Here is a 128,521-nt window from a genome sequence, read left to right as displayed (position 1 = left end):
AGAATATAAGATAGTTGGAGAAGATTTAGGGATAAAAGGACAAGTGGACTCAACTCTCTCCAAAGATGTAGGAAGGTTGAAGAGAATATAGGGAGGTTGAGGAATGTGTGTACGTACACATTATTTGGAGAATGAAATGAATGTTGAAAATAATGATATATTAATATCAAAAATATTAACATCTTTAGCCACATGATGGATGAGTTGGCAATGAAGAAGTGATGTGGAGACGAGGGTGGGTTGGAAAAGGGAGATTAAATAATTAAGAAATTATTTAATTAAGAAGACTATAGGATAGTGGATAGAAGAATAATCATTAAATATTAGATATTTAATTGATTAGAAGAAAGGCTAAATGAATTAATTAATAAAATATTTTAATTAATTAATAGACGAATGAATTAAATAAATTAATCTTTTCAAATTAACTATTTAATAGAAGAATAATTATTAAATAAATATAAAATATTTATTTAATTGCTCATAGCCAATTTTATGTGTATACATTTTGCCCATCTTTAAAATAATGTTGAAACAACTTTGTTTGAAAGATTAAATCAAGTCTTGATAATGCACCTAATGAAGATAAAAATCCTGATTGTGTGCCACCTCGGGAGATTGATCGTGAAATTGTTGAAAAATTTGAATTGAACGATTGATCTCACAATAATTGGTTGAAAAGATTTGAAAATAGACCTCTCAATTAAATTCATTTTTGAAAAAAAAATAAAATTGCCCCACTTGAAACATGAATTACCCCTTCAAATCAAAAAGGGTATTAATAAAATTAACCTAAGTTAATTTTATCCTCATTTGCATTCTTGTTAGCTTTTGGGAGAGAAAATAAATTGGTGTTGAGCAGGCAAAATGGTGATCCTGTTCGAGAGCCATTGATTGGAGCATGTGCGACATTACCAGAGACCTCTTGAGTACGGCCCACTAGTGAGTGACCTATCCCAAGCTTGTTTGTAGCTTTCTATACAAATTTTCATGTTTTTTGCACGTGTTAAGGCTAGTTTTAAAAAATTTCTGATTTTTTCATTTAAGTTTAGCGCATTTGCATCGTAATTTAGCACATTCATTGTTTTGGTTCACGCATCTATTAGTTTAGCACATATTCTCTATTTGTTCTCTCTTTTATTAGGAATGTTAGTGCATTTGAAGGTTTAATGCCTTTGTGTGATAAGTTCGCGCATTTGACTGAATTAATAGCGCATTTGAATGATTTAGCCTTTTGTTCATTGGGTTTGTGCAAATGATAAATTGGTTAGCGCTTTTGATTAGTTTAGCGCTTGTGGTGAATAGAATAGCGCATTTGAATGGTTGGATAGTGCATTTAGTTAAAAATTGAATTTGTTTGATTTTGTGAGTGTGAAAATTCAATTTGATGAAATTTGATGTGTAATTGGATAGTTTGATGGATGATTGATGTCTGATTGATAGAGGATTTGATAAATTTGATCGATAGGATAAATGATTGATTGATTTGATTGATTGAAAACCATAATTGATGGTTTGATTTGATTTGATAGCTCTAAGAGGCCGATTCACTCTTTGATGAAGAGTGTGATAGATTTGATTGAACGCATTGATTGATTGTGTGATTGATCATTTGATTTTATTTTTTGATAGATTATTGATCTCTTAGATTTGATAGATAGATGATTGATAGAGGTCAAATTATATTGTTTAAACAGGAGAAACTTGATGTTCTCCAGTGTCGGGAGAAATTCTCGACCATGCACCATTTAGTTCTAGAGCTGACACAGGATGAGATTAGACATATAGATGCGTGTGGATTGCGTCACCTCTTATATATGCTTGACATTATGCATAACATGGGGTTATTGACTGCATTAGCTGAGATATTGCATAGCGAGCATAACACGTTTCACCTAGCCACTGGTGAGATTAGTGTGACACTTGAGGATGTCTACCGGATCTTACACATCCCCGTGACTGGTGAGTTAGTCCATTATAATTACCAGGGTCTTGGAGGGATAGAGGATAGTAGAGTCGTGTTTGCAGATGATAGCATCGATGGAGGAGAGATTAGATGGGAGCATGATTATGCACTATGAGACTCTCCCAGTGATTCTTGCAGGCTTGATTGGCAGATTCATTTGTCCTGATAAAAGATCTTGAGGTTTTGTTGTTGATTAGGGTGGGATCTTGCTGAGCATGATGCATCATCAGACTCGTTATATATGGGGTGTGTGTATGATTGCACACTTATTTCATGATCTACATCAAGTTGTTTATGATGAGAGTGCTAATCTGTCAACTGGATGTACACTGCTATAGGTCTAGTGCTAGGAGCACATTGTTCTTACCCGACCTATTCATGATAGAGTTTGCGGTGATGGATAGCCATATGTATATTTGTACAGAGGTACCCTTACTCAGCCAAAGCTGGGTAAGATGGAGTATTGGCAATGGGTTTTAGACTCCATGGATACTGTGATTTGGAGACCATATATTGATTGTGAGCCTTGGATGGAGGATGCTCGGACTTTGCCATTGATTTTATAGAGTAGGTATTTGATTGGTCGCACTCCTTATATTATTGAGCAACAATTTTTTGGTCGCATTTTGAGACAGTTTGGTATTATTCAGCACATGCCTTCTGGTCTCGTCATGTATGCACAACGATACAAGGATAGGCGAGATTGGGGCCCTTCTTTATCTTTTGAGATAACACATGCAAAGTTTTTGGTTGTTCCAATGGTAGCTTATGATTTAAGATTACACATTTTGGATGTTAGGGTCACAACAGATTATGCTCAGTATATGCTTGCACACCCTTTTCCTCGCATCACTAATCCAACAAACCCTCCTCCCAACTCAGGAGATGAGGATGATAATTCAAATGATCCTATTGTTTGACGATAGAGACGTAGATGAGAGCCGAGAGTTGCACGAGAGGTCGGGGGAGATGAGGGGGATGAGGGTGGAGATGGGAGAGGAGGGAGACGAGGATGGAGTGGAGGTTGGGTGAGAGTCTGAGGAGGACCTTTTGCACAGGTTGGCAGGGTTGGGAGACCACTTCCTATGACAGGGAGAGATGCAGGGCGGATTGGTTGGGATACAAGCAAAGGAGAGCTTAGAGAAGCGAGAGGATTACCCTCTCTAGGACTAGGCATATCCAAAGGATTGGACAAGGGCTGAGGGAGAGGTATTGATTTTGTTCAGATTCATCCAGATCCAAAGGTTATTGCAGCTCAGGGTAGTTGGGATGAGGTAGAGGATGATTAAGAGGATCACGTGCCTCTCATTCGATGGCGGATCATGAGAGCTACTCGGGTGGAAACTCTAGCAAGTGGAGAGGGAGGTGGGGATGAGGGCATGCAGGATGTACCCCAACAAGATGTGCCATAGCAAGAGACCATAGATGACCTTAGAGCACAGATAGAGAAGCTTAGGGCATGGATACATGCACTCGCTATTGAGAGGGATAGAGTTGTGAGGAGACAACAAGATACATAGGCTTTCCTTGATCATATTCAGCAGGTTGGATATGGCACTCTCTCAACTGATACTATTAGAGCATTGTATCAGGCTGGGAAGGAGACATCATACTGGAATCGACGATATGAGGATCTAGTTTCAGAGAGCCATAGAGTTGGGAGTTATGCAACTACTCTTGTATCCGACAGGATGGATACTAGTAGTGGTGGGGTTATGGGACCTCTTCAAAGGAGTAGGGATCAAGAAGCAGGGCCATCTAGAGGATCGTCTCACCCACGACCACAGAGACGGGTGGTAGTGGTACAAGACAACCTTGATTTGAGACTTGATCTTGTCTTGTATTTGTAGCATTGAGACATTTGTACTTTATTGATTATGGTGATATCATTGTATACGTGGACTTTTTATTGTTTTATGATGATATGAAGACATGGACCCTATATGATGATGATTCGTGATTTATTATATACATGCTACTCTATATGATGATGAGTTATATGCATTAATTACATAGATTATATATGCAGTGATTAGATGGATGATGTTATGATGATCTTTGTTCATGGATGTTATGATGATGATATTTCCTTTCCTTTATATTTCATGATGTTCTCTTGATGATATGATGATGATCTATATGATGTAATGTGATTTGCTTTACCTATATGAAAATGATTATGGAAAAATGCTTATATATGCAAATGGATGTTATTATGAATATGCATGTGATGATATGATGATGAAATGAAATGCATTTGATTTTTTTTTTGATAGTGATGGATGCAAATGTTTATAATGATAACTTAAATGATATGCTTGATGAGACTCGTGTGATGGGTGCCTATTATGATGTATATGCATATGTTAATGAGATGATATTGTGATGCTTATAAATGTGATGTTATGATCGTAATGAGATGTTTATAATGATATGATAGATGAATCTAAAAGACACAATTAAATGACCTTCAATGGATATAATGAACTAATGATTACTAGATGCAAAATGATGATGAACTTAATGCAACTAACAATGACAAATGATCAATGAAATGTAGTAATGAAATGCAAATTGTTTTTGTTTGTCCAAGTATACTCAATATTTATTTATGACTGTTGATCCCTGAATGAAATGGGATGAATGATTATAATGCAAATGATAAAACGAATGCAAATGATAATTAATCTAAATGATCATATCTAAAATGATACTTCCATTCTTCACATGCTTTCTTGTAACAGTCTTGATTTCATCATTGAGCTTTCGAATGTTGTAAGAAAATACAGGCAACTTGACATAATGATTCAAGATGACCCGAGTGATTCTTACATGGATTTTGATATAGCAAGTTTATACAAGCAAATTAATATAATGAATCAAGCTGACCTGAGTATTTCTTGCAGAACATACAAGGATTATCCCCTTTCATGCATGACTCAAAATGTCCTCCATGATCCTTTGCCAATCATATCCATAGACAAGTACATACCTTAGTAAGAGATAAACCATAGACAACAAACAAAGAAAATAATCATGCCCCATCATAGCTTCTTTAGTCATGGACATCATTGAGTTGCATAGAGTACATGATTAGCGAAAATCAAGATATAAACACTAAATCTTATGTGACATTCATATGTTCTCATGGTCATTAACTGATATAATCATCTTGATAAATGTTCATTGATAATCCCTCATTACTTGCTGGTGTAAATCTTCGTATTTTGAATGTCACGATCCAATTGTTACAAATGCCTTGATCTTTGTTGCTTGTTGTTCATCATTTGTTTCAAAACCCTAAGTGTTTTTAGTTTTTCTAAATTTTTTGAATGTTTTTGGATTTTCAAAGGTTTAAAAGATCACCTTAGCAAAATGATTTTAGGATTTTGCCCCCAGTGGAAACAAACTTTATTACGGATGTACGAAAAATGATCCAAACCATGGTGGGATGCAATGCACATATGATTAATTCTGATAAAATCTAAGACAGTGACTACGCTAAGTATGTCAAAGATTAATAACTTGTTTGATAAGCTGCATATTTCTTGCTAATGATTCAGAGCAATGGATGCGAAAGATAGAATGAATATGTGAGGATAGATGGATGTGATATGATGGATATATGTGATAGGATAGATATATGCGTAAAGCAATCTCATAGATAGAAGAACCCACTTTTAGATAGTGCTTGTTTACCAGGTTTTCACCATCTAAATTTATTGCATTTTTTCCATATTTGATCATTTTTGTAACTGTTTTCGTTGTTTTACACTGTTTTTAATTTTTAATTTTTATTTTTTTCTTCTGCTTTTTCACTGTTTTTGGTATTTTTTGTTGATACTTTTAAGCATAGAATTTTTTTAGATGCATAGTATTAATAGGCACATCGAACCAATCACCTTCTAGTGTAGATAATATGTATGCTCCTGAACCATATGCTGTGACCATGACAAAGGGACATAACCGGTTTGGCTCAAATTTACCTTTATTTTCTTGATCTTGCTAATTTCATGGATTTTCTCTTAGAACTAGATCTCCAATCTAAAAAATGTGTGACTTAACTCTGTGATTATAACTTCTCGCCATTCTCTGTTGATATGCCTTCAAATGATTTGAAGCATTTCTTGAATAATCTCAAGTTCTTGAAGTCTAGAGACTCGTTCTTCTTCTTCTGGAATAAGACCTTTCAAGGATACTTGTAGAGAAGCTATCTCTACTTCTATTGGTAATATGGCTTCTGATCCATAGACTAAGCAATACGAAGTTGCCCCCATTGGTGTGCGAACGCTGGTTCAATATGCCCATAGAGCAAGATTTAGCTGAATATGCTAGTCTTTACTAGCTTCATTAACTGTTTTCTTCAGGATCTTTAGGATTGTCTTATTTGATGCCTCAACTTGACCATTTCCCTGTGGATAATAAGGTGTAGAAAACCTATGTTGGATATGAAATCGCTCACATAGTTCCTTTACATCTTGATTTTTAAATGGCCTCCCATTATCAGTAATGATGGTCTTAGGGACTCCATAGCGACAGATTATATAATTCAGGATGAATGATGATATTTGTTTTCTTGTCACTTTTGTCAAAGGCACTACTTCAATCCATTTAGTGAAATACTCAGTAGCAGTCAAAATAAACTTATGTCCATTAGAAGACGAAGGAGTTATTTTACAAACTAGGTCAAGTCCCCATTGAGAGGGTGGCCATGGACCTGCCATAGGATACAGTTCTTGTGCTGGTGCATGAATGAGATTCCCATGGATTTGACATTGTTTGCATATCTCAGCAGATGTAAATGAATCTCTCTCCATAGTAGGCCAATAGTAACCCAATCGAATAAGTTTCTTAGGTAGCATTAAACCACTTGAGCGCATGCCACAAATACCTACGTGGACTTCGTTAAGAACTTTCTCAGATTCTTCTTGTTCAAGACACCCCAATAAAGTACTATCTAAACCTCTTCTATATAAGATATCAGCAATGATAGTATAACGGGATGACTGACGGATAAAATTTATTTTTTGATTGCGGGATAGGTCAGGAGGAAGGATATTCTCCTTTAGGTATCGATAAGTTTGGTTGTATAAGGATTGATCGGTTCCAGATATATGGCAAATCATGTGGGTATTTTGGGATTCAATGGTAGGATTCAAGATATCTTCCACCAAGAATTCATAACGTTGTTGATTTTCTTGATTATGAAAAAGAGATGCTATTGTAGCCATTGCATCTATTGCTTTGTTCTCATTTCTTTGGATCCGAGGAAATGATATTTCTTCAAAGTGCACCTTAAATTCTTCAACTAGTTGTTTATAGGGCATCAACTTATCATCTTTAGTTCGATAATCATCATTTATTTGGTTGATTATGAGTTGTGAATCACCATAAACATGAAATTCCTTGATGTTCCATTCAATGGCCATTTTGATCCCAATAACCAATACCTCATATTCTGCAGTGTTGTTTGTGCATGGGAATCACAATCTGTATAATTTTGGAATTATGTGTCCTTGAGGTGTGATGAACAAAATTGTGTATAGGAGCCATCAAAGTACAACTCCCAAAAATTTGTGCTAACTGTCAGAATGTTTTCATTAAGAAATTTGATGTGCAATGGTGTGTCATCTTGTAGGGGTACTTAGGGCAATTGATCATAAATGACTTGTCCTTTGATAGATTTTCAATCAATATATTCTATATCAAACTCACTTAGTATCATAACCCATTTAGCCAATTTGCCTGTCAAAGTTGACTTGCTCAACAAATACTTCAATGGATCTATTTTTGCTATTAATTTGACAGAATGAGTCAGCATATAGCGTCGCAATTTTTGAGTTGCAAATACAACTGCTAGGCATGTCTTCTCAACTAGTGTATAGTTCAATTCATATCCTACAAGTGTTTTGCTAATGTAATACACTGCTCTTTATTTTTCTTCTTCATGATGTTGTGCTAAGAGAGCTCCTAGTGATACATTTGTTGCTGAGATATAAAGCAACAATAATTTTCCTTTGATTGGTAATACCAGTACTGGAGGATTCACCAGATATTATTTGATTTGCAAAAAAGCTTCCTCACATTTCTGATCCCATTTGAATGGAACATTCTTGTGTAGTAGATGAGTGAATGGATGACATCTATCTGCTAATTGAGAGACAAATCTTCTAATAGATTGCAATCTCCCTTGTAGAGAACGCAATTGAATTATGTTCTTAGGTGACTCCATTTCCATGATAGCTTTGACTTTTTTCAGGATCTACTTCAATTCCACGAGCTGATATAATGTACCCAAGAAGTTTTCTAGAGGTTACTCCAAATGCACATTTCTTTGGATTCAATCTTAACTGATATTATTCAAGCCTGTCAAAGATCTTGCCCAAGATGTTCAAATGCTCTTTCCTTGTATGAGATTTTGTAAGCATATCGTCTACATAATCTTCCATTATTGTATGCATCATGTCATGGAAATTTGTTGTCATGGCTCTCTGATAAGTTGATCCTGCATTCTTAAGCCTAAATGGCATGACATTCCAGTAGTAAGTACCCCATGCACAAGTGAATGTTGTCTTTTCTTTATCTTTGGGGGCGATTCTTATTTGATTGTATCCCGAGAATCCATCCACTAATGAAAACATCTCATGACCTCCTGATAAGTCTATAATTATATCAATGTTGGGCAGTGGGAAATCATCTTTTGGACATGCTTTATTCAAATCTCTGAAATCGGTGTAGACTCTTATGCTTTTATATGGCTTTAACACTAGCACAATGCTTGAGACCCATTCTGGATAGGCAACAGGTCTTATGAAACCCACATCCAATTGTTTCTTTAGCTCTGCTTTGACAAGGAGAGCGATGTGTGGATGCATCTTCCTTAGCTTTTGTTTAACTGGTTTTGCTTTTGGATCTACATTGAGATTATGCATGATAACATCTGGATCAAGTCCTAGCATGTCTGCATAGGACCAAGCAAATTTTATCTGTCTTTGTTTGAAGAATTCTATGTAGTCTTTCCTCTCTTCATCTAATAATGATGCAGCGGGATGAAGGACCTTGGGGTCCTTTGATGTACCAATGTTTATTGCTTCTGTTGGCTCTATTAAAATAGCATATCTCTCCTGAAAATATGTAGGGAGGGTGTCAAACTTTCCATCTTCTGGCGCCTCAGGGAGGTTTTCACCGTCAGATACGTCCTTTGTTTTTCCTCTTGATTGATCTAGTGTTTCCATAAAATGGTTTTCAGCACCAAGTCTTTTTCCTTGTTTTATTTCAATTTTACGACTAGAAAGTTTAACACTCTCCTGACTGCAAGAAATGTTACTTGATTCACTGGTGGAAGATATATTAGGTGTTAATGGTTCAAAAACATTAAGATATATGACTAAATCATGATCATTGGAAAAGACATCCAATTCAGGGTTTTCTAGGTTATCCCAATCGATCAGCTTTGGATGAATCAGGGGTAGGTCATAGTCATCGTCATTGTTGGATGTTTCAAGATTCATGACATAATATTCATAGTTTGGTGTAGAGTAGGTAATGTCATGGATAGAACTCTCTTGAGGATAGTCTCTTCCAAGTGCTCTCCAATTAGCTCTAATGAAATTAGGATTGGTATTTTGTGATTCGCTCTCAAGTGACTCATCATCTGACGTTTGTCCCTCAAACAAATGAATTATATCAATGCATACATCTTTGATACTATAGGTTCCTTCTTGGTTAACTTCAATAGATTCATCTGTGGATTGAAGTTGGCATACTTGTGTACTTGACATAGAGGATTCTTTTTCTATCTTTTGTCTTCTCTCGAACTCAGCTTCTTCTGAACTAATAGTTATTCCTGCTTGACTTTCTATTAGTTCTTCTATGGTTCTTCCATACCTTAGTATTTCTTTCTCAACATTTGATATAGACCTAATATCCTGTTGATCTTTTGATGATTGATTAATGACTATTTGTGTTTCTTGTCATGTCACTTCTTGATCTTTCTCATCTTCTTTCATTTGTTGTCTTGCATATGCCTCTTTCCTCAGAATTTTAATTTCTTCTTGTATTCTTTCCAACTCTATTCTTTGTTTTGTGAAAGACGAATCTTCATTTGTAACAGCTACTTGTTCTTCATCATTTTCTTCACTTGATACATCAAATGATGGATCTGGACCCCATTCATATTCGTTTGAATATATTTCTGAATCATTGTCTAGAATCACACCACTATACCTGTCAGGAATGTTATATGGTGAGAAGAGTTATTTGATTTTGGCCATCTGTTCTTTCACTGCATCTGGAATATCTTGATCGGGTTCCGCGCTTACTTGTATTCCTTGAACTTGTTTGCAAGATTCTTCTTCTCTTTTGATAGCAAGTTCTTCTTCTTGTTTCTCATATTCTTCTTGTTTCTATTTTTTAGCTATTGTCTCTGTTGCTTGATGTAGCCTTTCTTGCCATGGTTCTTCTTTAGGGATTGCTTTTCTTCGCCACTTTGGATGTTGATAATTATGTTGCCTTTGCTTTGATTTGGGCTACCCAAGTCCCGATTTATCTTCTTTAGATTGTGTGTGAGGACAAATAGGTTCTGAAATACCTTCTTGTCGCTTGCCAATTGGTCCTTTTCCTTCATATCCCATCTTTTGCATGATCTTGTAACCATTTCCATATTGTCTTGTGGGAATATCAACTCCTACAACTATTGCTATGGTTTCATTTTCATCTATGTACAACCAACTAAGAATGTCTTTGTCTTCAGTTTCTTCTACAAGTGTTCTAGCTCTAACAAATGCTCCATCAAACATTTCAAATGATTTCTATGTGATTCTTAGTTGAGTAGGAAAACGTTTGCGCTTACCTATTGATTAAAAGCACTAACCTGCATGACAAATGCGTTGTTCTGTGGGATAAAAGCGTTGCACTCTATCATAAATGCGCTAAACTATAGTGCAAAAGCATTGTTTCAGGTGTAAAAGCGTTGTTTTAATGAGCAAATGCATGACTCTAGAGCTTAAAAGTGTTGTATTGTTGATCAAAAGCGTTGTTTTGTGTAACAAATATGTGATTTTGTCTGTGTTAAAAAGATTTTCCAATTTTCTAGCAAGTTGTCAGATTTTTTACTCATTTCAGAATGATGATTTTTCAAGTTTTTGACCATTTTGAGAATGTTTTGTAGTCACAAAAGACACAATGTTTGGAAAGCATAGTGCACAAGCAAGCACAAAACTTATGGTAGGTCGAGACAATAATTGTTGAATCTCACATGGGGTTTCACCCGAGGCTACGCTATGCAAAGCAGATATTTAGGTGCTTGACCCTATTGGCTCCACCCTCGGCACTCATTTCTCTGGGGTAACCAAGCACCAGTTTCCATGAAAACTCCCCATGGAAAACTTCATATCTCTACTAAGAACCGTATGTGTGTGAGCTGCTTCAGAGGTCCAACCTCCTATGCCAATAATTAGAAGTATTTTGGCAACTAATACAAATGGTTTTTAGTAAGGGCTTCCAGTCATGTGGCCATACATGTGGCACTTTACACTCTGTAAATACAGAAGGTTCCCATCCTATGGAGGTTACGCTCCATAGGGTTTATGGGGAAACATAGTGTCAGTATGAACTAATCAGCATATGTTGTTCACGACTTTCATTAGAGACACGATTTATTTAGAGTGGATTAGAAGGACTTGGTATTAGCCCATTTCCACTTGGGTCGTTCCCCTCTCACTGGCCCCCTCAAGGCAACTTGGGAAGGCAGACCCTCTGAAGGTTACACATAAAGGAAGTAGGTCTGGTTTTTTTATCACCGCACGAGGGTGAGAGCATACTCATCTACTAATTCAACACGCACATAAGACATAGGTTTATTTTAAGCCTTCTAAAATCTATGTGCAACTACTTTAAAGAAGACACTCAAATGCAAGTTGCATGCTGTTGATTATCCTCCTGGTTAAGCTAGACGAACAAAAAGTATGATGTTTTACTTCCCAAAATACTCCTAATTAAACTAGGTGAGGAAATGCATGGAAAATTGCTCAAAATATACCTTGCACACACAAATGTCAGTAGTTTTCAAATTTTTACATCTTGGACATTTAGACCTGTAAAATTTGTTAGCTCTCAAATTATGAAAATTCGAATTTTGCAGATTGACAGGAACAAAAGTGCTAAAACTGCAAAAGCACTATTCTAAAAAACAAAAGCACTATCCTAAAAAGAAAAAGTGTTATTCTAAATAACAAAAGCGCTACTCTGTGTTACAAATGCGCTAACCAATTGTTTAAATGTGTGAATTCATCATCAAAAGCGTTATTCTATTTAATACATGCATTAACCAAAGTGATAAAAGCACTAACCAATTAAGTAAATGTGTTGTCAAATTTAACAGATGCGTGAAACTAACCTACAAATGTGTTAAATTGATTCTATGAGAATAAGACCGGATATTAGAAGGGTAGGTGTGAGACTTGGGCCCCACAGTGGGCACCATAAATGTTGAGGCTAAAGTTAAGCTCCAAAGAAGTATCCTGAAACTTTATTAGTCCATCATAAAGTATAAAAGAGAGCTACATGAAACTTATCTTCAACCGATGAAGTAACATGAAATAACAAAATAAACAAGATTATACCTTCCATGATTTACACCTCATTGTGACCTAACTCCACTGTTCTTGGTTGCAGTTGATTTTGCTCTCAGACAAGCATTGGTAGCTTCCAAGATGGCATATGAAGAATGGACTGATAGTTAACTGATACTATGATATGCAAATGATATTAAGCTAACATGCTATGAAAATGATTTATGCTCAAAACTCAAAATGTCATTTGCTTCAAACTCAAACTCATGGATGCAAGATAAAGACTCCTAAAATGACTATAAGATTAGCTATTAGACTATTAGTTTCAAAATTGGCTTAGGGGACCTCTATTTATAGATTTTTGAGTGCATAAGCTTAGGTGGCAGAGATCAACGGTCATGATCAAAACTTGCAATTTTGAATGGCTATGAGCAAGAGATTGAGATGTGTGAGAGAGAAAGGTGGAAGATGTTCCTCCTACTCCTACAAGATGGAGGAAAAGGTGGAAAGAGAAGGCAAGTGTCATTCATCTCACCTTTACTGAGGATGAAGACTGAGAGAATATAGGATAGTTGGAGAAGATTTAGGGATAAGAGGACAAGTGGACTCAACTCTCTCCAAAGATGTAGGAAGGTTGGAGAGAATATACAGAGGTCGAGGAATGTGTGTACGTACACATTATTTGGAGAATGAAATGAATGTTGAAAATAATGATATATTAATACCAAATATATTAATATCTTTAGCCACATGATGGATGAGTTGGAAATGAAGAAGTGATGTGGAGACGAGGGTGAGTTGGAAAAGGGAGATTAAATAATTAAGAAGACTATTGGATAGTGGATAGAAAAATAATCATTAAATATTAGATATTTAGTTGATTAGAAGAAAGGCTAAATGAATGAATTAATAGAATGTTTTAATTAATTAATAGAAGAATGAATTGAATAAATTAATCTTTTCAAATTAACTATTTAATAGAAGAATAATTATGAAATAAATATAAAATATTTATTTAATTGCTCATAGCCAATTTTATGTGTATACAATTACATTAATGGCTTATTAAATAATTAAACATGCTTTTAATTATTTAATTATATCTCAAGCTAAAAGGGGACAATACAGTTGGTTTTATGGAGCCGATATACACCTAAGGCAAGAACAACTTGTGTAAGTTAGGCTCATAGGTGCGACTTACACCACAAATGATATAACATTGTGGCGGTGTAGATCAGGTCTATGAACCCAACTTACACTAGGAAACTCGTGGTGATTGTGTTGTTCAGGTCCATAGACCCGATTTACATAGTTAGGTGCATTTCAGGTCTATGAGCCCAATTTACACAAAAACTAACTACACAAGTGTAGAATCAGGTCTAAGACCCAATTTGACACCAGAAACCCTTATACAAGTGTAGAATCCGGTTTAGGACCCGATTTGACACCAAAGTAAAAAATAAATAAAACAAAACTAACTCCCAAAAGGCATTTTGTTCAATCTTTCAAATTGACAACTTGAGATGATTTCTCGAGGGCAAAATCACGAATAGAGACAACAAAATTTTACCTCGATGAAAGTGCTTAGAACACATGGGCTACAGATTGGACAAAATTTGTAGGGGTTATCCCAAAATTTGAGCAAGCCAAAATTGAGGATAACACCTTTGTGGATGAGTTTTATTACCTTGAGCCCTACATCTAATATCCCTGCGAGAAGAAGTATACTTATGGCTTCCCTAAAAGGTGTAGAGCCTGATTCAACCAATATTTTTTATGGAAATTTAGGTAAAAACTCTTTACCTCCACGTGAAATACCTAACATTGTTGACAATCATTCTTCCCACACTTCTCATGATGAGAATGACTCCCTAAAACTTGTGTCTCCTACCCAAGTAGTAAATCTTGTCCATGATTTGGAAAAGATTGAACATTGGATGGGTTAAAAACACTAGAATAGTAAGGTAATCTCCTTGATTGAAGGGTTGTGGAGGATGGTTCAAAATGATGAACATGGTGTGGATTTGTTGCGTGGTATATCTCATATTGTCCATGATAATTGTATGACCATGAAAAGTTGTTTTTAGATTCTTCACTTCTCTAATCCTCCTAATAATGTTGAAAATACCATTCTTATTCCAACAAAATTGCCCAATGTTCCTATTTAAACTCCACCCATCATGGCTACATCTACACAAAATTTCAATCCCACACATGTTAGTCTTGAAGGAATTCCTATTATACCACCTCTTGCGAGTGTTCCATATATTTCCCAACCATCTCCCACACCTGCTTATCACAATGTACCACTTTCATATTCCTACGCTCCATCTATTTCCCATAGCATTCCACATCCTTAATTATCCAACATTTCTAATACCAATCTATCCATTGAAGCAACCATTAACAATATAGCTCAAAGTGTTTTCTCTTTGCAACAACAATTGGCTTATTTAACCCAATCCAAGTCCAGTGTTACCATGCATATGATCTTTCTAGCCCACTTTCCAATGATGTGGTTCGTGCCATTCTTCTCAAGGATATTGAAGTTCCCCACTTGGAGTTATACAATAGAAAAGGTGACCCCAAGTTGACTTATGTGAAAACATTTCAAACATTGTGTATTTACTTCTCAAACGATCATAGACTTATGGCCAAATTATTTGCTAGGACATTTAGAAATAAGGCCTTGAAATGGTTTTGTTCTTTGCCTCCTTATTCCATTAATTCTTTTCAAAAACCGGCTAATGCTTTCATTCAACAATTTCAAAATAACATTAGTCCTCAAATTTCTTTAACTGATTCGATTCATTGTAAACGAGATGTTAAGGAAAAAGTGAATGATTTTATTGGTAGATTTAAACATTTGTATGCTCAAATATCTTATCTCGTGCCTGATATGGATGTGTAAAGAATTTTTATTTCTAAGTTGCAAAACGACATTAGAGATAAGCTATTGTTGTCTAAGTTTACCTCTTTCACCCAATTGTGTGTAGTGCTTCATAACTATCAGCTTAAAGTGAGCCAATTTGAGTCTCCATTTCAATGGCTTTGGTTGATAATAACGATGTCACTTAGAAAGCTTTCCAAGTTTAAAAAACCAAACAAATGATTCATTAAGATCAATCATTCCTCAAACAATGTTGATGCACAAGTTGCAACAACAACACTAGGTGTGGCTCTTTTGTCATCCATTTTTAAACCAACACATAATTTTATACCTCTTTATGAATCTTTGCATAATGTTATATTGCAATTGATTAGTGGTAGTATTTTGAAACTTCTTCCAATCAATTCGCATGACCCTTCCAAACTGTTACTAACTTCCCATGATCCCAAAGGCTTTTGCCAATATCATCGTCAACCTGGCCATGATACTAAGAAGTGTTATAGGTTGAAACATCTTGTCCAAGACCTCATTGATTCCAATACCATAACTGTTGTGGGTGTTAATAACAAAGGAAACAAACTAGTTGCACCTCCTAACCAGAATTTGCAAATCTATACCAATCCTTTGCCTTTTCATTCTACCAACTCCGTCGAGCCTACCAACTTATTTCCTTCCTCTTCCACCAATGTTTTTGTGCCTAGTAACCCTACTATCATGAATATTGATAATACTTGTGTTGAGGCCACCAATTTTGTTAATCTTATTGATCAACCTGAACCTAAACCTAAGCCCGAACCTTGCATTACTCTTGATCCTGAGGAGATTATTAAGGCACCCGATGGACCCCTTTGCATTTCAGCTAAGATTAATGGTAAGTTATCTCAAGTGTTCTTGTTGATCCAGTGTGTATGGTGAGTGTTCTAATTGAAAAACATTTCTTTACTATACAATTTCATCAAGATTCTAATGACAAATTTGATGTGATGGTTTTACTTGTCCTACCCATGGTTCTATTACCCTTCCCATTGAAGTTGGTAAGAAATGTTTAGATGTTACCTTTTTTTTTATCCCAACCTCCAACCATTTCCAAGTAAGACTACGACTTCCTTGGCTTACTTCCATTAAAGCTATTGCTTCTCATATCCATAAGTATTCGACATTCCATAATGACGAAATTATCACGATCAATCATAGTCTCTATAAGACTTTAGCGAGTTTTGAAAACTTTACCCTTGACTTCTTTTGGCCTCAAACACCTCAACCATTACAACATCACCAAGACATTTTCTTCCCATCTTATCAAAAATACAAACATGAAATGATTTCCAATTTGAGAAAATCTAAGGATGTTCCACCTCCTCATCCTGGTCCTGGACTCCTTCCTACACCTTCCATTCCATTCCTCCTATTTATGCTTTAGTTCCACCTCTTATATCATACAAACATCCAACATCCTTTATCTCTCAACCTAGTGAGGTTCCTTTCGTTCCTCATTCTGCAAAGAATAAAAGGAGTTGATGTTGGTTGATTGCAATCCTTCTCAAAGTCCAAGCCAAGGTAAGAGAAACTGTAGTGCTTGAGACCAACGATGAAGATGTCGTGCCAGGGCCCGCAAACTTGCTTTCTAAACCATGTCCTCCCCCAAAACACCTCCTACTACTTTGATCCCATTTGACCAAATTATGACCAGTCTAAGGGAGGTAAATATTAAAAAAAACAAATTGTCTTTTCTTATTAAAGGTCCTATTATGATTAATCTAGATGATGATATGGATGACATCAGCAATGTTGATGCAAATGACAATGTTGATTCTGATGATATGTATGAGGTTATTGAATTAAATCATGAGTTATCTTTGATTTCTAAAGGATTAACCCTAGCTCCTAGTGACAAATAAAGTGATTCATCATTGGAGCATGGTCCTTGTTTGCAACTGGCAGTAGCTCCATCTATCGTGCTCGATGTTGTTCCACTTGCATCTTGTCCACCTTTCCTAAATGATGTTAAGCAAGATTGTGGGGTAGATGATTTACTTGACTTGCTTCATTCATGTCGCGGATTCTATTTTGTGTATTTGCTTGTTCATAATGTGCTTCCCCCATGATGTGTTGCTTGATATGTCTTTGTGTTATGATAGGTTCTCTTTGGATGATCCTCGTTACTCTATTGGTGCAAGAAAACAAAGAGGTTGAATCTGTTGTGACATTCCTATATTTGTATCTCAATTCTTCTATATATTGTATCCATATGTTCTCTTTGTGCCTTTATGTTGTCTACTTAGGGATGATGCTAGGTGTTGAGATCTCTTTTTGGTCTCTTCCATGTTGACCCAAAAAGATACTTGTTTGTTATCTCACATGCTCTTCTTCCATTGTGCTTGTAGTTCTACTACCTTTGGGGATGACATCAATTCAATGCAATTATACTTGATATACATGAATTATCATATGCACATATTGACCCCAGAGTTAGTAGATCCCTCATGTGCTCTTTCTTGTCATGTGCTCTATTTCCCTTGAATTTATCCTTTTTTAGGGGCATATCGTAGCAGAGACATGCTTGTCTTTTGGATGCATGTATGCCACCTTAAAGCAATTGCTCCCGATAAGGCATACACAATTGCTTTAATGTGGGAGAATATTCTCTACTCTTTGCTACACTTTATGCATTCATCGTACCTCAATTTTTGTAGTCATTTTTTTGGGGTTACTTAGCAAATTGTGTCATTTTCTTTGTAATATTTCTTTGGTAGATTTCATTGGATACAATGTTTTCCTTGGTTGTTCTTGGGGTTAATTGACTAGCATAACACAACTTGCTAGACTATTTTAGTTATCCTTTGCACCGTTTTCTTTCTCTACATGACTCATAGTAAGTTTAACCTTACTAGGCTAGTATGGTCATGTTCTCTTTCTCTCTCATCATGTGTTGCTCCTTTTGTCTTGGTTTTAGATTGATGAGGTCCTAAGTCACTCGGGGGCTTGGTGATTCTTTTTTCTTTTACCTTGATGAAAGTTTCTTATGCTTTGATCTACTATATTGTGAGTACGAATGGAGGTTTATACTCCTGTTAAAGTAGGGGATAATTGCAGTGATGCAGAGCATGATGAAAAACCAACCAAGAACCCCAAATCAACCATGGAGTTAAATATTCAACACAATATCTTCAATATCAAAGGCATAAACATATTAAAAATCCTCGTATTATCATATTACTTTCATCCAAATCTATTTCAAGTTCATCCAACACTCTTTATCAAGGTACTAAAACATCAAAACTCATATACCATACTGATTTCAAGGTAATATATCGCATCTCAGTAGTCATACTCCCATGCATGCTACAGGGGTTCATTAATGTTGTCTCAAACATATCCAATCATTTATACTTTGTAAACCATTAAAATTCATTGTTCATTGAAAGAATCCAATTCACTATCATCAAGGTGATTGTCATTCACATGACAGTTTTCTATACCTGCACTGAGACATTAATAACTTCCAAACTAGAATATAATAGTCCAATCTCTCTAGTGGAGTTTTAGACAACTCGATTAAGAATAATATATCCAAAATTCATAAAGATCCAACGGTGAAATAAACAGATATCATCTCTGCACCGAGACCAATTTTGACTATCATAAATCTGGAAAATGTATGCTTGTTGCCTCCTAGGGCATCATATTTCACAACAAATACTTAACCAAATGAAAACAAGACCATAATAAAATGAAAACCATCCGCGTCTAATTTCATAATATGCAAGCCATTAATTTTTCAATGGTGAAATCACAAGATAATTACAAACCCTTTCCAACAACTCCATTTAAGACAACTTAAAACCGGTTTTCACCAAAACCTTCATAACTTTCACAAATCTGCATAAAAATGACTCAAACTAAAATAAAATGAAAGCTTATTAACATATATTTCCAATGAATCCACTCATAGGTCTTAACTCCTCCATATGTGTTCGTACCAAACGCTGCAACATGACTATTTTCAGGAAATCTAGAAGTTGCAATCCATAAAACATCCATAACTTCTTCGTTTCTCAATGAAATCACTCCAAACCAAAACAAGAAGGAAGATAATTCAAAATAATATCTAACCATGATAATTATACATGGTTTCCAGGCTGTACAGGTCTGTATAAGGTCTGGAAACAACAAAGTAACAATGGAAACTATCAAAATGGCAAGCTTATGAATACACAAATTGTTCAAAATTGTTATCCTCCTTCTCATTTCCCCTTGGTTCCACCAAATACAACCTTTTATAGCCTCTTTGTCAGTTTGGAACTTATAACTACCTCCAAGACCTTTCAAATTCCCATTTACAACTTTTAATGCAATTTCTTTTATTGCATTTTTGCCACTTTTGATCTTTTTGACAACTTTTTGTGACATTTTCACATAATGACCCCAAAACTTGAAAAAACCTTATAAACATATTAAATAACCCTTGAATGAACTTTTACAATAATTTATGCCCTTTTATGGCATGTTTACATCATTTTGACTCTTTGAACCCACTAGGTCCTAAAAGAAGAACTATGCAATTTTTACACAAATGGCTCAAGTAGCCTTACATTATGACTCCATTGGATAAAAATGAACTCAAATACATACATATATTCTTTAAAAGTCATAAATGACCCAAATATAATCAGATAGTGACCTTGGCCATCTTGATCGTGCTTCTACAATGGGGTGCTCCTGCACCATACTACCGGTCTTCAAAAGTTTCCAAGTCTCTTGGAAATGAGGAATACGACCTGCAAGAAAAATTAGACCAAAAATGTTCATCATTTTTTTATTTCAACATTGCCTCTTTGTTTCTCTTTGTCTCTTTGGATTCTCTTGACGCATTTGTTGCTTTTTTTTGTCTTCTTCTTCAATCAAAACTCCCATCAATGGAGTTCATACTGGCTGCTCCTCAAGATGTTGCTCCAAACATAAGTCCACCCTCAATGCTGCACCAAACTCACCAACTACTTTGCCTCACCCAGGAGTCCTTTCCTTGCCTCTCTCCCCAGGTCTTTTGGCAACCCACTGGACCTCCTTCTCAGGCCCCTTGGACCATCTCCTATGGCCCCATGACAGACCTTCATGTTTGCCTACTTGCAGCTAGTGGATATACATCTACAACCACAACCATTAGCAAACCAAAATACCAATCACTTGCTCAGCCTAGACCTTTTGCTGAGCTCTGATACCAATTTGATGCAGAGCATGATGAAAAACCAACCAAGAACCCCAAATCAACCATGGAGTTCAATCTTCAACACAATATCTTCAATATCAAAGGCATAAACATATTAAAATCCTTCATATTATCATATTACTTTCATCCAAATCTATTTCAAGTTCATCCAACACTCTTTATCAAGGTACTAAAACATCAAACTCATATACCATACTGATTTCAAGGTAATATATTGCATCTCAATAGTCATACTCCCATGCATGCTACAGGGGTTCATTAATGCTGTCTCAAACATATCCAATCATTTATACTTTGCAAACCATTAAACTTCATTGTTCATTGAAAGAATCCAATTCACTATCATCAAGGTGATTGTCATTCACGTGACAATTTTCTATACCTACACTCAGACATTAATAACTTCCAAACCAAAAAAGAATAGTCCAATCGCTCCGGTGGAGTTTTAGACAACTTGATTAAGAACAACATATCCAAAATTCATAAAGATCTAACAGTGAAATAAATAATTATTATCTTTGCACCGAGACCAATTTTGACTGTCATAAATCTGGAAAATGTATGCTTGTTGCCTGCTAGGGCATCATATTTCACAACAAATACTTAACCAAACGAAAACAAGACCATACCCAAATGAAAACCCTCTACGTCTACTTTCAGAATATGCAAGCCATTAATTTTTCAATGGTGAAATCACAAGATAATTACAAACCCTTTCCAACAACTCCATTTAAGACAACTTCAAACCGATTTTCACCAAAACCTTCATAACTTTCACAAATCTGCATAAAAATGACTCAAACCAAAATAAAATGAAAGGTTATTAACATATATTTCCAATGAAGCCACTTATAGGTCTTAAATATTCCATATGTGTTCGTACCAAACGCTGCAACATGACTATTTTCAAGAAATCTAGAAGTTGCAATCCATAAAACATCCATAACTTCTTCGTTTCTCAATGAAATCACTCCAAACCAAAACAAGAAGGAAGATAATTCAAAATAATGTCTAACCATGATAATTATACATGGTTTCCAAGCTGTACAGGTCCGTACAAGGCCTGGAAACAACAAAGTAACAATAGAAACTATCAAAATGGCAAGCTTATGAATACTTCAAAATTGTTATCATCCTTCTCATTTCCCGTTGGTTTGACCAAATACAACCTTTAATAGCCTCTTGTTCAGTTTGGAACTTATAACTACCTCCAAGACCTTTCAACTTCCCATTTACAACTTTTAATGCAATTTCTTTTATTGCATTTTTGCCACTTTTCATCTTTTTGACAACTTTTTGTGACATTTTCACATAATGACCCCAAAACTTAACAAAAACCTTATAAACATATCAAATAACCCTTGAATGACCTTTTACAAGAATTTATGCCCTTTCATGGCATGTTTACATCATTTTGACTCTTTGACCCCACTAGGTCCTAAATGGAGAACTATGCAATTTTTACACAAATGGCTCAAGTAGCCTTACATTATGACTCCATTGGATAAAAATGAACTCAAATACATACATATATTCTTTAAAAGTCATAAATGACCCAAATATAATCAGATAGTGACCTTGGACATTCTGATTGTGCTTCTACAATGGGGTGCTCCTGCACCATGTAGCATCATAAATTACATCCCTATGCAATTTATTGCTCAAGTAGGCCCCATTTTAGTGTTCCTAGATTTTTGTGCCTGCCATGCTTGATCCAACCTTGATTCCGCATCTCTTTTCGACATCTCCTTCCCAAATTGGACCCTAGGTCCCAATTTGGGGCCACATTGGGGGGTCTGGGTCGATTAGATTGACCCAGACCCTGATGTTTGGCTCCAAATTTAAATAACATGACACTTAGGGTGGTTCAGTAGTAAATCTCTTCTCGCGTCGACTTGCTTTGAGTTTTGCACCTCAAAATGTTTGAGAGAGGTATATAAGCAAGGTATCCTACTCATTTTGGGTAGTCAATCATGAATCTAACAAAAGGTTACTCAATTCAATTCAAGAGTAAGAGATCAAGCACCAAGGTATTGAAGACTAGGAGTTTTTGATAGATCTATACATTTTTTATGGCCTCCATGATCTTCTATTCCTAAGTTCAACTACATTCAAGACAACATCATATCTTCATGAGAATTTCGATATCAAGGAAGGTTTTGTGAAGGTATAAGTATCCCATTCTCAATTCAAGCCTCTGCTATACATCAACATGCTTCTTTTTCATGTGTTCAATTCAATTCAATTCAATTCAATTTCAAGGTTGATTCCAAAATCAAGGTTTGACCTAGGCAAACCCCTATCTACCCAACATTTATCTCTTTTGTGTGTGTAAGATCAAGTGGCGAACCTATGAAAATAGGTACATGCTAATCAAAAGGAGAGCTATAGTCTGCAATTCATCATAGTTGAAACTATCAGGACTTTGCCAATTGTATCAACCTAGTCCTCCCATTTATGCCCCAAATTTAGATTGTAGGCTAGTCTCAGTCTACTCTATTGTCTCATTTTCTGAAATTAGTTTGCTAGTTTACTGTTTCCTTGTCCATGCTAAAAGTCGTTCATCTTAGCTTATTTTCATTCATTTACAATTGCATAGTCATCTTTCAAGTACCCCACAATGAATGATCATTGCATCCACTTTGTGCTTGAGTCTTCTTGAGCCTAGTGAATCAGCTTCCTTCTAATGGTAAGGTAGGGCATTGAAATAGTTCCCTTGTTTGCTTGCATAAATTTGAGAATCCTATTTCCCCTAACTTATAGTTTCTATTTGTATTTACCATCTAGTATTTGTTGCTATGTTTTTAACTTCTGGATTTTGTAGGCTAATCAAAACACAGAGTTGAGTTTTTGCCATTTTTCTAAGTTTTATGTTTTTGTTTGAACAAACTACAATGAGTTGCTTAGACATCTATGCACCAGGCTGACATCGTTGGTTGAGGCACTTAGATTTGGCCTAAAAACTCCCTATCACCTGATCTTTCCATTTCTATAATTAGAATCTACATTTTCTTTATCTATAAATAGATATGAAATTAGGGATATCTGAATACATGTTGTGAAGTTGGCTATCAAGGGAACATAGTTTTTCCCTCTGTAGGGTCACTTTTGTAGCATTACAACAAGAATGATCATAACATATTCCTATGCATTTGTCCACAGACTTTAAATTTATTGCACCCCGCATTTGACAAATTCATTCCACACACATATGATTGTTCCCTTATATTGGGTTAATCATATAGGTGTATAGTCAATCTTGTGTCTATGGATCTAGACCCCAAAAACTTAAAAAAATAAATTCAAATTTGGGTAAGCTCTTACTCATTTGTTTCTTGTCATTAGCCAATGTGGTACATATTTGACATGATTTATGATTATGTGCTTGTATTTAAAGGTATTTAATGAGCATTTATTTATGAAGAGGAATAATCAAGCATTCACATATCATTATAGGAATAGTTCAATTGAATAACTAAAAGGAATCCAAGCTTATAACATCATTCCAGGACATTTACATGTACAAAGATTGCTATCCTTGATTATTGCTTTGACCATTAGTTAATCTTTGTAGGGGGTTGACTTATGAGAATCCAAGTGATTTGATAATCTCTTTTAGGTATTTTTCAATATTATTAATCCTGATGATCAAAGAAGGACAAAGAAATTAGCCAATTAAAAGAGAAAAGTTGCAATATTTTGGGTCATAGGACAAATCCATTTCTACGAAATTAACCTAAATTTGAGGGATCGACCTATGTTAAAGGTGGTTGATTATTTTGGTTTGTGGCAAAGTACAAACAGATAAAACTAACTCCCTTCATCAATTCACATTAAATTTACCAAAATGACATTGTATTTATGACAATGCTTGTATTTAAAGACATTTAATGAACATTTATTTATAAAATTTAAGGAAGAATCAAGCATTCACATATCATTACAAAAATACTTCAATTAAAGCATTGAAAGACATCTAAAGCTTATAACATCATCCTAGGACACTTACATGTACAAAGACTGCTATCCTTGATTATTGCTTTGATCATTAGTCAATCTTTTAAGGGGGTTGACTTATGAGAACCCAAGTGATTTGATAATCTCTTTTATGTATTTTTCAATATCACTAATCCTTGATTATCAAAGAAAGACAAAGTTAGCTACTTAAAAGACAAAAGTGTGCAATATTTTCTATGATAAAGCTTATTGATTATTTTGGTTTGAGGCAAAGTACAAACACAAAATATTTCTTTTTTGTTTAAGATAGACAAACTCAATGCTACATTAAACTTGCTATCCTTGATTACTATTTTGATCATTAGTCAATCTTTTCAGGGGGGCGACTTATGAGAATCCGAGTAATTTGATAATCTCTTTTGGGTAATTTTCAATATCACTAATCCTTGGTAAGCTAATTGAAAGACAAAGTAAGCTAATTGAAAGACAAAAGTATGCAATATTTTTTATGATAAAGTTGTTTGATTATTTTGGTTCAAGGAAAAGTATAAACAAAAAATATTCCTTTCTTGTCTAAGATAGACAAAAATCAATGCTACATTAAACTTATTTCTTCTCCATCATATTGAAACTAACTCCCTTCATCAATTCACATTAAAATTTTCAAAATGACATTATTTTACATGCTTCTATCATCTCCAACTAAATATAATTAATCTAAATTGATCCCAACCATAATCCCCTTAATTAAACACCTTCCAAATAAATAAAAAAATTCATCTTACATTTAAATAAGACAAAAATAAATTTCTTCGTTTATGTGATTCTTTTTCTAACAATATTTTTTTTTCTACATTAAAACCTAAATGTTATGAACCTCTAACTCTACTTTCATCCCTCAATAATTTTTAATTAATCTATATTGATCCCAACCATAATTCCCTTTAGTTAAACACCTTCCAAATCAATAAAAAATTTCACCATACATTTAATTAAGACAAAAACAAATGTCTTCCTTTATGTGATTCTTTTTCTAACAATAATTTTTTATTATACATAAAAACCTAAATGTTATGAACATGTATAATTTACCATCTCTAACTCTACTTTCCCTACCAAAATAATACTTAATTGTTTAGTATCCATTCAAATAAATTAACACAAAGAAAAAGTTATTTTCTTTATGGTCTAGTCAACTTTTTGGTTCTGTTTTTCCTTGAAAAAAATACAAATATTATGTGGCTAGGGTACAAGTCAAGGTCTAGTTTGTATTTGTAATTAAATCTTGCTTCATATTCTCCTTTTACAAGACTCGGTCACAAAGAAACTAAAAAAATAATAAAAACAAATAAATAAATACAATTAAGTATCTATATTTATATTCGTAGGTGCCACTTTACATACAATTGGAGCGAGGCCAAAAGATTTTACATGCTTGCAAGTTGGCAGATCTTTTATCGATGATGATTAGACGCGTTTAATTGTCCCATTTCCCTTTAAAAAAATCAACATAGGATATGATTGATTGATTAATGCTTCCTTTTTTTAATCTTTACTAAAATTATTATAATAAAAAACAATTGTTCTTAAAACTATATCAACTATTAATGTTAAGTGTTCGCCGGTATATAATTAAGTAAAAAGTAGGTAGTATGTTCTTAACATATTAAATTATTATTTAATTTTAGTTTAAATATGGCTAATTAATTAATTTTCTAAAATACCGGTTTACAATTCCCGTAGTATTTATAATTCCATTAATTCTTTAAAATGCCGGACTTACAATTCCCCCTGTATTAAAATAAATGATATTTTTATTAAAAATGTTTAGCCATTTAGAAGTTAGCGGAGGTCTGAAATTCTCTCTAATTTAGCCGGAAGAAGGAAAATTCGTTGCTATCTTGTCGTAAATTGAAGAGAAGGAAGGGAGGGAAACCGACAAAATGGCAGTTGACGGAAAGTCCAATGGAGAGGCGTGAGTTGCGTTGTGCCCGGCGAGGCGGAGGCGGAGGCGGAGTATTGATGCTCATCAAAAGCCCCTCTTATTTTTAACTGTTCCGGAATAACGATACAAGGAAATAGAATAGACAGATATAAATACGCATAAACATATTTAACGTAACCATGGACATTGAAGGATCGGGTACTAACAGGATATGGTGGTGTCGTTAATGGAATGGATTTGCCGATAAAACGGCCGGATCGGGGCAAGAGGAAAGTCAGAATCCACATACTGTAAATAAACAAATAAAACGAATAAGTGAGTAAATAGAAGAAAAACATTTATTTTAATTCAGCAGGGTTTGAGCAAGAATTGGATGGAGCCTCGCGTGGGGAACAGATACAGGCTCGGCCGCAAGATTGGCAGCGGGTCGTTTGGCGAGATCTATTTAGGTTTTCTTCTTGTTTCATTTCTTTTGTGCCTTTTCTTTTTCCGCTAAATTTGGCGCTCTTGGTGACTGATTGGGGCAAATTTTCAGGTACCAATATTCAGACCAATGAAGAAGTGGCCATCAAGCTTGTAAGCTTCTAACCCTGTTTTACATTTATTGTTGTAGTCTGCTTAAATGTGAATCCTGGGGCCGATGCGGCAATTTCCGTGGATGTCGATTTAGTTTGAAGCGTAGGATTAAATTGTTGTGTTTCGATCCATTGATTTCAGAGTTACTTTCGCGTTTAGGGTGATTGCCGATGAATACTGGTGCCAGTGGCAGCATGTAAACCATAAAGTTTAATATGTAGCCTTTGTATCTTGGCAATTTATTCATTTCAGGCTGATTTTTGAGAGATATTGTAATTGAGAGGAAAGTATGGGGTTATCACTGTTGCATGGCCCTGGAAATGGAAGTTTTCACACAAGAGATTAATTTAAAGCCTTGTTAGGGTTATGTAGAGCCCTTTTAGGGTAAATTCCCTGGAATCTTATAGGTGGGACGTATCCAAGGTTGATAGGGTTACGTATTCTGGAAATGACAGCGTAGAAAGTTTAAACAATGATTTGTAGAATTTCGCTGCTTGAGAATACTGTGATTGAGAAACTCTGCTGCGTGGCATCAATTGGGAGTGAATTAGCTAGAAATCTTGATTTACTGCTGTCATATCTAGATAGTTTATTTGTTTTAGGGTGACTTTTCGGGATTCTTTTAACTGAGAGGCGTACAAGGTTAACACTGTTGCCTGTGTTCAGAACTGGTAGTGTAGAATAAAAAAATTGGTCTTTGCAGCTGGCAAGTATATCTTTTTTAGGATAATTCTTGTTGAATATTATTATTGAGAGATTTACAAGGTTAGCACTGTTCGCCTGGCTATGGAATTGGTGGCATAAAACTTATAAAATTCGATTTATAACCATTGCGTATCTCTTTTAGGTTTTTTTTGCTTAGTATTATAGTTGAGAGCCATACAAGGTCAAAGATTGCAATGCACAACAGTCGTGATGTGTAAAGTTTCAGTAGGATGTAGGATTCTTTTGTGAGAAAAGCAAATGTAAATCTACAGGAATATGTCATTGCCTGAATGTGCAATAGGTTGTTATTAAATTCATTCAGGATGTGTACTATGTAGCACAATCAAGCATAGAACTATGAAGCTTGGATTGTACACATCATTTTCAGTTGTGTGTAGACCACTTAAAGAATTTTCCATGGATTTTGTAAGCAAATTTACTTCGCTCAACTAAGGGGATGTTTACACATTGATGGGAAAGATGGATACCAAAATGAAAACTACATTCAACATTTGTAGAGTAGAGCAGTGCAGACTTGAACACAAAAGTCTCCATTTGATATATGTTTCAACAATTTACCTCCAATAAACTTGAATTTTATTTATTGTTAGCAAGAAGAGAACAAGGAAGATTCAATTTTAGATGCAAGAAATGTTGAACATATATTAAAATTTGAGAGAGATACATTTTCATGTTCAATGATCAACGTAAGGAAATAGCATTTTAAAGTTGGGAGGCATGGCCTTGCTCTAATTGAGCCAGTATAAACTTCACAAGCAAAGAAATTGAAGCCATTGAGCTATGGTCCTTTGAGTCCATAGACCAAGCCAGTGACTATGCATTCGATTGAAAATTGTCTTCCAACATGAGATTAAAGGAAGTATAATTAGTTGGACTAAGAATGTGTAATCCTTCAGGAAATAACCCGAAGTACCATAACCAAAGACACCTAAGAGAACGTTGTGTCTTAAATAAAAGTTGGGAATCAAGTTTGCTGGATGGATTAAACAATTTGCATAACCATGGAAGGTTAGAATAGGAACTTTATTCGACAACAGGGAAATGACTTCATAAGATTGCAGAATAGATTTGCTGACAGGAATCTTGGAACCAAAACTGACCAGATGAGTGCAGATGTTGCAATGAGTTCATTTCCATGGTTAGTTTGGCATTTCGTATCCAACCTGATACTGACTCCTATGTAGAGGATACAACTCCTTTTGAGAAGATGTATTTCTTCCTGTATTTGGTTTCTCTCGGTTCAATATGGTCACAACTTGTGTGTTGATGGAACCATTCTTCCCGTTCTCTTCAATTTCAAATTGTAGCAGCTTGAATTCTGATTAATTGGAATATTGATTTGTTTCTGTCAAAAGTACAGAGAAGTAAAACATTAAACCTTCGTACTTAGCTTCTATGATTTGGGTCCTGGGACTTAATTATTTAATGTTTTCCCTTTGTATTATTTATGCTTCTTTAATTCATTGTAAGTAGTTACTTCTCATGTGCAATTTGTAATCTTCTAAGGTTTTATGATCATTGTGTACTTTTGTTTTGTGTTTGCATTTTATTTGATTGTGTATCTCCTTGGATAATTAAGGCATCATCTCATTAGAACCCTTCTCTACCTATCAGGGCCTGCAATTTGTAATCTTTCAATGTTGTGGCAGTAATCAATTTTTAATTGACAACGAAGAATATAAATGCGCGGGAGCGTTTTATCCTAAATTATTACATTCAGTTTTGTTTTGTGGCAAGCAATGTTGCATGCTTTTGTGTTCTATATTATTACAAGTTGTGCTGTGGGTGTATGAATTTTTTTCATCATTTACATGATTTTCAGAATCATATAGTGTCTTCATCTTACCTTGTTCATAGTTCATTCTGCAGTGTCTGATGCACAGATCAATTCACTCCCAATGTATGCAGTGTTGTTAGAGTTTAGGAGTTCCAGAAGGACCTTACTTACTGCTAGGATTGTTCAGTAGGACATTCCTAGCCCAGGCCATTCTATAGAGGACATCATCAGAATTTGTATTTGTCCACTTATGTTGGTTCACAAGGATGGTGAAATTTCTCAAGTTTTTGACTTGGATGTAGAGTAGAGCCTCATTCTTTATTGCGTACCATCTTACCTCTTTTAGATGTTCTTTATCAGAAAGGGTATCCTTTTTATGATTATTGCAATGTTTGTTATACAGCTTTTGCTGCTTTGCATGAATTGACTTGCCTAGGTTTATTTATGAACCCTTCTAATTTTTTTTATCACTTCGTGTTTTTGTTTTACTTTTAGCTGCAGTAACTTGTACTTTTAAGTTAAATGTACCTGGTCATTTGAGAGATTTGATATGATTTCGTTATTCTTTCTTACATGAAAGTAGTATCACAAACCATAGTGTATAATTGGCTAGATAGGTATGAGCCAAACTAAAGATGCCAATTACATGATACTACGAATTCTTGCCTTTATGTTTGTGCCTCATGCCAAGGATAGGACTGGGCCAGTTTTGGGAGCGGATTTAGACATCTTAACTTTGCTAGATGGCAGGGCAAGACTGCAGTTGTCAAGTGGGAACCCATGGATATTAATGTCCCTCTATCAAAACCAATCCCTTAAAAGATCAAAGTGACAGTATCTCTGGATACATTGTTTTAAGAAGGGTCACATGGTTGGATGCACCCCCTCCAAAGAAGAAACCAAGAATAAAGTTGCAATTGCAAGAAGTGGAAGAAAGTGAAGACTGCATTGAATTAAGAGCAAGAGCAAGAAGGGCAAATGTGGCGATGTTGAGGACTGATGTTCCAGTGATGTAGTAGTCTTTCCATCTAAGGAAAAGTAGTTATTGAATGATTCAAATACTGATAGATAAGGAAGTGTACATTTTTCTTATGCAACAATTTGTAGACAGTCTGTCAATGGTCTTAGACTTCTGTTGATCTTTTCTAATAGACGGCATAATTCCTGCTGCCCATAGGAAGGAAAAAAGGGGTAATTGTCCATAGTACTGGAAGTAATGGAATGCAGTAGGACATCTCGTATTTTCACATCAAAGAAAATATGCAAATATGCAGACAGAAAGAAAGAAAGAGACTATAGTAATGTCTATTGGTAACCAAAAATAGGTCAATGGGACTGAAAGTACATCAATATACAACAAAGTAGCCGGATATCCCTCTGGCCCTCCCTCGGCGTGCATATCCCCGTATTCCATACAGATACACGATGGATTCCGTACCCACGTGTGCCCAAAGAACCTTGATTTTTCTTGGGTAATCACAGGGTATCCCCACGACCCAAGGCCCAGCCCCAACTTGCCTTACCTTGGGTTGGCTTACTGCCAAGTTGGGGTTCAGGAAGGGGCAAGCTAGAGGCAAGACTAATCCGTGGGGATGAACCAAGCAGCCTGCCTGCCAGGCGTGTTGGGTGAAATCCAGGCTTCGGAGTTGAACCCAAAACCAATGGGTTGCAAACACAGGGCCCAAGCCTACTTCGCTACCTGTGCGAGCTAAAAACCTTGATTTTGCAACCATGCTAGATACTGTGTGATTTGATTTAAAAAAAAATTGAGGTAAATCTAAACCTAATTTTTAATTATTTTTTTTTAATCATGCATCCTTTTTTTTTTTTGGAATAAACAAAACCTACACCAAATGAGGAAGACAAATGAAATGTGTTTCTATTTCAGTGATCCATTTTTGGGTTATCTTCCTATGCAACTCTACTATGTATTGGATATTGTAAATTATTAAATCAACTTATAATTATTATTCATATTGCAATTATGTGTCTATATTGCTTTTAAAGTAATGAACTTCTTTAATAACTTAGAAAACCGTGTTAAATATGTGTATCATGTATGTGTTTTATATGAATGTCATTTCCAGCCGTATTCGTACAGGAGGTTTTAAAAAATGGCAGTATCTGTATCTGTATCCGTATCCATGCAACTTTGGTATACAACAGAAAGTTCTAGAGAGAGAAAATCCTAGAGGACCAAAAAGGGAAATTTGATAAAAATGAAAATAGAATACAGCTGTGGACGACTAACAGGTGGTAAAAAACTAATACAAATAGCCAATTGGGGGAACAAGATCCCTAACAAGTATAGGCTGACTACTGAAAAGAAAGGAAACAAGTCTCATCTAATATCTCTTTATGGGTGTCATCACCAATCACTATGAGAGGACTGACACAAGATCTGATATTGCTCATCAAGGAGTGTCTAAGGTGGGGAGGGTCAAACTGAGAGTTTCTAAGAGCAAGCAAGGCACTCGCTCTAGAATCCATTCTTAACATCCAAGGCTGATCTGCCTCCTGTATAATGAAGAAGCTTGTAATATGCTTTTGTTCCTATGGCTGGGTGGGGTGTAAGTGGAGAGGAGTAGATCTATGCTGTTGAGGATGCAGGCCCCAATATATGCCCCCTTTAAGAAGCAGAACCACAATGCCAAAGGGAAATGTGTTGGGGCATTTGATTAGAAGTGATAAGCTATCTTATTAGAGAAAGACCTGATGCCTACACTGACAAGTTTTTAATGTGAGAGGAATGAAGACCCAGTAATGCACTTTCAAAACTGTAATAATATTGAATAGTCATTAATTTTCAATGAACAGTGCAAGGCTGCACAATTATATGGCATGACCAATTTGCTGCTAATCTAAAAGCAGAAACCTCATTAAAGGTTTAAAATGATGTCATGTTGATGCTCAAATCTGTAATAAGATTTGAAGCGAAGGTTATTGTAGAAAACTGCTGAATTTAATGCAGATGTTGTATATCCTATAGGGGATGAGGTAAATTAATAATATAATTATACTTTAATTTTAACCATAATCTCAACATCAAGTTGCCTGTATACATTGGGTGGAGAACAACATAAATACTTATAATCAGTGAATGCTTTGGAAGATGATGATGAAGATGTCTTAATGAGCTGTCAGAGGCAGCTGAGATGGAAAAATGGTAAAACCTATGATATGATGCCAAAAAGAAAAGCTGAACTAATTTTGGAAAAATAACATTTTGGATAGAGTATATACACCATAATCTCCAATGAGCCTGGTTCAAAATTCCAGTGTTTTCACATTGAACACTTTGCAACTCAGGGAACTGAAATGTTGGTATTTGCTGGATGATTGCAAAAATTATTTCAACCATTTGTGGCCAGTCAATAAAGGTTTAAAATGATGTCATGTTGATGCTTAAATCTGTAATAAGATTTGAGGCAAATGTTATAGTAGAAAACAGCTGAATTTAATGCAGACGTTGTAAATCCTGTAGGGGATGAGGTAAATTAATAATATGTACAATTATACTATAATTTTAACCATAATTTCAAATTTTCAACTTCAAGTTACCTGTATACACTGGGTGGAGAACAACATAAATACTTATAATTAATGAATGCTTCGGAAGATGATGAAGATGCCTTAATGAGCTGTCAGAGGCAACTGAGATGTAAACGGTAAAACCTATGATATGATGCCAAAAAGAAAATCCGAACTAATCCTGGAAAAATTACATTCTGGATAGAGTATATACACCATAATCTCCAATGAGCTCGGTTCAAAATTCCAGTGTTTTCACATTGAACACTTTGCAACTCAGGGAACTGAAATGTTGGTATTTGCTGGATGATTGCAAAATTATTTCAACCATTTGTGGTCAATCAATAAAGGTTTAAAATGATGTCATGTTGATGCTCAAATCTGTATTAAGATTTGAGGTAAAGGTTATAGTAGAAAACTGCTGAATTTAATGTAGACGTTGTAAATCCTATAGGTGATGAGGTAAATTAATAATATATACAATTACACTATAATTTTAACCATAATTTCAAATTTTCAACATCAAGTTACTTGTATACATTGGGTGGAGAACAACATAAATACTTATAATCAATGAATGCTTTGGAAGATGATGAAGATGCCTTAATGAGCTGTCAGAGGCAACTTAGATGTAAAAACGGTAAAACCTATGATATGATGCCAAAAAGAAAAGCTGAATCAATCTTGGAAAAATAACATTCTGGAAAGAGTATATACACCATTGTCTCCAATGAGCTCGGTTCAAAATTTCCTGTGTTTTCACATTGAACACTTTGCAGCTCAGGGAACTTAAATGTTGGTATTTGCTGGATGATTGCAAAAAATATTTCAACCATTTGAGGTCAATATATGGATTTACTATAGTAGAAAAAGTTTTAAGAGAATGGGAAAATACGATCAGCAGGGATGTGATTGGTATCCAAATTTTAAACAATGTTCCCAGTAACTAGCTTGGAGTAACTGCTAAAAGCCTTAAATTGGTCACAGAGTTGAATTCAAGTTGTGGAATAGGTTATGATGATTTGACCAAAATCAATTAGAAGAATTTTATAGCACTTGTAATCAGTAAAAAAGAAATGAACTGATGTATCAGAAGAACTCACAAGGACAAGTGCAAATTCAGGTGTAAAATTGCTGCTCATCCAATCATCTATCACCAATTTTAATTTTTATTGTGTACAATGTACAGAAGAGATGTACTATGATTCCTATCTTACAGTTTTCTGTACACAAACTTGCTAAATAGTGCCATTTGTCATCATTTTGGGACAAAAGATAATCTTACATTGTCTATTGTAGCATTCTTCAGCACTATTTTGTTGTAGAGATGGTGCATATGGCATACAATAGAACTTTATGAGGAAACTGTAGATGGTAGCAGGTAATTGTTTGATAATGTCAACAAAAATGTTAGAAGGGGGTAAAGAACGGAAACTTGCGCAAGTGTCTCTAGAAATAAGCTGAGACTTGAGGTATGTTATCTTAGGCTTGGAAATTATACTCCATGCAGGGAATTTATTAACATATACATCATTACATGAATGTAGATTTAGTATCTTTTTACTTTTTTGTTTAGTTTCTAGTTTAAAATGGATTATCATATCTGAAAAAATTGAAATATGTGATATATCAGGTTGCATGTTTTTTTTTGTTGTATTACATGTGTCCCATGATTTTGTTTTTAATTCTCCTTATTTTAGTCGGTCTCAATGCTCATAAGCAGATTCTTTGTTCTTCTAAGTATTGGTTTTTGATTGAAGATCTTTTTTGAGAGATTTTGAAAAATGCTTTTCTAGATCCTCTCTACTTTGTAAATTCTGTATTGATCTTCAACTTTGTCATGGATATCTTACAGAATCTTTGATAGTTTATTGAATTATGACTCCTGATATTGTATGTGTCTGTAGTTTGTATTGTATTGTAATCTTTTAGTAGTTCTAACCTCTTAGAGAGATAAGATTTCCACAGTCCATGCTAAATTTATTCAAATATGCTTCTAGATTCAGCTGTGTAGAACTTTTTTGCATCAATGTTTCAAATCACACTCCTTGACGCTCTATCATCCTGATGATGAATCACGGAGTGTGATTTGAAACGTTGATGCAAAGAAGTTCTACACAGCTGAGTCCAGAAGCATATTTGAATTAGTTTCTACCTCTTTATGATATCTTATTATTCAGAATGTTTTTAAAGTTCATGTACTGGATATATTTATTTTAATTTTAAAACTATATAAATTTTCTCAGGAAAATGTGAAGACTAAGCATCCACAACTTCTCTATGAGTCTAAGCTGTACAGGATCCTGCAAGGAGGAAGTAAGGAAATCTCATTCTCTGTGGCTTTTGTCTATTCATAAGGAAACATGTGGGTATCAACTTAGAATTCGAGGATCATATTGTTTAAGAGTTTCTTGATTTTCCCATTGTTATTTGCAGCTGGAATTCCAAATGTAAGATGGTTTGGTGTTGAGGGTGATTACAATGTCCTGGTTATGGACTTGTTGGGACCAAGTCTTGAAGATCTTTTCAATTTCTGTACTCGGAAGCTTTCTCTAAAGACCGTTTTAATGCTGGCAGATCAAATGGTGTGACTAATTATGAATTCCTATCTTTCAATTTATGTATATTATTGTGCAAAATTTGTAATGGTAGACCATTGACTGTGTTATGGGTGATTTCTATATTGCAGATAAACAGGGTTGAATTTGTGCATTCAAAATGTTTTCTTCACAGAGACATAAAGCCTGATAACTTTCTTATGGGTCTTGGTAGAAGAGCAAATCAGGTTTTCCTTCTCTGCTTTTAGATGTCCTAAAGATGTTATTTCGGTTTCCTTAAAACCCATAGTTTTCATTATGTCTTTTGAATACTTCCATTTACTTTTGTTTCACATTTTAAAGGTTTATGTAATTGATTTTGGGCTCGCAAAAAAGTACAGAGATACAGTCAGCCATCAACATATTCCTTACAGGTGAATACCCTGCCCATTTGTAGTGTTGCTATTTATCTAGCAATTGATCTTCTTTGCTGGATTGCAATTTTATTTATGCACAATTGCAAGAAGTAGTGATTGAAAATATAATTTAGTGTTGCTATTTTTTAAGCAATTGATCTTCTTTGCTGGATTGTAATTTTATTTACACACAATTTCCAGAAGTAGTGATTGAAAAAATAATTTAGTAACTCCATTTTATGAAGTTTGTTAGGTATCTTTGAATTTTTTTTGTTTGTTAGCATTTTAATTTGTCCCTTCTAGGACAACACAAAATGGAACAATGTGTGAGAGTAAAGCTTTCTTCAAATTAGAAGGCGAAGCTGCCATGCAACTAGAAACTAAATTAAACCCTAAAAGTTAAGGAAATGACCTCTAGCTTTCAACAATATGTACAAGATAAATCTTTGGGTTTTGAGCACACGTTGCAAGCAACAATGTTTCGTGGAGCTTCAGAATGGCGAGATGGGGGAACCATAGTATTGGGCTGTCCTGTGCCATATTCCCTACACAACTTTGCCTCTTTGACATTACCCTAGAGTACGTGAAAATTGGTCCACTTATGATGGATGATGGCAACTTTGGCTGCATTTTACAGCCTAGTAGATGCCTTCATGAAGCCTCTCTTCACCTTAGTATTTGTCATCAGGACAACTCTACTAGGCCTTTGCATATACCACTTTTGGTTCAATGCACATGCAAACATGTGTAAATTGAGATTCTCTGACCTCTAGTGAATGATAGGCTGTACATATGTAGTATAGAACTATCATTTTATGTGATAGGTGAGCTACTAATGGTCATGATTTGTGATGAATTGGTTGTGGTTTCTCTAGATAAAATCAGGATCAGGTTTACTAAATAGAAGGATCTGTTTTTGGAGCTACAGAGGCTTTTTGAAGCATGCCTTAGAATAGCTGTAATCTTGTTTGTGATGTTCCAACTAGTTCCATTGGGAGCAGAAAAAAGCAAGCCCCTCATAATTAATATATATCGGATCCAAGAGACGAGAAGAGGAGATCCAAATGGAGTGTTGAGAGGTTTGGAGAGATCAAACATAACATATACCTGAACAAAATGGCTTTGGAAATCTTCAGAAGATGGATCAAATTTAATGAAGATCACAATTTACTCCACTAGGAGTTTAAATAGACTTGCATTGTGCAAAACAAGAGGAAGATGATAGAATTAAAGCCAGCAAAGAACATGCAAAAAACCCACACTTGTGGGTTTAAAGAAATGGTGCTAGGGGCACATGAAAACTCCATTCTTCCTAAAGATTCATGGGCCACTAGCGCAAATAGAATCTCTGTCCAGTTCAGCTTAAAAGTTCACAGGAAAAAATCCATGAGCGAGCAGGGCCATTGAAGGGTGAGTGCTTAAGGGCCATGATGCCTTAATCTACCGACAAAGTTGTCTTCCTTCCCATCACATGAAAAATGAGTAATTGACACTCCAAATTTCATTAGTTAAATCATTTCAGTGGAATTTGAGAGAATGAAAAGGGATATCACCAAAGAATTAAAGATATGGATCACTACAAACCTTGACATTTGTAGAGGGGCAAATCGGAGGTGGGGGATTTTTATCATTGCCATGTTCATTGGGAATGAATCCAAACCAGAGGAGCAACAAGAGGAATACATTCAGAGGAATGAAAGAAGCATCCTCCATCAAGTTGGCCTTTGTACAAAAATCTCTACACGCGGAAAGGGTTGGAGGCATTTTTGCAGCAAGTTCTGCCCCACCTTTCAAATTGGCCCCTTTTGCTGAATCAATTGTATTATTTCTGGTAGAAGTAAGAAGCCCTTGATGTATGTGTAAGGAAGCCATAATGCATTGTATTTATCACAATCAGTGCTGATCTTATGGTTATACATTGTTTTTGCATCTGTATCTTTGCTTATCTTTGCCACATTCACATGCTTTCAACAATATGGTTATACAATATTAGTATGTAAATGGCATCTCCTGAGGGCATGCATATATGTACACACATTTATGTATGTATGATTTTTCTGCTTTACACACAAAAGTATATACCCAGTTCTAACATAGATGTGTGGCACATTATTATTTGGAATAGATTGTTTGCTTCTCAAGTAGCATTGCACATTTTTGTGCCCATAATATTGTCTATGATATTGTGCATTAAACATTTCTCATTTAATACAAAGATATAGTTTGTATTGTTGCCGTATTGCATTGGACACTGTATTCTGCGTATTCTTGTTCTACAGTCTTTTTCTCAAAGAACTGTTACATAGTTGATATGGGTGGTTCCTTCTGTTTTGCATTTTATGTCATGCCAATGGACTTGGCTCTGGTTTTTAAGCTTTTTATTTATTATAAGGGATATGGTGCAGAGAGAACAAGAATTTAACTGGTACTGCCCGATATGCAAGTATGAACACTCACCTTGGAATTGGTAAGTTCAAATTGTTGATTTGATTATGCGTTTCCCTTTACTCTAGATTCTAGAAGCATTTAGGTCTGGTTGATTATGTCCTGTAGTATGTGTGATAAAATTAAAAATATATATGTGTCTTGTCCTTTGTATGATATATTTTGTCTATTCTCATTCTAATTTTTCATTGTAGAGCAAAGTCGAAGAGATGATTTAGAATCCCTTGGATATGTTCTGATGTATTTTTTGAGGGGCAGGTGAGCTGGTTGTCTGTATTTACCTTAATAAACTAGGCTCTCATTTTCTTCTGCTGTTATCATAGGGTTGACAGAATTTGTGGTTTGTAGTCTCCCATGGCAGGGGCTGAAAGCTGGTACTAAAAAGCAGAAATATGAAAAAATCAGTGAGAAAAAGGTTGCCACCCCTATTGAGGTAATAATGGTATTGTATTTTGAATCATGAATTGTATAATTTTGCAGATTTTGTGGGATTTACTTGACTCTATTTGGCTATAGTATTGATGCTTGCATTTCATTTTTCAGGTCTTGTGTAAATCTTACCCATCAGAGTTTGCATCATATTTTCATTATTGCCGATCATTACGCTTTGATGATAAACCAGATTATGCATACCTGAAGAGAATATTCCGCGACCTTTTCATTCGTGAAGGTTTGCATATATTGTATTTTCTTATACTGTAATTTATGCAAATGGTAACAACATTGAAAAGTGGAGTGCTATGATAGAGCTGGACTCTTCTGCCTGGGGGCAACTGTAATAAGTTTATTTTTAAATTCTTTGTGCTGTTTTTGGTGTTACGAGTAATGCAGGCTTTCAGTTTGACTATGTGTTTGACTGGACCATTTTGAAGTATCAACAGACACAGATTGCCAATGCACCTCAGCGACCTATTGTAAAGTTTAACTAGCCTTCACAACTCATCTGTACAATTTAGTTTGATTTTCAACTTTTGTTTTTCTTATGGTGAATTATTATGTATTATATTGCTGGCTACTCTTCTTCAGGGTACTGCTGTAGGGACGAGCTCTGCTGTAGCTGTAGTAGCTGATAAGCATCCAGGTATTGTAAATGATTTCAAGTCTTAATACCAGTACCCATTTACTTTTTCAACATTTTAAAATGGAACAAATGCAGTCAAATGCGTTTTAACTTTTATCAGTATAGTCTATGCATGCAGGTAGTTGGTAATCAAAAGTTATAAAGGAAATGCTTTAGAATACAAATTTGTTAAGTTTCCAGGGCAGAGAACTCTTAAAAAGCATTTCTTTCCCCTTATACAGAGATGACTTCTTGATTGAAATCCAATCATCTTATTAAATAGCTTCAAAGCTTGGAACACAGTGATATGAGGATTATTTTTATATTTGAAATGTAATGGTGGTGACCCTGGATTTATGGGATAGCCAGTGTACTCAATGTGAGGGTTTCTGACAGCCGTAATGTAGGGTCCAATAAATAAGCAGAATTTCAAATACAAACTATTAGTGGAAGTAAAAATTTTACCAATGGCATTTTAATTTGCAGACTTTAAGGCAGAAAACTCTTAGAAAACATTTTTTTCACTGGTCTGACACTGATGAACATGATTGAAGGCCAATCATAATATTAAGTAGCTTCAAATCATGGAAACAGTTTTATAAAGATTATTGTCGTTCATTAAAGGTTAATGATGGCATCCAGGAATATATGTGAAATCTAGTTTATGTAGTCATACTGCAGGTTTTGGGAATCGTATTGTAGAGACAAATAAATAAGGAAATTTTTAAATACAAACCATTAATAGAAGTGGACCATTTTACTGATGCCAGTTAAAGTTGCAGATGTCATCATTCTCTTGGCTTGATAATGATGCCTTTACCGTTCTTGTACCTTTTTGGCCCTTGGGATATTGTTTCTTGCTCTCAAGACTATCAATTCATGTTGACTTTTTTTCCATTTTTTCTCAGATGGTTCTTTCTTCTTTAGTACTACTGCACACATTGCTTGGAGTGATTATTCTTGTATTCCTCCACAACCATAACAATCTCAACAAACTCATTATTTCGCTGTCTCTAAAGATAACAAATAAAATTTGCAACTTACATCTTTGTTGATGGTAACACTTTCATTTAAAATGTCCTTGGTGTAAATTTTTAATCACTCCTCACTCACGCAGTTCTCAGGGGCAAGCTCACATTCCCAGATTCTTCTCTGCCACCAGCAGTTCTTTGGCCTTGGGTGTTCGGATAGATTCCAAGGGGAATCAACTGCCTCCTAGGATCGTCCCGCCTGGCTTTTTGAGCACTGGACTCTTTTCAAAGAGAATTTTCAAATCCTGCATTGGTATTCCCACAGTGATTGATGATAATTTTGTTGGCTCCTCCAATGCACGCTGGAGTACAAACACTGAATGATTTCTGCTTCCTGCCTGGGTTACTAGCTTTGTTCTTCAGCTTAAACTACTTTGAGGAGTCTTCCCTTCATCTAGCTATTTATATTTGTAATTATGTACTTGTTTTTCTTTATTTATTTTGTTTGCTTTGAGTCCAGGGTTCCTTTCTTTCCTTAGTAGTTTGCTATTTACAGTCTATTCTTAGTCATGTGTGGACATCATATAATTTTAATATCTTTCTTACTTAAATCAACAATACATTATAATGACTTTGTCTATATTGTATATTCTTGGGATGGTATCATTACACCACTATTTCTGGTGTCTTTTTCTTATTCTGTGGTTAGAGATTGAAGAACACTTCTTATCAGAGTTCCTTTAATACAAGATCGGGGGGAGTTTGCTCTGTTCAGACCTTATGGGGGAAAATACCTCTCCTTTGTTTCTCTGAATTCTTATGATGGATTCACATTCAGTTGGGGATAGACTAATTTGACCTTTTTCCTCATTGGTGATTGCTAATAGAGCATCCCATCCATCTTGGTTAAGTATGTGGTCAGTGGAGCTGTTTTGTGACAGCGTCAAGGGTTTTTCCCTTGCCTGCAGGTGAGGTCATGGAGGGACGTTTGTGTTATTAGTTTTTCCTCTATCATCAGAATTGAGTTCTTAAGATACCCTTATAGGATTAACCAGACTGGCTCTCTCAAACCTTGACTTTCTGTGGAAAATAATATTGGTTCTTTTGATTCAAGCTTTGCAACATACAAATGACATTGCTGGTCTCCTATTATGATTTCCCACCTTTCTCTTATTCAATTTCAATTTCCTATTACTATTTGTACTCAGCTCTTTTGCTTCAACGTTTAATCATTTTAGATTTATGCTTTTCTGATTCAGGGTATTATCGTTTTAGGTTTACTACATTATTTTGTCTTTATGTTTCTTTAGTGATTTGTTTTTAGCTGCATTTATATTATATAGGATCCCTTTACCCTAGTATTTCTCTATTAAACATTCTCTTTGATTCCCATTCACTTACTTTTGGTCATTGATGGACATTATTATAGTTCCATAAGTTATTTTTTGAATTTGACATTGTGATGTCAACTCTCTAATGGCTAATAATTATATGGGAGAGATGGCAGCTACATGGGAATTACATTCTATGATATTGGTATTACATATTTTTCTAATATAATAATAATATCGTAATACACACCTTGCCTTGTTGCCTGCTTTAATGACTAAACTGGTAGGATCCAAGATGTGCAAAAATAAATGTACAAGAGGTTTGTCTGTCTTCTAAGGTGGCACGTTCAATGTGGTGAATTCGTCCCTTTTGGTATTCTTCAGTGTTCCACGGGCGTTGGGGACGGGGGGACAGGGGGACGTGTTCCCGGGATGAGGGGACCAAGGGCCTAAGTTTGGGGACGGCGGGGGGGATGGCGGCGGGGGGGGTGGCGGGGTGGTGGTGCTGATATAGTTATACATATACATATAGTACTTGAAAAACTAGTTTTGAAAAGATGTATGACAGTATTACAGTGTAAGAATTATATTTCAAATGAGACTCTAGGAAATTTGAAATACTAAATCTAAATACCAAGATTTCTAAGTTGTGTTGTTATATGGAGCCTAATCAGACTCGGAGGTTAGATTTTCCCTACTTCTATTGGCGTGGTTTCCCCCTATATTTTTCAACGGGGGTTTGGGGGCAGCGCCCCCAAGTTGGGGTCAAGGGGCAGTGCCCTTTGCGCGTTCCTTGTCGCGATACAGGGCGGGGTCGAGGGGCAGCGCCCCGCGAGGCCAAAAATACTTTTATTATTTTCTAAAGGCGTCGGGTGTTATTTTTCTTTTGGCCCACGTCCAATTAGAGTTACCCCTTAACCCTCAAAAAACTTAAAAAGTCACTTTTAAAAAAAAATTTAATATTAAATATTGCATATACGTGGGGGCGACAGGAGACGTTTGGGCGTCTCCCCGTCCTTGGAGAGACGTCTGCACGTCTCTCGAAGGACGGGGAGACGCCCAAACGTCTCCCAAGGAGACGTGGAGGCGTCTCCATGTCTCTCTGGGAGACGCCCAAGGAGACGTCTCCACGTCTCCCTGTCTCCCTGGGAGATGCGGGGATGTCTCCGCGTCCCGGCGACGCTTGGGTGGCGGTGGCAGGACGGCGGGGGACGTCGCGTCCCCATCCCCTCGTCCCCGAGACGTTTCTGACGGGGGGATGCGCCCAAAAAGGGGGGGGGACGCGTCCCCGTGGAACGCTGGTATTTTTTATGAATTAGGTTACCATTAACTAAATCAATCAATTGCAAGAGACTTCTTTCCTCAAGAACTCAAATGACGCAAAAGATGTTATTCTATGATACCACTAATAATGTTTATGTTATGCCAAGGATGTAATATATGAGACAATATCACTGCTATTTCTGATCTGTAAATTACACATGCGATGAATGAAGATGATGCTGTTCCTGATTTACTTAAAATACCCACAACACAGTGGTGGCTTCTCTGATCTGGAACGTATTCTATAAAAGAGATACCCAAAATCTTCCCTTTTTTCTGATTTATGATTTCTGCATCCTACCTCTCAATCAAATAAATTATATCGCTTTATATACCATTGTGTCTCTATGAGTAGACACAACCCTTAAAAGGAAAACAACCTTTCTCAATCCATACACAACTCTTGGATAATGAAACAATTTACTTTAATTACACCTTTTAACCATAATTTATAACTGCCTTTGTAATCATTTCATAAGCCTGATATTCTCATATCCGTGGTTGTTTTCTTCTCTTAATTGTCTCCTCTTTTGCTTCATATTAAATTGGTATTATTCTTTTGACACACATCATTCCATATGCCACTTTAAACTTTATAACAAATACATTATCTTCGAAGAAATTACTTATGTTAATTATTACTGATTGCATGAATGTCTTTCTCACTTAACAAATATTTGTTATGTTGTTCATCATCTATGTCTGGTTCATGGGTTTAGATGGGGACATCATAGTCTACCCATCTTGAATTTGCTTGTCCTCAAGCAATCTTAGTTTCCTCCTGAACCAGTCCTTGCAGGTTTCGTTTTCTGTTGTAGTTTGATCGACTAAAGCTTTCTCAATATCTTGGATATCTTTCTACACCAAAGCTAGGTTGTTCTTAACATATATTAGCATGTCACACATCTATGACTTCAGATGGAGTATATCTTCCTAGTTATTCATATATTGAGTATGGATCAAACACGGAGCATACACATGAAGACACAAAGTATACACATGAATATATGCAGACACGGAGCATACAAATGCTGGAAGTATAGATATATGCAGTCACGGAGTATACAAACAAATGCACATGTTGTCAAACCTTATATTGAGATTCTGCAACAGGTTGGGAGACTATTAATAATATAAATCTTCTAGGAAAGATAATTAAGCATAAATTAACTTAATCATAGTCTTGTCCAATTCCTTATAGGAACTCAATCATGAGAAAGTGGGAATAAGAGGAATGATGAGGTGTCCAAGAGACCCTCTACCCTAGGCCCAAGAGCGGAGTGAAAGCCAGAGCCCTCTTGGCCTCATGGGACCATCGGTCAACCTACCAGGAGGTGGGCTACCTAGTGAGGTATCCTATCAAGGTTCTCTTCATCACTTCCATCCTTATCCCCTTGTTAATAATCAATTATGATAAAGTTTGGAAAGATACAATGGGGTGTCTAGAATGTCTTTCTCCTCTAGGTCCAAGAGCGGTGGACTCCGTCTTACACCCCCTTGGCCTCTGGGACCATCAGTCAACTACCATGAGGTGGGCTACCTAGAGGAGGACCTCATCACCGTTCTTGCTTGTTGTACTTCCTTATATTACTATCATGAAGTTTGCTTAATAGATTCTTCATGGATTTCTTATATGTTTCATAGTTGTGTAATTTTAAGACAGTTTTCTCCCTTCCTTTCTTACTCATTGCTGTTAGGTGTGTGTATTCATGATCACTAAATCTGTTCTTCCACAAAACTCCATTTGTTTGTTGTTTCGTCCTCTTTTGATTGAAGGAATTTAAGGTTTCCCTCATCATATCTTGTTTTCTTGCTGGGGTTTTCGTAATGTCCCCTTCTTTGATAGTTTTGCATTTACTATATTTCACAGGATTACAGGAAAGATGCTCTGATACCACTGTAATGTCCCCTTTTGGTATTCTTTATGAATTAGGGAACCATTAACTAAATCAATCAATTGCAAGAGACTTTTTTCCTCAAACTCAAATGATGCAAAAGATGTTATTCTATGATACGACTAATAATGTTTATGTTATGCCAAGGATGTAATATATGAGACAATATCATTGCTATTTCTGATCTTTAAATTACACATGCGACGGATGAAGATGATGCTGTTCCTGATTTACTTAAAATACCCGCAACACATTGGTGGCTTCTCTGATCTGGAATGTGTTCTATGTGCAACCAATCTATCGACTCAAGGTCAATTGCTCATACTGAGCAATCCGAATGGGATATAAAAGAGATACCCAAAAACTTCCCTTTTTTCTGATTTGTGCTTTCTGCATCCTACCTCTCAATCAAATAAATTATATCGCTTTATATATCATTGTGTCTCTATGAGTAGATACAACCCTTAAAAGGAAAACAACCTTTCTCAGTCCATATGCAACTCTTGGATAATGAAACAATTTACTTTAATTACACATTTTAACCATAATTTACAACTGCCTTTGTAATCATTTCATAAGCCCGATATTCTCATATCTGTGGTTGTTTTCTTCTCTTAATTGTCTCCTCTTTTGTTTCATATTAAAACGGTATTATTCTTTTGACACACATCATTCCATATGCCACCTTAAACTATATAACAAACACATTATCTGCGAAGAAATTACTTATGTTAATTATTACTGATCGCATGAATGTCTTTCACTTAACAAATATTTGTTGTTGTTGTTCATTATCTACGTCTGTTTCATGGGTTTAGATGGGGACATCACACACCTTCACAATATCTTGATTGAAGACAAAGTTTATATTGGCTGAACCTTAGTTGAAAGAGAAACACCTTCAGTTCTGTGTTGTTGATGCACAGGTGAAGAACTACCCAAAGGTTGATGTGTTGGAGCACTTAATGAATTGGAAGGTACATTTGTCAACGGTGACACAACACTTAATGAAATTAAACTAAAATGTTAGGATTTTTCAATAATTTTGCTAATAGAGTAAATTTTAGTTTAAACTTGGAATATGCTTGACCTTTTGTACTCAAGTTTGATGCCATTAACAATCAAGCAACAGAGACCCCATTCATTTTTAGTAAATTTGAAAAACTAGTCCTTTCGACACGCAAGGTGTATGGATGCACTTGGACCAAAGAATCAACAACTGCGTTTGCCATTGTGTGAAAAATCCATAAATCAAACATCTCATCAGGGTCTTCCTTACCAGTAGCTGCCACATTAGCTTCATTTCGTTGCTTGTGGGATAGATCATATTGCTTTTCCTTGCAATCATTCTTCAAATGGGCACATTTTTGGCAAAAAGAGCACTGTACCTTTTACCATGGTCAGAAGGGCGAGAAGGATAATTATAGTTTTGTACTTTGAAATCATGTAGCAAGTGCACTCTTTGAACTCCTAGAAGAAACTTAACTCATTTGCTCTTTTTGTTGTTCATTTTGCAGCAAATACAAATTGACCTTGTCAAAGGCTTGGCTTTTTGAGTTTTTGCCAATAATTTCAGAGACCTCATTAAAGTCTCAGAGGAGGGTGGTAGGCTGTTGATGATTAGAGCTACCATATCCTCCATGTTGATCGGTCTACTGACTGAAATGAGATGATCCCTAAGATTTTTCAGCTTCAAAAGATTTCTTGAAATCCTAATTCTTTGGTTTTGCAAATCCTCAAAAATTAAAACTTTTTGCAGGCAAAAAATGATTTTGAAACCCTCAGGATAATACATCCTTGATGTGATCTGCAAATCTCTCAACTAACAGTTCACATGACCACAAGCTTACAGTTTCCATGTATGAATCTAGACAACCCATTCTTCAAAAATGTGACTCTGCAACTGCAGATGTGGCTGTGATTTGAAACTTGTTCTCAGCAATTTTCTGATAATGTCATCGTACTAGCAATGATCTTCAGCTTATCATCTGCTTCATCCAATTGGATGTGAAGATGCTGGCAAATGTTCATGCGACCTGTACATTATTGTATGACCCAATGGATTTTTTCCCTGGAACCTCTGCAAATGCTTGATGATTGACAGCCTGTGATTCTCTCAATCTCTTCATGACTGCATGTTTGCAAATCATTGAATTTTTGACTGTGATTTCTGTGACCACTATTTGAATCTTGCCCGAAAAATATATCACATTTCTTTCTCGTGAACTCTGATTCTGTGCAACTTGCATTCTTGAAATACTTCCCGTTTGCTTGACCTTCTTTTCAAAACTTCTCTCCTGGATCAAATGGTGTTGGCTCTGTTACCAATGTTAGTGTGAGCAAAGAATCAGATGAGAGAAGTGGCTTGTCTATTCCAAAGAGAAATAGCAGTTTTAAATTGTTGAAAACAACTCAATAATAGGCAACAGTTGCACAGGACATAATGATGTCAGTTACAATCAAAAGATGCTAACAGACAAGTGTAATGAGAGTTATACAGTATATTATTACACATTATTCTAAAGTACTAATAATATCCTAATAGGGCTTTTGTTTACTTTCCTTTGTACTATTGTTATTTAAAATTATGGATCCAACTATTTATTAATAAGCAAAAAGTGACTCCAACATCTTTAAATATTCATTATTGTATTTAACATTCAAACAACATAACATTTAATTCAAGTAACTTATTGGTTTCTGCCAGCTTATTTTCTAGTTTCAGTATGTTTCTGTTAATGAATTTGCTGTCCGCTATGATTATTGATTTTTGCAGGTGTTCCAGATGGGAGGGACAATCCTCGTGCGGTTATTGAAGGTTTACGAAGAAGAACCTCTGGACCCCTTGTCAATCCAAGTGGCCCACCAAAACATAAAAGCTCAGCAGCAAATGAAACTGGGACTGGAAAAGAGGTGGTCAGTAAAGCTTTTTAAATCTTATCTGCTTCTTGAAAGCCCGTCTTATTCAATTTATTTGATTTTTTTTGGGACAGTAAAATATTGTTTCGGTAAAAGTAGTTATCAAAGGTTGATCGTCTGCCTTTTACAATCACACTGTTTGAGTAAATGCTTTTTTTGTAAGCTTGAAGATTCACTAAAAGACATTTGACATAGAATAGATTAGGATTTTCATTTTGCTGGTTGTGCTGTACAAAGTTCTTGCTATTTTGTTTTTAAGACAAATTAGTTGGGGCCCATTGGGGCCCCACCCTTGAAGATAACTACTAAATGTTTATGTGAAACTCTGCTGAATACTTCAAAACATCCTTCTGCTGCAAGTCTGAGTATAAGACAGAATGTCCTTGATTGGCACTCCATTCTAGATCTCCTCCATCTTTGACACCTCATGAGCAGCCACTTGCAGCACCACTGCTTTAGCCAAACCATTCCCTTCATCTTTTAGCACATCATCTCTATCTAATCCAATAGCTGAAAATTTTTTACTATATAGTTGGAGAAATAGATAGAGTTGCCAACCAGCTGATACTGCAAGGACACTTACCTACCTCATAAACAAATTGATATCAGATGAGTCTCTGCCAACAAGTTTTCAGCATACTTGACCTTCTAACCTATTGAAATCATTATGAGTGCCTTAACTGACAGGCCTTCAACTTCATGATATTTATGCCACCTGACTTTTTCTCCTCATCTTGTAGACAGATCACATAAATAACCCCCACCTACTAACTTCCATTTATGTGCAAAAATACACTATTAATTTTTGGGTATCTGTAACGTGATTGACATCTTTTGATGTGAGGATTTTGCATTAACAAAGTCACATATCTTTTGAATTATGGATGGAAAAGGTTATGGTATTAGGACAATCATCTGCATATGGATCAATAATTTTTGACAAATCGGCTTCAATGTAATAGTTGTTTGCTGGTTTATATTCTCAGAATTGTGTTACTTGGTTATATCTCTGTTGGCATTCCTAGTTATTTGGTGATATCTATACTCAGAATTGTGTTTTTTGGTTATTTATCTGTTACCATCCATTGTAATGAATGTATTTAAGACAATTTTGAACAAGTTGTAGACAGTACAAATAATTTTTGGGTATCTATAACATGACTGGAGGTTTTTGACATGGGGAGATGAGGTTAACAAAAGTACATTTCTTTGTTGAAGATCCATCTGTTGCTGACTCTCTTCTTCCAAATATGAGTGGAAAACGTTAGTGTTATTACTATCCTCTGCAATGTGACAAAACTTAGACATGTTGGCTTCAATGCAATAGTTATTTGGTGATATCAATTTTGTAGCATACCTTGTTAAGGTAATGAATGTTTTTAAGACAACTTAAAAGAAGTTGTAGTAGACTAGAACAAATCCATGGATGTATGCGCTAATGCTAAATAATTTACTATTTACTTTTCCTACCATTGCGTTCATCTTGGTTTTTCAACTATGTAATAGTAGTAGAACTTCATTTCTTTGAATTTCAAATTCTGTCCTTGAATTATATCTACGATCAAGGAGTTTTTAATGTCAGGGGGAGGGTTTCAACAATGTGAAATCTCTCAGTGGCAAAGATACTATAATGTACGGACAACTGTATCTGTGAAGCAGATGAACCAAAATTACTCACTTGTTGATGTGGATTTCTGTCAGGATCACTTTGTTACTTGTAGTTGTAAGGGTCAACACTCTCTAGTAGATAAGCTTGATTGGCTGGTCATCTGAAACAATTGGTACATGATTCTATAAAGTCAGATTGTTGGTCAATAGAACCAACTGTATCTGTGACGCAGATGGTCCAAAATTACGCACTTGTTGATGTGGACTTCAGTCAAGGTCACTTTACTACTTGTAGTTGTAAGAGTCAACACTTTGTGGCAGATAAGCTTGATTGGTTGGTCATCTGAAACAACTGTGGCACATGATTCTATAATGTCAGATCATTGGCCAATACAATTGGATACGATACCATCAAATTAACACTTTGCCCCTGCAGAAATTCGCAGGTATGCTTTATTAATCAGACTAAGCATTAACAAGACAAGAATAATGTGAAAAAAAGAGAGAAACACATGATGGTGCCTGTAGGCTACAACATTTGTAATACCTGATAATGAAACATTATTTATCAAAATAGATTTCAAAGGAGGTTGACCTAAATAAGGCACTTAGAGTAGAAACTAAAAACATTAGAAGGTCCTTAGACAAGATTACAAATCAACATCCCCCCTTTAGCTTGATTATGGAGCTGGATCACTGAAGGAGACTGTTTGAGGCTGATCAATGATTGAAGAGGAAGATATCACTGGAGGATGTTCTTGGCTGATTGAAGATTACACGATCTGATGTAGTTCATTGCTGAAATAATTGCCTCATCAATTCGAGAAAAGGCCCTTGGTCCATTGGTCATATTGGTAGTCATTTTGTGCTTTGAATTCTTTAAACATGAGGGAGGATTTATACTTGTTTTTGATACAGAATATTTATAAAACTATGCAAAAATCATCAATAAAAGTGAAATACTGTATGGCTTCTTCATAGGTTCACAAATGTTTGTTTGAATAAGCTCTAAAGGTTGTTACTCATGATAAGTAGCATTTTTTGGAAACTCATCAAGATGATGTTTCCCTAGCATACAACTTTCACATACATTGATGAGGGAACACAGGTGAAATTTGTAGAATATATTTTAATTTGACATGGGCTTATTGTCCCATAGTTTATGTGACCCAATTGGTGATGCTAGAGAGTATTGATACTATCGTAGAAACCAAAGCAATTGACTGAGAAGGAGAAGCAGAAAGAGCAAGATAGGCAACATAACCTTTGTGGGAAGAGAATAACTTATTTCCCCAATTTTCCTTAATGCTTACAGCCATATCATTCCCATTAATCTCATTTTGCTTTGAAATAAATGAGACAAACCTTGTTGTTTCTTCCCTTGTTGAGAAGTACCTTGCCCTTGATGTTTTTTTGTTTTCATGCATTTATGTTTATTCTTAGGTGATCTTGTTCTTGTAGACTTTATATCTTTTGATGATCTTATTTTCCTTATGGGGGAGAGAGCCTGTAGTTAACTAGGTGATTCTAAATGAGGTTGGTCTCAAATCCAAAAAATCAAATAACATATACACTAAATTGTTTTTTTTGTGGAGCTTTTAAAAAAATGTGAAGAAATCAGATAAATTCCAATAATTGTGACATGTAGAGTGAATTTATTGCTTGTCCAAGGAAAAGTAGAAAGACCATGAAGTATGGTGAAAGCGAAAATCCTCGACTCTAAAGCCTTGAAGATGGAACTTGCATGGATGCTCCTTACAATGGGCCAAATTGTATGATAAAAATACTCAGATCTGAGAATTGATTTACTTTTTGTAATGAATGAGCAGCCTCACAAGGTTTGGTTCAATAGAATCCCAGCTACATAAATGTGAAAATTTTGCATGAAGATATCATAAAGAGGAGATATGGCCAAATTTGCGAAATCTTTGAATAGGATTCCTTCTTTTGCTTATGGACAAGCAGTGATAAGGAAATTGGTATAAATTTAAGACTGTATTTCCCAAGACCTTGGAACTGAGAAATTCAATCAGAACTAGCCACTCTTGCAAAGTAATTGTTAGTATTAGAGAAGTGGAGCCTACATTGGAATGTACCCTCTTTGAAATTAAACCAAGATCCAAAACACCCATAATAAAATAGTATAAAAAGTGCATCTCAAGTAAAATTAAAAATATAAAATTAGAAAAATAACATATCAAAATATAAAATATAAAATTAAAATATTAAAGTAAAATATAAAATATTGAAGTTTATTCAAATAAAAAGTCTTCTCAAATAAAGGTCATGAATGAAATTTGAAGAGGCCAAAACACAATTTCATGGATTGAATTCACATAGGAATCACTATTGTGCAAATATGAGTTTGAATTAAAATACCTTTTCAATCAGTAGCAGACTGTAGAAAAGGTACTGGTTTAGTAGCCTCCGGGAATAGACAACCCAGTTATGAATCACTATTGTGCAAATCCGAGTTTGAATTAAAATGCCTTTACAATCAGCAGCAGACTGTGTAGAAAAGGTGCTACATTGAGACATAAATAGCTGAAAAAGAGTAACTGGTTTACTAGCCTCCGGGAATAGACAGCCCAGCCATTCTAAAGCCATTTTCTGAGTATCAAATCTAATTTACAGATTTAAGTATTATCATTAATTTATGAATTATAAGGATTTCATATTTATACTAATTGTGCAAACTACTATAATTGTTAGTTAGGTTTATTATATATAAATAAAAACAAATAAAATAAACTGGATATTGCAAATGGTACCAAATTTAGATCTTGCCAGCCTGTAAAGTTTCCTTTCTATACAATTTAGTGATAGAGCCAGCAGATATGACATTCTAATTGATATTGACGGAGATTTCATGTTAATAATATTTGTTCTTTATTAAGAAATTTGATTTCTACTTTGGAAGAAGATTTATGCTGAGCATGGCTGTGGCATTCCAAGGACCGATTGTGTAGAGCATATTGTAATTGAATTTTATTTGATTCTTCTATATTTGAGGTAGCTCATATAGTGCCAGCATGTTCCCATTTGACTGCAAATTCCAAATAAGTTATTCATCATTCAATTGGCAGATCAGTGATTAAGTTGCGGGTGTATTGTTGGGAAATGGTAGAATTATCCCAGCAATAATTGAATAGTGGAATTCTGCAATTTCTCTCACATTTGTGAAGCATTTGCAGAAAATATTAGCAATTCCTTTTTGCTAATCAACTCCATGAATTCATATTGCTATCAGTGCCATTCTTGGGTTGAGGATTCTCCATGTTTTTCCATATTTTGCAAACAACAAATCATATCGATATTTCTAAATTCTGACCAAGCTAGTATTGACGTCGGACTATGCATATTATAAAGTAGGTTTGGGAACAATTGTGTCTAAAGGGTGGAGATGTAATATTTCAGTTATCAATTGCATAAGAATTCATTATGCATACATAACTTTATTTTGAGAAGAGTTGCGAGCAAAACTAAGGATTATTCTCATTAGGAATTATTAATAATAGGAGACGGGAGTTGATAAAGAAAAAAAGATTGATACAATTATGGACATGTTGTATCAAATGGTCCACATGATGTAGAATGATTGGAATGCTTCTAGAAGGCAGAATAGTGAGGCAGACACTTTAGAAGGCAATGTGAAGAGTGGCAGAAGAGTTCTTGCAGCACAAAAAATGATATTGGGATCTGGTCGTTAGAGCTTCAGGCAATAAAAAGGAAGTCATGGCAAAGAGTGGCAGTAATACAAGCCTTGGCAATGAGAAGTGCACACCAAAAGAAATTAGACTTTGGTGTGAAAACTGAAAACTATGAACATGACAATGCTTAATTTGAGAGAGTAGACAGTGAGGAAGCTTAAATTTTACAGTCCGAGGAGACATCAAATATTTACTCATGATAGATGTAGATGAGATGACACTCGGGAGAATCCAGTATTGATGTGTGATGTTGCACACAGCAAAGAGAGTTTTGCATCAGTAGCTACTGTTTGTGCGAAGGAGATGGAATAGAAACCAGATCTGCAAGCACATGCCAATGATGGAATTTTTATTGAAAAAGATTCTTTAGATGTGGCTATTGAAAGAAAGTCCAAATTAAAAGACAAGCAACCTAAACATGAGACTAAAAAAATCCAAACAAAAAAAGAAGAGAAGAAACATACTAAAACACATAGAATCCCTGGAGAAACCTATGAGAAAGTTTGAACAGTATATAAAAATGGAGGAGCAAAAGATAATTTTTGCTGATGAAGATTTAGCGATGGAGCAACAGCTTGTGATAAGGTTTAAGGTCAAGGAGGGTTGCATTAGAGTGAATTTAATGGGTAAATATGTGGACTTTTCTCCATGTAGAATCATTATCACTGATCCAAATCTAATATTGATGAATTAGGAGTGCTTGGAGTATTGTATTGAACATGACATTTCTAAAAATTGTGACTCTGTATAACATAGATAGATTAAAAGTGTTTTTTGAATATGGGTGTTACCCTCCTCTTGAGAAAGCTGGGGCCGAAACGATTATCAGAGTTGATGGGAAAAGAACTGAACTTTGTTACAATAAAAGTTATTTTGACTGTCATTTAGAATATGGTTACAAGGTGGAAAGAAACTTAATCAATGAAGATTATGTTCTTTTTAATTGGCAACCTAGTCTTTATAAGATGTTTAAGATGGGCAGAGAATAAAACTTATGCCATATTCAACATTTAGATTGAACCTGTTAGTTACATACATCACCTTAAAATGATGGTTTTGATAATAGAAACAAGAGCATAGATAATAGAACTAATAGAACTAATGCTGGTACCAAAGTGTGTTGTCTCTTCTCAGGCCAACAAGCCAAATATGGTAATTGTCCAAGATGTATTTTGTGGATGCCTAAAGATTACACAAAGGGATGCATTTATAGAGAAAGAAGCATTTATTGTGGTTGAAGGATTTTGATGGAAAAGTACGTACTCCAATAAGTCTTAAGCCAAGGTCACACTTTGGATTGGCAAACAAGTATTCAATTTGATCATCCTCAAGTAGATTAATCTTATAACATACTCTTGTGGTATTTAGAGTCTTACTTCGGATTTATTACACCAAGGGCTACATGTGTATGCGTGGAGAAAGTTCTTTCAAGAACTTTTTGCAATAAAATCCTGGCAGCATCTTTTGGAAGTCTTGTTCATGTGATTTGTGGCTTGATGTTGCTCAAACTATATCAAAAGAAAACTTTCAAAACTATAATGCCCAAAGATTGATTGAGAAAGCTTGAGCCAAAACATTGGAAGTTGAACTTGCACACACAATGAAGGATTTGTTTGAAAACAAAGTGAATCAGGTATTGAACAAGTTACAAGGCTTGTGGGATGTCATAATCTTTTCTCAAAAAAGCTCTTAGAGCAAATGGCTGCTTGTGTGTGGCAGCAAAATGTAGAAGGAAAGCATATGCCATTTGTATTTGATGGTCTAACTCTGCCACATTTATAAAGAGGATGAGAAGCAGTTTTGTGGAGAATTCTTATTTGCAAGGTGGAGTTCTTTCATGCAATTGGAAGCAGAGAAGGTTTGATTGTCACTAGTGTAAAAACTGCAGAAACATTGTACACACACAGACATCTTGTCAAGTCAATAAAGGGTATCATGGTTAAGTATGATGGAACTATCTGTAATTATCTTGATGATGCTATTCAACTTCTTTATAGTGAGGATGGTTGGATTGCTATTAGGAGACTCTAGTTGGCCAATTTCAATTTCCTCATGGTTTCCTAAATTTTGTTAAGAGTACCATTAGAGTCAAGTATGAATGCCCTCTCTCCTTAACCTTCTTTAATCTTTACATTGATGATGATTGGGATTTTTGTCATCACACTCATGTAGACAAGGAATGTTTGTTACATTATATCTTGATTGTTGTAATTATTTTTGTTGACGATCTTGTCCTCTTGGAGCCCTCAAGGTCTTGTAGCGACAAGTTGATGCATATGCTTGTTTTTATGAGCTTAAGTAGTTAGTGAATCTTCGTAAAACTAAGATTATGTTCGATATTTCCTAGGTAAGAGGAAGGAGAGCCAATTCAGATCATGATATCCTACACCTTCATAGGTGTTTAATTAATGACTTTCCCTCTCAATCCCTTGTAAAACTTCGTAAAACCATGATTATGGTCATCAAGGAGAGGTGGTTCAGATCGCGATATCCTTTATCTGTTCTGTGAGCTTAAGTAGTTTATAAACCTTCATAAAACTAAGATTATGGTCATCTTTCTAGGATACAACTATTTTATGAAGGAGAAGTGGTTCAGATCACCATATCCTATCTCCCTAGGTAATTAGGTCATATGACCTTCAGTTTAAGTCTTGCATCTTAATTGTGCCTATTCAAGGATTATGCATCCTTGGAGTGGCAAATACAGTTTTAGGATGTCGCTTCTATGGTACACCTCATCAATGCAATCATAGACCCACAATTAAGGTTTGGGGCCTAGCTCTGGAAACGTTGACTCCACTCAAATTGATTGTGTCCAAACTCATGCTATAGTACATGATATGATGTAATTGTGTAGTCCCTTGATGTGTTGCCTACGTTGAGTTTGGTCACTTTTCACTTTGATCTTCTTAGAGAATTCCTACATAGTCTTGTTGGAGAAAAGTTATTACATAATTGCGGCATTTGTAAGGTTTATCTACCCTTGACCTCTTCTTAAAGTCTTACATGTCAAACATTTCTTGTAGATCACAATGGGCACATCATTCAACCTTGATATCTTTGGTACCATTGATTGCATAGATTTATAATCTCACTTAGTCAATTGCGAGTACGCTTTTGCCAACTTTGAATTTAGATAGACCATCACATCTCATTTGAGGGAATGATTTGCCAATTTTGCCCCCTCCTTGAGGTAGAAATAGAGGAACACTTTTTTTCTTAATATACCTTATTTACTATGAGATATGGAGGAGACGCTATTGCTTGCATAGAGACTTTGGTCTTTCACTTTCTACCTCCTCCTTCTAGTGATAAAAATTATACATGTTTCACCCATTTTGGCATTCCAACATCATTGTCTCTATTTTCTTTGGCAATGAATCCTTTCTTTTGGATATTCGGACTATTTTTAGTCAACTTAGAGATCTCATAGGTTCTTTCTCTTTTGACAAGACTTGTGTTTCCTTACTTTGGGTTGACCCATCCTATTTGTTCATTAGAATACCTTTCAGATTTTGTAGCTTCTTATGAGACCCTTTTTTGGTCCCTCTTGCTATTTTTTTGTTTGTATTTTGGAGTCCCATTGTTCTATTTTGGTCACTTGTAGTTGTGGATATTGATAAAATTTCTCTCTTCCATTCTTCAACACCAGGTGACCTAAAAATTCAAGTGGCTTAGATTGCTTATGAATTTGCCAATAATATCAACCAAAGGGGACCCTCGCAATGTGACTACTAACAATAGGGCATTGAAATTATAGAGCATGTATTCAAAGATACTTAAAAAATTTGAGGGATCCCATTCCATCACAACCTGCATGAATTACCTCCTTATAATTAAATAGAGATGCATCTCCCAATTTGAAAGCTTCTATTATGGACTTGGGCGATGTTGTCATGTGATGTACCCCCCTTTACATCATGTACGCTCCAACTTCCTTGTTTTTACATCATGTACGCTCCAACTTCCTTGTTTTTACATCATGTACGCCCCAACTTCCTTGTTTACCCTATCATGAAGTGTGCTTTAAGACCCCTGTGGCTACATGTCTCTCACCCTCTACTAACACATTGAAGGGTTGCAACTTGCATTCTTCAATCCTTTGTTTGAACTTTGAATGCTCATTTAGTGCAAATCCAATCTAATTGTCATAGTTGGCACTGAAAACTTTTTTCAATGTTGCTTAAATCTATGTAATCATCCAATTACTCTACATAAGACATTTGTCCCTTCTAAGTATGGCCAATTTCATGCATGTGAAATGATTAAAAAATGTCTTTGTGGATCTTGTGGGTAAGAGCTTTATCTATAAAATAGCCATAGGCACAAATTCGCAAGCACAAGTTTGTGTACTTGTTCTATATTGTATTCTTAATGAAAGACAATGGGGAGTCATGTCTATAAGCCCCAAAGGCATTTGCTACCCTATAAAACGTTGCACTAAGGCATGCTTTAGTACTCATCATGTTTTTTTCTTGCCTATTTTACCCTAGCCATGTAAGAAAGTTCATTAATTGTGATCACACAGTTCCTTTCTTTCCACCTTGACATAATTGTGAACACTTTCAGTCCCCTACCTTTTAAGCCCTTTGCATAATTTACTCCACACAAAAACATTCACCGCTTCTAATTTACTATAACCTTCATAGTGTTCCATTCATGCCATGACTAGCCTCCCTTTGCTACCACATTTTCACTTCAAAACTTATCTCATTCATAAATAACTGCACTTGTATTTAATATCTTTGAACCTTACCTCTGAAGCTAATGTTAATATTAGCAACCAACATGAGGACAATGCTTCACATGGTCTTACTAAAATATTGGCATTGTTTCAAAATAGATTTTAACTTCCAAGTTTGAGAAAATGAACAAAAAAAATATTTACAATCGTAGAAATTGTAGTGGTCTCAACAAAACATTTAGGTGACAATTCTGGAACTATCAATGGGACACTTTTCAAGGATATGCATGACTGTTTTTTTGAGTTTGTGCCTAGACAAATGTGATACGTCTTCTTTGAGATTTTTAGTACTTCTGGCCCTTAGTACAACAACTTTTAGTGTGAATGAGAATTTGTTTCAGAGGAGAGGAAGAAAAAGGTGCATTCATTGCATTTAGGATTGGAAAAAGTTTACCTGTGAATGAGAATTTATTTAGAGGAGAGGAGGCAGAGAAAGAACATAACAACCAGTCATGGGTTTGAATGCTTGACCAGTAGTCTTTAATGGGACTGATTGTCCATGCCTTGCTATTTGAATAGTTAGTGAAGGACATATTTGTAATGGGTAGAGGAGGACAAAGCAACTTTTTGTATGGGTAATTGTAGGGGAAGATGCCATTGGTGAAAATGTTGTTGGATGTGTGGCTCCAACTTCTATCGACAGTTTAAAAGAGTTAAAAGAAATAAAGTTATCCAGCTTTTGGTTCCATAGTTTCCTCTTCCCCACACATCTCTATCCCAACTTTCTGTCTAATCCATTCCAATTTTCAAATCTACTCCAACCCACACTGCTTATAGGAGCACTTCTTGATGTAAGCCATGACAATAAGTGCTCATTTAAAGTTCGAGAGGTTGTATATCTGGGGCACATTGTTTCTAAAGAGGGTGTTTGTTTTGTAAGATTTAGGGAATGCAATAATGTCTGTAATGCCCCCTAATTGGGAATGCCCTAAATTTGCTCTGATTCTCAATCTCCAAATAAACAAGTGGGGTTAGAAAATACCTTTTACCTGATTGAAACCCTGCAAACAGATTAGAAACTATTTACAACAATAATTTCAGTAAGCAGATTATCATAATCAAGCATTATTAAACTCATGGCAAAATTATTGATTCAATCATAAAGCATTTAAATATATTTGGAGGGCTCAACCATAGGAGAGCATGGGAGAAAGTGACTTCAATGGGGTATCTTGGATCCTCTAATCTAAGCCCAAGAGTGGATATACCATCCCTCTTGGCCTCATGGGGTCCATGCCATCCATAAGAGGTGGTCTACCCAGTGAGGTGTCCTCTTTCCGTTCCCCTTAATCTTGCCAATCATTTCTCTCTCCCTATGATTGGACTTTTTGTATTGATTCACCATGATAGGGGATGAGGTTACGACAGGGTGCCCCGGAAGCCCATCTCTCCTATAAGCCCAAAGGCAGTACCCACTGTACGCCCTTGGCATCATGGGACTGTCTGGTCCCCACCTTGAGGTGGCATACTTAGGAGAGTACCCCATCACCGTACCCCTCTTGCAAACCTTATTTCCTCTACCATGGCTGGCTATAATAATCAGACGGAATATATATAGAGCATCCTATATTATGTCACGTATTAAACAGTCATAAGCAACAGCATATTATTAATCATCAATGAGCAGACAATATCCATCATGCTATGTACAAAGAATTCATAAGTTCTGCTATTTTCTGTTCTTAAGGTCTGCTCCTTAAAGCTGCTCTAAATCTGCATAATTATTTATTTTCAAAATTCCCCTTACTGCTCTTAAGACGATCTTTATTTACCCTCTAAGGTGTCCTTTCCCGGCAAGAGTTATCTCTTAAGAATCAGGTCAGCTGGTAATAAAACACATTATTTTCATTTATAAATTTTCTTGCCCAAAATGGGCGCATTTATGTTAGGAGGTTGGCCAACAAAATAATTTATTTTTATTTATTTATTTGCCCAAGACTTTCTTCCAAGCTGGCCATCTTTATTCATGACCTAATTCAGGTCGGCCCCTTCTCATTCCATGGATGATGTTTTTATTATTAATAACTTTTAGCGATCCAGTTTGATGAAGGCTGAGGCTTTGGCTTCTTAAGCCGGGACATGACAATGGCCCTTTTCAAAAACTTAGAAGAGCTATTGGGGATTTCAGCAGTCACCAAATATTTGAAGCACCCAAACAAGCTTGTGCTCCATGCTTTCCCTGGCAATTAACACCTTATTCAACTATAACCTTTGTTATTGAATGCGATGCTTGGGAGGTGGCCAAATGCCCAAAGTTGACCTGAACCAACTTTAGGGATACTAAGATTTGGAATAAGACTATCATGATATAAACTGGCCCTCCCTTTTCCATTTACCCTATCATTGTGCTTATTGCACTGAATCTGTTTGATCCTAATCTGTTGTCATTCCACAGGGCTGTTGAGACATGGACCAGCTAGGACTCGAACCTAGGACCTTCCATACGCTGCTGGAGTGCTCTACCACTGAGCTACTGGCCCCTCTTGGACCAGTCCATCGTCGGTTCGGGTGTGGCTTATTTCCAACACCAACACCCCCCCTTAAGCCACATCTCTCATGTGCTTGGGGCTCCTAGCCTGAACCTGGCTCTGATACCATGTTGAGACATGGACCAGCTAGGACTCGAACCTAGGACCTTCCATACGCTGCTGGAGTGCTCTACCACTGAGCTACTGGCCCCTCTTGGACCAGTCCATCGTCGGTCCGGGTGTGGCTTATTTCCAACACCAACAAGGGCATTTGTTCAAACCAGTTGAGTTTGAGAATAATCTTTCCTTCCCATCTGTTCCCATCTGCAAATGCTCCTAACTGTCCTAAGTGTGGTGGGTATGGCAATACCATTTCTGCTTGTTCCCTATTGCTAGCTATTTGCTTCAATAATGGGTATTTGCTAGTCTCAGTTACTTATTACTAATGTATGTCACAGAGAGGAATGCTAAATTACTCTTACATGCAACTTTAGGGAAAACGTGGGCTAGGATAGATGCTGAGATTGTTGCAATTGGTTCTGATCAACCTTTTTTCAAAACTTCGCTTCTGTTTTGTTGTTCTTTGCTCATTGTTACATGGAAATGAACTTAGTTTAGTTGTGTGATCAAATACTTTTTTGGCGTAGTGAGGAATTCTTTTTTATGCATTACTAATGCAGAGTTACTTATGGAGTTAGAGCATTTGATTCTTTGGTACCAAGCTGGTTCTTAGTGCCCTTATAGCTCCTTTCACAGTTCAATTTTGATGGCTGCCACACGGATAGTAAATATCTTCAATTCATGCAACCTCAGCATAAATTGCAGAAAGATTAGGAGTAGTTGCATCTGAGTACCAAGCACAAAAAGGGAGGTGTCAATTGGGTGTCAGTTGTCTTAGTTGATCATATTTACATCATATTAAAGTGTCTAGATTCCTGCAGATGTGAGACTTTGAGTTAGCTCCAACATTATGTCAGTGACCCTAGCATTGTTGATTCAAGTCAGGCATTGATTTCGGTAGGCATGTTTTAGACTTCCATTTGGAGGACAGATTTTTTGGTCAGCAATGACAACTTTATGGAGATCGACAAATTTTAGGCCCATCATGAACAAAATAACAAAATACTTATATCAGCTTAGTAAATTGATTTCTTTTTTTATGAATTCCTTGTTACAACCATGCTTTTTTATTTCCTATTTGTAATGGTTAGTTGCATTTAATTTATTTTTTCGGTTGCATCATGTACCTATTATTTACATGATGGAACTAAATAAATATTTATGTGTGTGTGTGAATTCCTTGCTACAACCATGCATATTTTTCTAATTGTAATGGTTGGCTGCATTTAATATTGTTTTGTTTTTTTGTACCATTACATACATAATGCAACCAAAGAAATATTTGATATGTGCGTGTGTGTGGTTCATTTCCTATCATACCAATCCATCCTTGAGATGGCTCCCTTGAGTTTAAATTTCAAAATTTCAAAATGTGTCTGTGCGGTTCTCTTCCTATCATATTAATCCATTTGTCATTTACTATAGACTTTGGAAGCATAAAATTTCACAACTTAATGTTCTGTTAGGTGAATATTGAAGATGGCATATAAGGCACTATTTTAGAGACATTTTATGAGCTGAAGAGGTAAGGATGTGAGCAAATACTTCAAGTCATGCTCACGTGTGAGATTTTGCCATACATTTGGCATGACTAAAAGTAAAGTCATGAATATGGGACGAGAGTTTCACATACATTTCAGCTCAATTGTAAATGGGTGTTACGCATGTTGATAGGATACACCATTTCTTAGATGTGCCTTAAAGTTACTGTTTTGATTTGGCCTACTTAGAAGAATCTCCCATGCTTAGAATGTCAAATAAAGCAAGGGAGTTTATTGAATTTTAGTAGCATGTCCATGACATTCTATAGGAGGCTAGTGCCAAGTTCAAGCTGGTTCTTAGTGCCTTAAAGCTGTTCTGTAGGACTCTGCATTTTTGGAACAGAAAAAACTTAAAAGTCACCTTAGAGCAGGACAAAACCTCTTGCATGTTACTGATGCTTCAATGCAATTACTACGCCTCTCTTGAACAAATGAACCAGCATCTCTTACACTGATCCCAGAGCCCAATCTCCATCCACAGTACAGAAATCACAACCAGTTGGTTGAAAAGGAATGATCTCCTCCTCGCTCCTTTGCTGCTTCCTTTGTTCCCCCTTTCTTCCAGAACCAACATTCATGACTTTCATATCTGCTGCACACAAAGAAACAACACAGATCCTAGAGAAGATCGGTTTGACTTCATGACCAGCAGCCCAAAAACAACCTTTTGCCCATCTATCCCAATCAAGAAAGAAAATGACTGTTCTCTACAAATGGAGACTCCACCAAAATTGCAGTTCTCAAAAGATGAAATGAGATGGCATCTAAATCAAAAGTGCCTGATATGCCACTTGACTTTGGAGACCATTTGGATCTGTGGATTTATTTATCCTTGTACAATCATAGACACTCCACAGTAACTGGTAAGACAGAAAATTTTGAACTCAGGAATAACTGTTAGTATAGAGATAAGACCACCGTTGAGTGTATCAAAATTGAGACCCCACCAAAATTGCAGTTCTCGAAAGATGAAATGAGATAGAGTATGACATCTAAATCTGAAGACCCTGATATGCCACTTGACTTTGGAGACCAGTTGGATCTGTGGATGTATTTATCCTTGTACAATCATAGACACTCTTCACATTAATTGGCAAGACAGAAAATTTTGAACTCAAAGATTAACTGCTAGTATAGAGATAAAATCACCGTTCAGTGTTTCAAAATTGATTTTGGTGGTCATCCCATGTTTTCAGTTTTTTTATTGGTTGGGTACGTTCAACACTTGTAGAAATGAGTGGCATGGGGTATGGACTGTTGTCAATTAGCTGATGAATTCAGTTGTTTTTCAGCAGAGGAAGACTAAGGGATAACAATGATTTTAGAGAACTGTAATTACTAGTATTCTGCTGGTTTCATACCCTATTCTACATTTTAGTAATAGCAGCAAGCATTGTTTAATCTCTGTATTGAATTTCCAAATAAGTTTGTTTGTTTTGGAACTTACAGACCATATCCTGATGATATCAAAAGGATATTTCATATTAGTGTTTTTACCAGGGGGACCTGGTTCATGTAGAAGTTAGGGCTATCTAAGATACCATAATAACAAGCTCTCAACTCAACAGAGGATCTGTCAAGCACAACCAATCCAGATAAGGCTGAATTTACTCTTAAGTGAATATTGGGTAGAGCTCTTTAAAAATAGAAAGTGCAGTACAGGAACATTTATTGATCTTGAAAAGTGATTGACATACAAAATCTGGTTAGAATGGATACCATTTTCTCCACTCTCAAGTAGGATAGCTAAGAGTACCAGATACTACTCATGTTAGGAAAGTCAATTCTCTAACATGCTTCATAAAATAGCACTAATTATTCTAAGGAACCATAATTTATTATTTTACCACTTATTCTAGTGTCTTGACTTTATTATATGCCATGTAGGCTTAGTTTGTTGTAAGTATAGTTGTTATTGTCAGGATAGTTAAAACAGTATCCCATTTGTTGGTTATAAGTGAAAGTCTGACAGGTTCAAAAGGGAATTATTCCCTTTTTGTATTACAGAATAGTGGTAATTGAGAGGTAGCCTCATTATCTCATTGCCAATACCCAATCGTTTCAATGGTGAAGCTGTAATTTCATTAAATCATCAATGACAAAGCTGCAATCATGATCTCTCTTTAATCTCATTTTTCAATGATATAATTTTGTAGTTTATTCTTCGAGTGTATTCGATTCAATGGGGTTTTTAATGAACATTGATAGATACAATTACCCTGTTAACAGGAGTTGCGAGCAAGCTTCAAATTTTGAAGTCAAAGCTGACCTGCCAAGGAAAAGCAAAGGCTTGATGAGCTGGACATCTGACAATCATTGGCAGTCAAACTATAGGTCCAGAGCATGTCTCGTCCTTATTTGATGTCTTGTCCAGCCTATTGTGTGGCATGGCATTGCAAAGTTCAGGCCTAATAAAGCTAATACAAACTTATTTTATGGGGGGAAAGGATGGATTTAAGTCTTAATTGTAACTGATTTATTTTATGTATAAATGCTTAATACTCAAATATGTTTATTTTTAGTTTATTATGAAATATGAAGGAAGAACATTGCCAACTTCAAGGTGAATAATTTTTGATAATTTTATACTGGCATGGGGTGCAATCACTTTGAATATTGACAATTGATGGGCATTGTGTACAAGTATAGCAGGTATTGGTGGATCATGTGTGGTCATACAGTCACACTGTTTGAATATTACAAATCTTAAAATGAAGCAACACGAATGTTTAGTTTGCTAACTACTAGGCCATTCGTAGTCTAAAACTACAGCATTATGGTTCCATGTATGCTGTGTCAATTTAATTATTGACAGTTTGTTTCTAGATACAAGACTCACTTCATGCCAATGTTGTCATCCTTAGCTGTTTGCAAACCACAGGGGTGTGTCTATCTGTGAATTTTTGAAAGAAAAAAGTTAACAAAGAAAAAGAACAAGACATGCTTCATGGTCTCACTGACATCATGGCTAGGTGATCTTGGTCAATATTAAACAAATGCAAATATATCAAAAATGTTTGTCGAGTACTCCCAACATTTAACAAAAATTATATAACGCAATGTTGATTTGACTGTATTCACACTTGAAAGTTATTTGTCTCTGATACTATCTATTGTTTCAAGGCTTAAGAAAATGTATTTCTGTGAAGGTTGGTTCTGATGGCTCCCTTTTTGTGAAGTGTTTTAGTAAGTATTGAATTGGTTACATAGTTTTAAGTGTGTTTATATTTGCTATGTAGCTATGATATTGCTCATAAAGTGATTTGTTTTAGAAGATGTAAAATTAAGACGTATGCAGATGTTCAGAGAGTTTTACCTGTATATGATGGAAATTTTTGTTCATGGTTAACTGGTGCTTGCATTCCTAAGAAATTACTCGAGAAAATTTCAGTGCTTTGGTTAACATTCTGATGGTGTGAGCAAGATTTAATAGTCGCTATTTTGTAGCAGCAGCGAGAGTTCTTTGGAACTTGCTGCTACTTTTCTACTAGTTGTGGGTTTCTTGAATGTTGGGTGTTAAAACCTTTTGATTGTAGCAAATATTACATAATGCTCTAGATTCATAGAATCTTTTTCTAGACATTTGCTCATTTTTTATTGGCATCATTTTTAGATTTCTCCCCTTTTTAAGGAAATTCATTCCTCTTCCTGAGTGGCTTTCACTGTTTTTGGGTTCAGAAGTACAAAAATTGGCATAATGTTCAAATTTGGAGTTACCAACTATCAAATTCACTTTAGGCGTTCTCTGAAATTAAATGGTTGAATTAATCTGGTGTTTTGCCTCTTTGTGGACTGACATGTTGGCTAAAAACTACCATGGAATTTGGACTTGCAGATAAGTGGGCGCACAGAGAGGCCAGAGCGTGGCCATTTATCTTCTCTCATGAGTCAAGGTGGTAGCACATCAAGACGAGTAGGGGTTTCAAGCAGCAGGCAACCAGTTGTGTCCGAGGCTGATTCATCGTCTCATCTACGTGGAGCTGAAGTGAGTCCCATAGAACCCAAACGGTCAGCTTCTGGTAGGATCATGCCAAGTCCTAGGAATTATGAAGCTACAATAAAAGGCATGGAAGGCCTTTCCTTCGATATGGAAAAGAGGCAGTAAGTCTCGAGTTTGGAGGCTGGGTTTTGGAGTGCTGATATTATTGGCATTTGCGAATTTGAAGTTATTGCATTGCAAATTTGTGAGGATATATTCAATCGCTGGAACATATTTGTCAATATGGGCCAGTTCAAGGAATATGATACATTTTGAAATTCCTTGCCATGCATGTTTATTTTCATGGATATCCAGGAAATGCAATGGACATAGATTTCATGTCCAAACAGTCAGAGTTTGGACCTCTGTGCAGTAGCATTGGCATCATTATTGGTTCTTGTAAATTGGATATGTACATTATTGAAAAATGCATTTCGTCTGGCCAAATTTGGAAATATCCTTTAAGTGGACATGATGGAATATAAACAGCTAAATTGTCTGTAAGGTTTTTATTTATGACCTTCCGTTGTGCTACAGCAACAGTTTGAGCAGACTCTGACTTTGAAAATCTGGTTTGAGAGTAAAATAATAGTGTTTTGTGTTTCATGTAAGCCACATTAGAACTTCCCTTTCTGGCCTTTTACTGGCCTTATCAGTTCCTCTATCATTATGAATAGGCACGCATTGAGAGAATAGCTTGGAGCGTTGCCTAGGAAGATTTGCTTATATTGGGCGATAAGCATTAGAATTCTGGATTTTACTGTTCCTATTTTCTGGAGATTATCTCTGGTTGCTTAAGAGCACCATTCCTAAGTTGTGGGAATTATCTGCTGTTTTTTAATTTCATTGTTCCTATGTTCTGGGAATTATATCTGATTGCTTAGTCTCACTGTCCATATTTTCTTGGAATTAACTTATACTGTGTAAAAACATTTGCATTTACTACTATGGAATATGGTTTATCATAATATACTTGTCTGCGCTCAATGTTTTTGCTTGCACGTAGGATACCAATATGATGATATATTTTTAGCTGTTTAACTTCTGATGTATCAGCCGAGGAAACATGTGAATGCTGTAATGTGGTTTTAGCGTAAGAATGTTACGTTGTTTCAATAGAGTTAATGATTAGGCATGTAGATACCTAAGAATGTTACGTTGTTTCAATAGAGTTGATGATTATGCATGTAGATACCTCTTTTTCTGTTGTTCACTTTCGAAAGTAATGCCGTTGAGTAGTAGAAATAATTGGGGCATAGAACGGTAACCTTTAAAGTGAGCATTTAATCAAATGTGAGTGAGAAAATGTGGATTTACATTAGAAGGCACACGTGGTTTCTTATTAACATTGTGAGGATTTGTTTACTGTTTATATATTTTTTGTTTCGAGATATCTGGTTACATTATTTTGCTCCGACTTAAAGGGATTTAGATTGATGTAAGTGAATATGATTTATATTTTTAATTGCAAGTCATCTTTTAGACTATAATACTATTGCTGAATATGGAAATTTTGTAACTATTCTTGAAGGAAAAGTACTGCTGTAAATGCTGTTATGAATTACTTGTTCCGTTAGAATAAAGGAACGCTACACATCCTGTTAGTGCTTGACTAAATGCGCCCTCCAGTTGCAATTGGGCCAAAATGTCATTTAAGTTTTTTATATTGTCAGAAGTAGTAATTCACATTGGATCTGCCTGAATTTTTTTAATTTTACATTCTGCATGTTAGGCTTTACAGGTAGATGCTGCATTTGCATTGTTTAGTAGTAATGTCTTGCAAGCCAAATTGTGAGAATCCCAATCCTTGAATACAAAGCTCAAATACTGAATTTGGAATCCATGAGTGCAATTTTAAAGAAAATAGGTTCATGATTTTAGCGTTTATATGAAATTCATAGCTCAATAATGGAGGCTAAGGTCAATACAATTTATACCGTCACACTTCTCTAGACGTAAACATAATCAAAGGCAGATTTGGAAGTTGAATTGATCAAACTGCAGACACAAAAATGCTGCCTGCAATGAATGTTGGATTAGGGAGCAGGTTCTGATTCCAGTGCTTCCAGCAGCGACTGATGCATTTAATAGATAAATGCATGAGAGTCTATTATCTCCAGTTTGCTAGTTTGAACCATGTTTCTAGGCTCCTTCATTATGGAAAACAGGTGTGGCGATATCTTGCCACATGGTAATTGTGAAGATGGAGTAGAAATTCTTAATCATCATCTCTTCTTAGGTAATATACGCTTGGCCACAATGCTGAAAGGAATTAATGAAAGCAATATTATTGTTGTGACTGCAAATTGAAATGGTAAATTTAATTGAGAAACTTCAACTCCCATGCTTTGCCTCTCTATTTAACATGATTGATTTAGCAAAAGAGATGACAAGAAATGTTGGCATGAATATTTGACTCCAGTTATGATGACATTTAAATTATGATGGAAGCGATTGTGTCATTTCATCAATTTTAGTGGCTTACTAAGACATTAATGTTTAGGATATGATCTATAGACCTTTGAGGTGGGCTTGAATTTCTGGCACATTTTATGTAGTTCTTGGCATCAGACAACTCCTGCCCTTAACGCTCCAAGAGCATACCATATCATTTAGCGTACTATTAGTTAAATTATAGAACTAGGATTTAGAGACGTGTTCAAAATATATCAATTGATTTAGGGAACTGTTCCAAAATTTATCTGTCGTCTTTAGGCTATTTAGTGAATATAATGGTTTATCTAGGAAAATTAGGTTCACGCAGTTAAATGAAGGAATAGAATACTTAATATAAATAAAGGCTCATTAAATAAGCGCAGCCAAATAGTAATCACGTAACCTAGTTTAATTTGGCAGGACGAATTATTGAATATGAATTTAACGGGAGGGATTGGAGTACTTAGCTTTAGAATTAATGATGTAGAAGCATTTATGATGTCTTGTTGCAGTACTGTCCATAAATGATTGCTCCAGTACAGTGAATGTGTTAGTATCCACGTGGATGAAGTGGTTGCTTATTATGATTGGTGTTCTGATCTTTCAAGTTGGAAAGGGGTCAACTATTTCCTATTAATTAATCATATTGATAAGAGAGAAAAGGAGTATGCTTGAGTGTTTTCTTGGGGTCATTGTATGTTAGCCCATTTAAATGATGTTTGCATATATTTAATGACAATGGAGGCATAGGGAATATAACATCTTTATTGCACCATATTTTGATTGATTGACCAAGGATATAACTTGGAAACCTTGCAGGGAGATGACCATAGATGTTTAGTGACAAACCATCATTATGGAGAGCTTATAGTTTGAGAGTATTGCAACAATTTGGTATTCGATAGGTGGTACTCCAAACACTAGCTTTGTATTCTAGATATTAGAAGTCACTTTTTGAACCAAGAGAGGTGGATAGGCCATATATTAGTGACTAGGATCCATGGTGGGGGCGTTAGGTTGATTTCGATACCGTTCACGTTGAGCAAGATCATCTTTATAGAGATTTAGCATGTGTGGGGACAAGGGTAGGAATGCACATACCTTATGGAGATGTATTGATGATGATCATATTGTAACATTTCACACAATCAAAATAACCTCCCTTGCATTGAGTGATTATTGATATGTTGTAGACATTTATTATTTGAAAGCCTTTTATGGTGTTGAACTTGATTTCATATATGATTTATTGCGGACGTTCATATGATGATTTTTTAATTTTTAATTTTATCTTGTGTAGTACTCATAAAATGTGTAAATTAATAAACCAAAAGGAATCCCATAAACTATGTAACAAATGAACAAGATGCACCATTAGGACTCTAATTAGTGAATTTAGGTTATTTTTGTTTCTTTATTCTAACCAGCGTGTCATATCTTTGAATTGATATCTAATTCCACAATGTTATCTATTCTCTTGTTGGGTTATGAATCATGCTTATCTTGTTTAGATTTTTAAGTCCTTTACCCTTATATCCAAACTTTTGCAATAATTTATATTCAATACCATATATTTGTTTAAATGATGAAAGGGAAGGTGGTATTTGTTTAAATGATGAAAGGGAAGGTATAGAAATAGCGTCCTTAGAATCACTATCACATATACAAGCTTCTTTCTCATTATTGTTTGCCTAGAGAGATGAAATGCTATAAGCCTACACTAGGTGTAAAATCTAGAGGCTTAGATAAAGGACTACCATTAATAAAGAGGTCATGTTTGATGGCATTCTTATCCCATTTATAATTTTACCTAATAGAGTTCTTAGAGTTATCTACCATTTGACAAAGGTTAAATGGCTGAAGATTTGTCGATATATGACATTTATTACCCTTGTACTACAATTTAACACATCGATGTAAAGTAGATAGTACAATCCTCATAGAATACAACCATGGATGTCCTAAGAGAACATTGCAAGATAATTTTCTAGGCATCACACATAAGAGTGTGTTTGATCTACATGGAATGATTATGATGGGAAGAGTAATTGTACCAAAAAAATCCTATCCACATTGTCAAATCTCTAAATCGTAAGGTTGGGTGCTATAGTTTTGATGGATGATGTGACCATGTATGAAGGGTTCAATTCAGAATATCTATCCATGCAAAATTAGCATAAAACATATACAACATTCACACAATATATTGAAATACACTCAATATGTAGGTGAAACAATATTTTTATTAATATAAATTTTGAAATAAATCAACAACCTTTGTTGCAAGGACATACAATCACGATAGGTCCTTAATCTTGAATTACAATGAAACACAAGTATAAGTAGTGTGCAATTTCTCAAAGTACTTTCTTTTGAGTTGATATACAATGTATGATGCTATGATATTTTTGACTCTTAATTTGTACCAAATTCTCATATATTTGATAATAATTGTCTTGTAATGGTTGGTGTGCCGTTTTGCTAGGTTCTAGCCTTCTCTCCCTTCATCGTTGGGTGAGTGATTGCTAGAAGCCCTTAGTTGCTTGTAACATTGAGCAAATACTTATGGGGCAGGGGTGGTTTTGAAGAGAAAATATAGGTAAAGATGTAAGGTGTATATACTATGACAAATATATATACCCACAATTCCTAATAAATGACTCCTAAATAATGGGGTTGCAAATTAGGCAAGGATTGAACTTTGTAAATTTTATAGTGGTTCGAAACAATTAGTGATATTGACTAAATGATAACTAAACCTTTTCATCATTCTATATATTTGTGATAGAAGAAGTTTAGATCTTTAAGTTTTATAAGTTGGAATATGGTACCAAATATAGGGGTAACCTTGCATCTCATCCCAGTGATTCTCACTAGACCTTTCCTTGGGCTTATTCTTGATGCCAAGTTGGGGTTCCAATGGGGTGAGACTAGTCCCCTCGAAATAGGTTAGCTCAACCAGTGAGAGTTGAACCTCATGTTGAACACATTGCATGACTTAGAGGGGGGGTCAATTAGTTCGGATCTCAAAGTACTCTACTTTTGATCTTTTAAACTTCAAACCGCAATTAACTTATTACTGCAATTATGAAACATGAAAGAAAAAAGCACAATAAACACATGAACACCATATTTATGTGGAAATCCCTAAACAGGGAAAAACCATGGCGGGCATCACACTCACAATATGAATAACTTTAAAATGTTTTAGGCTCAAGGCCAAGGAGCTCACTACACTTGATTACAATTGCAAGACTAAGGTGCACAACCTTAAGGAAAGTTACAAAGGAACTTGCATCACTGAGACTCACTATCTCAGGGCAAGATACCAAGGATCGCATAAGCTACCAAACGGAACACACTGTCTTCCAATAGGTACATGGAATAGATGAATTGAAATGAACAATATCTCTTGATCACGAAATTATCCTTGAACCACTATGTCAGGCGGTCAAAATTATGGCAAACACATCTAACATCAACCACTATCTCAAAACATTGTCACATTGAAGATATCATCATCAAAGCTCTTCACAAACCGAATTTCACATTTTTGCTACACCAAATATGCTTGCAAATCATTCACATCCACTTCACATCAATTCACACACATTCACCACCTCAACTTATACAACCACACATCTATATATACAAGATCATTCATTAAAAACTTCAACTAGGTTGGCCACAAATAAAATATACAATATTACATAAATTAGGCCACCCAAACCAATAACAAAAATGCGGTCCACTCTAGGAGATAAAGATGACCCAAATACATCACAACACATCCTTATTAAATTATTCCAATGAACTGTACACATTAACACATCCTCCAAATTCGACATCAAACAAAACATGTAAATGATCAATAAAGAACACTAACCAGTTGGCCCCAAAACACCCTCCAATGCAAATACATAATGTAGATCTACACACGCCATAGTGAGACCCATATCAACATCTTAACTCAACCTCTAATGCATATCTAGACCAAAAGAACATGATCCAAATAAGACAAACCAATTGGGTTAGCCTGAAGGCAACATAAGTGAGCATGTCAAACACAAAACAACATAACTTCACTTGCCAATCAAACTAGCACTAGAAAATTAAACTAGAACATGCTCAAACCACATGAACATGTCCTCAAAGCCATAATATTTGAATCCACATATCCAGGATTCGACAAACATTCTTTGGACTAGTTCTGATAGACAGCCTCATTGTCAAAAAAACAACAACCAACTCTATAATATAAGCAATAGAGGACCTAAAAAACTAATAGTGCAATATAAACGAAGCATAAACATTATATCCAAAACTGCAAGCCATAATCTGCACAACTCAGAGGAATGCAAAGCATTCTTCCATTGGAACATTAAATACTTTTTCCTACATATTGAGACTTTCACTATTGTAGTCTTCTGGAAACACATCATACTAAATCAACATCAATACCAAACAACATATTATAATTTGAATACATATTTTGAGACCACATGCAACATCTGCACAACTAAACAACAATTGAACATTTTCTACAACCTTCGCATATTTGTACACAACTGATTGTGACATCAATGGAAAATGCTAGACAAGTTTGACATCGATGACAACACAACTCAACATAGCTCAAGTTTCCAACACTCTATGCCTTTGTCATTGATGAAAACAGTTGTACCATCAACTAAAAACAACACTTTCCTCTATTGAACTCTCCCCCCCTTTGACATCAAGGACAAAGGGAACACTACTGCAAACAACTACTTTACTAAAGTCTCTCCCTTTCATCTTGAATCTCTTTCTCTCTTTTAGGAATAACATTGAACACTGCAACCAATAAATCACACACACTACATTGCTCCCCCTGAGAGAAGCAACAACATCAATCCAGGAGACAAAAGATGAAGTTTAAATCTCCCCCTAGAAAAATGCACCACTTGAATGCATCTAGTTTAAAGGAGGTGTAATAACCCGCACCTTTTATTGGAGAATCCTTAATAGAGATATTTGTAATCTGTTCCTTGGTAGGCACATTTTCCAATTTGACTTCATTCTTTGCAACCTTCTCTCTTAAGAAATTATACTCGATTGAAATGTGTTTAGTCCTTGAATGCATCACCAAATTCTTTGAAATGCTAAGTGTACTTGTAATATCACACATAATATGAATTGCCTCATCATACGTCACCTTTATATGTCTAAGAGTTTGCTTCATCTATATTACTTGAGTACAACAAGATGCTGCTGCAATGTATTATGCATTTGCAATAGATAATGACATTGAATCCCGTTTCTTACTCAACCAAGAGAACAATTTGTCTCCCAATAAAGATGCATCACCACTTGTACTTCTTTTGTCATCTACACATCCGACTTAATCAACATTTGTATTTGCTTACAAAGTGAAATCATCATCCTTTTTATACCACAAGCCAAAATCTCGAACCCCTTTCAAATATTTGAATATTATTTTTACTATTTGATCATGAGGTTGCTTAGGATTAGGTTGAAATCTGGAAACCAAACATACAACCTGCATGATGTCCAACCTTGAAGCAGTCAAATACAATAATCCTCCAATCATAGATCTATACTCTTTTTGATCTACATTCAAAGATCCATCATCCTTACTTAACTTACAACCAGTAGCCATAGGGGTTGCAACTGGTTTACAGTTCCCCATTCGAAAATTACTTGATATACTTTGTATGAGAAATGAAAATGCCTTCTTTCAAATAAATTACTTGAAGACTAAGGAAAAATGAAAGCTCACCTATCATAGACATCTCAAACTCAATCTGCATTTCATTTGCAAACTTCTTACACACATCATCATCTCCTCCAAATATGATATCATCAACCTACACAACAACAATCAACAATTTACCACCTTCAACTTGAAATAATGATTGCTATTTGTAGTACCTTTTCTAAAATTTTGTTGCAACAAATACCTATCTAGCCTTGCATACCAAGCTCAAGGAGCTTGCTTGAGTCCATAAAGTGCTTTCTTGAGTCTACAGAACACATCCAGATCTTCTGACAACTTGAACCCATCCAGTTGTTCAATTTATACTTCTTCTTTAAGTTCCCCATTCAAGAATGCTTACTTGACATCCATCTGATATACCTTAAAGTTTTTATATGCAACAAATGCAAAAAAAATCCTTATAGCCTCTATTATTGCTACTAGAGAAAATATCTCAGTGTCTATACCTTTAACTTGTGAATAACTCTTACAAACCAATCTTGCCTTGTTCCTTGTGACTTCTCCATCTTTATTTAGCTTGTTCCAAAACACTCTTAGTTCTTATCGCATTCTTATCCACCAGTCTAGGTACCAATTTCCATGTCTGATTCTTATTTATCTGATTCATCTCCTCTTCCATTGCCTTTATCCAACTTTCATCCTTGCTAGATTCCACATAGGTCTTTGACTCCACCTGAGATAAGAAACAATAATTTATTTGTTCATTGGTTTCTGCAAATCTTCTTCTTGTCTGAACACCTTTATTCTTGTCTCCACTGATTTGTTCCTTTGAATGATTCTTCCACACATACTTTACTGGTGTTTAGGTTCCTTTTCTTCTGCATATATCTCTTATTTATATTTCAGAGCACCCTTCTCTTCTGCAAAAACAAAGAAAACTTGTATGTTAGTCTTAGATTTGGGTACAGTCTCACTTTGATTCCATTATTCACTAAATTTAACATTTGTACTCTCTAAAATCCTATTTAGTCTCTTGTTGTAACATCAGTATGCCTTATTCCTTATAGAATATCTCAAAAATATTCATTCATTTGACATTGCATCAAACTTCCCTAGATATTCCTCATCTCTCCTTATGTAACACTTGCTTTCAAAGATTTTGAAATACTTGACTATAGGAGGTCTTCCATTCCATAGTTCATAAGGTGTCTTTGTGTGATTCATTCTTACTTGCACTCTGTTAGGAATGTAAAGAATAGATGCATAATTTCTTTCCAATACATATTAAGAAAGTTATCATCCTTAAACATAGTTCTATCCATTTCAACAACAATCATATTCTTTCTTTCAACAACTCCATTTTGATGAGGAGTCCTAGGGGAAAAAAAATTTCTTATAATAACACGTTTTTTATATAAGAAATCAAATTCATTTGATGTAAATTGTCCTCCTCTACTAGAACTTAAACATTTGATCTTAGCATATACTTGATTATCAACCATAGACTTTAATACTTTAAAATTTTCTAATGCTTCAAATTTTTCTCTCAAGAAAGTAACCCATTTCATTTTAGAATAACCATCAATAAGCAACATAAAATAACCTTCACCATTTGATCCTCTTGTTATTTTTATTATATGAATCAACTCCAAAGGTTTTGAAGTTGAATGCTCCCTGCTCTTGAATCTCCTCTTTGTTTGCTTTCCCAACTAACATTCACTACACATAGTATCAACAAGTTTGATAATATCTAGCAAATATCTTACAACATCAATAGAATTGATCCTCACAATATTGTCAAAGTTGATATTGTTGCAAATATAAGTATGTTTTCATTGATGTCAAACTTGTTGGTCTAGATGTGGACTAGTCAGTCTGGATGTGATGTGATATAATTTATTACCACAGACTAGTGAAAGATGAGTTGAACCATGCACTCATTCAATTTTCATACATTGTATTTTATCTAGTGATGTGTCCAAAACTTTGGTGATAAGTCTCCGTTGGAGATTGTCGAAGATTATTGGTAGCGTGAGCTTGTATGGTTGTCATTGATGTCAAACCTAGTTATCCAGATGGATTTTCGTTTGGGTATGCTCTTGGTTTTTGCGGAATTATGTTTTGTGATTGCAATTAATTTTTTTGGTGTTGGTTGTGTCATCCTGTATTAAGGATGGTTCGACAAGATTTTGGTGCCCTCCGGATATGTTGCTAATTGTGTTGCAGTTTAGTGGATCATATTTTTTTGGTCCAGATATGTGTTGGAAGATGTGTTGAGATTTTGTTTTGGGTCTCACCATGGCGTGTAGAGATCTGCATTAAGTATTTTGCATTAGAAGAGGTTATGTGGTCAACTGATTGTTATTTCTATAGGTTATGTTTGGTAACGACTTTGGAGTATGTGTTAGCATGTGCAAATTGTTGGATCAATCATGGAAAGATGTATTGTAATATATTTTGGTTACATCTTTCTCTTGAAGTGGACTGATTTGAGTTTTTTAGGTTCAAGTGGCTTATTTTGTGTAATATTTCTTATTTTGTTTTGGCCGACTCTTATGTAGGATTTCAATGTTGTATCTCATATTTAAGATGCGTGGATGGATGAATTGTAAAGTGGATGAGAAGTGAATTGTGTGATAAGTATATGCGAATTATTTGCAAGCATATTTGAGTTTGTGATCATGTGAAAGTCAATTTGAGAAGAGATTTGAAGGTGATATATTCTGCAAGATAGTGTGTTGTGACAATGAAGATTATTAGAGATGTTTGCCATGATGTTAGTTTCTTGATCTAGTTGCTCAAGGACAATTTCATTTTCAGGAGAATCCTTATCAATTTGAATTTATCTATTTCATTCATTGCTAACTAATAGTGAGTCTTTTGGCAACAGTTTGTATCTTGTCTTGAAGAAGTCATCTTCAATTGAGCAAGTCATTTTTGTATCTTGCCTAAGGTTGTGCACCTTAGTTCTGCAAGTCCTTTAGGTGTTGGTGCTCCTTGGTAGTAAGCCTAAAGCATTGTAAACATTGTTATTCATATTGCGAGTTAGCTTCTCACCATGATTTTTCCTTGTTCGGGTTTTCCACGTAAATTTGGTGTTCATGTGTTGATAGTTGATGATTATGTGTTGATGGTTAATGTGTTATTGCTAAGTAAGTTAATGTTGTTTATTAATAATTGATTTTGAAGTTTCAGACCAACTCCCCCTCTCAGTCTTGTCAGGTGTTCAACAATTGGTATCATAACATTGGTTCTTCTTTGGAAAGCTTAATCACTTGAGGTAGATCTAGAGATGGCACAAGACCTTCATGTTAAAGCACCAGTGTTTGATGAAACAAAAATTACTTATTGGAAGGAAAGAATGTAGTCTTACTTGGAAGCATTGCAGAATGGAACCTAGGTGATAATTCAGATAGGTTATCAATGCCCTCAGAATGGACCATCAATTTTGGATGAAATTAAGGCTCATGAGACAAATGCAAAAGCTATAACAAAACTTATCAACTATTTTAGTGATGAAGTATTCGGCAAGGTTAAAGGAATGAAAGAAGCTAATGGAATTTGGAACAAGTTGTGTTATGCATATGAAGGTAATTCCAAGACCCAACACACATGAGTTTTGATCCTCTAGCCAAAAGTCAAAGGTTTTAGAATGGATGATGATGAAAGTGTTGAGTGCTACATACATAAATGATACCACAAAGGCTATCTAAGCTATTGGTGGATTGCTAGAGGAAAGCGATTGTTGGTATTATGGATGTGTTGCATTAGTTTTTGTCATTAATGTCAACACTTATCCTTCTGAAGATCTTTGGTTATGTTGAACAGGCACATTGTGTTCACCGACAAGTTCAGTGACTTATGCACAGTCACCGGTATATTGTTCACAGACATGTTATATTGTTCATCGACATTGAGGATGACTTGTTATCATCTGGAGATCACCTGTTTATGTCGAAGACATGGTTTGGATACTTGGTTTTGGTGTTTTGGTTATTGGTCTAATCGGGTTGACATATTTGCTGTTACCGACAAATTGGTCTAGGTTATGGACCGATATGCATTACCTATTCCTAGATCAACACGACACGTTATGGAGATGACTTATTGATTGGATATTGTTGTAAATGTATTGAGTCGACATGATGCATCACATCTTGACTTATTTGTAATTGATTTAATTTTAATAATCTTAGTGAGTCGACCTACACATTTGGTCTTAGGTTTTGGTATATATGTAAGATCTCATTTGTGAGATGATATGTGGTGATGGTATATGGTATGTAAGGTTATGGTATTATAACATGGTATGTGAAAATATTGAAGATCAGATAAGAAGACCATAGAGAAGGTTCAAGGAAGGTTTGAAGGTGATTATCAAAGCTTAACCAATACTGAATCTAGCACTGGAGATGCTACTTTGAGAAGTACATTATCATTGGATTTAACGATCCAATTGTAGTCAATGTGACTCCTATTTTGTGACTGAGCAGTGAGCTCTAGGAGGTTACCCTTTCTGCATGTGCAGACCCCATTTGTATACACATACTATCTCCAGTAGTATCATCTGATTGTGGGTAAGGTTTCCCACCATGGTTTTTCCCCTTACAGGGTTTCCACGTACACATCTCTATGTTATGTGTTGTGGATGTTGTTTCTCTTTCTGTTTCATGCATTAAGTTTCACCAGTATTGATATTAATTGCTAATCTGTCAACCGACATTAAGTTTGGTTTACCGGTATTAAGTATCAAGTTTGATTAAGTTATATTCGGGTTGAAATTAATAGACAACTGATTCATCCCCCCCTCTTAGTTGCCTCCCGGGTCCTAACAATTGGTATCAAAGCTTAGTCCTCTTTTTGCAAAAGTCTAACAACTTGAGGAGATTCTATGGCAACAAACTTTTTCAGGAAGGACAGTCCGAAACTTGATGGAACTAACTATGGTATATGGAAGATCAGAATGGAGACACATCTGAATTGCATTGGAAGAGACATATGGGATGTTACAAAGAATGGCTATGTTGGTACTACACCAAATCAACCTAATCCACCAACATTGGGTAAGGATCAAGAGAATGATTGCAAAGCAAGAGAAGCACTTTTGAGCGCATTGTCAGATCAGTAAATCATGGGATTATCAGACCGATCTACTGCTAAAGCTATTTGGGATAAATTGGAGACATTGAATGAAGGAGATACCACAGCCAAAATTGCAAAACTGGAATGCTTCCGGGTCAGGTATGAAAATCTGAAAATGGAAGAAGATGAAATAATTTTTGCTTTTATGGAAAGGGTTAATGCAATTGTTTTGGGAATACAATGTTGTGGAGGATCCTTAAGTGAAGATGAAATTGTTTCTAAAGTTTTAAGAGCTTTTCCACTGGCATACAAAATGAAAGTAATTGCTATTAATGGGTCGAGAACAATGCCTAATACATGAGTATCTAGCGATACCTTGGTTGGAAAAGTTTCAACATTTGAGCTTGAAGAATTTGGTCATGTTGCTACAATTAAGACAAATTTAGCCTTCAAAGCATAATCATCTGGAGCATCATCATCATCATCATCTAACAAATCTGATTGGAAATCACTTTATGCAAAAGAACTTGAAGATATCAGGAGGGAAAATGAAGAACTGGAAGAACTTGAAGCACTATTTGCAAGGAATATGCCTAAAGGTCCTATTGGAAGTAAGTATGAAGGTAAAGCACCATTTAAATGTTTTAACTATAATAAAGTTGGTCATATGGCATCTAGATGTCTTGATAGACATGCAAGATTGAGAGAGGAAGCTAAAAGGACATATTAACCTAACCCCGAATATCAGAGATATAGATTTAAGAAGAACAAAGATAAATCATGTTGCTATGCTGATGATTGAGATGAAGAACGGACAGACAATGGATGGACTTTTGTTGCAATAAAGGAAGATCAACCGACACATGCTAGTCCACTGGTAGAGCAGGCCTTGGTAGCTAAAATTGAAGAAAAGGATGAATGGATTATAGATTCTGGATGTTCACATCATGTGACTGGTGATAAAAGTAAATTCTTATCTTTTCAGGAATATAGTGGAGGTCTAGTAAGATTTGGCGATGATAAAACTTGTTTGATCAAAGGAAAATGCACTATATCTTTTGATGGTAAGCACAATACTAACAACGTTTATTATGTTGAAGGTTTGAAGCATAACCTTTTCAGTGTTGGTCAATTAGTTAAAAAGGGATTTCAGTTACAATTCAAGAATGGTAAATGCAAAATCATGAACATAACTAGTTTGGAGATTGCAACCGGTAATCAGACTAGAGGTAATATCTTTCATTTGAATAACAGTGAAAAGACATGCTTGATTGTACATATTGATGAAAGCTGGTTATGGCATAAGAGACTTTGTCATGTAAATTTTGATTGCATTGTAAAGATCAGTTCAACTAAGGCAGTAAGGGATTTACCTAAGATTGTGAAACCTCATAATCCGATATGTAAGGAATGTCAAATGGGAAAGCAAGTTAGAAAAACTTTTAAGAGTATTTCTGAGAAATCCAATAATGTTCTTGATTTAGTTCATACTAACTTGTGTGGTCTGGTAAGAATAAGAAGTCTATAGGGAGATAGATACTTTATGCTAATTATTGATGATTATTCTAGAATGTGTTGGGTTACTTTTCTCAGGGAGAAATCAGAAGCTTTTGGAAAATTCAAGTTATTCAAGGTAATGGTAGAGAACGAAACCGGCAAGAAAATCAAATGTTTGAGATCAGATCAAGGAGGAAAATTTACATCTAAGGAGTTTAATACATTTTGTGAAGTGAATGGAATCAAAAGACAACTATCAACACCTCAAACACCTCAGCAAAATGGAATTGTGGAAAGGAAGAACATAACTATTCTGGATGCAGCTAGAAGCATGATATTGGAAGCAAATCTACCCCATGTGTACTGCAGAGAAGCAGTGAATACAACAGTTTACACTTTCAACAGTGTTCACATCAAAGGTGAAACTGGTAAGACCCCTTATGAACTATGGTTTGGTAATACTCCTACTCTTAAATATTTCAGAATATTTGGAAGCAAATGTTATATTAGGAGAGATGAGTATGTTGGTAAATTTGATCCTAGAAGTGATGAAGGAATATTTCTTGGTTATTCATCTAAGAGCAAGGCATATAGATGTTTCAATAAAAGATTGCAGAATATCATTGAGAGTGCTAATGTGAAGATAGATGAACAATTTAGAGGAAATTCAAGGTCTGCAGATTCTGAACCAACAGTTGAGATGATCATAAATGAATCAATACAAAGTGCACTGGTATAGAATGTGGATCTAGTCACAACGGCATCATCAGAGAATTCCACAGTGACTGAAGAACAACAAGTGAATAAACCCAGGTATGTAAGACCGAATCACTCTGAAAGTCAGATAATTGGGAAAAAGTATCAAGGTGTTATGACAAGAGGAAGACTGACAAATGAAGAGGTATGTTTAATTTCTCAAATTGAACCAACATCTGTTATTGAGGCATGTGAAGATAAATTTTGGATAAAAGCTATGGAAGATGAATTAGAACAAATTGAAAAGAATAATACATGAACATTGGTTCCCCGACCTAAAGACAAAAATGTAATTGGAACTAAATGGGTATTTAGAAATAAACTTAATGAAGATGGTAAGGTAATCATAAACAAAGCAAGATTAGTGTGTAAAGGATATTCACAGTGTTGATCCTAATTGTAAATTTGACAACTATAATTCTTCTTCGTTTCCATGTAAAAACGGGTCACTTTAGTGTGAATGGTTCGCCATATATTTGGATGTATTCGTAAAAAAAAAAAGGAATATACGTGAATTCCCAAAGTTCGCCCAAGCTTTAAAAGTCATAATTGTACTTCACGCTATGATGGTGAAGGGTCACAAATCATGTTTTTGAGAAAATCAAGAAACTCTTTGTATTTGTATTTGCAATCCTATGAACATTTTCAAAGTAAAGGATATGATTCAAAGTAACATGTTGACTTCTAAACTTCAAGTTAAATGATCCCTCGAATTGCCAATAAATGAATGATAATATTGTATTGTCTTGGATTGCTATTGGCATTTTCAAAGAGTTTAAAGTAAAAAATGATCATCAACGGTCTAAGCTGGCAGTTGACCAAGTATTAGCGGTAGGTTAGTAGAATAATCAAAGTGCCCATATCCACCAAGTTCAAAAAGTGAGGTGATTGTTACCGTTAAGTTAGGGAATAACATAAGTGACCGATATGTTTCTTCACGCAAGGTTTAAACATTGACATCTTCTTCATCGGTGAGTTGGCCAACTTTAACAAGTTACCAAACATTTCTCATCGGCAAGATGTGAGTATTTCAAAAGACAACATCTTCCCCTTGAACGTCCATCTGGCGGATTGAATACACCACGTGGCTTGTGAAAGATAGCAAAATCAGTTTTATAACTACTTCCACCGTTTGCTTTGCATGCCGATAAAGATGCATGCTATCGTGCCCCCTAACTCCACTTGCACTTGCAAATGTCAAAGATGAAGTATTATGTTTCGATGTGTATTCTGCAGATTATCGATGATATGCAACAAGACAGGAGAATGTATGCCGTGCGTGTCTGTTTACATGAGCATTGCATGAATCCTCTGGCTCGGTGAAATAGACAGTTTGATCGAAATAATCTTAAAGAAATGGTTGTCATTCTCAGCACATGATTGTTATTGCTGCGCGATGTAAATATGTTGATAAGAGTTTGAGAAAAGTGCAATGTGTATTCCGCCACCTTAGGCGATATTGTTTCTCCTTAGCCATCGATGATATTACTTGCAGCATTTCAGAGAAGATGTCATATTACAGATACCTGCTATAGGCAGAGGGTTCTCCAAACGTAAAGAATGGATATGCATGATTACTTTTTGCACTAACAGAGTAATGTGTTATAAAAGAGCTTTAAAGACTTCTTTGTGATTAAAGAGGAACTTATGTAAGTTTCAGTTCAAATCGATATCATTCATGCATTGAAGAATATTGGGTCGGTTTACTTCAAAACCTATGCTCCCTATCTCAAGGAACTTTAAATATGCTATAAGTATTCTTTCCAAATACAGATTGAAGGAGGAGTTGTGTTAGATATCATGAAATATGGAGAATGAGAGATATGATTTGTTTAATAAACTATCCCAAAGAAACGTAATGCAATGATTCTAATAGTAGCACGGTGTTGTTTTAAATGATCTTTCAAGCTTTCAACCCTATGGGATAAGAGGGAGTCAAGAGATATTTTTAAACATTGTTTACAAATTTCCAATTTGCTGCAATTGGTAATAAAAAGACGCTTTAGAACTTCTTAGTATAAGAATCTGCAAAACACATCATCATGAAATACAAGGCTCAAGAGTATGAGTATGCCCCGATGATCACCACCATGATTCCAGAGGTTCATGATACCAGGATTGGGCACATAAATTTGTAGGAGATCAAAAATTTCTTCATGGAAGGTGACAGATCAAAATTGTCTTGTAGAGTGGCAGGAAGCGGCTTGATTGAAGCAGCATGTTTTCCCATATCAATTCAATGTACAAATTTGGTACTAGAATGCTCAAAAAGATATAATCCAGATGCGAGAGAGATAAGAGTTGTAGACGGATCCTTAATGGCCAAACTTGACGGAATTTCAATAACTATTATTCTTCGTTTGCCATATAAGGAAAAGTTCACTCACATCGATAAGCAAAAAGCTTATAAATACTTCAGCGATAATAGAAGCAAATGCCTCAACAATCTGGCTAAAGAATGGATGGTTGCACCACAAGGAGGACAGTCTCAGCTTCCAAAAACACTCCATCGTTCTGTTTTCATCAAAGAGATTTGTTACTTGATTATCTTACTCCATAGAGTGACAGGAAGTCCTGATTCCACTGAGTTCAAAATGTGGATGTACCTCTTCATAACAGTCATCTCTGCCGGTAAGCAATTCATTGACTGGGGCCATCTCATCAGCAACTGCATACATGACCAGTTAGTGCACTTCAAAACAGGTCAACGCTTCCATATGATCTCTTACTTGATATATGCTATTGCTAATTTGAGGTCATGGCCAGGGTTAAGTACTAATGGTGTCCTAAATCAAGAAACTCAAGTTTACCATTATTACAAGCAATTGCAACTTGAGGAAAGCTTTGTGTATTTCAGGCGGGTGAATGATGCTTTCACAATGTGGGCAGTAAGGTTATTACAAGGAGACATTGCCACCATAATATCAAAGGAAGCCGCTAAACTGATAAAGAAATATGGAAGTTTCTTCATCCAGTTCCCGATATTTACCTATCTTTGAGTAGGAGGATTTGAAGGTTATCCACACAAGCTACCCAGATATGTTGATGATAAGCTCATTTTAGTTGAGCTTTGTCGGCAATTGGTTTCAGTTCAAAAAAAATGTAGAGATAGAAAGAATAAAGGGGTAGCCTTTCCCATTTGTCTCGGGCACTATAGATGTGAGTCAAGTTCAAAAGCAGATGAGGCAAAAAAAGCTTTATCTAAGATCAATTTGTATCCATACTAGATGAGGTTCCCTTTTGATAGCAAGGATTATGTCAAGAGCAGCTTAAAGTTAGGTCCTGGCTATTTTCATTTTCCTAATCTCGAAGACTTTTGGGAGCATTGCAAAGATGAGTTCGAGGTTAGAAAAAGAGATTGGACAAGGTTAACTTTGAAGCAAATGAAAGATTTCAAAATGGATTGGACCATAGAAGGCATTGAAGACGATGGATCTGATTTGATTGATCCTATCTATTTTGAGCAAGTCCAGTCCCAGCCACTTCCCAGTTTGAATTGGATAGATCCGGAAATGAGAGATGTCAGAGAAAGAACAAGTTTTGTAATCAAGAATTCTGAAGCCTGGATTAAGAAGAAGATTACTCAAATGACTGCTACCAGACCAACAAAGGAAACTCCAATAAGGAAAGGAAGTCAGCTTGAGAGCTCTACGTCATTGCATTCTTCCCATACTCCAGCTAGGGATACTCCTTCTTACCAGAATACTCAAGGAAGTGATGGAGATGAAGACCCTCTAAGGAGGAACAATTTTCAGAACACATGTGGTGATGAACCTCGACAAAAGAGGAAGAAATCCAGAGCAAAAGACATAGAAGAAAATTCTATTGCAAGTCAAGTAAAGGATCAAGTTCCAGTGGAAATTCTGGATGACACAAGATTTGATGATGGAATGCATTCCATATCTCCTTCAGTTCCTATTGAATCCATATGACAAGAAGCACAACAAAATACTTTAGTCATGGATTCATCATTTCCAAGCAACCCAAGCAATCAATTTGAAGAAATCAGAGAGGTGACAACAACAATGGTAGCAAGACAAGAAATCATCCAAGAGTCTACAGAAAATTCTTCTTTCCCATGGTTAGAACAAAGTCTATTGAAGAAGAGAAAGGTAGAAAAGCTAGTGGTACCTGAATTTAGTAGCATATCTGATCTCTTTGGAAGAGCTGAAAAACCGAAGAAGCTCAAAGTATCCTCAAGAATAAAGACTGATCCAAATTCAAAGAATATGTGCTTAGAAATTGCTCAACCCATATCTGAGAAAGATACAAATGAGGCCACCTCTGCGGACTTTGTTGTGACAAAGATTGATATGGGACCTTCTTCTCATGAGTTTGATATTCAGAACTTTAATGTGATGGCAGCCAGAATGGTGGAGAGAAGTGAAAAGGATAAGCAATCCAAGGATCAATTGAAACAACAAGTGCACACTTTGTCTTCTTACTTGAGATCCGTAGTTGATACCTCCACTATGCCACTAAGTGTAGATCGCCAGCCAATTATATTTACACCAGAGGGAGTAATTGAAAGGAATGTTATGGATAATCTTCAAAAATACCAAGCCTATGGAAAGGTAATTGAAGGTTGGGTAGAAAAGGTCAAAACTCTCGCATGTGAATTTCTAGTCCAAGCAAAATCTATCCATGATGAGGCCTTAATAAAGAAAAATACTATTGAGAAAGACTTGAAGAATGTCAAGAAAGACGAGGCAGCTTGGAAAGAAATTGTGAATGATTTTAAACAAATGATAGAAATTGAAATGGACACCCTTGCAACCGAGAAAATCTTGCCTAGTAATGAAAAAGATTATCCAGAGATATGGATAGAAAGCATTAACTGGAAACTAGTGATCATAGATCAAGTTTCATCAGAGTTAGAAAAGCTCATGCTTTCATGTGATCAAGTGTGTGTCAAACTCCAAGGACAACTCACTGCTCTTCTCCCAAATGTGACATTGATGGAAGACTTGCAGGTGTTACAGAATAGCTTCCAGAACATGGTAGATCAACAGCTTTTTAATAGGACAAACTTCAATGAAAATACCATGGAAAAATTGATTGATATTTACTCTTCCTTGAGAATCTCTATGTCTCAAACACTCAACATGGTGACAGAACTAAGTGGCATTCATAGAAACTTGAAGACATGGAAAATGAGGATAGCCAACATCCTAATTCCCAAAGGAAAATCTGTCACTTCAGCCATCCGACTTTTCAGAATCTTCAGAGACAAAGGACCTGGACAACATAATGTGCCTACAGAAGCAACAACCTCATCAACAACGCAAGGAGTTAACTTAGAATAAGTGCAGAGTTGCATTTTGTATAGTCTTCATTTTTGTTGTGTTACTCGCATCATGTTTTTGCCTTTCTTTGTAAAAAACTCTCATGATCGAGTTTCCTTTCTCTCATCTCTATTTCTGTATTGTAATAAAGGATAATCTTGGCTCTTTTCATATGAGGTAGTTATCCTAAGTTCTCATTTTGGGTAGTTATTCTAAGTAGTTATTTCTCCCAAAGTTGAGGAAGTTATTTCAAGTAGCTGAGGAAGTTATAAAGTAGTTATAAAGGTGGTTAGGGTAGTTACCTCAAGTGGTTACCACTTCACCTATATATACCTCATTATTATTCAATATGAGGGATTCCACTTTTTCACAAGCTTTGTATAAGAGACTTGGATAGTGATATTCAAGCAATTAAGCAATAGAGATCAATTTGGATGTGTGTTCAACTTATTCTCATGGGTTATTATCAATGTTCTTATGTTTAATTGATGATTACCTAATGCTTTCCCTTTAACATTGAATGTGAAGAAGTTTATTTCAAGTTGTGGTATCTCAAACTTGATTATATTGAATTTATTTTAATCTAGATTCATATCTTATATGGCGTTCAATCTTTCTTTATTGTTCGTTCTTTAAATTTTTGAAAAATCCAAATACCCCCATTATATGAGGGAGCTGCCCCTCTCAAATGCAGAGAAGAATTACCATTCTTTTGTTTTTTGTGATTCTTCAACTGTTGTGAACGATTTGTTGCTAATTACAAGGCAAAACAAAGTTTTTCAAGAAAGTTTCTTAAAGCAACAAATCCGTTTACCAACAAACAGAAAGAAGGAATTGATTACAATGAAACCTTTGCACTGGTAGCTAGAAGTAAGGCAGTTAGGTTATTTCTTGCATTTGCAGCACATAATAACTATAAAGTATATCAAATTGATGTGAAAGGTGCATTTCTGAATGGTGATCTTGAAGAGGAAGTTTACATTGAACAACCTGATGGATTTTCATTGACAAATAATGAAGATATGGTTTGCAGATTAAGGAAAGCTTTGTATGGATTGAAGCAAGCTCCTAGAGCTTGGTATGCAAGATTGGACAAATATCTTTTGAAGCTTTGTTACACTAAAGGTAATGCTGACAACAACTTATATTTCAAAGTGATCAATGATGACATATTGGTTATTGAAGTTTTTGTTGATGATATCATTCTTGGAGGAGAAGATGGATTGTGTAAAGACTTTGCTAATAAGATGCAGGAAGAATTTGAAATGTCTATGATTGGGGAGATAAAATTCTTTTTAGGATTGCAGATTTCATAGACTGATAAAGGTATATTCATATGTCAAACAAAATACTTGAAGGAACTACTGAAGAAATTTGGTATGGAAAACTCTAAACCGGTAAGTACTCCTATGATTACAACTGATAAATTGACATTGAAAGATGATTCAACTCTTGTTAATCCGACAAGATACAAATCTATGATTGGAGGTTTACTGTATTTGACACAAACAAGACCTAATATAATGAATGCAGTATGTATTGTTTCCATATTTCAGAGTAATCCTAAAAAAAATCATGAATGAATAGTGAAAAGGATTTTCCGGTATCTACAAGGCACAACAAATCTTGGTTTATGGTATCCTAAAGATGAAAAATTTGATTTATGTGCATACACCGATGCAAATTGGGCAGGAGATGTAGATGAAAAAAGGAGCACCACTGGTGAAGCATTCTTTCTTGGTAGCAGATTGATTTAATGGTTGAGCAAGAAACATAGTTGTACATCATTATCAACAGCAGAATAAAAATATGTTGCAACAACAACTAATTGTACTCAGGTATTATGGATTAAGAAAATGTTGAAGGACATAAAGATAAAATGCAAAGAACCTATAATCATCTATTGTGATAAGTCAACAACAATTGATATATCAAAGAATCCGATATTTCACTCTAAGACTAAACATGTTTCTATCAAATATAATTTTCTGAAAGAGAATGTTAAAGCAAAAGAAGTAATATTGGTTTATGTGAATACTAAAGAGTAGATTGCAGATATCTTTACTAAGCCTTTGCCTAAGGAAACTTTTGAATATCTTAGAGAGAAGCTTGGGGTAATACCCTCATTGGTAGAGACTTAGACAGTTGAAGATTAACATCAAACTGATAGAAATTAACAGAGAAATCTTTTTTCGGCTTTGATGGAGGAGAGATACTTCTCAGGGGGAGTAGTTGGTTATTGTAATTGGTTATATGAGTTGGTTGTATGTTCTGGTATTTATATTGCTTTGGCATTTGATGTCAAAGGGAGAGAGATATCTATGGAAAAAATTTGTATTTAGGGAACATTATCCTAGGGGGAGAGATTATTCATTGGGGGAGAGATATATACTCAATGTATTTTGGTTTTGATTTCTGGTATTGATCTATTCAGGAGATTGTTGGTTTTTTTTTTTGGCATTCTGTTTTTCGCACTTAGATGTTTTTCCATCTAGTGTTGCCATCAATTCCAAAGGGGGAGATTGTTGGTATTATGGATATGTTGCATTAGTTTTTGTCATTATGTCAACACTTATCCTTCTGGAGATCTTTGGTTATGTTGAACAGGCACATTGTGTTCACCGACAAGTTCAATGACTTATGCACAGTCACTGGTATATTGTTCACCAAAAGGTTATATTGTTCACCAACACTGAGGATGACTTGTTATCATCTGGGGATCACCTGTTTATGTCGAAGACATGGTTTGGATACTTGGTTTTGGTGTTTTGGTTATTGGTCTAATCGGGTTGACATATTTGCTGTTACCAACAAATTGGTCTAGGTTATGGACCGGTATGCATTATCTATTCCAGATCAGCACAACACGTTATGGAAATGACTTATTGATTGGATATTGTTGTAAATGTATTGAGTCGACATGATGCATTGCATCTTGAATTATTTATAATTGATTTAATTATAATATTCTTAGTGAGCCAACCTATTCATTTGATCTTAGGTTTTGGTATATATGTAAGATCTTATTTGTGAGATGATATGTGGTGATGGTATATGGTATGTAAGGTTATGGTATTATAACATGGTATGTGTGAATATTGAAGATCAAATAAGAAGACCATAGAGAAGGTTCAAGGAAGGTTTGAAGGTGATTATCAGAGCTTAACCGATACTGAATCCAGCACAGGAGATGATACTTTGAGAAATACATTATCATTGGATTTAACCATCCAATTGTAGTCAGTGTGACTCCTATTTTGTGATTGAGTAGTGAGCTCTAGGCGGTTGGCCTTTCTGCATGTGCAGACCCCATTTGTATACACATACTATCTGCAATAGTATCATCTGATTGTGGGTAAGGTTTCCCACCGTGGTTTTTTCCCTTACAGGGTTTCTGTAATACCCTTTTTAGGAACCCCTTCAGGAAAACCCACAACAAGGGTGAAAGATTTTTTTTTAAAGTATAAACATAATAAGTTCATTAAACACAACATGTATGATAACACAAGCAGAAGACTAACACCAGAATTCCTTAAGGGCTACCAACGAAGAATTAAAACCAAAAGATAAAATCCACAATTAAGGTTAATCCAATAATCCATCATTAACTCAATGATCACAAGAAGCCATATGCAATAACAGGTTACACCAACGGAAGATTTAAAGGATACAATATAATTTCTCTTCAATAAGCATTTACACATCCATAAAGAAAGCTAATAAATAACATCCCAAACTTAGGATTACATTGCTCTTCCAATACATGGCTTCTCAATATACATATAAAGATACAACTTAACCAAATACAAGGCTACAAAAGATCATGATACGATGACCACATAGGTCTCCAAATAACAATAATCTACAACATGAGATAGAGCATGAGCCATGATCCAAATAAACACCTTCGAAGCCAATCCTCACTTGAAGGTACGAACAAGAATATTTGATGGGAAGTGGCACTACCACCCGACCATGTAATTCACAAAATGGAATCACCCCACCATGCTAGGAGATAGTAGAGAACCCTCAAGAAAGCAAAGCATGACATGGTCAACAGAACAATACGGCTCCATGACAACACAATACGACTCCACAATAACCAGGTGACTCAAAATCACAAATACACAAGTGAACCTATAGAGAGAGTGTCATCGCATAGCTTATGATGGTTACCATGGTCGGCCTCCATAGGTCCTGAACCCCATCCTGGGTTATCTTGGTAACCTTTCCCAGACCTCCGACTCCAAATAAGTCTCATGTGGACCCTTCCAACCTTTCATGAAGACAAGGTGGTTGGTTTGCCATTCCAGGCCTTCTCACTACATTATAAGCCCTGTACAAGCACTCACCTATGCGCGAGGTACAATATCTTATTTAATGTTATGCACTACACACCTAATCAATTAATTAGATTATCACTTTATTATCTGACTTTCGATGGGTTATCCTGCCAACCACTTTTGGCGCGAACCCCACTCAAAAGCCACTCTCTCAAAGGACACTAAACAAACATGGTCACTCCACGAGGACCCTATGGTGAAGCAGACAACCATAACACCACTATCCAAAAACAAGTGGTCAAAACAAGGACATACTGACTCTTGGTTAACCATAAGGCAAAGACACTACATGGTTAAGACAACGAAGTCATCATATATCAATTGGTCAAGGGGACCAAATACGCTACCACAGGACAACTGAACCACAGACCAGAGATAACACAATATAACTCTTTGCAAGGAAAGCTAATTTCACTAAGTTCGCACTCAGACAATCTTTGAGAAAATTAGCATCATCAACACTTGCAACATCATTGATTGAAAATTAAATAAAACACTCTTCTACGACATTCACATCTATTCAATTTCCAAAACAATATTCCATCAAGAATGAAATCCATATTTATTTTTCAACCAAATAACAATATGAATTATACAAACGTATAATCGATTTCCATGAAACATCCAAAATCTACCAATTTGAATTACTAATTTATGCCTTGATTTCAATAAACAAATTTATTAAATCCACATAATTAAAATTCACTTTGAAAATTACCATATGCATTCAACATAAAAAACCAAATTTAAAATATTTTATTTTATAACAATTTAAGTTCTCGGCACATAAAAAGTTGTATTGCGAAAGTACAAGGTCACGTGGGGGCCAAGGCCTACCCACGGTATCGCTGCTGCTGAGGCAATAGACACTACCTGCCGGTAGTACTGCTACTGTCGGTAGTAGGCTTACCGAGCAGTAGTGCTGCTACCGCTGGTAGCAGGCGCTACCGACCAGTAGTAGTCCTACCAACTGGTAGCATTGCTACCATCCGGTAGCAGTCCTACCGACCAGTAGTGTTGCTACTGTGTAGCAGTACTGCCGACCGGTAGTACTGCTACCTGTGGGTAGCAGACATTACCAACCCGAGTGGTGGGGCTAGCCTGCCATGGGGTAAGGTAAAGTCCACATTTCAAATTAAATACATGCCTCCATAGCATATAAAACCGATTAACAAGAAAACGATTCATTCCCAGATTATTTCATAGCCACACACACACAGTGCCAAAATCCAAATAACAAAGGGATATTTACCATTAAGGTAAATGGTGAAATAAAATCACCCATACACCCAATAAATATCGATTTAGGCAACAATAGAAAAACTCAAAAGGTAAGAGAAGGGTTAAAATAAATTTCCATACTTCCATACACATGAAAAATTCCTTGCATCTAGCAAAAGGCAATAACCAATTTTTGCCAACATAAACCCCAAATCTTGGGCAATTAGATACTAGAAAGCACACAGAAAACTAAAATCTAATTCATTGTATTCCAAATAGAAGAGGTAATTCCAGAAGTTGATTTTCAGAACAAATAACAAACAACAATAGAGAAAAGAACCATTTCTTTCTTATAAGAAAACATATGATATAAGTTTCACAAAATCAACAATAACATGCACCCTTTCTTCCATTCCAATCATTCCACAAGAATATACAAAGAGATTTGCATTTTTCTAACACAAGGAGCAACTGAAAAAATTCAAATTTAAATTTTAAAAAAGAAGAGATTATCCAACCTGGAAGCAAACTAGAAAGAAAAATGATGGAAAAATCCCAGTCCTTGCAAACCAAATCAATTTCCAGCTCCTCCTTTAGAACGGTTTTCCAAATTTCCCTCCCAAATTTTCTGCCTCCTCTTCTCGTGAATTTCCAGGAATATATGGGAAAAAAACATTTCAACCTAAACTTTCTAGGTTAAAAGTTTTCCCATCCAATCAGATTAAAATTAATTAAAAAGTAAAAAGCAATCAGATTTTCTTTTTCCAAAAACAATTCTTTTCCAATCAATAAAATACAAAAGTCAAATGGAAATGTAAAAATAAAATCTCTTATTTATATTTTCTATTTTCCATAATACTTTCCTTCAACATAATCATTTTGTTGGTATTTTGGTATGGTTTTGTCATTGATGTCAACACCTACTAAAACACTAGCACTTTGGAGATCCAACAACATTCACCAGCAAGCAAGTAACTATTGCACAATTACTGGTATATGGTTCACCGATAGGATATAATGATCACCGACACTCAGAATGATGTGGAAGACATTTGGTAATATCGAAGACATCGTGTGGACACTTTGTTTTGGAGAATTAATCATTGGTATATTCATATTTGCATATTTGCTTTTACCGACAAATAGGTCCAGGGTTACCTAGGGTTACACCGACATGTTTATCTTTTCCAGATCAGTATGACATGCTATGGAAATGATTTATTATTGTTGTAAATGCATTAAGCCGACATGTTTAATTGGTTATTGCATCAGATATTATATTGTTTGTAAAATGTTTTATTGTAATATCTTGTAGAGACGACCTACTAAAATTGGTCTTAGGTTATGGTATAAATGTAAGATCTTATTTGTAAGATCGAATGTGGAATGCGAAAAAGGATTGTGTGAAGGTATATGCGAGATTGAGCAGAGCAATACACGAAGACATCATTTGAAGGTGAAGCTAGGTTTTTGTGAAAGCATATCAACATTACACCGGTACTGAATCCAGCATATGAAGATGCTATTTTGTGTAGTACATTCTTATTGGATTTAACCATCCAACTATAGTCAGTGTGACTCCCATTTTGTGATTGAGCAGTGAGCTCTAGGCTGTTGGCCTTTCTGCATGTGCAGACCCCATTTATGTACACTTACTATCTGCAGTAGTATCATCTGATTGTGGGTAAGGTTTCCCACCGTGGTTTTTCCCCTTACATGGTTTCCACGTACAAATATTGGTGTCATGTGTTGTGGATGACTTTGTGTTTATGTTTCATGCATTAATCTTTATCGGTATAGCAATGAATTGTTAAAACTGTCTACCGACATACTTAACTGTTTTACTGGTATTAAGCATTACATTGGTTAAGTTGTTTTTGGTTTGAATTTAGTAGACAACTGATTCACCCCCCCCTCTCAGTTGTCTCCGGGACCTAACAATTGGTATCAGAGCAAGGTCCTCTTTTGCAGAAGTTTAACAACTTGAGAAGATCTAATGTCTACTAATTATTTCAGGAAGGACAGTCCTAAACTTGATGGAACCAACTATGGCATATGGAAGATCAGAATGGAGACACATCTAAATTGCATTGGTAAAGACATCTGGGAAGTTACAAAGAAAGGTTACACTGCTGCCGTACCTGGTTAGCCCAGTCCAACTACCTTGGCTAAAGATGAGGAAAATGATTGCAAAGCAAGAGAAGCACTTTTGAGCGTATTATCAGATCAACAAATCATGGGATTATCAGATAGGTCTACTGCTAAAGCTATTTGGGATCATTTGGAAACACTGAATGAAGGAGATTCCATAGTCAAAATTGCAAAACTTGAAAGCTTCTGGGTCAGGTATGAACATCTGAAAATGGAAGAAGATGAAAGGATTTCTGCTTTTATGGAAAGAGTAAATGAAATTGTTTTGGGTATTAAATGTTGTGGAGGAACCTTAAGTGAGGATGAAATTGTTTCAAAAATCTTAAGAGGATTGCCACCGGCATATAAAATGAAGGTTACTGCTATAAATGAGTTAAGAACAAATTGAGAAAAATAACACTTGGACATTAGTTCCCCAACCTAAAGATAAAAATGTAATTGGAACCAAATGGGTATTCAGAAACAAACTTAATGAAGATGCTAAGGTTGTTAGAAATAAAGCAAGACTAGTATTAAGGGATATTCTCAGAAAGAAGGAGTTGATTACAATGAAACCTTTGCACCGGTAGCTAGAATTGAGGCAGTCAGATTATTCTTGGCTTTTGCAGCTCACAAGAACTACAAAGTTTATCAAATGGATATTAAATGTGCATTTTTGAATGAAGATCTTGAAGAGGAAGTCTATATTGAACAACTTGATGGATTTTCTTTGACAGATGACAATGATATTGTTTGCAGGTTAAGAAAAGCTCTGTATGGATTAAAACAAGCCCCAAGAGCTTAGTATGCAAGATTGGATAAGTATCTTTTGAAGATTGGTTTTACTAAAGGAAATGTAGACAACAATTTATATTACAAAATAACTAATGATGACATCTTGATTATAGAAGTATTCGTTGATGATATAATATTTGGAGGAGAAGATGGATTATTTAAGGAATTTTCTATTAAAATGCAACAAGAATTTGAAATGTCTATGATTGGAGAAATAAAATTCTTTTTAGGATTACAGATTTCACAGACTGATAAAGGTATATTCTTGAGTCAATCCACATACTTGAAAGAGTTACTAAAGAAATTTGGGATGGAGAACTCTAAACCGGTAAGCACACCTATGACTACAAATGACAAATTATCTCAAAGGGATGAATCTACACTTGTTAATCCAACTTTATACAAATCTATGATAGGAGGTTTACTGTATTTGACACAAACCAGACTTGATATTATGAATGCAGTATGTATTGTTTCAAGATTTCAAAGTAATCCTAGAGAAAATCATGAATTAGCAGTAAAAAGGATTTTCCGGTACTTACAAGGCACTACAAATCTTGGATTATGGTATCCTAGAGATGAAAACTTTGAATTATGTGCATACACAGATGCAAATTGGGCAGGAGATGTGGATGATAGAAAAAGCACCACCGGCGGAGCATTCTTTCTTGGAAACAGACTAGTTTCTTGGTTGAGTAAGAAACATAGTTGTACATCTTTATCAACAGCAGAATCAGAATATGTTGCATCAACAACCAACTGTACATAGGTACTATGGCTTAAGCAAATGTTGAAAGACATAAAGGTAAAATGCAAGGAACCTATTACCATATATTTTGATAACACCTGCAGCAATTGATATATCTAAGAATCCAGTACTGCATTCTAAAACAAAACATGTTTCTATCAAACTAAATTTTGTAAGGGAAAAAGTTGAAGAAAAGGAGATAAAACTGGTTTATGTGAATACTAAAGAACAACTTGCAGATATTTTCACAAAACCTTTGCCTAAGGAGACTTTTGAATATCTCAGAGATCAGCTTGGAGTCATACCACCACCAGTAGAGACTTAGATAGTTGATGATTGTCATCAATCGACATAATTAACAAACAAATCTTTTACTCCGGTCTTTGATGAGGAAGCTACTTCTTAGGGGGAGTAATTGGTATATTAAATTGATTGGTATTTAGTATATGAACTTGATTTTATTATAACTTTGGCATTTGATGTCAAAGGGGGAGAGATATCTATGGAAAAACACATTATCTTTTGAGGAGAGATTGGTATTGAAAAACTTTGGATAACACATGTTGCTCCCAGGAGGAGAGATTGTTGTTTAGGAGAGATTGTTGGTTTTTGGTATTTGGCATTTCTGTTTTGGCACTTTGATGGTTTTTCCATCTTGTGTTGCCATCAATGCCAAAGGGGGAGATTGTTGGTATTTTGGTATGGTTTTGAACACTAGCACTTTGGAGATCCAACAACATTCACCGGCAAGTAAGTAACTATTGCACAGTTATTGGTATATGGTTCACCGGCAGGATATAATGATCACTGGCATTCAAAATGATGTGGAAGACACTTGGTAATATCGAAGACATCGTTTGGACACTTTTTTTGTGGAGAATTAATCATTGGTATATTCATATTTGCATATTTGCTTTTACCGACAAATAGGTCCAGGGTTACCTAGGGTTACACCGACAGGTTTATCTTTTCTAGATCAGTATGGCACGCTATGGAAATGATTTATTATTGTTGTAAATGCATTAAGCCGACATGTTTAATCAGTTATTGCATCGGATATTATATTGTTTGTAAAATGTTTTATTGTAATATCTTGTAGAGCCGACCTACTAAAATTGGTCTTAGGTTATGGTATAAATGAAATATCTTATTTGTAAGATCGAATGTGGAATGCAAAAAAGGACTGTGTGAAGGTATATGCGAGATTAAGCAAAGAAATACACAAAGACATCATTTGAAGGTGAAGCTAGGTTTTTGTGAAAGCATATCGGCATTACACTGGTATTGAATCCAACATATGAAGATGCTATTTTGTGTAGTACATTCTTATTGGATTTAACCATCCAACTATAGTCAGTGTGACTCCCATTTTGTGATTGAGCAGTGAGATCTAGGCTATTGGCCTTTCTGCATGTGCAGACCCCATTTATGTACACTTACTATCTGCAGTAGTATCATCTGATTGTGGGTAAGGTTTCCCACCATGGTTTTTCCCCTTACATGGTTTCCACGTACAAATATAGGTGTCATGTGTTGTGGATGACTTTGTGTTTATGTTTCATGCATTAATCTTTACCGGTATAGAAATTAACTGTTAAAACTGTCTATCAACATACTTAACTGGTTTATCGGTATTAAGCATTAAGTTGGTTAAGTTGTTTTTGGTTTGAATTTAGTAGACAACTGATTCACTCCCCCCTCTTAGTTGTCTCCGAGACCTAACACATTTAACATTGAAATGGCTGGGAAATAATTTATTTCCTTCCACAAAATATATTAAAGCAACTTTACACAATAAAATAAGCCATTTAACCATTTAATCTAGCAAATCATTAATTTAAATAAATAACCATTCAGATGAATGAAAGCACGCAAAACAAAGAATGATCAAATGATGACTCAAAAATGACCAAACCAAAGCACTATGACTCGCATACCGACCAGACAAGAAAGACAACTGATTGACAACACCCACACGAGTGTAATTATGGTCCAGTTAGGGTCCAACAACTATCTCCTCCACTCCCATCAGACATATAAAGCATGCTCAGACCTATGAAACCAGGTGGATTCAATATCCCGTACCTACCCGGTACTAGTACCTGCAATGTCTTGCACCAAAGAACCACACGTGCATATAGACAAATAAATATATACAAACACGACACACACACACCGATGAAGGAGAATCGTGACGTTCCTTGTCTCACCAGAGAGAGTGAAGGAAAATCATCTCCTCGCATCCAATACACTTGCAAACACACAACATATAAATAACGCATCACACATATAAGGTAAGAGTGTCAGTCCATGATAATGATCCATAAAATAACATTAATCATAAGCACTGAGATACTGCATAAAATCATACACCACAAGTCCAGATAAAGCATGAAATAACATCGCATAAAATCTGCATTAATATACAATAATGATCCACTGAAGTCAATAAAAAACATACAAAAAGAGTTAGATCAAGGAGGGGTACTACAATTTCCACGTACAAATCTATATGTTATGTGTTGTGGATGTTGTTTCTCTTTTTGTTTCATGCATTAAGTTTCACCGGTATTGATATTAACTTTTAATCTGTCAACCAAAATTAATTTTGATTTATTGATATTAAGTATCAAGTTTGATTAAGTTATATTTGTGTTGAATTTAATAGACAATCGATTCACCCCCCCCTCTCAGTTGCCTCCCAGGTCCTAACAGTGATGTCATCAAAAAGATCTTGTTTACATTGACTGAACCCTACAAACCAAAGAAGTGTGCTATTGAAGAATGTCATGACCTGAATAATTACTCAATTGATTAGCTTATTGAAATATTGCCTACATATGAAATTGGAGAGGTGGAAGATATAAAATCCTCTTGAAGAGAAGCTACATTTAACATTTCAAGGATATCAAGAGATAAATTGGAAACAAGTGAGAATCTGGACGAGATTGAAGCAAAGTTTCTAAGAAGATTGAAGAGAGGATCTGGTAAGTACAAAGGTAAGTTTCTCTTGAAATGCTTTAATTGTGAAAGAATTGGTTATTATGCATCTAAATGTATATATAAAGAAGACTATAGAAAATTTGTTGATGATGAAATGAAAAGTAGATATAGAAGACATGATTTTAATAAAAGAACATACAATAGAGATAAAGGTAAAAACATTTTTTTCTCTATGGAGGCACATTAGCTTGAAGAAGAAGATATTGAAGAATCAAATGAAGAATCTTTATTCCTAGCTATAGAAGAGAAGAATCGAGATAGGTCAAGAAGACCGAACGATAAGGCTGCACTACGTGCTAAAGTTGAACTAAGATCATGGATCATTGATTCCAAATACTCAAATCACATGATCAGAGATAAAGACAAATTTATCACTTTGAAGAAGTATGATGGTGGATCAATGAAATTTGTATGAGAGGAAGCTGCACTATTTTACGGACTAGGAAGTATCTCAATTGATGGTAAGCTTAAAATTGATGGTGTTTATTATGTAGAGGTTTTGAGGCAAATTTTGTTGAGTGTTAGTCAAATGTGCAATAGATGTTATGAAGTTGTGTTGATTGATACTGGATGTATGATCAGAAAAGAAAAAATTGAAAAGTTGGTAGCAGAAGGAATTAGGAAAAGTGGAAATGTTTATTATATAAAGGACATATGTGGAAATAGATATTATATGAGTTAGAGAAATGAAAGCTGGTTATGGAATAAGAGGATGGGACACTTTGATAACATGATGAAGATCAATAAATTTAAGGTAGTAAGAGTCTTACCAAAGATTATCAAGCCTATTGACACTGTGTGCAGAAAATGTCAATTAGGGAAGCAAACACATAGAAGTTTCAAGAATAAGAAGTATTCTATGACATATCCATTTGAGACAATTCATACAGATATGTGCGGCCCTACAAGGACAAGCAGACTTAATGGTGAAAGATATTTTATTTTTCTCATTGATGATTATTCTAGAATGACATGGGTTACATATTTGGGCAAAAAATTTGAAGCTTTTGAAAGATTTAAAGTATTCAAGTCAATGGTAGACAATCAAGTTGATTACTATTGGCAAATGCACACTCCAATGAGAAATTATAGGTGATTGAAGGTATTGTCATTGATGGAAACCTTGCAATCTTATGGCACCAACAAACAGACACTAGCACCGACAGATACAGACTCAGGCACCGACACAGACAGTTAGTTCACCGACAACGACAAAGATGAATACCGACACCCTAGCCGACAGGATTTTGTTTATTATATTTTGTATTTAATTGTAAAATCTTTTTGTAAGCTGATAAGGCAAATTGTAAATAAGACTCATATGAGTATGAGATCTTGTAGGATCATTTAGATATGATTCGGTATGGTATGGAATGTAATAGGCAGATGCGAACATGCGGCTATTAAGGCAGATTTTGGAATAAGGTTTATGGCAGTTGTATGAGCTTAAACCGGTACTAAACCTGGCATAGCAGATGCTGAACCGAAGCAATACATGATATTGGATTCACATAATCCATTTTTGTAAGTCAGTGAGACTTCCCTTTTGTAATTAAGCAGTGAGCTTTAGGCAGTTGGCCTTCCTGCATGTTCATGCCCCTATTGTAAGTAGTATTCATTTATTGGCCAGTAAGTGAATATTGTGGGCCACAAATCCCACCGAGGTTTTTTCCACATCGGGTTTCCTCGTTAAAAATATTGTGTTATGGTGTGCTTTCTATGTTGTGGTTATTTTCCTTGTTTACTGCATTAATTTTGGTTTACCGGTACACTATTTTGGAATGCAATTTGTTTAATAAAATTAGAAAATCTATTAAACGGCAAGATACTGATTCAGCCCCCCCTCTTAGTATCTTTGGGAATCCTAACAATTACTTTAAATGAGATTGACAATTTTTGTGAGAAGTATGGTATTAGGAGACATTTTTCTACTTCGAGAACTCCTTAGCAGAATGGTGTGGTAGAAAAGAAGAATATAACTTTTATTGAGATGGCTAGAACTATGATGAGAGATGCTAAATTGGGTAATGTATACTAAAAAGAAGCTATGCATACTGCTATTGACATTCTTAACGAGGTTATGATATGAGTAAATCATACGAAGACAACTTATGAGTTGTGGTATGGAAGACCGCATAGTGTGAAATACTTCATAATCTTTGAGAGTAAGTGCTATATCAAAAGAAATGAGAATGACCTTGAAAAGTTTGATACTAGAGCAGATGAAGGAATATTTTTGGATCATGCTACAGATAAAAAAGCCTTCCAGTGTTACAATAAGAGATTAAAAAAGATAATAGAGAGTACAAATGTGAAAGTATGTGAGGTATGGGATGCAACTGCTCTTGAACATATTCAAGAAACCAAATTTGAGATTATTCCTATTGTTGTAGAAGAAAATATAGATTAGAAAGGAAACAATGAAGAAAATTCAGATGAAAAAAAAGAGGACAAAAAAGAACCGGTGCAAACAATCAAGACCCCAAAATACGTGCACACGAATTATTCAGAAGATCAGATAATCGGAGACAAGAACAAAGGAGTTTAGACAAGAAGTGTTATAAAGGTAAATGAAAAAATTAATTGTCATTTTATTTCACTCAGTGAACCTAAATCACATGAAGAAGCGAGCAAAGAAGAAAGTTACGTAAAAGCAATGGAAGAAGAATTGAATCAGATACAAAAGAATCAGACTTGGGAGTTAGTACCTAGACTAGTGGATAAAAATGTGATAGGAACTAAGTAGGTGTTTCGAAACAAACTAAACAAACAAGGACAAGTCATAAGGAACAAGACAAGATTGATATGCAAAGGCTATTCATAGGTAGAAGGTATTGATTTTGAAGAAAATTTTGCTCCAGTTGCTAGGATAGAAGCTATTAGAATGTTTCTTGGTTTTTCTGCCTACAAGAACTTCATGATATATTATATGGATATTAAGTAAACATTTCTAAAAGGAGACTTAGAAGAAGAAGTGTATATTAAACACCTAGATGGATTTAAATTGTCGGAAGATTTGAACATGGTTTCTTGATTAAGAAGACATTGTATGGACTCAAACAAACACCCAGAGTGTGGTATGCAAGACTGGAGAGATATTTGTTACAACAAAACTTTAGGACTTGAACTCTAGGAAACAATCTTTATTTCAAGGTTGAAGAAATTAAGTTTTTGATTGTTGTTGTTTATGTTGATGATATTATCTTTAGAGGAAGTGATGGCTTATGTAAATAATTTGCAGAAGAGATGCAAAAAGAATTTGAGATGCCTATGTTTGAAGATGTCATTCTTTCTTGGCCTTCAAGTTACTGAGTTGAATGATGGAATATTTATTTCTCAAGCTAAGTATTTTAAAGAGATGTTAAAGAAGTTTGATATATAAAATTATAAACTTGTTACTACCCCTTTAGCTGTTGGATGCAAATTAGGAAAAGATGATACATCTCTAGATGTTGATCATAAGAAGTACAGATCTATGATTGGAGAATTGCTATATCTTACTATTTCTAGACCAAATATTATGCAAGCTATATGTTTGGTTGCAAGATTTCAAGCTAGTCCAAAGAAAACTCATGATCAAGGATTTTTAGATATTTTTGAAAGGAACTTAGGACTTTGGCCTATGTTACAAGAAGGATGGAGATTTCATGTTGAAAGTATATACAAATGATGATTGGGTTGAAAGTATTGATTGCAGGAAAATTACTAGTGGTGGTGCATTCTTTTTGGGAGACATATTGGTTTCATGGATGAGTAAGAAACAAGAATTAGTATCATTATCCACTACAAAAGTTGAATATAATGCCACAACATCTTGTTGTACTCAAGTTTTGTGGATGAAGTAGACTCTTAAGAGTATTAGAGTGGTATATGATGAATCTATTCCTATTATGTGTGATAATATCAGTGCTATAAACATTTCAAAGAATCCTATTATGCATTCAAGAACTAAACATATCTCAATCCATTATCATTTCTTAAGAGAGAAGGTTGCAAAGAAAGAAGTCAAACTAGAATGTATTTCTACAACAAAGCAGGTAGTAGACATTTTACTAAGGCTTTGGTGAAGGATACTTTTGAGTATCTCAGGCAAAAGTTAGGGGTTATTGTCTCTATTTTCAGCGGTGCATCTTTCCAGGAGGATAATTAGTGCTTATCTTTATCCCTTTATTTGATGTTGTTGCTTCTCTGAGGGGGAGGAGTGGTGTGAGTTGGTTAGTATGGTTTGCAGCACCCTTTGTCATTATTGTCAAAGGGGGAGAGGGTTGTTGTGAGATTATTATGATCAAGTGATGTGTTGGTGTTGTCTAGAAAAGGATTGTATTGGTGTTGTTGCAATGGCAAAGGGGGTGATTGTTGGAAATTGTTGATAGCATGAGCTTGTATGGTTGTCATTATTGACAAACCTAGTTATCCGGATGGATGTTGGTTCGAATATGCTCTTGGTTGTTGCAGAATATTGTTTGGTGATTGTAATTAATGTTTTTGGTATTGGTTGTGTCATCCTGTATTTAGGATGGTCTGAAAAGCTTTTGGTGCCATTTAGATATGTTGCTAATTGTGTTGCAGTTTAGTGGATCATATTATTTTGGTTTGGATATGTGTTAGAAGATGTGTTATGATGTTGTTTTGGGTCTCACCATAGCGTGTGGAGATGCACATTAAGTATTTTGCATCAGAATAGGTTATGTGGCCGATTGATTGTTATTTCTATGTCACATTTGGTAATAGATTTGTAGTATGTGTTAGCATGTGAGAATTGTTGGATCAATTATGGAAGGATGTATTGTAATATGTTTTGGTTTCCTCATTCTCCTTGAGTGGACCAATTTAAGTATTTTAGGTCCGAGTGGCTTATTTTGTGTAATATTGCTTATTCTATTTTGGCCGACCCTTAATTAGGATTTAAATGTAGTATCTCATATTTAAGATGTGTAGATGGATGAATTATAGTGTGGATGAGAAGTGAATTATGTGAGAAGTGTATGCAAATTATTTGCAAGCAAATTTGAGTTTGTGATTTTGCAAAAGTCAGTTTGAGAAGAGATTTGAAGGTGATGTATTTTGCAAGACAATGTGTTGTGACATTGAAGATTATCATAGATGTTTGCCATTATGTTGATCACTTGATCTAGTTGTTCAAGGATAATTTCATGTTCATGTGAATCCTTCTCAATTTCAATTCAACCATTTCATTCATTGTTGACTGAAAATGAGTCCTTCGACAACAGTTTGTATCTTGTCCTCAAGAAGTGATCTTCATTTGAGAAGGTGCTTTTTGTATCTTGCCTAAAGTTGTGCGCATTAGTTCTGTAATTCCTTTAGGCATTGGTGCTCCTGGCAGTAAACCTAAAATATTGTAAACATTGTTATTCATATTGTGAGTTAGATTCTCATTGTGGTTTTTCCTTGTTTGGGTTTTCCACTTAAATCCAGTGTTCACGTGTTGATGGTTGATGCTAATGTGTTGATGGTTAATGTGTTATTGTTAAGTAAGTTAATGTTGTTTATTAATAACTGATTTTGAAGTTCTGAATTGATTCACCCCCCCTTCTCAGTCTTGTCAGGTGTTTATTAGTCTTGCAGCCTGGTGATGTCATCTTGTTGGTCTAGGTGTATATCTTGCATAGTTTGATATAGTACAATGATTATTGGTTAAAGTTGAAGGAGTATGAACATTTGAAACTTACTTGAAGGCCCTCTAAATAGCATAACACATTGTTTTTTGATTTTTCTATAGCTCTGCTAGTATTTCTCAAGGTCTCTAGATATGTCTCAGAGAAGGGTGACTATTCTATTGAACAATCTACTTGTTTGGCTCTCTTAATTCATCCATGACGAATATGGATCAAATGTTTATGCGGTTAATGTATGCTGGTTGTGAGCTCATATTATTCATACAATATGTGTAATCTTTTAACATCTTATAGTTACTTAAGAACCCTTAATTATATAAAAATGGGTGAATGAGAAGCTAGTTGTAGAATCCGACTACCTTGCATGTGCGTAGGACATGTACACTTGATGTTTCATGTGCATAGAATAAGTATAAGGTGTCTTGTGCACATGAGCTGTGTTGGAGTCAAATATTGAACCCTCATCCTAATGGATCCAACAAAATAATGACACACCTTCTCCAATATATTTATAATAAACCAAAATACAATGATATTATTCATACAATATGTGAAATCTTCCAAAATTTTGTAATTACACGAGAACCCCTTTGAATATATAAAAATTGGGTGAGATGAGAAGGCAATTTTGGTCTCTAACCACCTTGCATGTGCATAGTACACGTGTTGACATGTCATATGCATAGAAAAAGTGTGATTAAGGTGTCATGTACACATGAGTTAGGTGTCTTAAATGTGAGTACATGTGTCTCATTCACATGAGGTGAGACACAAAGTACAATAACCAGTGAGTTAAAAATTAATGTATCAATAGAACTTTGACTAGAAAAGGGTAAAGCCAACTATTTTGATAATGTCCTTAATTATACTAACAATATGTGCTCGATCTCATTAGCACACATGACTAACTAGTCCATATATTTGCCTAGTTTATATGGGAATACTAATAGGTACATAGCTCACTCAAAATGAAGTAAGGAAATACTAATTGTATTATTTCATCTCCCATTATGTAGACTATGAAGATGTATGATAACAAAATATTTGTAACTAGGTCTAGACAAACAAAAATGAGATACATGGAGTACTCATTGTAATTGAAAAGAGGGCGTGGAAATCAAAGTGCACACAAATAAAGGAAGAATAGCCAATGACCACAAAAAAACTCATGAAAATTTATAAATTAGTGCAACTACAATATACATCCCAAACAACTCACCCAATGTCTATATGAAACATTTAAAAGTAATCCCTCTTAATACTAAGGTGACACTTATTATATAAAATAATATAAATTTTATAAGATGACCATTATGTTGAAAACTATAATTTGAGATAGAATTAATATAAAAGAGTACTATGTTGCAAAGAATGAGAAATTACACACTTAAAATAAAATAAAAATACAAGTTAATAGCAATTAAAGTTTATGGTTTCTCTAAAAACTATAAATTATTGAAAATGGTGTAGGATATACAAGAATCAATTGCAATAAGGTGCTATAAGATTCCTTGTGTTACTAAGATTGAAAGAATTCCTTCCAATTATTGTAATCTGCCTTGTAATAGTAAAAACTACCTTGTAAAAAGTGAAAAAATTGCTTATGGGGTAGTGGTGGTTTTGAAGAGAAAATATAAGTAAAGGTGTGAGGTGTCAGGCCTAGTGGCCCTTTGCAAATAAAAAAGTTATGTTGGGATTTATTTGGGCATGTGTAGGGAGTTGGGGATATAATTTGGGTGGTGTTAGGGGGTGGTTACCAATAAGAGGAACCCTTCCTATATATATAAAGGCCCACAATTCCCAATAAATGACTCAATAATGGGGTTGCAAATTAGGCAAGGATTGAACCTTGTAAATTTTATAGTGGTTTGAAATAATAAGTGGGATTGACTAAATGATAACTTCAACCTTTTCATCATACTACATAATTTTTATAGAATAAGTTTATATTTTTATCTTACAAGTTGGCATAGGGTACCAAATATAGGGGTAACCCTGTGTCTCATCCCAACAATTCCCACTAGACCTTGCCTTGGGCTTATTTTTGATGCCGATTTGGGGTGCCAATGGGGTGAGATTAGTCCCCTAGAGATGGGCATAATAACTTGCAAGTCACGCCCATTTGGTTAGCTCAAACAGTGAGAGTTGGACCTTGGACCTACATGGGAAGTGTTGAAATGATAATGCACCCATCAAGAAGCTACAAAATTCAAGGATCATTGAAGAAAGATGACTTCCAAAAGAGATTTTTCAAACAAGATCTTGCATGAACAAGAGAAATGATACTGATCAAATGCAAATGATAATATGATATGATATAATGTACAAGCACCTTGTATATATAGGCAAGGTGTGACGATGTAGGGACAACTACCCTTGATACAAACATTAAATGCCCAATTCATAATAATAAATACCTAAAATAAATTATATTAAATAGTGAGGCATGGCCCCATTATAATCTATCTTCTGAAATGTCACCTAGGATAACTTTCTAAATATTTTAATCTTATTTTATTTTAATATTTTAGTACAAAAATTGGGGAAGGAATAGTTGTTTGAAGGGTTTTGATAAGATCTAGGGGTAATGGAAGGGTTCATTCTAACCTAGAAAGCACTAAACCCTACCTACTCAATCAAAGTTATAAAATGAAATAATCAAAACCCTTGACCCTCAACTAGAAATGCAAATTTTTAAAACACATGATGACTTTGATACCATGTAATATTTCCTAGAAAAGACAATATCACAAGCATCAAGTGAGGAAATCGAGTCAAATATAATATTTTTTAAATATAAAGGATTTGCTCAACAAGATGACACATATATGAAATATCTATACATCTAGACACCAAAACGATCTTATATTATCTATATTATAAATCTAGGATAATATAGTAAATGTGTATAAATATTATGCACTTTAACAATGGCCTTGTAGAATGCACCTTAATGAAGTCCTAATATCACCTTAATGAAGTCCTAATATCAATTATAAGGCTTTAAGATGAAAATAGATTACCACATAGTAAGATAATGTTTGAAAATTTATAGTGCTAAAATAGTTGTTGGATAAATTTTGTGTCAAGGAGGAGAACATAGATCAAAAGATAAAATACAAGAGGATATCACTTAGTCCATACTATCCTCATCAAATCTAGACTAAGAAAAATTCACAAAATAAGTGTAAAGAAAACGAGATGAATTAGATCAATATAATTCTTAATTACATTGATCAAATGTAAAATCACTTTTCAATAAATTCATCTAAATACTCATAATTGTCAAGGACAAAAATAACAATACGTAAACAAGTATTTTCAATACCATTATAACCATCATATGATAATTCCTCACTAAAAATAATGATGTCATAATGTAGTTTATGAGAAGGCAATGCAATATTAATACATGCTACATTAAATATGCTAAAATAACATCAAGATATATGCTAACATTATGCAAGAGGTCAATTTGTGAAATGCTATTATGACTATTCATAGAGATAATATGAGATGTATAAAAATGGTCATAAAAGACATCATATTAAAAGTAAGGTAATCAATTGAAAGTGCATGCATCTATAGACATGGTGCTATCATGAAATTTAAGAGGGTATTATAAAAATGCACAAATGTCCATGAATAGGTGAAGAAGGTGCAACCTCATTGGTGACCATCACATTATGTGTATCAAAAGGTAAATCCTTAGCAAGTATATGCTCATCACTATCACATTTCATATGAGGAATAAGAACGATATGAGTCTCATGGAAAAGTAAAGTAACTATGTTTAAAGGAAATGATGTGCATTATCCAAATCAATAAAGAGAAAGAATAATATATGGTAAAGAAAATGTGGGTGAAACCACCTCCTAGGAACAACAACCTACAAATAAAACACCTTCAAAAATGCGAGAGAATAAAATCTATGATTTTGAATTTAACACACCACATGTAAGATAGATAGTACAATCCTCATAGTATACAACCATGGATGCCCTAAAATAACATTGCAAAATAATTTTCTAGACACCGCACATAATAGTGTATCCGATGTACATGAAATTATTATGATGGGAAGAGTAATTATACCTAAAAAATCCTACCCACATTGTCAATTATATAAATGGTAAGGTTGGCTGCTATAGTTTTGATGGGTGCTCTAGCCATGGATGAAGGGTTCAATTAAGAACATCTATCCATGAAAAACTAACATATAACATACACAAGATTCACTAACTTATTGAAAGAAACTCAATACATAGGTGAAATAATGCTTTCATTAATAGAAATTTTGAAAAGATCAATAGACTTTGTTGAAAGGACATACAATCATAATAGGTCCTTAATCTTGAATTACAATGAAATACAAGCACAAGTAGTGCATAATTTCTCAAAGTGTGTTCTTTTTAGTTGATATACAATGTATGATCCTCTAATATTTTTGACTCTTTATTTGCTACCAAATTCTCATATATTTGAAAATAACCAACTTTTGACATAAAATGAATGATCTTTCATACTAATAAAGGATACAGTATCCTGATATCACCATAATCATGTACATTTCTCTATGCATATATGAAAGGATCGCAAGTCCAATATAGAATAACTTTTCTATTTATTATCTTAAGGTAATATGTGAATGATCCCTATTATGGTTTGTGTGGCAAAATATATGCATTAGAACTCATTGTATTCCTAATAATAAAACTCCCCAAGACCAATAATCTCAAGAATGATATAATTAATTGAAACATGACTCAAATATGTGGCTCTTAACTAAATCAGGTCTTATATGAATTTGATAGACTACATGGCATTAGATAGTGATAAAACACTTAGTAATGGCATCATTGTAAGAGTTGCTATAAAATGGGAAATCATCATGAGCACAACCAAGAAATAGATGAATGAAGCAAATCACATGCAAAGAAAGATAAAATTTGAAAAATATAGGTTTGCCCAATGCATAAAAATGATATACTAATAACAAATAAGATGAAGTAAAAATGATAACTAGGGCTTAATATATGCTCAGGCGCGACACATGCAAATCACAAACTCTCAATTAAGAGTCCTAAAACACGTCTACTATTGAATTATCAAAAGAGGAGACAAAGACGATAAAAAAAATGCTAAATATATAAGATGATCTCAACAAGATGACAATTATTTTTGATACATACTCAATTAGAAATCTAAGCAATAATATCCTATGTGCATACTAAATAGGATAATAATGTAATACACATAGATATAATGCATTTTAATACCCCCACAAGAAAATATTAAGTAGATATAGATTGTGGGTCCTAGAAACCATGCCATGTTAGGTAACCATATACAAAATGTTCTCTCAAAAGTAGAGAAATTGAGGAAAATTGATGCTAAGAGAAAAAGATCCCCTCTAAGAGAATAGAACATGGTACTAAGAGATTTTGCTAGATGAAATACCTCTTACACAAGGACATTATAGAAACATATAAAATATAACAAATGAAACACTACAAAATTGAAGGATATTTAGTAAAATAATGATCAAAGAAGCCTCCAAATATGAATAATATCAAAGAGGGCTACAAATCCAATAAAATTAGGAACAGATATTAGGATCAAGAGAAATTAAAATTTACACGAGTGAGACAAAGCAAGACTACTTGCACAACCAAAACTTTGGTGCATGTTGAAGATGCAAATGAAAATAGGCCAACAATCTCATACATATTAATAATTGATGAAGGTGTCTTCTATATATGTATATCTAATAGTGTCTATAACTAAAGATGGTGACATCAACAAATATGAAACCAAGTGTGGATATGATATAAAAAATTCAATGAATGTATATGTAGTATTTGTTGTAGTTGGATATTTGACTCTTAGGACTCAATAGATTCTACAAAATACTAATATGACTTGTACAAGAGATTTAGGATAAGCCCAATTACAATGATATTATTCATACAATTTGTGAAATCTTTCAAAATGTTGTAGTTACTAAAGAACCCCTAGTTGTATATAAAATTGGTGAAATGAGAAGGTAATTATGGAATCCAACCACCTTGCATGTACATAGTACACATGTTCTTGATGTGTCATGTGCATAGAGCAAGTATAAGGTTTCATGTGCACATGAGCCGCATTGGAGTCGAATATTCAACCCTCATCCCAATGGATCCTACAAAATAATGATACACCTTCTATAAGATATTTATAATAAACCAAAATGCAATGATATTATTCGTACAATATGTGGAATCTTCCAAAAGTTTGTAATTATATAAGAACCCCTTGATTATATAAAAAATGAGCAAGATGATAATGTAGTTTTGGACTCTAACCACCTTGCATGTCCATAGTACACATGTTCTTGACGTGTCATATGTATAGGAGAAGTGTGGTTAAGATGTCATGTGCACATGAGTCAGGTGTCTTAAAAGGTGAATATATTTGTCTCATCCACATGAGGTGGGAAAAAAAGTAAAATAACCTGTAAGTTGAAAATTAATTAGTGTGAATAGGACTTTGACTAGAATAGGGTAAAAGCCAACTAGTTTGAAAATGTCCTTATTTACAGTAACAATATGTGTTCCATCTCACTAGCACACATGGGTAACTAGTCCATACATTTAGCTAGTATATATGGGAATAAGAATGGGTATATAGCTCACTCAAGATGAAGTAATGAAATACTGATTATAGTATATCACCTCCCATTATTCAAAATATAAAGATGTATGATAACAGAATATTTGTAAATAGGTCTAAGCAAAAAACAATGTGATAAAAACATATTAAGTACTCATTGTAATAAAAAAGAGAGTGTGAGAAATCAAAGTACGTGCACAAATAAAGGAAGAATAGTCCATGAACACAAAAAATCCCCATGAAAATTTATAAAATGGTGAAACTACAGTATACATCCCAGACAACCCTCCCTAAGTATGCATGGAATATTTAAAAGTAATCCCTCTTAATACTAAGGTAATAGTTATACTTGTCACATCATAAATTGTCATTGGTCCAATTTACACCTCTTGTTTGTGCCCCTACTTTAGCATGTCCTATCCTTATCAGCTTTTTGGGTTCGATTGTGCCTATTCTATAGCTTTGAGACCATGAACAATCTTTTGTGGGTCCTACCATGGGATACCCATCATATTTTAACATTGTTTTAGTCTTGGTTGTGGTGGGAATAGGGTGTGGAACACCTTGGTCTGGATCATGGCGTGGAACACCCTGGTTTGGATCATGGTGCCCCAAAATGCCATGATCCTGCCCAATTAGGCCCAAATTTGAAATGGGGTCGAGGCTTTATCTCATCGACAAGTTTTAATTTTTGGGGATCTACATGACCGTTGGAGGTCGACCTAGTCATGAATTTACCTAGAAGCTCCTATATAAAGATATTTTATCAATCTAAAAAATATAAGTCTCCATCTAACACAACAAGAATTCTAAGTCTACATCCCAATCATCCATGAAACACTCATAATCGAGCATTTTTAGAGATCTTCAAGATTGCATATTCATCATCATGTATTGTGGAGAAAAGTCATGTCAATTTTCATGTAAGAATGTGTATGTGATTAGGGTTTTTTCATGCTCATGCCATTTCATACAACATATGTGATTACATTCAAAGAGAAAAGCATCATCATGAACAAGTGTAGATCTAAGGTATATCTATTCAACATTTATTTCAATATTTACATTATTTCATTGAAGGTTAATTCCTAAGCCGGGGTTTGACTAAGGAAAACCCCTATTCCCAACAATTTCCCCCTTCTTTCTATGTGTATGAAATAGGTACAGAGTTGCATTCAAGAGGATCGACATAATTCATAGAGACAAACAAGTTCACCTTTTGACAAAGAGAAACTAAGAGGAATATGGAAAATTGATACTAACTGGTCTCGAAAAATCAAGCTGAACTTCTGGGAACTGATCTATGACATCTTATTTTTCTTAGATCCAAGTTGGTGTCTTCGTACAATGACTGTAGCTCACTGTTTCTGCCCAATATCTTGAATAATCACCTATCTTGCCCTAATCTTCTACAAGCCAATTCAATTCAATTCAATTTAAGGAGGATTGATCCCTAGAAAAAGAGCCTGGAATTTGATCAAAATCTAGATCTATTAGATTCCCCTCCTTAATGTAATGGTTAATTAGGTCATTTAGTGGTTTTATTATCTTAATTTAACCCTAACCCTAATTTTTCCACCATGACATTTTGGTGAACCCGACTCCTTACACCGCTCTTTCTAATTTATGTTCTTAGATTTGATTTGTGAGCATTTTAATTTTCAAGTTTGCACTCATCGATTTTATTTTTAATCAAATTCCATAAATTTAGAGGTTAAATTAATAAAAACCCTAATTTATTTTGGTTAATTTGATTTGTGGGTTGCATAATTTGTAACTTTTGTTTTCAGATCTAATCTTAGACATTCATAATGGCATTTAATAGATTTGATTTGTTTGCCATTTCACATGTGATTACATTTCTTTTCACTTATATTTATCATAATCCTGTGTTGGATAATGGTTTCTTTCATTTCACATTGCTTCTTTTCATTCATAGCACTTTGGCGTATTGTATTTTTATAATTTCCAAAGAACTTTGTACTAATCAATTAAATCGCAAAGATTTTATCCATGATGTAGGCTGTTTTATGATGCTATTTTGAAGAAAATCCATTACATATGTAGATCAAAATCTTAGAGATGCTAATGAAAAAACTAATACTTGTACCTCTCCTAGGGTATCTCATGTGAATGACGAAAGAGATAATACTCCTATCAATGATCTCTCTAATGGAGAGAAAATAATTGAAGAGAATAAGATGGTGCCATGTTAATAACATAATATAAGATCCTATATGAGTGACTATAAAATAATATCAAGACAAGGTTATAAAGGAAAAGGAATTGGAAAATTTGAACAAGGAATCAAAGTCCCTATAAACCCTCCTACACAAGCTAGTAGTGAAGGTCTAGGACAGTCTCATAATTCAGCTATGGATGACCTCCTTAGGGTTCAAAAACTTAAAGAGTACTTTGGAAGACATAAAATCTATCATCCATATGACGGTGCTTCTTCCTCAAACACTCCTTTTTGCTTACATCATTAAACTAATGACCATAATACCAATGATTGTCTAGATTTTTAAAATGGAATGCAAGGACTCATTGATAATGACATAGTCAAAATCATAGAAAAAAATCCATTATCTTCTAACAACCCTTTTCCTACATCTCAAGAGACAATATCTACTCCTATTGATGAACAAGAAAAATTAGCTACTAGAATCTTTTCGAGATTGAATTATGATAAGAATGTCGTGTTTCCTTTCATTAGACTTAATTACAATTATAAGCATAAGTGATAACATTGTATTTTTCATCGTAGTTATTCTCATTCTCTTGGAAGTTGTAAATCATTTAAAGCATTTATTCAAGACCAATATGATAGAGCTCACATAGCTCTTACAACCATTCTTGTACTCATTCTTGATGAAGAGGTAGTGCCTTAGCACTCCCTTCACCCTTCATGTTGCTCCTCAACCTATGAAACTAGTATTTAACTTCATTGGGGGTTCTTTTTCATGAGAGGTGATGATTTTTCAATATCAATCATCTTGGGTTGACAACATAATTCATTCTTGCCTCTATCAAGAAACCCTTTACCTAGTGATAGGTAGAAGGTAGACATTCTTGTTCTCCTTTCCTTCTTTTGGTAGAAGATGTTATGTTTGTTTAAGAAGATCCTCTTGGGGGTCAATGTATTTTGAGAAAATATATCTTCTCCTCCAAGGATCCCCTTTGCACTTGTTGTACGATATCTCTTTTTCAACTATCTTGTCCTTTCTTGTAAGAGTATTGCCTCTTTAACTTGGATTTATGAACATTGTTGTCTAAAAGGACATCTCCTTGGTGTTGAAAGTTGGGTATTCTTGTTTCTATCTTCATTAAGACATTAACATAGGGCTATGTTAAAATCTTAAGGGGAGGGGGCATACATATCACCCACTCTGTACCATATTGTACTATATTTTTGCATGTCTTAAACAATGTGTTCATTTGTGAAACTAGAGAAAACAAACTCTTACATGAGATGCTTCATGTTTGAAACTAGACAAATAATTCATATATGTCTTATATGGGGTGCACATCCTAAAAACCATAGAAAACAAACTCTTACATGAGATGTCCTCGAAACCAGACATATATTTGTCTTACACGAGGTTACACATACTCAAAACTAGAGCAAAAAAACTCTTACAAGAGATGTTCCCAAAATAGACACGCATTTGAATTTTCTTTTCATGTCTTACACAGGTTGTTGCATTCTCAAAACCAAAGAAAAAAAATATTATATGAGATGCTTAACACATAAAACCGAACAATTGCATTCACAACATGATGAGTGAAACTAGAAAAACATAACTAGACTATTCCTACTCTCCTCCCCAACATGGATCACCTAGCAAAACACAACTAGAATGTGTTATCCATGTCTTCTTTTATTTTTATTCTCATAGATCACCTATAAAAACACAACTAGAGTGTGATATCCATGTTTCCTCCTTTCTTCTTTCCATGAGCTCATAGCTTTGTTATTTGTGGTTCATGGTTTGATGTGTGCTCCCGCTCTTTTTATGCGATTGCTTGTGTCTTTGTGATGAAATTTTCAAGAATGATATTAGTGGTTGACACATTTGTTATCGAGGTCTCTTTGACTAGTTAACTTGAGGTCTTGTATCGATTTTTAGATTTTGTGTTGTGCCTTTTTCCTTTTGTCTTTTTTTTGTCTTTGTTTACATTTTTTGTCTTTGTCATATTTTGTGTGCCCTTTGCATGCAATTGTGTGAGTTAAGATCCTCAAATTGAGGGCTTGGTTCCTCAAAAATAGTGATCTCTTATACTCCTTTTTATTGCACTCCTAATTGCTCCTTTATTTCATCTTTCATCTACTTTACCATGAGCATTTCCACAGGTTCATACTCCCGTTAAAGTGGGGGGCTAAATGCAACGTTTAAATTATCACTAGTCAAATTTACACCTCATTTTTATGCCCCTACTTTAATGTGTCCTATCCTCATCACCTTTTGGGGTCCATTTGCACCTATTCTTCAACTTTGAGGCCATGAACAACCTTTTGTGGGTCCTACCATAGGATACCCATCATATTTTAACATTGTTTTAGTCTTTATTGTGGTGAGAATAGGGCATTACATGCTGTAGTCTAGACCATGGTACCCTAAAATGCAATGGTCTTGCTTGATTAGGACCCAATTTGAAATCAGGTCGGGGCTCTATCTCATTAGTAAGTTTTGATCTTCAGGGATCTACATGATCGTTGGAGGTTGACCTAATTGGAAATTTACCTAGAAGCCTCTATAAAGATATTTTATCAATCTAGAAGAAATCTAAGTGTCCATCTAACACAACAAGCATTCTAAGTCTACATCCCTAGCATCCATGAAACATTCATAATTAGGTATTTTGAAAGATCTTCAAGACTACATATTCATCATAAAGTATTGTGGAGCAAATTCATATCAATTTTCATGCAAGCATGTGTGTGTGATTAGGGTTTTGTCATGTTCATGCCATTCATACAACATATATGATTACATTAAAAAAGAAAAGGATAATAGTCAGTAAGTGTAGATCCAAGGTATGTCTATTTAGCATTTATTCTAGTATTTGCATTATTTAATTGAAGGTTAATTCTTAAACTGGTGTTTGACATAGGCAAACCCCTATTCCCAACAATTTCCCCCTTCTTCCTATGTGCAAGAAACATGTATAGAGCTACATTAAGGAGGATTGACATAATTCATAGAGAGAAATATTTTCACCTTTTGATGACGATAAATTCAGAGGACCATGACGAATTGATACTACCTTCTCCCAAAAAAGGCTGAAATTTTGGGAATAGATCATTAACATCTTATTTTGCTCATATCCAAGTTGGTGTCTCCGTACAATGATTGTAGCTCACTGTTTCTGCCCGATCTCTTCAATAATCACCTATTTTTCCCTAATCTTCTACAATCTATTTCAGCTCAATTTAAGGATGATTGAGCCCTAGCAAAAGAGCCTGAAATTTGATCAAAATCCTAGTATTTCAAGGCTAGATCTATTAGATTCATCCCCTCCTTAATGTAATAGTTAATTAGGCCGTTTAGTGTTTTATTATCTCAATTTAACTCTAACCCTAATTTTTACACCATCACACTACTTAGTATATAAAATAATATGATTCATAATTTTGTAAAATGACCATTATGTTGAAAACTATAATTTAAGATAGAAGTGTATACACTTGAAAATGGCCCGAAGATAATTAATTGAATATACAATTATTTAATTCATTCCTCTTCCCAATTAATTGAATTCACAAATAATTTGATTAATTTTCCTATTCATCTACTAGTAAATAAGTCTAAATGATTTATTTATATAGTTCATTCAATAACCCTCCTTTGATTAATTAATTCCTCCTCCCATTTTAATCAATTCTTCTAATTCCTAATTAAGATTAATAAATTCTTAGTTTGTTAAGATTAATTACCATTTTCCTAATATTTGACATTTCTAAATTAAAATATGAGCACATGCCTCCTAACTTCTAACCACATAGTCTAACCACCCCCTAACCTAACCCATTCTATCTAATCCCGGGTTTAACTAACCCTATCCTATCTTGCCCATCCTAACCTCTTTTATTCTAACCTCCTATGGGTTGGATATCCCCTCCTAGAGATACATGGAATTTTTTCCACATGTCTTCTCCCTTGGACACTTTCCCTCTCATGAGCAAGGTTTCTTGACACTTGTCACCATAGAGATGCCATGTGTCCCTTCCTCCAACCTCTTCTCCAACTTCCTCAATCTTAGCCGTTAATATCTTCAGATCGAATCTAGACCGTCGATTCCTATGACCTCAGGTTTGGCCTTGGAATTCCTATAAATACCCCTCATTTTGGAGCAATAAATATCCCCTGCATTCATAGTTTTTGCATAGTTATTATAGGCATATGAATTCATATCATCTAGCATAATTGTTAATTTGGATTAATCATAGCATCTTAATTTAGTTTCCTTTTTATCAAATCATGTAGCTTGAATAGACCATTCTAGCTAGATCATCCATCAATCATCATACATTTCATATCATTTGCATAATCAATCATGATCAAGTAGCTACTCAACTTTTGAGTTGTCACTTTGGAGGTAATTGCTCCGCTGAGAGCCAAAAATCCAACACCTTCAAGGTCCTCAAAAATAGAGGAAGATGGGATATCTTAAAGGAGGCCATTGGTTTGCATATTTTATTTAGTTTTCAAATTGTGCTTCCTAGTTCTTATTATTATTATCTCATCTATGTGCATGTTTAATACAATTGACACACAATTTTAACAAAACATTAATTGTCACCCACTGTGGGGCCTAGCCCCTTTGGTCTTTAACAAGTATGCTTGCAAGAAATCTCATTGACAGGTTGATTAGCTCTTTTGATGCACAAATTATCTCTTTTGGGTTCCAGATTCACATTATTGGTCTTCGTTTTAGCATCCCGACACCTCAAATGGCGTTTATGGGAGATTTTTCAACTCTGATTTTGTGTTTTTCTATACTTTAGCATTTTTCAGTCTCAGTCTTAGTGTTCTTGGTCTATTTTACAGTGTTCCTGGTCATTCATGTAGTGCTCTTGGTAAGTTTGGTAGCATTCTTGGTAAGTTTGACAGTGTTCTCAGTCTGTTTGGCAACGTTCCCAGTCTATTTGGCAACATTTTTGGGGTTCAAAACAATGTTCTTGGTCATCATAGAAGTGTTTTTGGTTAATGTGATGGCATTTTTGGTTAATTTGATAGAGATTAGTTTTTCATTAATAATTTCAATGTCATATTCTGCATTTCTCATTTCTACATTTGGACTATCATTTTCCTGAACCTAATTTGCAGTTTGTTAATTTTGCAGGTACCTATTTCGCTTTAAAAAACCAAAGTTATAGAACATTTCTCTGCCAAAGAATGCAATATAAATTACTAACTTTTTTGTAGCCGCGATATTTTGCACTTGTTTTTGATAAATTAGGCACATAAACTAATTACAATGGAAATGAACAAACATGTCTTATGTGTTTTTGATGATAGGTGAGTATTCTCTCACCTTTTTTAAGTGATCAGAAAGCTAGACTCATTCTTTCTTTTCAATAGTACATATCTTTAGTGGGCCCTCTCGAGAAGCTCATAAGGCTGGTGAGAGGGGAACAACCCAAGTGGAAATGGCTAATGATAAGTACTCTAACCCACTTTAAAATAAATGTGATTTGATGAGAATCAAGTCGATGACAATGCTCGAGAATAGCTTTACTCCGTACCTTTGGGTATATTAAAACTTGGTTTTAAAGGCTGGGAGAACTCTTAATTGAGTTTATACTCCGATACACTGAACAAATCCCTTTTTAGTTCCAATTAAATTAGAAACTACCCGGTTCACCTCTGAACATTATTAAATTCTTAGTGTAGGGAGGGGGAAGAATCTCTCCCAAATACACTCACCATATGTCCCTCTTGAGCATATGTGAGAATTCCCCTTTTGACACCTTATTACTAGGATCATAATGAGACTCCACTAGCTCTCGTAAAGGAAAAAACATAGGTGCCCTTTAGGGGGTGACAAGGCTGTGTGAGCTGACAGGGTACCAAGTGTGGGCTAAGAACTAATAATGAATCCAATCTCCTTAGGATAGACTGAATGGTGTGTTTTCAATTGTTCAAAACTTGTGAAAACTTGGGCTTTCTTTAAAGCTTCTTGAACATACACTTTATGTGTCATTTGGGACAAAAATACAATCTGAATTTTGTGTTTGTAAATCACGTCAAGATATCATCCATTAAAACTCAACAAAAAATGCAAACTCAAACTTCAAACTGTTAAGTTTACAAGTTTCATAGCAGATTAGCTCTTTTAGTCCAAAACAATAGGTCTTTTAGTCCAAACAATAGCTCTCTCAGTCCAAACAGTAGCTCTTCCAGTCCAAACAATATCTCTCTCGGTCCAAACAGTAGCTCTTTCAATCCAAACAAAAGCTCCTTTGGTCCAAATAGTAGTTCTTTCAGTCCAAATAGCAGCTCTCTGGGTCCAAACACTAGCTCTTTCATTCCAAATAGTAGCACTCTCGGTCCAAACAGTAGCCCTTTCAGTCCAAACAACAACTCTCTCGGTCCAAACATCAACTCTTTTGGTTCAAACGCCAACTCTTTTGGTCTAAAATCCATCTCTCTTGGTATGAATATTAGCTTTCTCATATTTCAACATTAACTCTCCAAGGTTGAGCTTGCTAGGTATAAACATCAGTTATCTAAGTCTACACATCAACTCTTGGAGTCAAAACAACCACTGTCTGAGTTCCAACATTAGTATCTTAAACTTCAAGTTTCTTGGTTAAAAAATAAGCTCTCTTGGTATAAATTTTAGCTCTCCTAGTCTAAACATCAACTCTTTTGGTCCAAATGTCAGCTCTCTTGGTCTAAACTATAATTATTTTGGTTTTAATGTCAACTTGCTCATATTTCAACACTAAATCTCCCAGTTTGCACCTACTAGGTCTAAACATCAGTTGTTTTAATTTGAAAATCAAAAAGTTGGGTCAAAACAACAATATTCTAAGTTAAAACAACCAATTTTCTGAGTCTAAACATCACTAATTTGAACTTTTGAGTCATTGAATTGTAGTATAGCATTTTTTTGTCTCTGTCTCAAAGTTCCTGGTCTATCTGATAGCATTTCTGGTCTCTGTCTTAGAGTTCCTGATCCATCTAATAGTATTTTTGGTCTCCGTCTCAACATTCTTGCTCTGTTCCTCAATGTTTCTGGTCAGTTTGTCAGCGTTTCTGGTCAGTATAGCAAAGTTTCTGGTCATTTTGTCAGCGCTTTTGGTCATTTTGTCAGCATTTCTAGTAAACTACACCAAATTCAGAAAACAAAAACAACCCATTTCTCATATAGTCAGACATAGAGATTAGGTCATCTTCTCGAGGCACTTAGTTAGGTTATCTTCTATCAAAGTAGATTCAAAGATAGACACACTAAGGTTTTCAAGTATTCATCCCTAACAAGTTCAAGATCTAACACTCAAAGTTCATCATCACATTTTCTTTGCTAAACTGATCATTTAAACATAGTTTCTCATTAGGATCTATCATCCTTTATCACGAAACTAAAATTCTTGATCAGGCTAACCTCGTTCTCTATCATAGGATATATTGTTCCTATTGAACTTGGTCACATCAAAATCACAAAATTTTGCACTCCAAACTAGGATTGAAAAACTTGTCAACTTGCAAATACTTGAACGATCATTTTGTGTTATATCAGTCTATCATATTCAACTCAATAGTTGATCACTTATTGAGAGACATTATAGAAAATAAAAACCTCACAAAACATACAGAAAATGTGTATGCCCATTTTAACCAGGGCTCAGAGATGAAAGATCCAAGAAATAGGAATAGAAACACTTGAAATGGCAGAAGATCATGAGGAAATGGCACAAGGAAATGAAATAGAAGAAGAGATAATTGATCAACACATTAGACAAATCCAACAAGATCCTAAATTTGATAAATTCATGAAGAAAATATTGGAGGGTGAAAAATAAAAATACTTCCTAATGTTAGCAAAATCTGGTGTTCGTGTGTCTCATGTAGGTGTGCGGATACTGGTACGATATGCCAATCTCTGCCAGCATCATTCGCTGTCTTTTTGAGGATCTTCAAATTTTTTTTGTTTGATGCTTCTTCTTGTCCATTCCCTTGTGGATAGTAGGGTGTGGAGATTCTATGTTGGATCTAAAACTTCTCACAAAGCTCTTATACGTCCCATTATCTTGTTGTGCGAGCAGAACTCCTAACGATACTTTTGTGGCTGATACATATAGTAACAACGACTTACCTTGAATTGGTGACATTAGGGCGGGTGGTTGCATAGGATATTCCTTGATTTTTTTGAACGCTTCTTCACATTGATTGTCCCATTTGAAATGAACATTCTTGTGCAACAGATGAGTAAATGGTTGACACTTATATGCCAACTGAGAAACAAATCTTCTAATTGAATACAATCTTCCTTTAAGTGATCTGAGTTGACTAATATTTTTGGGAGATTCCATTTCCATGATTGCTTTAACTTTAGTTGGATATACTTATATACCTCTAGCTGAAACAATGTATTCCAACAGATTACTTGAAGTGACACCAAAAGCACATTTCTTGGGATTGAGCCTTAGCTTGTATTGTTATAACTGGTCAAAGATCTTTTCCAGTATTTATATATGTTCATCTCTATTGTATGATTTGCCAATATGTCATCTACATAGTCTTCCATTAATATATGCATCATGTCATGGAATAATATTTTGATGTAAATAATTTAAGACAAAGGGGAGGATCAAATGACACTTACAATGACAATGAACAAAGTAAATAAATTTTCAATCGTAGGAAGGATGACACAAGAATTCCTGATGATACAAGAACTCATGAGGACACACGAAGAACTAATGATGACACACGAAGGAATCATGATGATACAAGAAGAAATCTTGATCACACAAGAAATCATGATGCTACGAGGATGAATCATGTCGATGATCCCCTTTTGGCTCTCACTCAATAGATACAAACATTTCAAATGTATTCACTTCAAGAAATTTGTCCTTATCCATTTGATAGAAGTCTCAACATGATACCTTTTCCTCCAAATTGTGAAACTCCTAGAGATGACAAATATAATGGAAGAATTGATCCCGAAGATCATATAAGAGAATTTTGCATGATGAGCATGGAGTTTGCACATGAGGACACATACTTAATTTCCAAAGAGCTTAAGTGGACAAGCTATGGAACGGTTCTTGAAACTTCCACCTGGAATTAGAACATTTGCAGAATTGGTGGACGTTTGTTTCACAATATTTGTACAACATACAACATGAGATCACAATGCTATACTTGTGTAACACCAAACAAAAGTGTGGAGAACCTTTCATGACGTTTCTACAAAGGTGGAGACAATTAGCTACATGATATCCTCGTACGGTGCCAGATGATGAAAAGATGGACATATTCATTGACAATCTAAATGAAGAAATGAGTTATAAACTAAAAATGCAATGTCCTCCAAGTTTCAAAAAGATGATTGATAATAGAATCAGGGTTGAGGAAGCTATGGTAAAGAAAGGAGAGTTGAAGATTGTTGGCATTATGTGAACCGGTATGAGGACATAATGACATTGTATGTTGTCATTGATGTCAATATGCTGAAGAGGTGAGAACTGGCATAACACTGTGAACTGACATTTGTGCCAAAGTGAAGCGGTGTGCTTGTTCAAGGTGAACCGACATATGGTTATGGGAACCGACACATGGAAGCGTTGTATGACTACCAGTTGGTAGTTTCAACTTCAAGGTTTCTGGTTGAAGTGCTTCAAGCCCGTGTGGCTCAACCGGTGACATTGTATGATGAGTTAGCATTGTAATGAAGAACAAATCATGTTGCCACATCAGCCTTGTGTGCGTGAGGGATCTTGCATGAAGGAGATTGTTCCTATCTACCTTGAGAATGCAAAGTCTGTAAAATGGTGATAATGCGTGATGGGTTATCAGCCACCATGAAATCAGTGAAAATGGACAATGGAGAATGTCTTGAGATTGGATCAAGACTGTTGCAATTAATGGAGTATTCTCAACGGTTAGGATTGAACCATTTGAATTCCTTAACCTAACAGGTTTAGGGTTTAGGGTTTATGCTACCAAACTATCTGTTTTCCTTTAAGGTCGATGTTATGTCTCTTTCTGAGGTTGTTGGCAAAAGTTGTGTGTATGTATCCAAGAGAAGGGATACATGATTCTTGCTAGACCAAAAGGAGAGAAGTGATACCTGCAAAGTATAAGTGCAGAAGGTGAAGAGGAGCTTAAGTGGATCTGCATTGGCATTGAGTGCTGTTACCAGATCATTGTAATAGCTGTTGATCTCTAACCACCTCAACAGTTGAAAAATCCCTTAACAGGGTAGCCTTAACTGGTTTGCTGTAAATCCTTTAATAGGGTAATTCAAAGCTATTGAGTTTGAAATCCTTTAGCTATTGAGTTCTTGAAATCCTCTAACAAGGTAACCTTTAACAGGGTTTAACCCTTAACTGGGTATTGTAGCCATCCCTTAACTGGGTGATCTTTAACAGGATTAATTCCTAGCAGAACCTATTGTAATGTCTGTAACCGGAGAAGGCTCCTAATAGAGCGGACTTCTAAAGAGTTCAAAAAAAGCTTGTGGGTATTCATCCCCACCGTGGTTTTTCCCAGTTGGGTTTCCACGTGAAAAATATGTGTGTCATGTGTGATGCTTTTATCTTGTGATGCTTTCCTATTGTCTGTCAAGCATATGATGGTTCTGTGTTTTATGCCTGTCAATAAAACATGTTGAACTAGCTGTTATTATGATCTGATGATAGATTACCTATTTATGCATAAGGGGAAATGGTAGTGTAGTCTTGAGTTGAGTGAAAAGCTAAGTGAGTAACCGGTTAATGCTTGTTTTAGTCATTCTTAGCTTTACTGGTTGCACTCTATTTCAAACCGGTGTCACTACTTGCAGTCATTTGAAGTTTTTGTTGTCAAACCGGTTTAGGACTGTATTTTTGTCTGTACTAATTCACCCCCCCCAGTACTGGGTTAGTACTATCCGTTCATCATTGAGTTATCAAAGATATACATAGGAGTTAAACCTCCTCCTAACAATGATACTAATAATAACAACAATGATAAGCCCAAGTTTTGGAACAAAAGTTGAAACATCGTCAATGATGGTATAGTCAATAATAATAATTTAAAACCAAAGCAACTGGTTTTCAATTGATCAAATCACACATCAGTGGTTCAACAAGATAACAATAAACCAAAACCACCTTTTAATAATTTTTTTCGCAAGAAATTTACTAACATTGGTGAACCACTTGGGTCGACATTAAAGACACTTCTTGCAAACAAGTTGATTACCTTTTCAGAAGTAGGAGACCTTGAACCCAAGGTTAAAACTGCTTGGTGGAACGACAACCATTATTGTGATTTTCATCGAAACAAAGGACACCAAATAGATGATTGTCAGTGGTTAAAACATGTCATCCGAGATTTGATTGACAATTGTGTAATAACTATGGATGGGCATAAAACAAACAAATTGCACACAAATTTCAAAACTCTGCTTCCTAATTATGAGAAGGGTGAATCATCAGTAGACAAAATGGCAAGGGTAAAGAAAAAGTGAACTATGTTCATACCTATGATAACATGGTCAATGTGATTGTGGTCAAAGAGAAACAACAATAATAACCTGCTCATGTTATCACAAGAAGCAAAGACAAGGTTACTTTGTCGGGTCCTACAACGGATAGATCATCCACTTCAAAACAATATAGTATAGTGGATCAATTATAGAAAACTCCTACATAAATTCCAATTTTAGAACTTTTAAAACTCACTCGTAAAGAAATTTTAGAAAGAGCACTAGTAGATATGACGATATCCAAAGATATTGGCATAGATCAGTTCTAAACTATGGCGGGACACCTCACAATGTCTCATTTCTTATCATTCACATAAGAAGATGACATATCTTTGCAACATCCCCATAACACTCCCTTCCACATTGAAGTCCTTATTCATAAAACACACATTAAATGTGTCCTAATAGATGGAGGAGCTGGCTTGAATATTTGCTCATTAAGTCTTGTTCGCGCCTTAGGTTATTCTGAAGAGGCAGTTGATCCCCGTAAAAACATCACAATCAAAGATTATGATGAAGAAGAGCGTTCCTCCAAAGGAATTGTGGTATTGCTAGTCAGAGTAGGACCCTAGCAGAAAGATACAACATGCCAAGTTCTAGACCTAGATTTATCATACAACATAGTTTTGGGAAGACCATGGATTCATGACATACACGCTATTCTATCAACTTATCACTAGCACCTGAAGTTTTCGTATAATGGGTAGGAAATCATGATTTCAGCAAACTCAAATCCATTCCAATATTGTAGTAATTTGAAACCGGCACAAGAGGTCACTATTCCATATAATAGACATGCATCATCTTCGAGCACACAATCCAAGGAAAAATCATTTTCCTCAATCTTGTCAAGTTTTAAAAAATAGATACAGCTAAGGGATCAAGGGAATGAACAATATTCACTCACAGTTACCCCTTTCTTCTAAATTTTATGGTAAACCATCAAGCTCAAAACAACAACCAATTGTAAAACCTCTTCCAATATTTGATGGAGCATTTGTTAGCGCTGGGACATTATCTAAGGAAACAAAGGATAAAGATGTGCTACAATGGTTATACAAGGATGAAGAAGCTCAATGAAAAATCAATAATGTCATAATACCCACAGAAAAATATGGAAAAGGATCCAACATCCTTCAAAAAATGGGATACACTGGAATGGGTCCTGTAGGAACAAGACAAGATGGTATCTTAGAACCCATACAACCTCATACTCAACATGACAAAGACAAATCAGGCTTAGGGTATGGACAAGTTATTCCACAAGAAGAAACGTCTTCTAGGCAACAAAAAGAGGAACATGATAGAAGACAAGAACAACTTGTAATCAAAAGAGAGGAAGCATATACGAAATGACAAGAACAAGAAAAAATAATATCACAACAAGATAGAGCTTCTGATCTGCAAGGAAAAAAAAATAATGACACTTCCCGAGCAGAGTCAACTTCTAATCAAAATAGATAAGAAGCTTGTATAAGGAAAGAAGATCTCATAACAAGATTAATAGAACTAAATATCAGCCTAGAGGAAGCTAAATATGAGAGAAGAAAAGAGATAGCGAGGAAAACATAAGAGACAAACCAAAATCTATATGAACAAATTTGTAGATTGCAAGCTGCGAGTGAGACAGATTCCAATGAATGGGAATGGGATTCCTATCATTTTGAACAATCAGCTGAAGAAACCTGCTATGAAAAAGATGTGTGTCGATATAGTTCATGCGTATGTAGGACAAGTGTCAGGAACTAGATCACTTGAATTAGAATCACATTCGATCAACTTGGATTCAATCGAGGACGATCAGTTACTACTTGTGAGAGGTCATTTTGATGAGAGTACTGTCCTAGATATTAAAATACATATTGAAGACTTTGATGTTTCTATCATGACCATTAATGCCTTTGAAATATCTCTATTTAATGATCCCTTACCTTTAATACATCCCGAACTTATTGATTGGGATAATGAAGGACATATTGAAATTGATACCTTTCCTAATGACCATGTTATTGCCTTATACCTTAATGCAATTGTTCCCACAACAACTTCCACCACAGATTTCACCAACACATCTTCCAGTCAAGTGGGTGCCAAATCTCCCAGTCACAAAAATAAAAAATAAAGAAAAAAATATTAGGTCTAATGCGGAAAACCATTTATCGGCAACATTAGACCAAGGAAAAGTAAAAAGAAAGGATGCATTTGATGGTGAAAATCTCCTTGAGGCACTGAAAGATGGGAGATTTGACACCTTACCTGAATATTATCAAGAAAGATCATCTATACTGATTGAACCAATGAAAGAAGTCAACATTGGAACAACATATCAACCAAATATTCTACATCCGACAACCTCTCTATCAGAACAAGAACAACAAAAATATATGGAATTTTTCAAAAGATGACAAATCAATTCGCCTAGTCGTATGCATACATGCTAGGATTGGATCTATATCTTATAATGCATCACCTAAATGTCACTCTAGGAGCCAAACCAATAAAACAAAAATTGCGAAAGATGCATCCTCATTTAGCTCTCCTCATCAAAGCAAAACTAAAGAAATTACTGGACGTGGGATTCATTAGACCTACGACATATCCTCATTGGGTATCAAACATAGTTCCTATTTCTAAATTGGATAAAACTATCAGAGTATGTACAGACTTTAGAGATCTCAATAATGCATGTCCAAAGGATGAGTTTCCTTTGCCCAATATTGACATCATTGTAGATTTAACTGCTGAACATTCCATGTTTTCTCTAATGGATAGATTGTCAAGATATAATCAGATTAAAATAGCTCCAAAAAATCAAGAAAAGATAGCTTTCACATGTCCATGGGGTACTTTCTATTGGAACGTCATGCCATTTGGACTAAAGAATGTAGGTGCTACCTATCAAAGAGTTATGACAACAATATTCCATGACATGATGCATACATTAATGGAAGACTATGTAGATGACATATTGGCAAATCATACAATAGAGATGAACATATATAAATACTGGAAAAGATCTTTGACCAGTTATAACAATACAAGCTAAGGCTCAATCCCAAGAAATGTGCTTTTAGTGTCACTTCAGGTAAGCTGTTGGGATACATTGTTTTAGCTAGAGGTATATAAGTATATCCAACTAAAGTTAAAGCAATCATGGAAATGGAATCTCCCAAAAATATTAGTCAACTCAGATCACTTAAAGGAAGATTGTATTCAATTAGAAGATTTGTTTCTCAGTTGGCAGATAAGTGTCAACCATTTACTCATCTGTTGCAC

The 128,521-nt window shown here is 35.1% G+C and overlaps 1 protein-coding gene and 1 pseudogene across 3 annotated transcripts; both read left to right on the top strand.

Moving 5' to 3' along the window:
* Nucleotides 1–26,656: 26,656 nt before the first annotated feature.
* LOC131065297 (casein kinase 1-like protein 1) lies at nt 26,657–67,122 on the top strand. Of its 3 annotated transcripts, none has more exons than XM_057999764.2 (14): nt 26,657–27,005; nt 27,092–27,132; nt 35,413–35,482; nt 35,603–35,751; nt 35,856–35,951; nt 36,067–36,137; nt 38,525–38,586; nt 38,759–38,822; nt 38,913–38,997; nt 39,108–39,234; nt 39,396–39,478; nt 39,591–39,645; nt 47,921–48,057; nt 64,484–64,816. In XM_057999764.2, the coding sequence occupies exons 1-14, from the start codon at nt 26,930–26,932 to the stop codon at nt 64,508–64,510; spliced, it is 1,143 nt and encodes a 380-aa protein (XP_057855747.1). In that variant the 5' UTR covers nt 26,657–26,929; the 3' UTR covers nt 64,511–64,816. The 3 variants fall into 3 exon arrangements, with proteins under 3 accessions (XP_057855747.1, XP_057855746.1, XP_057855745.1); XM_057999763.2 differs by having other exon boundaries at nt 26,658–27,005; nt 47,921–48,060; XM_057999762.2 differs by lacking the exon at nt 64,484–64,816 and adding an exon at nt 66,090–67,122 and having other exon boundaries at nt 26,661–27,005; nt 47,921–48,060.
* On the top strand, nt 51,853–64,476 carry LOC131065298 (DNA-directed RNA polymerase II subunit RPB1-like; annotated as a pseudogene).
* Nucleotides 67,123–128,521: the final 61,399 nt, after the last annotated feature.

Source organism: Cryptomeria japonica, chromosome 1 (assembly GCF_030272615.1).
Source record: "Cryptomeria japonica chromosome 1, Sugi_1.0, whole genome shotgun sequence".
NCBI classification, from domain to species: Eukaryota; Viridiplantae; Streptophyta; class Pinopsida; order Cupressales; family Cupressaceae; genus Cryptomeria; species Cryptomeria japonica.
The sequence above is the reverse complement of the archived record's forward strand: the minus strand, read 5'-3'. Positions and strand labels throughout refer to the sequence as shown.

Bases quoted from the DNA above. Each gene is read 5' to 3' on its own strand.
- LOC131065297 (XM_057999762.2), top strand. From the start codon at position 26,930: ATGGAGCCTCGCGTGGGGAACAGATACAGGCTCGGCCGCAAGATTGGC. The intron at 35,483-35,602 runs GTAAGGAAATCT...TGTTATTTGCAG, and splicing joins CAGGATCCTGCAAGGAGGAA to CTGGAATTCCAAATGTAAGA. The intron at 36,138-38,524 runs GTGAATACCCTG...GATATGGTGCAG, and splicing joins CATCAACATATTCCTTACAG to AGAGAACAAGAATTTAACTG.